Source organism: Alligator mississippiensis, chromosome 1 (assembly GCF_030867095.1).
Source record: "Alligator mississippiensis isolate rAllMis1 chromosome 1, rAllMis1, whole genome shotgun sequence".
Taxonomy (NCBI): Eukaryota; Metazoa; Chordata; order Crocodylia; family Alligatoridae; genus Alligator; species Alligator mississippiensis.
Window position 1 is genome coordinate 456,253,018 of NC_081824.1, and position 121,755 is coordinate 456,374,772.

The 121,755-nt window shown below is 43.7% G+C and overlaps 2 protein-coding genes across 9 annotated transcripts; one reads left to right on the top strand and one right to left on the bottom strand.

Moving 5' to 3' along the window:
* The first annotated feature begins 24,577 nt into the window (after window positions 1-24,577).
* On the top strand, window positions 24,578-50,051 carry CHORDC1 (cysteine and histidine rich domain containing 1). Its single transcript, XM_006274590.4, has 11 exons — window positions 24,578-24,716; window positions 32,826-32,875; window positions 34,105-34,161; window positions 35,030-35,190; window positions 39,719-39,822; window positions 40,754-40,812; window positions 42,228-42,298; window positions 42,497-42,602; window positions 46,035-46,154; window positions 47,509-47,571; window positions 48,571-50,051. The coding sequence occupies exons 1-11, from the start codon at window positions 24,653-24,655 to the stop codon at window positions 48,703-48,705; spliced, it is 990 nt and encodes a 329-aa protein (XP_006274652.2). The 5' UTR covers window positions 24,578-24,652; the 3' UTR covers window positions 48,706-50,051.
* LOC106737083 (N-acetylated-alpha-linked acidic dipeptidase 2) lies at window positions 29,862-118,145 on the bottom strand. Of its 8 annotated transcripts, none has more exons than XM_019496398.2 (20): window positions 117,956-118,142; window positions 109,393-109,504; window positions 104,183-104,369; window positions 101,944-102,045; window positions 99,335-99,460; window positions 97,382-97,568; window positions 96,140-96,233; window positions 95,513-95,611; window positions 90,040-90,125; window positions 87,117-87,236; window positions 85,603-85,685; window positions 85,107-85,170; window positions 80,281-80,348; window positions 76,452-76,543; window positions 74,933-75,023; window positions 73,171-73,435; window positions 68,637-68,718; window positions 67,891-67,983; window positions 57,188-57,293; window positions 29,862-29,938 (listed from the first exon to the last, which is right to left on the bottom strand). In XM_019496398.2, exons 1-20 carry the CDS (start codon window positions 118,041-118,043, stop codon window positions 29,921-29,923), a joined length of 2,163 nt encoding a protein of 720 aa, XP_019351943.2. In that variant the 5' UTR covers window positions 118,044-118,142; the 3' UTR covers window positions 29,862-29,920. The 8 variants fall into 8 exon arrangements, with proteins under 8 accessions (XP_019351943.2, XP_019351941.2, XP_059577694.1 ...); XM_019496396.2 differs by lacking the exon at window positions 29,862-29,938 and adding an exon at window positions 54,113-54,823 and having other exon boundaries at window positions 117,956-118,144; XM_059721711.1 differs by lacking the exons at window positions 29,862-29,938; window positions 117,956-118,142 and adding exons at window positions 54,113-54,823; window positions 117,331-117,386.
* Between the last annotated feature and the right edge of the window lie 3,610 nt (window positions 118,146-121,755).

A 121,755-nucleotide genomic window follows, 5' to 3' on the forward strand; every position in this document is an offset into this window, starting at 1 on the left:
AGGAAGACAACTTGGGTTAGGTGACCCCAGCGATGTGACTGTCCAGTCTCCTCTTGGAAACCTCTGGGGTAGGTGATTGCACCACCTCTGGTGCTTATTCCACAGTCTGGACACCCTGACTGTGAAGGATTTTTTCCTGGTATTAAGCCTGAAGCAGCCTTCCAGGAGTTTGTATCCATTGATACTGGCCTTCCCCGGGGGTGCCCTACTGAACAGTTGTTCTCCAAGCTCCTGATGCCCCTCTGATATAGTAAGACACTATCAAGTCCCCTCTCATCTTCTCTTCTTTAGACTAACAAGCCCCAGGTCCCTCAGCCTTTCTTTATATAGTTTGTCTTGCAAGTCCCTGATCATACAGATGGCTCTCTTCTGGACCCCCTCGAGTTTTCCACATCCTTATTGAAGCGCGGCACCCAGAACTGGATGCAGTACTCCAACTGCGGTCTCACCAGTGCTGAGTACAGAGGGAGTATCACTTACTTAGTTTTACATGAGATGCATCGGTTGATGCATGCCAGTGTATTGTTTGCCCTGTTGACCACCGCCTCGCACTGATGGCTCATATTCATGCAATAGTCAATCATTACCCCTAGGTCCCTTTCAGATGTGGTGCAGGTCAGGCTGTCACCTCCAAGCCTGTAGGTATGTTAGGGATTGTTTGCCCCCAGATGGAGCACCTTACACTTGGAAGTGTTAAACTTCATCTGGTTCCAGTCTGCCCAACTCTTCAGCCTGTCCAGGTCCACCTGTATCTGCCACCTATCTTCTGACGTGACCACTCTGCCCCATAACTTGGTGTTGTCTGCAAACTTGGCCAGCGAGCTTTTCACTTCCCCATCCAAATCATTGATAAAGATGTTGAAAATCACCGGTCCAAGCACAGACCCCTGAGGGACACCATTAGCCACTTTGCACCAGGATGAGACAGATCCATTCATGAGAACTGTCTGGGTCCTACCCTGTAGCCAGTTTCCCACCCACTGAACTGGCGAGTAGCTGAGCCCACAATTTTCCAGTTTTCCCACAAGGATATTGTGGGACTCTAGATCAAAAGCCTTTTGGAAGTCTAGGTATATAACATCTACCTCGTCTCCCACTTGTGCTTGGTTTCACTTTATTATTATGTTTTATCATCCTAAATAATTATTCTCCCTATTTAGAAGATAGGGAGATACTAATCTATTAGATGTTGTATCTATTAAGATACTAATATACATATTGGTATTATGATAATGGTTACTACAAATAATCCAAATATATATTTTAGTATTATTTATTATATGAACATATATGTTTTAGCTATATCCAATCATAACTGGAGTCTTGTCATACAAAGTGTGATAAAAACACAAGCAGTCCAGCTAAAAAGATAATTAAGTCATGCTACTGTGTGTTATTATTTACCCGTATGTTTCTGGTTTTTGTATGTGTTTCTGCCATATGCTGAAAGCATTTGCATTTAATTCTTCTAATTCTTCTAATCATTTAATTCTTTTCATCCTTCTCTAAATCAGCTCCTCCAGTCCCTACATCCTTTTTGTTACTTTTCTCAGTTTTCTCCATAGTGCCAGAAAACATTTTATACTTGTACTGTGGAGATAGGAAAAGAAAGCCCACAACAAAATAATACTCTGTTGCTGTAATCTTGGGTGAATGTTTTTCCCTGTCAGGACATCAGCAGGAGGAAAATATGAAAGCAGCAGACAGTGAGCTGTAAAAGGCTGTCATTTCAAAATTATAACAGTTGCAGGCCTTTCTTTTAGGCTGTTTCTTTGAGTTTTGCCTCCCTCTGCAGCTTGTACTGCAATTTTGACTGAGAGAGAGAGAAACCACATGGAATTCTTTTTCAGCTGATTTTATCATTTTGTTTCTTCCTAATGATACATTAAAACTCTCCCCCCCCAACCCATCCCCAAACTGTCCACTAAATAAAGAAACATCACATAGTTACCATAGAAACAACTATCTCTGAAAGACAGAGCAATTTCTTAAAGAAGAATGCACAGTGGTACCAGAACTTTGATACAATGCTTGCAGGAGGAAATGAGGGCCAGCTGTGCCAGGGAGACTGATTTTCCCACGATTTAAACTCTGCGCCAGGAGGAGTCATTATCACTAAAGCAGGAACAGAATTTGGAACCCATCAACTGATTTATCTGCGTCTCACACCAGTCTGGGGTACAGAACTGATTAATTAATTAAAATAATTAATATTCATCCTTCTATATCTTCAAAGAAAGGAACAAACATTTATTATTAAGAATGATGGGGCGGTGAGTTTGGGCTCTGCGGCAGCCCAGACAAGACTAATATCAAAACTGATGTTTACAGCATGTGCATGAGACAAAGATGAGAGAGGGGAAGAGAGCCTCAGTGGTTCTCAACCCTTTTCCTATCAGGACCCATTTGCAAAGATGGCCTGTCCCTACCCACACCCCACTGGCCCTGCAGGTGCCAGGCCCCCAGTTCCCTGCCTGCCTCCAGCCCTGCTGGAGGGGTCCCCAGCTGCCCCCATCCTGCTTGGGCCAGAGTGCAGTGGCTGCAGTGGCTCCGGCTCATGCAGGCAAGTCCAGCCCCAGCATGGGCTGAAGGGCAGAGGCAGAGGGGCCTGCAGCATGCCCTCTCCCGGCCCTGGGCTGGGGCTGCTGCGCTGCACCAGGCAGCCGGGTCATGGCCCCTTCCACCCCCCAAGCAGCATCTCCCAGCTGCCCCATCCCTACAGGCATGGGCACTGGCCCCGGTGCCATCACCTCAGCCACACAGCCCTCCCCCACCCCCTTCTCCTGCTGGAAGGGCAGGCGCCTTCCCTCCACCCCTCTGCCCTGCTGCATCTTGCAACCCTTTGAAATATCCCTGCGACCCACTTTTGGGTTGTGACCCATGGGTTGAGAAACACTATGTTACAGCACGGCACAGAATGCAGTCATGCAGTATCTGATCTTCTCATGTACGCCCATCTTCCAAGAAGTGAGATACTATGAAGAAAACAAATTTCTCATTATTTGTCCCATAAATTACCTCCCTGACATTAAAAAACCTCTGTGAGAAGCATAATTGCAAACATAAGTAACTCAGAAAAAGAAATCTAATGGCAGAACCCACACACATTCCCAACACATGACATTTCAGGGGCAACTGCAGACACTTCACTAGTAAATAATGCTGCCAAAAGGAAAAAAAAAGCAGGGGGCAGGGAGATTTGTCCCTGTTTCTATGGAATGATGAAATAATGTTTTCTGAAATGGAAAGAGAACTCTGCTACCACCTTCTGATCAATTCTTATTTCTTGTACTCGGACTCACTAATCTCTTTTGCTTTAAAGTTTAGCTATATTTTTTTAATGTGCATTGTCTCTATAATTAATTTTTCAATAAATTATGAAATACTTGCTGACTTTTCTGGACATAGGTGCTGCAATGTCATTTCAGTAGAGCTGTGTTACAGTTGTATAGATATTTGAATATTTTTATATATGCTGTTCTGTCCATGATCAATCAGTCGGATCAGATTTCTTGTACTTGAAAAAGTATCACTCTTTTTATCATTCTTTTGATTCTGATTATGGTCACAGTTCTGGAAAGACATGTGAATGATCCTTTGGAATATACAGTTGCAAAAGTGTATATACACTTACACATGTAGTGAATATGTGTAAGTGAATATGTGTAAGTGAATATGCATTTACACATTCACATAAGGATGTTTGGTGGTTTGGCGAGTTGGCAGTTTGGCGGGAGTCCAGAATACAGCAATAAAAATGAATAGGGGACTGGAAGACCAAACTTATGAGTAAAGGCTGAAAGAACTAATGTTGTTTAGTCTGGGGGAAGAGAAGAATGAGTGGGGATTTGATAATAGCCTTCAAATACCTGAAGGGCCATTACAGAGAGCATAGATAGAGATGGCCATTTCTCTGTGGCTGTTGTGGAGCCACAGCAGAGAAAATTTAGGTTGGAGAGGAACTTCCTGACTATCAGAGTGGTCAAGCACTGGACAAGCTACCTAAAGAAATGGTGGAATCTCCACCCTTGGAAATTTTCAGAAACAGATTAAACAGACGCTTGCCTGGGACAGTTTAGTAAGGGTCATGATCATGCCTAGAGCAAGGGCTGAACTAGATGACCTTGTGAGGTCCCTTCCAGCCCTACTATTCTATGATCCTATAAGTAAGAATTTTAAAGGGTCGGTCTCCTATTTTACAACTATTTATTCACGAGAATATTCTGGAAGGCAATGATTAGGCACACTTGTTATTTTTGGTGTATTTTTTAAGCCAAAATGTTGCTTGGGGTCATCAAAACATTTCTTAAATTCATATCAGTTTTGTCAAAGTGCTTATTCTGAGGGCCGGGGGGAGGGACCCACATCTGAAAAGCATTCTGAAGAGATGAAATGTTTCCTTTCAATATTTTAAAAATGAACTGTTTTGATTTTCCAATTAGAAATGAGAGAATTTTGGTTCTGAAATCTTCAAATTTATTTCAGTGCTCGTAAGTTAAATAAAATATTTTTGTTTGACCCAAAATGAATTGTTTTAACTTTTCAATTCATCAAAAACAAATCTTAATTTCAGTTCAACAGTTATTTTCTTGGGTTATTGGAACAGTAAACTGAAAAATCCATTCTATGCACAGCTCTACCAATGGCTCACATAGGTTCCAATTCTGCAAAGTTGTGTATACACATTTAACTTTGCACACTGGCATTTAGTTCCATCAGACCCATGGGAGGAGAAACAAAGACTGTAATCGTTAGTTTGTTTTTTAATTCAGTGCCGCTTTTAACAGTACCTAAAGTTAAACAAGAACCTCATTCCTTGCCAGATGGGACTAGAGTTAGCAATGATGCCAAATCTTACCATTGTAACTTTAAGTTTGTGATATTGTGTGATTTCTTAGAACTGTAGTTCCTGGACATGCACAATTACATGAGAAACTTGTCTTTCATTTTAAAAAAAAAATGTTTTACTCAACAGAGTTGTGGAAAAAAGGCTGATTATGTGCCTGCATGTTGAAGGATCATAAACCAGAATGTGAAAAAAATAACCTCTTGTTTGTTTTATTTTAAATATAACTTTTTTCTAAGACAATAGCATGATTTTGGTTCAGCACTTTGGGGGAGAATTGTTAATGGTTGGGGCTTGCAATATTGCATAAGACGGACTATTCTAAAGTAAGTGGGACTGTTGCAGGAACAGGCTACAGTAAGTATTGTTTCTCTTTGACTTCTGTGGTGCTGATCTTGATTTTTGATTCCACCTGCATTCATGTCACTCAATGACGACTTAAAAAAATTCTCATTCAAATGTTATTTTCTCTCGTCTGGACAGTTATAGTTCTTTAAATTACATCCTTTTGCACTTGTCTTCATTTATTCAAAGATGCTATTATATTTCAGCATTGTTTTGGTTGGGGGAAGCTGGGAAAAGATTGTTATAATTTAGGCATGTCTACATGTATGTCACAAGGTATTCATTTGCAGAATTTTCTTTTAATTAGACTTACAGGTTTGCAGCAAAGAGTTTCCTTTTCTCCTTGTTCTTCTTCTGTCTAATTCTCTGACAGCAATAGAAAAATATAATGGGTGGGCACAACAGCACTTCCTGGGCCTAGTCTTTATCCTATTAAATGCAATGACAAAGTTCCCACTGATTTCAATAAGATCTGAATTTAGACATGTGAGTTCAACTGATTCAAAAACCAAAGGAAAGAGCCAGGAGAGGAACCTAAACAATTATAATGTCTACTTGCAATTCGTATTTAAAAGTGTTGTCTTGTGATCAAATATTGTGAAGTCATTAAACATGAGGTCTAGCTAGCAGGAAGTATCAGTGGAACTATGACAATTGACATCAATCAAGATTCTGCATACAGGGATCTCTTCTATCCAAGTTATCATATTATTTCAATACACATCCATTGGAGCAGAAAAAGAGAGAAAAAGTGTAAGGTTCAGTTAATAGCCTAGAAGATAGGGCACTTGTATGGTCAAGTCTGGCTTACATCCCACATACATTTTTAATTATTTTATTCCATGTGGAACAGTTTCATCAGGAGAGACTGAAAGACATTCATTTTCGAATGCACCAAATGGTTAAGACACTCTCCTGAGAGATAGAGGTCCAAATCAAGCTGAGGAGGGATTTGAACCTGATCTCCCACATCCTAAATCTGTGCTGTAATCAACAGCTACTCTCTGAAAAGGCTTGGGGGGGGAGAGGCACCTTCTCTTTCTCATTGTGTTTTGTGTGTGAAGGCATTCTCAAAACACTTAGCAGATCAAGCTAACAATTGCCTAGCTTGTGGATTCCCAGAGGGTTGATATACCATGTAGCTTTGTGTCATTTGGACTTGGATGGGTTGTATATATCCAGTGGCAAAAATGTAGACACATATAGGGCACGTCCTCACAAGTGGGAATGTAGGTTCCCTGAGGACAACTAGCAGCAGCACATATTTGTCCCACTGCTAGTTGTCCCCAGGGAGCACCCCTGCACGTGTGCTCTGGTGCACAGCAAGTTGCCCAGGGTGGGGTAAGGGAGGCTGGGACCAGCACCTGGGTTGGCCCCCCAGGAGCTTTATCTGGGATCCTGGGGGCCTCCCAGGGCTGCAGCAGTGGCGATCTGGATGCACAGAGGCTGGACAGCCAGAGTGTGGCTCTGCCTGTTCAGATTCCACTTTTGGGTAGCACATGCCACCACCATTTGCACCGTCCTGCTTTTTTCTGGCCCAGGTTTTTTGATACCCAGATCTTCCAGTGTCAAAAACCTCCCACTGTGCTGCAAATGAACAGCACGGCAAACATGTACATGTGCAATGTGTGCAGTTTGCAGCACCACGGACCTATCTACAGTGACACAAATGACACACGCGCACTTGTGGGGACGCTCCCACAGGCTTGACGCTGACAGATGGAAATGTAACCACTTCATTTAGGTCCTTTCAGGGTTAGGCAGCATGAGAGTGGCAGTTAAGTGATCTGAAATTCCTTTGTGAATCTATCCCAAAAGGGCCTAAGTCATTTTTGAAAACAGAATTTAGGGGCACCCATGGATGTGCTGGGAGGCTGCGCTGTAATTACAGCGCATCAGAGCAGACTCGATAATCGAGTCTGCTGGAGCATGGTAATTACCGCCATTTTGAAGCATGGGGATGCTGATACACGAGACGCTGTACTCTTTGATTAGAGCAGCTCTCAGAGCCACTCTAATTAAATTCTCCCCCTCCCCGCACCCCAGGAGCGTGTGTAAAAGTGCCCTAGATTCCTAGAAACTTTGGAAAATGTTACCTGAAAGGATTTCCCCAACATCACACAACAAAGCTTGGACAAAGCCAGGACCTGAACTTCAGGGCAGCTACTTAACTACCACAGCTAATTACTGCTCAAGCCCTGTTTTAGCAACAGGCATTCAGAAAGATTATTTAACCCTCTTTGCCTCAGAAAAATCTGGCATGTTGAAAAATGGAAACTATAAAAAAAATCCCTTCCTCCCATAAAAAAGTTCTCCGGAAATGTCAGCTATTCTAAAAAGAACTGCTTCTCCCTGAGCTATGACAGCTTTAGGCATCCTGCTCATCAAACCTGCAGATGTTCACTTGAACTGGACCATTTATTGCAAAGTCTGCAAGGTTGGACTTCCTTAGTTTTTCAAATATTAGTTTTTACCTTCTAACTTCTGCTAAGTATAAGCGGAGGCAGATGCAGCTTCCCTGTGAAGTGGAAATTCAAAGAAACATTTGTTTCTCAGTGTAATTTTTTCCCAAATAAAACAGAATTGCTTAACATAGAATCCCAGAAAATAAGGGTTGGAAGGGACATCAGGAGGTCATTTAGTCCAACCCCCTGCTCAAAGCAGGACCATCCCCAACTAGATCATCCCAGACATGGTTTTGTCGAGTTGGGTCTTAAAAACCTCCAGGGTTCAAGAGCCCATGACCTCTCTGGGTAACCTGTTCCAGTGTTTTACTACCCTCCGAGTGAGAAAATTCTTCCTGATATCTATCCTAAACTTCCCTTGCTGCAATTTGAGACCACTGCTCCTTGTTCTGTCATCTGCCACCACTGAGAACAGACCAGCTCCATCCTCTTTTGAACCACCATTCAGGTAGTTGAAGTCTGCTATCAAATCCCCTCTCAGTCTTCTCTTCTCCAAACTAAATAAGCCCAGTTCCCTCAGCCTCTCCTCAGAAGTCATGTGCCCCAGCCCCCCAGCTATTTTTTTTTTTGCCCTCTGCTAAACTCATTACAATTTGTGCACTTTCTGTATTGAGGGTATGGGGGAAGGGTAGCAAAACTGGACACAGTACTCCAGATGTAGGCTCACCAGTGCTGTATAGAGGGAAATAATCACGTCCCTTAATCTGTTGGCAATACTCCTACCAATGCAGTCCTGTATGACGTGAGCCTTCTTGGTAACAAGGGCACACTGCTGGCTTATATTTAGCTTATTGTCCACTGTAACGTCCAAGTTGTTTTCTGCAGAGCTTCTGCCCAGCCAGTCAGCCCCCAGCCTGTACTTGTGCATGAGATTGTTCTGTCCTAAGTGCAGGACTTTGCACTTGTTCTTATTGAGTCCCATGAGATTTCTTTTGGTCCAATCCTCCAATTTGTCTAGGTCTTTCTGAATCCTAGCCCTGCCCTCCAGCATATCTACTACTCCCCCAGCTTGGTGTCATCTGTAAACTTGCTGAAGGTGCACTCCATGCCATCTTCCAGGTCACCGCTGAATATGTTGAACAAAACCAGCCCCAGGAGCAACCCCTCTAGCACTCCACTTGATACTGGTTGCCAACTAGACATCGATCCATTGATTACTACCCTCTGAGCCCAATGATCCAGTCCAGTCATCCAGCTGATACTTCCTTAGCTTGATTGAAAGAATGTTGTGGGAGACTGTATCAAAAGCCTTGCTAAAATCAAGGTGTACCACATCCACTGGTCTCCCCACATCCACAGAGCCAGTCATCTCATCATAGAAGTCGATAAGGTTGGTCAGGCATGACTTGTCCTTGGTGAATCCATGCTGACTGTTTCTGATCACCTTCTTCTTCTTCAGATGCTTAGAAATGGATTACTTAAGATCTGCTCTATGATTTTTCCAGGGACTGAGGTGAGGCTGACCAGTCTGTAGTTCCCTGGATCCTTCTTCTTTCCTTTTCTTAAATATGGGCACTATATTTGCCTTTTTCCAATCATTGGGGACCTCTCCCAATTCCCATGCATTTTCAAAGATGATGGCCAGTGGCTCTGAAATCACATCAGACAATGTCCTCAGCACTCTAGGTGCATCCTATCCAGCCCCATGTGCTTGTACACATACAGCTTTTCTAAATAGTCCATATCCTGTTATTTTGCCAGTGTTGGCTCCTCACCTCCTCCCCAGACTGTGCTGCCCAGTGCAGTAGTCTGGGAGCTGACCTTACCTGTAAAGACTGAGATGAAAAATACATGAGTAGTTCAGCTTTTTCTGCATCCTCTGTCACTAGGTTGCCTTCCTCCATTCAGGAAGGGACCCACACTTTCCATGATCCTCCTCTTGCTACCAACATATTTGTAGAAACCCTTCTTGTTACTTTTCACATCCCTTGCTAGCTGCAAATCCAACTGCACTTTGGCCTTCCTGAATTCATCCCTGCATGCCTGAGCAATACTTTTATACTCCTCCCTAGTTGTTTGTCCAAGTTTCCACTTCTTATAAAGCTTCCTTTTTGTGACTAAGTTTACTGAAGAATTCCCTTCTAACCCAAGCTGCTCTTCTGTCATACTTGCTGGTCTTCCTGCACATCAGGACAGTTTCCTTCCACACTCTCAGTAAGGATCCTTTAAAATACAGCCAGTTCTCCTGGACTCCTTTCCCCCTCAGACTGGCTTCCCATGAGTTCCCTGAGTAAGTAGAAGTCTGCTTTACTGAAGTCCAGGGTCCTTACCCTGCTGCTCTCCATCCTTCCTTTCCTCAGGATTGTGAACTCAATCATCTCATGGTCGCTGCTGCCCAAATTGCCATCTGCTAGTACTTTCCCCACAAATTCTTCTGTTTGTGAGCAGCTGGTCAAGAAAAGCACAGCCCCTAGTTGGCCACTCTAGCACTTGCACTTAGAAGTTGTCCCTAACGCCCTCCAAAAACTTCCTGGATTGCCTGCACACTGCTGTATAGCCCTCCCAGCAGATGTCAGGGTGATTGAAGTTCCCCATGAGAACCAGGGCCTGTGAGTGGGGTAACTTCTACTACCTGTTTGAAGAAAGCCTCATCCACCACTTCCTCCTGGTCTGGTGGTCTATAGCAGACATCATCCACAACATCACCTTGTTGCTCTCTCCTCTGATCCTAACCCAGAGACTTTCAGCAGGCCTATCTCCAGTTTCATACTGGAGCCCTGAGCAATCTCTTTTACATAAAGTGCAAGTCCTGCTCCTCTTTCCCCACCTGTCCATCCTGAACAGTTTGTACCCATCCATGATGAAGAAAAGCATGAAGGGTCTAGGAAGGAGAAGTTGAGCTGGAATAAAAAGGAGATAAAATAAAGGGAAGCCAGAACTCCTCCTTCAGGTATGGATTGTGGGTAAAGGTGAACTCCAGCTGGGAATGCGAGAAGGATACAAAATCAATGTAGTGCATACACTATGTATTAAAAAACTGTTTAAATGATAGGTCTCAAAATGCAAACATAAGCAGTGAATCCTTGTTTCCAGTGGGCTCTCACAGGGATTATTAGCCCTACAATATTTAACAATTTTATCAAAGGCTTGGAAAGTAAAACATAGACTCATACTGGTAAATCATCTCTAGAAAGAAAATAAAACCCCATGAGACAAGGACAGGGACTATTCCTGGTTTTTATAGTACTTTCTGTTCTCTGCCTGTTGGCTTCATTCAGCCGAGGGTCTGCAGTTATGAAGAAAAAAGGCAGCAGGATCGTCAGGAGCCTGTGTCTACTAAGATTTCATGATTCACACACAGCCTGGCACCACTCTGATCTTGGCTGTGATGTCACCTGAATTTATTCCTCTAACTGTTACCTTTTTCAGATAAACTGGCCTTTCTGTACCACGGCAGTAGTGGGTCCCTGTATGGACAAGGCGAGCACACCCCACACACCCAAGTCTGAAGGCATGTTCCTGACTGGGAAGTTCACCAGTGGGGCTGCTTTAGGCTCATCCCCAATACCTGCTCGAAAGGTTTGGGTCTTTAATGGGCTGGAGAGTGGTCACTGGAGGCAAGCCTGAAATGTGCCTGCAGACTCAGGTAAGTGCCGGGTGGGTATGTGTGCTCAGCCTCTGCAGCAATGTACCACAGTCTCCCGTGGGGCTGATGTGTGGAGTAGGGCTGATGTATAGATGTGCATATCTAGCCCTCGGTGGAGTTGTCAGAGGTGCTTGGGATTCAGCATACAAATTCAACTACATGGTTTCCTGTTACACTATACAGATTTACCCTTGAGGTGTTGGCTCCCCAGTGTGTTTGTCTATCCTCCCACTGCTCTCACAAACTGTGTCTTCTCTTTCCTGGGAGAACAGTGCTGACCTGGAGAAGAATGAATTCAGGCTGTGCAGTGGCTTGAGTGCTCCCAAGGGGAAAGAGGTCTCTGCCCACAGTTAGATTGATGGATTTTATGGTCACATGGTGCTATTATGACTGTTTCACCAAGGGGATGGCAACCTACAGCCTGCAGGCACAATGCAGCTCACAGAGCCACTGTATCTGGCCTGCAGATGTGGGGCTTCAGCAGTGGTCAGTGGGGGGTTCAGTTGCAGGCACTTCTCCTGTGCTGTTGCAGGAGTGTCCTAACACCCACCCATCTTGACCTGAGGTGCGTCATTCCAGCCTGCAGGTGGAAAAGATTGCCTACCATGAGTATAACCTGATCTCCTGCATAACAAAGGCCACAGGACTTCCCTGTGTTAAAAGTACAAGATTCAAGTTCAATGTCCTGTTTCAAGTTCAATGCTTGAACTAGAGCGTGTATTTTAGAAAAATATTGAAAACTTTAAAATGTCTAGTGATAGAGAATCACAGCACTTGGGGGCAGGAGGGAGGGAAGGTAAACAATCAGTCACTCTCACAGGCAGGGATTTGCTTCTTATTTCTCATCTGCATTTGTCTAGCTTCAACTTCTAGCCATTGCTTCTGCTCTATCTTCTGAAATAGAAAATGCTTTGTTATCAGATTGCTGTTTCCCAAGTGGTTATGTGAGCAAGTCACCTCTTAAACATCTCCAGATCGATCTGAAGGGTAAGATATATCAACTCTTTTCTCACTCGGGGGGCACTCACTGCCATGCCCAAGTACTTTTCAGGGCAGAACTTTATTCTTCAATAACACCTGAGAAAAGCATCAATCAAAATAGTCCCCAGACCACTGTGAGAGACCCCTTCCCTTCAAGTCCCCAGCTCAGAAGCACTTGTAGGAGTCTTTTTCTCTTAATTGTTTTAGGGAGCACCTGATTAGTTGGGTCTGTTAATGTACAGCATTGGTTGGCCCCACACTCAAAAAAGGCCAAGCCACTCTGTTACAGCATATTTTTCAATCCTATAATCATTTTCATGACTCTTCTTTGAAACATCTCCAATTTTTCACAATCATTTTTCAAGTATAGTCACCAGAACTGGACTAGGCATTCTAATAGTGGTCACACTAGTGCCAAACCAAGCATGCTATAATCTCTTTAATTCTGTTTACACATCTAAGAATCACATTCATCTTTTTTGCCCCTAGTGTGACACTAAGAACGCCCATTCATCTGATAATTTATCATAATTCCTCAGGCTTTTTCAGAGTAACTGCTTCTCCGGATAAAATCCCCTATCTTGTAAGTATAGTTTATTTTTCTTGTTCTTTATAAATATATAAACATTCATAATTGGCTGTCTTGAAACTTTATTTCCCTTAATTCATTTTACTAAATTATCTTGATTGCCCTGCGCCAGTGACCTGTCCTCTTCATTATTTTCCATTCCCTTAATTTTGGGAAATTATTTGCAAACTTTTTTAGTAATGGATTTTTTTTCATGTTGCTGGTAAAATGTTAATGGTGCAGAACTGTGGAACCCTACTAGAAGCACAGCTTACAATGATACCCTGATTGCAATTACATTTTGAGACCTATCATTTAAGTGGTTTTATTTCTTTTAATGTGTGCCATGTTAATTTTGAATCCTTCATTAATTAAGTTGACAAACTGTTGAGTCAAATGCTTGCTGAAATCTTACATCAAAACTATTATTTATTTTTAAAACTTGTAATTTCCTCAAGTAATGATACCAACTTTGTTTAACAGGACCTATTTTTGGGAAATCCAAGCTGTCATTAATGATGTTAGCTTCCTTTAATTCTTGAACCTCATATCAGCTGTTTGATTATTCTCCCTTATTATTATGAGGTTTACAGTTACCTGGGTCATCCTTACCTTTTTAAAAATTGACAGAATATTAGCTTTCATTCCTATAAAACTTCCCCAGTATTTTAAGACTTAATAAAAAAGAACATTAATGAGTCAGAGAGCTCTCTGGTATGGTATTTTGTAGGGCTGTGCAAGGCTCCGGACAGAGCTTCGGATCCGGGGAAGCTTTGGATGCTTTGGGGTCCGAAGCAGCACATCCGCGTTGAAGCGCTGGTCTTGTTCGGCTTCCCGAAGCGGTTCGGAGCCTCCTCGGAGATCCGGCCATAGGGTATAATGGGGACATAATAACATATCTATAACTTTGTTGTTTTTTGTCCGATTTGGATGACATTTTCAGAGGTGGTAGACTCTGCAGAGAGCATGAAGCCTGCCACATTTCAAGAACTTCAGTGCACGGGCTTGGGGGGGAACTGTACCCCAAATTCTTGAAAGCAAAACTCCAGTCATGTCTATGTGTTACAACACAGGGGGCTCGAAACTGCAGGGCTGGTAGCTCTCACTGAGGCCACAAAGCCTGCCAAGTGTCAAGAAGATCGGTGCAGGGTTTGGGGGGAACTGCCCCTCAAGCTGCGGACAAGCAAAGCTGGTGCAGTGGGACTGACTGTGTTTGGCTTGGGGCGGGGAGGGAGACACTGCTGCAGGCTTGGCAGCTAAGCTGCTGTGTTCCCAGTTACCAATCAATGAATCATGATTTACACAGGGACCAGCTCAATACACAGGACCTAGCTACTACATAACGACTTAACGAGCATCAATTAGCACCTGCAAAACCAGGCTAAGGAGAGGAAAGACTCAATATCGACAATCAACTGCCCCAAGACAGACAGTCTTGGCACGAGTTTTTGCCTGTCAGCAGCTAGGGGTGCAGGGCCCCAGGACCCCGCTGCACCGATCTCCTCCACAGCTGGCAGGCGTCACAGCAGGGGCCACCACCCCTGCAGCTGTCACCCCGCTGCGCCTTAGCACACGCAATGTCACCCATGGCACCAGTTTTGCTTGTCTGCAGCTTGAGGGGCACTTCCCACCCAAACCCCTGCACCTATCTCCTTGAGATTTGGTAAGCTTTGTAGCCTCAGTAAGAGCTACCAGCCCTGCAGTTTTCACCCCCCTGTGTTGTAACACACAGCCGTGACATGAGTTTGGCTTTCAAGAATTTGGGGTACAGTTTTCCCCAGACCCCTGCACCGATCTTCTTGAAACTTAGCAAGTTTTATGCTCTCAGCAGAGGCTACCATCTCTGCAGGTTTCATCCAAATCGGACAAAAAACAACAAAGTTATAGATATTTCATTGATTCTCCATTATACCCTATAGCCGGATCTCCGCCCGATGGAGGCGGAAACCCTGTCCGGAGCTCCGGATCGGATCGTGGCCATCCAAAGCGGCCGGATCCGAAGCCGGATCGGATCGCTGATGACTCACACAGGCCTAGTCATTTGGAATTTTTTTATTCCAATTTTTAGTAACTATATCCATCTTTAGCAGCTGCTGTTTGACAACAGCTTTAATTATGATGGCATGGAAATAATTTTAACATCATAAAATTATATGAATACATCATCTGTTTTTCCTAGAAACATGAACTAGATACATTTTAACACTATGCATTTTCTGCATTATTATTTAAAAATTACCACTTTTATCTAGTGATATCTTTTCGCTTCCTTTATCAATTTTCAACATTTTTTAGCTTCTGATTCATATTCATTACTACCAACATTTCTCCATTGATTTATATATATTTTATAGCCGCCATCATTTCTCCTTAAGCTAGAAAGTTTTTTAACCAGCAAAAGCATCTATTTAGATTGTGGAATGACAGCTTTTGGGACACCTAGTAAATTTTTTTTTAAACAGTCTACAATTATCATTCAAGGCTTTCTGATCAATTTTTTTCTCCACACTTGAAATCTCAAAAATAGCAGTGCAGAGCAGCCCCCATGATCTATGAGCTAATGTGAGTTTTGTTGAGGGATACCATCTATGCATTTAATTAAGCTCTAAACTGAAATATCTTATGAAAAGAAAGCTTTGCACAACATGAATTTCAATACCAACCATGTATACTTCATTAACTAATACCAATTATACACACTTTAATAAAGGACATTATAAAAAGGAGTTTACTAAAACTGAATGCTAACCTTGAGACAGGCAGTTCATGCTATGTATTCAATGCCAGCATGCTGCACCCAGCCGCAGTAGCTGGAGACGTTCTCTTTCTCTGTAGGTTGAACACTTGCCGATACACTGAGATGGCATACTCAGCATCCACAGAGTTCTTTGGAATGGTGAGGCAGTGTCTTACCAAGGTGTAGAGATGTGGAAACTACTCACAGACAGAGTCCCAAACACAGACACAGGCACTAGCATCTGGCACTCTTTGACAAAGTTTACATTAGCAGCACGTTCATTGTCATGCTCTTGCCCCCATCCTGAGATTGTTTTCAGTAGCTGAACTCAGCAAAAGTTGGGGTCCAACATGTGAACAGCACTAAGGAAGGAGGCAGCTGGTGGCAGTGACGGGTCATACCTATAGTACTGGTTCAGCTTTACAGCTATTGCCTGGAACAGGTCCCTTCTGCACTAGTTTTCATGAGGACAGCTTCACAGTTCTTGCAATGCCTTGTCTTCAACCTAGTTTATCAAGTCCATCAGCTTGTTGGGTGCATGGTGGATCACAGCCTGCCACCCTTCAAACAATGTCAAGAGCTCCATGAACTGGGTGGCATTGTCAGCCACAATGTCACTTGATTTTGAATGTCACCTTGCCCTAAGAGATTGTGACTGTGTGCTTGGTGTGATTTCCAGCTCCTTATTCACAATCTGCTGGTAGTGCTGTATATGCTTGACATGGTAATCGACCCTGTTGAATCACGAATTCCACCGTGTGAGCACAGAATCTGATGGCAGCAGCACAATGCCATGTGAGTCCCTAATTAGACTGGTGATGGACTCCATATACCAGACCTAATGACCCGGACAGTGTTTGAAGACTTTCTTGAAAGAAGACACCAGGTTATCCACCACAGGGAACTGCGTGCACCAGATATCACTTACTAGGGACAGAATACTCGCATTGCAGGTGACATGAACCGCTCTGGGCAGCATTCCTTGCAGCACATTGAAGAAACCCTTGTATGTGTACATGGCATTTTTTGTCAGACAGGAATGTTGAGATCTTGGTAAAGTCTATGCCATAGCTTGAGACCTACCAAATTCATGGCAGCATTGGGCTGGACAGCGGCTCGTTTTATCTTACAGGTTTCCCTGTGCTGCCCCCACTGTTGATTGGCAGAGAAGCCTGCTCCTGATGGGCAGGGAGGCAAAAACTACAGTTTTAAATATAGTGCAATTTTTTGCTGCTCACCGCTGATTGGCCAAAGGGCTCTTGCAGTCACTCTGTTGCTGAACAGTAGGAAGGCAAAAATGGCACCATATTTCAAACCACTGTTTTCACCTCCCCGCTGATCAGGAGTCAGCAGCCAATGACAGGGTGGAGGGGATGCACAGGGGATCCTGCAAAATTGGCAGGAGTGGGGTGATTTTGCAGGTTCCCCTATGTGCCCCTCCCCCCCACTGCTCACTCCTGGTTTTTGCCTCCCCGCCCATCAGGGGTAAGCGGTGAGCAGTGGGGCCCCTCCACCAATCAGTGATGGGGGGCACACACGGGAACCTTGAAGATTAAAGCAGCCACTGTGCAGCCCACTCCCATTGTGAATCTGGTACATCACTAGCCATAGCTGACAATTACCTTCATGGTGGCTTGGGACATGGCAAAAAAATTGAGACACGTGGGGTGGACTGGCTCAGTTTGAAACACAAGAGGGTCTCAGTCTGTCCAGCCTCCTGATACAAATAAAATGTGTGCACACAGTTATTCTGAGGGTCAGTGGCTTTATCAGCCACAATGGAGAAGGAATGATACTCTGCCAAGGCAGCCTTTGTGGACTGTACATGCAAAGCAAATTGCAGGGAGTCTTTGGTGAAGCGTGTTGGCACATAGAAAACTGCCAGCATTGGGCACGTTTTGGTTCAGGTAGCCCCTTAACTTTGGGTGATCAAGTTTCTGCAGTGGGATGTTTGCCACTGCACAAGCCTCCATGGGGTAAAATGCTGCCTCTTGGCTTGCCAAGCTGCTTTCTGTGGTCCTTTTAAGGAGGGAGGACACAGTTGCTTGATTCTTGCTCTGACCTTCAGCTTCTGCAGCAGCCTTCTTCTTCACAGATGCCTTTTGGACTCCAAATGCTGATCTGTGCTGGTTTTCCTGGATAAATCCAGTTACATTGCAGGAGGTACAGAAGAGTCTGCCCCCATCTGTGTGCAAGGTCCCTGTAGGATACTGTCTTGTATGGGGTGACAGTCCCAACATGAGTCAAAGGGGGCACGAGTGCTCAAAAGCCCCCTTGGTTCACCAAAGGCATTCAGGAACATCTGAAAGCCAAAAAGGAGGCATACATCCAGTGGAAGGGGTGGGGGGGTTATCACCAAAGGGGAATATACCTTCATAGCAAGAGTATGTAGGGAGGCTGTTAGGAAGGCTAAGGCAGAGACGGAACTAGGGCTAGCAACAAGGATCAAGGATAACAAAAAGTCCTTTTTTAAAATACATAGGGAGCAAAAAGAAGGCACCAGGCAACATGGGGCCCTTGCAGGATACGCTTGGCAATTGGTAGTTGCACCGGATGAAAAAGCAGACTTTTAAAACAAATTCTTTGCCTCCATTTTTCTGAGCAGGGACTGGGATTTCTCCCCCACCGGGATACAGGACAGACTCAGGAGAGACTCTGCCAGGCCTAGGGTCAGGGAAGACTGAGTTAGGGAACTTCTGGAGGGGCTGGACGTGTTCAAGTCAGCAGATCCAGACACTTTCCACCGCAGGGTGCTGAGGGAATTGGCAGGGGTCATCGCAGGGCCCCTGGCACGGCTTTACGAGCGTTCATGGTGCTCTGACCAAGTGCCAGAAGACTGGAAGAAGGCCAGTGTGGTGCCCATTTTCAAAAAATGGAGGGGGGAGGACCCAGGCAACTACAGGCCTGTATTCTTACTTTGGTCCTGAGGAAGCACCTTGAAAAAATTATCCAGGAGCACATCTGGGAGGGATCAGCAGGGGGGAGGATGCTTAAGGGCAACCAGCATGGGTTCATTAAGGGCAGGTCCTGTCAGACCAACCTGGTGGCCTTCTACGATCAGGTCACAAAATCATTGGACGCAGGTATTGCAGTGGATGTAGTCTTTCTGGACTTCAGGAAGGCCTTTGACACTGTCTCCCACCCCATAAAAAGCTAGGTGACTGTGGCATTGATGCCTACACAGTCAGATGGGTCGCAAATTGGCTAGGGCACTGTACCCAGAGAGTGGTGGTGGATGGGTCATATTTGACCTGGAGGGAGGTGGGCAGTGGAGTCCCCCAGGGCTCAGTCCTCGGGCCCGCACTGTTCAATTTCTTTTTCAGTGACTTGGACTAAGGGGTGAAAAACACCCCTTGGGGTGAGGTGGGCACATTGGAAGGGAGGGACAGGTTACAACTGGACCTGGACAGGTTATAGGGGTGGGCAAATGTGAATAGGATGGGATTCAGTACTGACAAGTGCAGGGTACTGCACTTGGGCAGTAAGAGCCAGCAGCGTACCTACAGGCTGGGGAACTCCCTTCTTGAAAGCACAGTGGTAGAAAGGGATCTTGGAGTCATTATCAGTTCCAAGATGAACATGGGCCGCCAATGTGAGGACGAGGTCAGCAAGGCTAACTGCATCTTGTCATGCATCCACAGATGTATCACGAGCAGGTCCAAGGAGGTGATCCTCCCCCTCTACGCGACACTGGTCAGGCTGCAGTTGGAGTACTGTGTCCAGTTCTGGGCGCTGCACTTCAGGAGGGATGAGTCTAGCATTGAGAGGGTCCAGAGGAGGGCCACCCACATGATCAGGGGCAGCAGGGCAGGCCCTATGAGGAGAGGCTAAGGGACCTGAACCTGTTCAGCCTTCACAAGAGAAGGCTGGGAGGGGATCTAGTGGCTGTCTATAAACTTATCAGGGGGGACCAGAGAGGATTGGGTGAGACCCTGTTCCCCTGAGCACCTGCCGGAGTAACAAGGAACAACAGCCACAAGTTAACTGAGATTCAGGCTAGATATCAGGAGGCGCTACTTCACAGTCAGGATGGCCAGGATCTGAAACCAGCTTCCAAGCTCTTTAAAAGGAAGCTTGATAACTACCTAGCTGGGGTCATTTGAGCTTAAACTTAGTAGGGGTCATAACAGCCCTGTATTCATTCCTGCCCAAGGCAGGGAGTCGGACTAGATGATCTGCTCAGGTCCCCTCCAACCCTACTTCTATGAAACTATGAAACTGGTCCAGCACTGAAAAGTATTTGGCCGTCTTCATAGATTCATAGATGTTAGGGTCGGAAGGGACCTCAATAGAACATCGAGTCCGACCCCCTGCATAAGCAGGAAAGAGTGCTGGGTCTAGATGACCCCAGTCTTAGAGGATTTCTTCTCAGTGGACATGCTGAAGAACCCTCCTCAGGCTGTAGCATGCCTGTGGGTGCTTTAAAGCCTGACTGGCTCCTGGACTGAGCCTACATCAGGGACTCAGCCTCCAATTTGCTCCCCACCAGCCCCCGTGTTTCAGGACACAAAGGCTTCCCCTCTCCCCCCTTTTCTGTTCTTGCAGCTTTTCTTTTAGGTTTTTTCCCCACCCAGCAATCTCATGGGGCCCATACTTTTTTGTGGAGCCTACAATTTTTCACAGAGAACACCTGAAATCACGGTTTCCACAATAATCACAAAATCACAATTTTGATAGGTCCCTACTTATAAGACCTTGTAACACACATTCCTTATTCTGGATGATTCTGAGCCACAACCAAAAATAGAAAATTCTATTACAAAATATGTTAAAGGAATCTGTTAACCTAAAAAACTTTGTTTGATTAAGTATCCAAATAGATGATGATCTATATTTTATCTGAACTATTCGTGCTTCTGAAGTGTGCAAAATTGGGGTGAAAATCTCATCACCTTTTGGCTTCCTACTGAGCAGAGAAATTGCATGTTTGATTATATAAAGACTTCAATCAGCTAATTATTATAAACTGCAGGTTGGCAGTGCATTTGGTAGAGGTGGAAAAGATGTAATTTCAAAAAAGCAATAAACAAAAAGTTAAGATTAATTTTGATTTCCTTTCAATGAATTCTAACAAAACACAATTATTCCATTTCATATCATGTGCAAGAAGACAATCACAGTTCTGTAACTTTCAGAGAAGGGATTAAGTATGTGTTAAAATTCATGACAAACAGAGCTTTTGGTCTGCTTTTTCATTTATTTTAATGTGATACAACATAACAGGCAGAGCAACAGTACAAAGACATTTTTGACAAATTCTTTCTGCAGCTTCTAAGAGCACATTACTATACCAGGTATTTAAATGTTAGGTGTGGATGCTTTTAGAGAATTCCAAAAATGCTGAGGGTCCTTTTCTTCAACATACACATTCTGTTTGCAAATAATGACATCAAAATACAATACTAAATGTACAAAATCAGTATTCACTTTTTTATACCCTGTATATGCTGGAAAAATAATGCAAACAAAAATTTTCCAGTTGTGTTACAAATTTTCTCAAGACTGAAATGAATACTGTCAACACAGACACATTTCAACAATTATACTGCAAAATATCTCTTGTTTTGATAGTAACAGAGCCAAACTCTCAAGCCCCTCTATAAATGTTTGATCATGTTAGGTAAAATCCACTCTTGCATAAAGGTCTAGCACAAGATTTTATGGGTGTAAATGAAACTAAAGTGGTGCTTTTCCTAGCTCTCTGAATGGTGTTGAATTTCACTTTTAAGAACAATTTTCTTCAGGCAATAAAACAAAACACACAGTTTATATAGTTTCTTTCTCACTTTCTCCTTATAAAATAAATCATATGAATAAAGGAAACTTTTGGAAAAGGAGAATTGCCTTTGGCAAGTGGCAAAAGAATAAATTTATGTTCTGTTCTTTCACAATGGAAAGCAAATTATATTCCTGGTTTTACTATAACAACAGGCTTCAATGGAAACGTTATCACTGACTTCAGTTGAAATGGAAGCAACTGCCTGGCATGCCATTAGGAAAGGCAATCTTTTCCGGCTGCAGGCTTTTATATTTTTTGTGGAAATGTTTCGCCTTCCAAGCCAAATCAGCCAAATCAATTTCAAATCTGTGAGTCAGTCAAGAACCATAAGTGGCCCTACAACTGGCAAACATCCTCCACCCCACCTGCGGCTTCAGATGTGTCCAAATCCTTTGGCAGGCATCTTACATGCATGCCTGGAGGCATGGGGTTTGGATGCCCCTGAGTTTTGCTTGCCCTCAGCCATATGGCTACAGACATAGGCGACTGGTAGGGAGGACATGGGGGGGGGGGGCATGTGCCCCCCTCCCCCTGACAAGGCCATTCCACACTGCTGCCAGTGGATTCTGTGGGTGCTTGCCAGCCGCGCCCCCGCTGCCAATGCCACTGGTGGCTCCTGCAGGTGCTCGCCAGCCCCATCCCCACTGCCGGCTTCTGCGGGTGCCCTCCCAGACTCAGGAGGCACCAGTTGCCTATGGCCACGGAAGCAAGGTAGGGAGCAATCTCCTCTTTCCATAAAGTGGGCGTAAAACTATATTACCTCTTCAGGTACTCCTCTGTGCCAGGAAAATGGTTATCCCCAGGTGCAACACCGCCTTGTTGGCCACAGTGTCTCCAAGGGAACCTAATATAGCCCATCTGAATAAAATAATCCACCCTGGGTCAGAGGCAGACAGGAGGGTGGGTGCTAGGACCCACTTACCACTGGTGATTGTCCCTGTGGCAGCAGGGTGATAGCACCCACAACTAGTGCTCATCCCCGTAGCAGCATATGGAGATTATCTGCAGCCAAAGCCCCACATTCTCAGGCTTGATCCAATAGCTTCCTGGGCCATAGGTTGCTGACCTCTGAACTTAAATATTTTAATTTTCTTTTCTCCAAGTTCATCAAATAGATTTGAAGTGCTGATGAACTAGCAATGGGTTGAGATGGGGCACCGGTCTTGTGATTTCAAGCACCTTCAGCAAAATAAATCTCTGGAACATTAAAGGCCTCAACCACAACTAGGGTTTGAATTACAGGGGGACTCAAAGGGGCTAAACCCCCTCATAAGAGACGAGAGCCCCCCAGCAGCTGGGCAGAAACTGCTGTTTAGCATGGGTGAAAAGCAGCCTCTCCTCCTCGTTGCTGCCAGACACTTTTTGCTGCAGCAGCCCAAAGCCCACTCCCAGGCTGCCCTGTGGCTTCTCTCTGCCACCGCCTCCAACCCCACCGCCAAGAGTAAAAGTATAATTCAAACCCTGACCACAACATGGAGGATTGATCCTGAGGAGTGCTGTCCAATGACTCTTCCCAAATGCCTGCCTTTGTGCGTGATCAGTATCAACAATTCTCAGGATCAGGCATGGATGGGCATGAGGCCCTGTACAAATGCACCCTCCTCCCTACCCACAGGTAGAGAGACCAATGCAAGGCATACTGGACACAGACAAGTTCATTCTGTTTACCTCTTGGATAAAGAAATCCAGTAAAAAGAATATATTTTGATTTTCAAAAAACCTCCACCTTCTGGTAAGGTGCCTCACCAAAGGCTCTTAAGGAAACTGAGCCATTGTGCAATCAGAGGGAACATCCTCTTACAAATCAAAAACTGTTTAAAAGATATGAAACAAAGGTTAGAACTGATAAATGATCATGTTTTACAATGAAAGAGGAAAACAGTGAGGTCTTTCAAGGATATGTTCTGCGACCCAGGGTGATCAACAGTACGTTATACTTATATGAGTGTCAATGAGTACAAAAGTTGCTCAACTACAATGCCAGTTCCAATTGTTTCCTGTTTCTTGCATTATAACAAGCTTTGCTTATCTGTATATCAGTTAAGTGTACACACATCTTACTTGCATCGCATCTTTCCGCCCCACTGTCTACTTCCTAATGCAATACTGCAGTTAACTGCAGAGAAATGGTGAAGGGGAAACATCTGTCATAGTGATACTGAAGCCTTGAAAATGACAGAAGCTAGTAAGTTTTACATATACTATTAGAAGCCCTGAAAATGGAGCTGATGTTTCTGGACTGCAGTCTCACCTAAAATATAAACCGTTGATGGAAAACATCTGTGTGGCATTAAAGAAGTCCATCTTGAACTCTGCAGGCCATCCTGGTTGCCTTGTCTCCAAAGAAGAAAGGATAAAGTAGAACTGGAAAAACAGGAAAAATATAAACAAAAGCAAGAAAGGTGATTGTGGGGCGAGAAACGACTTCCACAGGTGGAGACTGAGCAGATGAAGATGCTTTATCTGGGAAAACAGATGGCAGCAGGGCAAATTTATATCTTATAGACTAACCAAAGTGCACATTCATCCATCCACATGTGCACGACAAGCTTTTGTAGGCTTCATCGCAGGTGGTGATAGATAATACGACCACATGGGAGAGGTCTGTAAAAACCACGGATGATGGGGACTAGCGGATGCTCGAAGGCCTGTCCCCCCCACCCCCGTAAATTCTCCGATCAACCGTCTCAGGCAAGACCTAGGGAGCAGGTTTACATCTGATTGAAGGAAGCACTTTTTTCACTGGTGGAACTCATTGCCACAGCAGACCTGGGATGTGACCCGGTTGGAGATGGGGGCCACTGGCAACAGTGCTGCAGACTGACTCCCCAATGCAGGAAAAAAGGGCAAGGGATGGTCACCCTACACAAGCCTGGCAAAGGGCAAGACGGGCTGGGCACACCCACGGGGTGCTCTTTGCTGTAGTCTCCCTCCCAGCCAGCAGCTGTGGGCACTGCCAGGAGACTCCACCCCTGCCCTCCTGCAGGCTCCCTCCTGCGCATGCGCCCCGCCTCCCTCTGCCAGCCCTGCCCCGTTCCATTCTCACCGCGCCTGCGCACCGCTTACTTGTCCCAGCCCCGCCCCTCCCCAGACTGCGCCTGCGCATCTCCGCTTCCCTCGCCGCAAGCACCTCCCTCCCGTGCTTCGATGGCGCTACTGCGCCTGCGCCTTGCACTGCCCTTTCCTTCACCCCCGCCCGCCTCGTTCTCCCGAAGATTCGCGAAGGTTCCGGAAGGCCCCGCTCGGTTATTTCCGGCCCGGCACCTCCTCCTTACCCCCCCCCCTCTCCTTCCTGTCTTCCTTCCTTCGTGCTGCCGGCGCCGGCTCCGGCTCGCGTGCTGCGCCATGGCCCTGCTCTGCTACAACCGCGGCTGCGGGCAGCGCTTCGACCCCGGCACCAACACGGAGGGTGAGAGGGGGCTACGAAGTGCGGGAAGGGAAGGGGGTCTCGTTGCCGGAGCAACCGCGCTTCTTCCCCTCCCCCCCGTTCTATTCCAAGTGAGGGGGGGGGCGAGGGTGTCTCGTTGCCTGGGCAACCGCGCTCCACTTCCCCCCTTCCCCTCCTGGTCCTGTCCCGAGATGCTTCCGGCGGGGGGGGTAGGTATCTGGTTGCCCGGGCAACAGCACTCCTTCCCCCCCACACGTTCTGTCCCAGGTGGGGGGGGGTCGTTGCCCTGGCAGCCGCGCTCCGCCCCCCCCCCCATGTTTTATCTCCGGACTGTCGGGTGGGGGGGTTCGTTGCCCAGGCAACCGCTCTACTCTTCTCCACTCCCCCACCGTTCTGTGCCTGGACACTGCCAGGGGTGGGGGGCTCGTTGTCCAGGCAGCCATGCCCCCCCAACTCCTGGTCCTGCTTGGGGCGGGGGGGGGGTCTTGTTGCCTGGGCAACTGACTTGCTTCCCCTCCTACCCCCGCTTCCTGATCCTATTTCTAGTGGATGCCCGGAGTGGGCTGTGGTCTCCGGCTAGGTGCGGGGGCTGTCCAAGGGGGGAGATTTCCTGCCCTTCCCCCCTTCTTCCCCCACATTTCCTGGTGTGTCCTGGGCCCCGCAGGAGATTCTCGTGTTCCCTTCCCTTCAGTTTTGCAGCGTGGATCCGTTCTTCAGCATCCTTGGATTCACCAACCAACCCTCTGCCTCCCCTACCAGCCCTCTGTCCTCAGCACTGGGGCAGCGCTGGCAGGGTGCCTTGAGATCCTCTCAGGGGTGCTACACCCTGTTAGCAGTGCGAGGTGATTCGCAAGGTCGATATCCAGTAGAAATTTGAGGTCTGGTGTCTTTGAGTTCTTGGCGGCAGGAAGACTGCTTCTTATTTATTTATTTCTGTAGGCTCAAAAGAGTGAAAACTCAGAGCTGGCACTTTGTGGGGTGCCACAGGGTCAAGGAGGCTCTGTGCGGGTCTGAAAACGTTGGGAACCACTGTGCTTTACCAAGGTATTGGCATCCTGGCAGCAGCACGTGGAGGAGGTGGAGCTGCCCCCAGCGCAGGTGTAGAATGGAAGGCCTAGATAAGTGTTTCTCAACTCGTGGGTCGCAAGAATATATGAAAGGGTCATGATCAAACTTTTTAAAATGGGTTTTCCTTTAAAGGAGAAAAATGTGGGAAACCCTGTATTTTTTCCTATGCAGGCTGGCAGATTTTCAGCTTGCAAGGGGCTTGTTGGGGGGGCCCCCCCCTGTGCCCCACACACCCACCCCCTGCCCCACATACTGAGGAGCTGGGGCCTGGGAGCAGCAGGCTGGGAGTGAGGGGTTCTGGGCCAGGACTGGCCATCAATGTCCTGGTACAAAAAAAGGTTGAGAACTGCTGACCTAGATCAGTGGTTCTCAGCCTCCTTAAATTCACGGTATCCCTGCGGAAACTGCCAGCGCTTTAATTTTTGCTCATTTTTTGATTAGAGGAAACGGAACAATTCTGGTGCAGAGGATTCAGAAAGAACACAACAGCTCAGACTGTATTTAACACCATCGATTCCTATTTGAAATCTCTGGTTTTATTCTGTGAAACGTGATTGCATGCCTAACAGTGCTGACATTGTGTGAAAGGATCTCAAAGCACCCATTGACTTAGGGTAAGCCTCTTGGATGGCGTTTGCTTAGTTTAACCACAAAAAAAAAAAAATCATTGGCTACTGCAGTGAACACTGGAGATGCCCACTGGCATGGTCAGAGCCCTCTAGTTGAGCATTGGGAAATAGAATGGGCTGCTACTACTCAAGAGTTTGCATATGGAGTATTGGGGAATATGTTGAATGATGTAAATTTGTTAGTTGAACAAGCACCAAAGTCCATACATAGACATATATGTTGCATACAGATTGTTAGCAGTATTGCCAGATAATGTTTCACACTGGCGATGTGTAAACTTGTTGTTGTAGATCACTAAATCCTTTTTAATGGGACTACAGAAGATCAAGTTAATAATTTTTTGAAAACTATGCAGCACTTTTTCCATATGTTCTGGATACGGTATTGTGTGTATATGTAATACATATGTAACATGCATGGACTGTTTAGCATGTTTGTTGCTTTAGGTTCCATGACACATCAGAAGCTGTAAAAGTATAATCTAAATTGTTGTAACCAGTATTGCCCTGGGCTATTTTGAAAAGTCTCTTGTTGGCTTACTTTCTATGGTGACCCTTAAGCATGACAAGTGACTAATAGTACTTGTTTATGGTTTAAAAAACACAATAGTTCACTAGGTTGTATTAACAAAGGTGTCACTTGCAAGTCAGCGGAAGTGATTTTTCCACTCTGGCACTGGTGAGACTTAACTTGTGTACAGTTTTGGGCACTGCACTTCAAGCAACAAAGAGATACATTTTAAAAGAATCCAGTAGAGAGCAACAAAAATAATTAGCAGTCTGGGAAATGTGATTTATGAGAAATAATTGGAAGAACTGAGATTTAGTGGAGAGAAGGGGGTGTTTTGTAACAGTCTTTTGATATTTAAAGGGTGGCTGTAAAGAGGATGGTTGACAAGTCTCTCTAGAGACAGGGCAAGAAGTAACGATCTTAAAGTGCAGTAGGGGAAACTTAAACTGGATATTAGGAAGACCATTTTCTTACTATGACAGTGATTAAGCATCGGAATAGATTATCTAGAAAAGTCGTGGAACCTCCACCCTTGCCAGTCTAACAGGAGGTTAGATGCTTGCTTGTTTGACATGTCTTAACGAAGAGAGCTTGTCTCTACTCCCAACTCCCTCCTCAGAGCTTCCTTCCTGCTTTGAGGAGGGAGTTGGGAACAGAGAGAAGCTCTCACGGTCTATTCCAGCCCTATTTTTTCTGATTGTATGTATATGAAAGAGGGTCAGATGGACAGAAGCTGACAGAAGATGGTGACATAGCCTCAATAAGCACCAGGAATATGTCGTCCCTTGCTTTTGCTGATGGCGCTGAGGATTAGAAAAGGATTTTGAAACTGAGAAAAGAAATTCTTTCCTGACTTCCCCCATGTTCTAGGTTTGTTGAGCTTCCTCTGTTGGAAATGTGTTACGCTGCCGTCTCTGGCTCCAAAGCATGTGCTTTAAGCTTCCCTAGAACTCTCTGGTTTCTAGTAGGTGTGCACTGATGGAGATTTTCTTGGCTGATACCAATAGCTGATTATTAACTGGCCATATCAGCCGATACCGATCCAATAACTGACTTACAGGAATGCAGTCGGGTAGGGTGGAGAGCAGCTTCCTGTAGGTAAGTCTGTGGAGGGGAAGGAGCATGAGGGGGAGAAGGCGCATGCTGGGGGCAGATTGAGGCCCTCATGATGAGGGAGGGAGTGGGGCTGGAGGCGCTGCCTAGCCAGGTCAGTGAATGGGACCCGGGGCAGGGAGCAGGACAGAGCCACTGGTGTCTTGTCCAGGGGATCAGTGTCCTGGCACTTAAAAATGGTGGCAGGGATGCTTGAGTTAAAGCTCGTCAAATGAGCTTTAGTTCAAGTACCACTGCTACTGTTGTTAAGCCCAGGGGTGCTCTTAACTGGAGCTGAGCCAAGTGGGGTGAGGGCAGATGCAGGCTGCTTGCTGTGTGCAAGGGGGTCTCTGCCTTGCTGCTTTTGCCCCAGGGGCCCTGAGTCGGCCACACACCCTCTGCCCACCCGGCGGTGGGAGGGTCCCATTCACTGCCCTGGCTGGGCAGTGCTCCAAGCCCCTGCCCCATTCCCTCTGTCACTGTGAGGGCCTCAATCTGCCCTCCCACAAGCCCCTTCCCCTCTGCAGATTTACCTGCAGGGTGTTGGTCTCCAAACTGCCTGGTTCCATTCCTGGCCACTTGCATGTTTGCAGCGTGGCTTCTGGGGGCCCAGGCCAGAAGGCATATTATATTTATCAATGAATATTATTGGCTACACCGGCGAAAAAAAGCCAGTAGCCAATAATGTTAATTTTCCTTTTATCAGTGCTGATTCATTATGCAACCCATATATCGGTGCACCTCCAAGAATCTAGTAACCATTCTGAGCCCTAGTCTATCCAAGGCTCTTCTAGAGATTAGGCCTTCTGTCTCATAAACCTTCACAAGAGGTTTATCCTTGGGTAGGCACCCCGTTTCCAGAGCTTATTGGGTTTACAGCTAAACCCAGAGGCTATCATGTGCCTCTGAAATGTCACGTACAGATGTTGCATAACATTCTAGCCCTAGTTGAGAATCACTGCTGTAGAGTGTTTAGGGTCCTTCTCTTGTAGCTGATGGCTATCTGAATAATGGAATATCTCTCTGCTTCAAGTCAGTTTTATTTAATCTAGGTTGGCCCCACAGTTAAACAGGATCTCTTTGCTATAAAATTGTGCCTTTCTGTTTCTCTGACTTGCAGATAGCTTCCTTTGTCTGCAAAAGTCTGAACTTTTGTTCCTTCTGTGAGTTCTGTATAATCCTCTTTTGTTACCCTTTTTTCCTACACATTTCAGACAAACGGAGTTGAACTAGCTTTTAAGCCCCAGCATCTTCCAGCACACCTCTTCAGGGTGTTTCCACTTGAATGGGAGTATTTTATGGCCATCCATCATTCCCAGTATTGCTGATATGAGAGAGTCGTGTTGCTGCTTGCTGTACAGGCGTTCTGTCATAGAACAATGTCGATGTATGCTGGACCTTAAGTTTCTCTCTCTCTCTCTCTCTCTCGCACACGCCCCTCCCCCAATCAGTAAAGAAAAAGGAATTTATGTGCCTCTTATTAATGACTGAATCCTCTGTATTTGCTGTGCTCTCTTACCTTTAACGACCACAACATTTTGACTTGAGTACATAAGCAAGGGATAATGTAATCCCTCAGCATATAAACAAAGATACAAGAATAGCGGTGTGAGTTTATCTCAGTGCATAGCATTGGTGAGACAAATGCTCTTGTTTGGTTCAGACTTAAAGAGCTCACTTTCTTTTAGTTTATTGAAATAGAAGAGTGACCTGATGATAACGTGTGCCTGAGGTTTTGGATTCTAATGAACTTTTTTTATCAAGTTGAGGACCTGACAAGGGCCAATGGCTAAAGGTTGAAGCCGGAGAAGTTTGGGTATCCATTTCAGACTGAACAGAATTATCCATTGGAGCAGGAACCAGTGGAAGTAATGAATTCTCCATGGTCTCTGTATTCTCCCTCTTCTGTGGTATTCAGATCAAGATCAAGACAGGGTGCCTTTCTGGAAAACATGCCATAATCAAATGCAAGTTTTTTTGGGCTTAGTGCAAAAGTAATGGGACAAAATGGAATGGCTTTTGGGTTGTCAATCAGATATGCATGAGAGGGACTAGAAATAACAAACATTGTTAAACCTTCTGGTTTAAGGATTATCACTGTGTAGATCACGAGAATAATGTTTTCATCATGACTCAGTGTTACCTTCATACTCATTATGATTTATTTACATATTGTAGGCAAATAGAAGCCCCTATTTTTGGCTTAACACTTGAGTATCATAGCTTGTCTAATGCAAAACAGCCACCACCTTAATGTTGTTGCTTTAGTTCTCCCCACACCTCTTTTCTGATGTCATGTTCCCCCTGCAGTGTAGGATTCACTACCATGAAGTACCTGAAGTTAAGGGCGGGTTTGGTGTAGGCTCATGGGTCTGTAATCCCCAAGGGCCTGATTATAGGGTTGGTGTCTTAGAGTAAATTCTTTGAGTTGAGTCATGACCTCTGTTTTCATTCAGACTTCATGCATTGTGCACCTGTATTACAGCATGATTTTTATAGGGCAAATGTATGTGCTAATGTTTCACAAATGCTTTAGAAGACAGGCCTGTGCCCGAAAGGCTAGGAACAGATGTTGTATTTGTCCCAGGGCAAGTTGTGCCTCTGTCTGTCCTGGAATAGAAAAATCCCGGGATTGGAGCATGCACAGCACCTTTCTAATCAGGGGTTTAAGGGATGACTGAATGCAGTTTCCCTATTTTCTGCTATTGATTCAATTATGTATTCCTGGTATGACAATTCAGACATACTTTGTAGTGTCCTGGGATAAATGGTTAATACTTAACCTGTGAATCTTTTAAAGATTTTTTCCTAGGACAGTGGACACGAATGTCTGAATGATAGCATTTTTTTCCTGGGAGCTCATCCCTGGAGAAATGTGACATCAGTTTGTAGCCAAAGAGCTTACAGTCTAAGGGGTCAGTCCTGCAAACATGCTGGCAAGATTAGCCACATATAATAAATTAGGTAGAATTTGGATTCAGAGTAGCCTAGATAAATTGGAGAAATCATCTGAAATTATCAAACGAAATTTAGTAAGTATAAGTCAAAAGGTATGCATTTAGGATGGACAATAACATGTACAAATACAGATTAGTGAACAATTGGTTAAGCTGCAGTACTGCTAAAAAGGACCTGAGGGTTGCAATGGATCACAAGATGAAGGTGAGTCAAGTGCATTCTTGCTACAAAAAAGCCAATAGCATACTGAATTGTATTATCAAGATTGTATTTACAATCAAAGGAAGTGACTGGAAAGGAAGGAACTGGACACAGTACTCCAAGAGAGGCCTCACCAGTGCCCGAAAGTCTTTGGCACTGGTGAGGCCTCTCTTGGAGTACTGTGTCCAGTTCTGTACGCCACTCTTTGGGAAAAGATGTGGACTAATTAAAGAGTCTAGTGCAGAGCAACAACAGTGATTAGAGGTCTGGGAAACATACTTTATGAAAAACTTTGAAAAGTTGAGACTATTTGGTGTAGAGAAAACTGAAGGGAAATTTTGATAAATCTTCAAAACATATGAAGGGTGGTTATCAAGAGGATGACAGACTTTTCTGTGGTCACAGGGATAGGATGAGTAGTAAGTTGTAAATTGCACCAAGAGAAATTAAGGCTGGAGAGAACTAACTCGCTCACTCTGCTGGTGGGTCAACAATGAAATGATTTATCTAGAGCAGTGGCTTTCAGCCTTCTTTCAGTTGCAGACCCCTAAACATTTCTAATGCAGACATGAATCTCTTTGAATTACAAGTGTGGGTGTTCACATTCTTTTGATTGATCATAATCCACTTTTGCAGACCCCTTAGACATAGTTGGTGGACCCCCAGGGGTCCACAGACCACCGGTTGAAAACTACTGATCTAAAGAGATTGTGGACTCTCCATCCTTTGCAGTTTTGAGGAGCAGGTTGGACAGTCACTTGAATGAGATGGTTGAGACTGAGATGATCCTATCTTTAGCAAGGTGTGGGATCAGATGACCTCTTGGGGTCTCTTCCAGCCCTATATTTTTTTTTTTTTGGGGGGGGGGGGGGAATATTTCTGGGCTTGGACATTAGACAAACAAGAAAGGGAAAATCCGTGAGGGATATATTTTTTCCCCACTAAGGGCTGTATGCTGCCTCTACTTTTTCTTGCTTAGTAGGAATTAACTGCACAGAATATTAAAGGCAGGTGCTTTATTTCATAACCACTTGCTTTTCTTGTCTATCACCATTAGTTTTTAAGGTTGATTTAATTGTTGCCTCTCACCTGGACCATCCTGTCTTCATGGATTTTATTTATTCTTAAATCTTTTCTGGGGACAAGGAAAGAGGGTGTTTTTCATTTTGTATAGTTTGTCTGAGATATTCTATTTATATTCATAAGCCTTAGCAGTTCTTGATCCTAAACAACTGTCTGTCTGTCTGTCAGTTATCGAGACAGAGGCTGAGGGGAAATAGTTGCTCCCTATAAAAACATGATGGTAAACAGGGAAGGAAGTGCTCTTTAAGGTAATGGAGAATGTTGGCATAATAACAAATGGCTAATTCTTATCCATGAATAAATTTGGGCAGGAAATTAGAAGAGGGTTTCTAACCATTAGATAGCAGTCTCTTAACCTTCCCATGGGAATAGTGGAGGCATAAAATCTAACTACTTTTAGAATGGAGTTCAGTACACTTATGAAGGGAATATATGCTATGATGTCCAGTTCCCTGCTCTTGCAGACTCTGACCCACACGGTCCCTTGTGTTGCTCAGGGGGAGTTTGAAGCTTTAAGTGCAATGGTGATTAGTAAAGTAGTTGCAGTTTTTTGTATTTGCATTTTCTAACAGTGTTCTTCTCTTCCAGATTCATGTACGTATCATCCAGGTGTACCAGTCTTTCACGATGCTTTAAAGGTAAATGTGAAAGGATATAGATAATTGAAGGCTCTTTCAGGCCTTTGTTAGTGGTTTGCTGTAGAAACGTGAATATTTTTCAAGTCTTTTAATAATTAAAAGTGTATAACATGTCCTAACTGTGAGATTTGGCCAGAAATCCTGGGAATGGCTTTTATCCAAAAATTCAAAAGAAGTGTAAGGGCCTGCAGCTGCTGCTGAAAATCGAGCCCCATCCACTAGCTTCTGCTTTGTATGTCCCCAAGCCCCGGTGATTAAGTGCAGTGGATGTCTTAATGGGGTCCCGAGTTTGTGCCTACACACAACTCTAAGGCTCTCTTACTTCTAATACCTGTTTTAAGTCATTCAAACAATGTCCGATTCATTCAGATTTAATGCATGTGAAAGGGTGAACAGTTAGAGAATGGTTGGCCAGTCTACAACATGAGAGCCATAAGTGGTACAGGCAGCTTCTGTGTCTGGCTCACAGCAGATCATGAAGGAGATGGGGCAGAAAGCAGAGCAGGAAATCAGGTAGGGGAATGGGATTGAAGTGGCACTCAGGAAGGGCTCAGGACTAATTTTTTGCCATGCCTGCCAAAAAAGCTTGGCCCCCACTGAATTAGAGGATCTATGGACCCCCTTCTGGAGTAGTACAAATAAAGCAGGTATCCCTTCTCTTACCTTTTTAGTGTAATTTAATTATGTTAGTCAAACTTATCTTTAATAACACATTAAAAATTCTGTGAATTCTCAGACTTATTACATGTTGTGAGAAGAACTGATTCATCAGTAGCTAAACTGCTAGTATAGCATTAGAAATTGATTATGAGTTTTTATAACTTGGATGGATAACTGTCCAAAGCAAAGATGACCTTGAACTAGAGAGAACGAATTTGATTTAAACAGAGCAGTTACAATCAGTAGTCAGGAAGACATTTCTATCTTCACTCTGAAAAATGGGGTCATTGTCCATTGTAGCAGCAGATGAGACCAACCTCTGAGATAATGGGTGACCAAAATAATGATATTTTTTGACTGTCCTCCTTAGTCTGCACTTTCAGTTGGTAAACTGTTTCTAAGCAATGATGGCTATAGGAGTCCTATAACATAGAGATATTAACAATTGCTAAACGAAGGGAGAATATTTTGAACTTAAGGACATGCTTCCAAGGATTATCATTAACCTTCTGCTTCTACTGGATGAGATGTTCATGTCTATTTCATTATTTTTATTCAAAATTTTACAGGGTTGGTCATGCTGTAAAAGAAGAACAACAGATTTTTCTGATTTCTTGAGTATTGTGGTATGTACTGGCTTCTGACTTTTAAAATAATCATTGCAGGTGTGTAAGGAAACATGTTTTTATCTATCAGAAATAGATGTGAAGACATGCATAGTACCACCTAAGCAAGTTTTAAATGGAAAAACACTAACCCCACCCCCCAAAAAATACCCTTTTTGTAATCAGATCTTTCAAGGGCAAGCTTGTCTTGTGGACTATTCAGATGTGAAGTCTCAATTTCCAGGCTTCAAAAGTTTTTGCTTAATGCTGTCAAAATATGGCTTGAATTACCATATTTTTCTTGCATATCATACACACTTTCTACCTTCCTAGCCCCAAATCAAGTGTCTTAAGTGGGGGACCTGATGTTATTTATCTTCACTAGAATAAAAGTGTTGAATAACATAATAGACAGTAAATAAGTAAGTTTTACAACTGCCCTTGCAACAATCAGGGGTCTGGCTTTGTTGCTTTCCTGCCACACCAGAAAATTTTTGCTGCTTTACTCAGGCCATTTCCTGGTATGCCATACTTCCTGGGCATGGGCACTCTTTCCAGAAGGACTTTTTGTCACACAGTTGGCCCTGACTGGAAAAATCTTGCTTTTCTACCTTCTGCCTTTAAAAAAACAAGATGTATTTTTTATTGGGGATGTGTAGTAGGTAAGAAAATACCATAATGAAGGGTAGTGATAAGGATCCCCTTCCAGGCCTTGGTCTAAAACAAAAGTGGCACAACACACACTATTCTAGAAAGTGAGGTAAGGTAGAGGATGAGGGTCAAAATGTGTTGATTCATAGCTTATTTTTGGACTGTGCATGAAAAGTTGTATTTATTTCCATATTAAAACATGTTCTGGGGTTTGTTTGTTTTTTTTCTTCAATGACAGGGGTGTACAAAGGGTTTCCATAATAGTGAGAAACCCCCTGAACCTGTTAAACCTGAAGTCAAAACTACCTCTGAACGAAAGGAATTAGCTGAACTGAAACCTAAATTTCAGGAGCACATAATTCAGGCACCAAAGCCAGTGGAAACAATTAAGCGGCCAAGGTACAGTATATGGAAAAAAAAGCATTTGTACCAGGTTTGTTTTCATTTGAAGGAGACACGGGGTATTACAACTTGTGCTGATTTTTTTGCTGCTATCAATTTGTGTAAAAGTTACTTGGGTATTGCAAAAGTATAAAATCTTTAGATACATTTTTAGGTTTCGTCTATATTGCAGATGCTGTAGAAATATCCAGGTTATTTTAAAACTAACTTGCACAAGATGTCTTGATAGAATTTCTGGCAACAGTATTGCAGTTGTCTGTAACTTCTATCTGAACTGACCTCAAATATGAATGGTAAAGAAGCTCAGTTAATAACTCTTCTGCAGAAATTTGGTTCACACAGAATGCTTCAACACTGTCATTATACAGGCAAGTGCTGGTGTAGAATCTTGTAACAATAGTGTAGCACTGCTAGCAAAGCCATACTGACATAGCTATACAAAACTATATACAATTTCTTTTTGCCCGTCTCACATTTGTACTTCTAGATATCTTAAACTTAATTGCAAATTGAACATCTTAGGCCATTATAATTTGGAACTAATATTTTGCCACAAGAAATAAAGCTGCTTTACCACATCATGTGATAAGACCCTAATCTAAATCGCCCTTAAACTTTTGGCTCCTTCTCCTGTGAACCATAGATTCCAAAATTCTTGTGAGATCATGTATGGCATTTTCATACTTGGTTTTCTCCTATTCTTTTCTGATATTATATACATTGCCTTTAGATGAGGCAATCATTTCATGCTCTTTATTTCATTACTTTTGTTTTTTTAGGGCTTCTAGGAGCCCTAGTCAAGGACCAGGAGCCCCTGTTCTAGATGGTATCCAATCACAGAACATTGCCCCAGAGAGCATGTTGACTAGGAGACTTTACTAAAAGCAGGTTCAGTGAACCATAAGGTATGGAAGCCAGTTTGGAGAGTTTTTTTAGAATAACTTTAGGACATTCAGTATGTATAAAGATAACTAAGAGTCAGAGAATAGTTTACCATTCAGCTATGAGCAAGAGACATCAGCTACATACAGATGGGTAAAAGGAAACAATGAGAAAATGTTTTGCAACTTGAGCAGTGGTCTTCGCCTAATTTTGGCATACGTTTTTCATAGGTGAGAGAGATTCAAGGAGACTAATGAAATATTTTTGCAGGGGTTTACATAAAGCTTCAGTTAAGTGAGGAGCATCATATGGAGAAAGCACAGAGTAGCTTGCTTGACATTTTAACAGGTGGCAGTAGAGCTGGTATTGTGGAACTGTTGTGGGGGTGGAGGGTTAACATTTGCATAGTGAATGAGAGAAGTTGGTGGATAGGGTGAGGATGTTATAATGACCATAAAAGTGAAGGCAAGTAATTTTATTTCATGTTTTCATAGATGTTAGGGTCAGAAAGGACCTATTAGATCATCGAGTCCGAGCCCCTGCCCATGGCAGAAAAGAGTGCTGGGGTCAGATGACCCCAGCCAAGTGTCTGTCCAATCTCCTTTTAAATACCTCCAAGGAAGAGGACAGCACCACCTCCCTTGGAAGCATATTCCATATTTTGGCAACCCTCACTGTAAACATTTTTTTTTTCCTGATGTCCAGTCTGAATTTGCTCTCTTTCAGTTTGTGGCCATTATTTTTATCTACCCTGACGGGCGCCCTGGTAAACATTGTATCCCCTATTTCTTGCTGATCACCTCTCAGCTGCCTCTTGCAGAGGCTGAAGAGGTTCAGGTCTTCCCGTCAGTCCACATAAGAGTTTTTTCTGGACGCCTTTAACAATATGAGTAGCCCTCCTCTGAAGCCTTTCCAGGCCATCCACATCCCTCCTGAAGTGTGGTGCCCAAAACTGGAATCAATACTCCAGCTGCAGCCTGACCAATGCTGCATAGATTTTTTTTTTTTTTTTTTTTTTCATCAATGTCCCCCTGGAAGCACACAACATCATACCCCATTACTTGTCACTGGTGCCACAACCCTTCTGCAGCAGAATTCCTCCCCAAATGGCGTGGCCCCGGGCTTGTGCTAGAGCCCAGCTGTTGTTGCTGCCTCCTCTCTTGCACAGCTGGAGTGCTGCAGGCAAAGCCCCCTGATGCTGAAACCCTCATTCCACAGGCTGGATCCAGTGGCTCTATGGGCCAGATCCAGCCTGCAGTCCTTAGACTGCAGACCACTGAACTAGAGTTAGGTCTGTGAGTGGTTACACAGAGGTGGTAGTTGAATTTGTATTTGCAGATAATTTTACCCAGAGATAAGATGTAGAGCAGTAGTAGGCAACCCCTGGCACAGGTGCCAGAGCATGACATGCAAAGGAATTTTGCTTGGCGCATGCACCTTGGGGCAGACAGTGGGGAAGGGGCTGAAGTTGTACTGCCACAGTAAGGATTGGGCCCCTCACAACTCCCCTACCATCCACCCCTGGCACACTACCATCTTACAAGTCAAGGTTACAGGTGCTTTTGGCACTCTGCCCAAAAACGTTGCTGACCCCTGATGTAGAGGGCGAAGAGAAGAGGGGAAAATTGCAGGAAGAGGGATGAGGAGACTTTTGAAAGAGTGATTGTTGTCTCCTTGACTTCCTATTTCTCAATTCATGTAAGGCAAGAAAAGACACTTTCAAGGAGATTGTGCGCCTCTGGGTTGAAGGCGTCATGAATGATGAGGATGAAGTGCTGGTTTATATTACATGAGATAATTGCTGCAATGATAAATGGTACAAGGAGAGGTCCCCTTATCATTTAGGGTTGTATAGGTTTTGTCCTGTTTATTCAGCCTGGCAAACTCTTGAGCCCCTGTGGCTCTGAGTACTGCTGTTACCTTTCCCATTTAGTGTACCCTCAACAGGAATGTAGTTAACTACTGTAGTCTTGAGTTCTTCAGTGGCCCCGACACAACCCACAGGCAATGTTAAGGTCTGCATTAGGAAGTTATACTTTTCTAGAGGAACTGCATGTTACATCAGGCAATCCATTACCATGACTGACAGGGGTGGCTGCACTGTCTTTTAAAGGAAAAAAACACCATTGTAATCACTTGAGCAATAACCTGCCTGTAGGTGGCATTTCTTTTGATTTCTAATGAGATGACGGTTGGCATATAGCATAAACGGAAGACATGAAATACATAACTTCACATGACTTTCCCATTGATACCCAGGTGTGAAAGCCTAGTGTTCCTCAGACCAATTTTATCCCTACTTTTTGTCTAATATACCTGTGGGTTGGTTTTTATCTACCATAAAGGTGGATTATATACAATTGTGCAATTGGTTGTGGTCCTGTTATATCAGTTGTTCTCCACTTCTTTGGAGGGGTGCCCTGACTCTGAAACTTGTTTGGAAAGTGGCAGCATCCCTGATTGAGAACCACTGTTGTGTTCAACTTACCTTGGTGTAAGGATGTAAATATTGTTAAACAAAATTATCCATGTAACTGCTAGCCAAGCAGTTTAGACATTGCTGCTTCTGCTGGGAGCCACTCCCTGGGGGCTTTGACAGGGTAGGGAGGAGGCCCTGGCAAGCCTTGCAAGACAACACAGCCCACATAAACCAGAGGCATGCAGAGGTGTTCCCAGCCCCCTTGCTGGGAGGGAGGGGGCACCTGTGAATAAGCAGCTAATTGCTTGACAGAGTTGATTAATTAAAACATCAATTAATTCAATATTAATTAAATGATACAGCATCAGCATTAATTACCTAAACATTACTTGGTTAGAGCATTAATTGATTAAAATATTAATTAATTACTTCAAGCAGAGTCATTAGGTTTTCCTCTGTTTTCCTCTTTAACTTATAGGCTATGGGACTAGTCCTGTCCCCCCACACCCCTACCTCTCCTATCCTCCTCGCTCCTACCTCCTTGCCTCCCTTCCTCTCTGCTGCCTCTCCTGCTGCCTTCTTGTTCCTGAGGCAAAACCACTTTCCTTCCCTTCCAGACCATACCCTGTGCTAAATGTTAACTGGTAACATATTACAGATATAGATATAATTGTCATTTAAATGTTTAAACTTTTACATCCCTATGTCAGTGTTTCTCTGCGATGTGCTGCACAGTCAAACCAGGGAGAGAGCTGTGGCATGTTTGGTTTTCCTGCATTACCATTGTCTGATCGGTGTAAAGTAGGCAGGAGAGGCTGTTCGTGCTGCAGCCCCGGACCACCCTGCACAGGTGGAACTGTCCCATGCACTTCTGTTTCTGAGAATGAGGAGTGGAGATGCTGGGCCAGGGAAAGTTGCAGCCCAAGCCAGCTTTCCTGCTTATTTTAGGCTAATTGGAGAATCCTAATGCAGGAGGAGTATACACATGCTGCAACCCTGCCCATAAGGTAGTTTTACCTGGCTATTGCCACAGTGACACCTGTATTGTGACATCCTAGTTGAGAATCCCTATATTAAATTCTCTGATTTTAAACTGATATGCTGTAAACTGAAATCTGAGGAGAATACTCTTCTACACTGTACAAGGCTTAGTGTAATTTGATCTATCTTCCATCATTTATTTTTAACCAAGACAATATGAATGCATTTAATTTTTTTTTCCAGCCCAGATGAACCAATGACAAACTTACAGCTGAAAGTATCAGCTTCCCTGAAACAGGCGCTAGATAAACTGAAACTGTCATCAGAGACTGACGAAAAAAAAAAAGGTAAAACACCCTAACAAAGCTCAATGGGATGCCAGAATACATTTACTTAAGTGATGGATTGTCTCTAGCTCAAAGGTTACAAAACTAAACGCGGAATCCCATACCCCAGATTCTGAACTTAGACATGAAACATGAATGTATGGTAAGTTTTGGCTAATTTCAAGGGCCAAGCTGCAGAAGTTCCTAGGCCAGGCTGCAGAAGTGTAGTGAAGCAAAGGACCCCAAAGCCTGTTTCTGAGTGACCACAGGAATAACTTTGGCCCATGTGACAGCCAGCTTGGTTAGCAGTCAGTGTCTGTAATCAATATGTCCAGTTAAACCAGTAATGAGATTCAATTAAAGTGAGTGCAAGATATGAAAGGAGACATTAAAAAGGGAAGACTATATTAAATAATCAAAATGTACTATATCATAGCTTTACCTTAAAATGTTAGTAATGGATGTACCTAAATGTGCTAGATACTATATTTTTGTAATAGTTATTTTTGTTAAGTTTCTAGATAAGTTGTAAACATAAATAAAAAAGCAGTCTCTGTTTATGGAAGACCATCAGTTTTGGAGAGGAGAAAAGCAGGATGGCGGCAAGCAGTATTCCATATTGGTAAAGGAAAAAGATAAATACCAAGAAAGAAATGCGTTTCAGATTGGTTCCAGTGTCTGATACCACCTCCTAGCACAAAGTGTTCTTTTGCTGAAAGTCATTTCCTGATCTTCTCTCCTGTCTACAGCACATGGAGAAAGCAGTTTTGTATGCATTTTTTTTATGGATTTCTGTATAGCACACCAAAAATGGGAGCTACTTTTTTCACTTCCTAGTTCTTTTTGGAAGGGTCTGTCAGATACTAGCCTTTATTTTTACTTGAATTCAAGAGAACTCAGCACCTGAGAAATTTACTGTAGCTCTGTTTTTATTTATATCACATTTTCACAGAAGAGGACAGTGATGAAATCAAGATTGGGACTGCATGTAAAAATGGAGGCTGCTCAAAGGTTAGTTTTACTTACTCTAAGTACATGAACTGAATTCTGAATAAATGAACTGTTCAGGATTTTGAAGTTTCATTTTTAAAAAAAAAACCTCCTAAGCAATTCCAAGATGGCACAAAGTTCATAAATAAATAGGCACCTTGCGACATGGTTTTAAGGCCAGAAAATGTAAGATGCTCTGCTTTGTCAGTACAGTAAACTCAAGATCAAGGGCCGCTGTTGAGTCCAAAACTAACAATTTTAGGGCATGTCTCTACTGTTTATGCAGGGTTCCTGAGAGTGCCATTAAGAAGCATGCCCTGCTCCCACTTATGTCCCAACCTGGAATAAGGCAGTGAAACTACCCTGCTACTCTCAAGCACACCAGAAACAGATCACAATAGCAGCAGCAGCAGGTGACTTCAGCATGGCTTTGCCATCTCATTTCCAGGTTTGCGACCTGCACAGCAGGAACAGGTGGGCAGGACGTGCTTCTTGGTGTGATCAGGAGCACTGTAGAAGCTGTTCATAAATACATGTTGGGACTCACAGTTTGAACAGCTTTAACAACTCCAACTGTTGGACTAAAGTATGAATAATAGTTCATAGTTGGAGGGCCTCCAACTATTTCTCAGACTATTTATAAGCACTTTGCATTACTTTTGGCCACTAATGAAGATCTGTTGAATCTATGAAACATGCACCAGTCTCTTTCTTACTGAAAGAACCACTAAGCAAGTAATCAAATACATGTTAGGATTGTAATTGATTACAAAACTTTTTTCTTCATTGGTTATCAACCAAACTGGCTCACTCTTTCTCTGATAACCTTGTATTGAACAGAGGGGAATGTTTGAGTAGAAATAAATAGTGTATTTGAGTGTCAACAGCTTTTGTTCTTTGCTTCTGATGCTCTGGTGAAAGCAAAGGTAGCAGCACATTTCACTAAATTATTGTAGCCTTGTTAGGTGAGTTAAGAACCTCCAAAGTTACCAGTAAATTTTTGCTATCGTGCATCTAAGGCATTGACCCATGTATGTGTGACCATCTTAAACTTGCAGCTTTCAAGTTGTTTGTAGTTATTCATTCACCTATAGTTATTTAAATACAAAATTGAAGAGTTCTAGATTGCTTTGTAAGAAGGGCCAGATCAGCCATTATGTACAGTAATATTGATAGCCTCCAGATCATGTTGATAGACTATTTGAAGAATGGCTTTTAAGCATGAATTTCAGGTGAACATTGCATGAAAATCTTTAGTTGAGCTTTTTCTGCCTCTTGTAAAATGACCATTCTTGGTTTACTTCAGAAATAGTTGATTACATAGCCAGTATACCAGGGATATTAAATGAACTTAATCTGCTTTGCTAATTAAATGCTTGTTAAAGCTTAGTATTTGAAAAAAGTAATCTTTTAAAAAATATATTATATTTCATCAGAGATTTGAAGGACCACAGAGCACAGAAGAGATATGTATATACCATTCTGGTGTACCTATATTTCATGAAGGGTAAGTATTATGTGATTAATAAAGTTTTTCCTTAAATCATAGGCAGCTGCTCTTCCTAGTTGCATTCTGTAGCAGATAGTAAAGTAGCTTTTCAAGTTTATTGAGGTATCAGAAAGAATGACTTTGTTTGTAAAATTGTTTATAGTAGTAAGATTATAAATACTTGGTTTGGGGGGTTTTTTCTCTTTAAACTGACAGGATGAAGTACTGGAGCTGCTGTAAGCGAAAAACTTCTGATTTTAATACATTTTTGTCTCAAGAAGGATGCACAACAGGAACACATGTATGGACTAAAAAAGATGCTGTAAGTAGCACTAGCTTTGCCCCAGGCAGTTGTCTGTCTTGAACTATCTGGGTATTAAAAAAGAACTGCTTTGACTAAATTTGAGATTTAGTTGAGCAAAAACACATTTCTATACTTCCAAAATAATGGAATCTTGATTGATGCTTTCAAGAGTTTTATGAGCACTCTGTTTAATACCAAAATGGAGCTTGAAGTAATCTTTGAATATACTGATGGACCTTTTTTTCTTGCGTACATGCACACAAAAGGCCCTTGCAAATGGAGGATGGGGATTGTCATATTTACTTGAAAGTAATTCGACTGTGAATATAAGATGTTCCCCCAGTAATTAGATTCTATATCTGAAAATTTTATAAATTTTGTTATAATTTTCCAGGTATAGAATCTAATTATTGGAGCTTTGTCTGATTTGTCCCCCTCTTACTGCTACAGCAGGGAAAATAAATCTGGGGTCAAGTAGTCCTCTTACTCTCTGTCCTCCCCAGCTTCTTCCCCCAACAGCCCCTTCTTCCCCTCTTTACTGTCAGACCCTATTCACCCTGTGCACATGGAAGTGAGGGGCAAATCTGACCTTAAAATAAACATAACTGTAATAATTCACATATAGGCAATTTACTACAGGTACCCATAGCCTTAGCAAAAGACATCACTTCTGGATGAGCTGATCTTGAAACTGCTGCAAGTTTTGGCACAGGTACTCCATAAACACACTCCTAAGCAGAACTTTTGTAGCTACTTCTATATAGTGCTAAATAGGCATGATATTGGCCTAAAGCCAAAAAGCTCATGATTTACCATATACCTCATTGAACTGGGCCCCAGTAGAGTCAACAGTGTTTCAAGTCATGGTGACCCCACAGCTCAACACTGCTCATTGTGTGTATGCTCCTGTTATGCTGCTACTCTCTCTCTCTCTCACACACACACTGTGTGCTTATTAGGCCCTGACTCATGACTGAAACCAGGCTTTCTTGTCATGAGTCCTGGGATCCTCCAAAAATGTATATGCAGGTGAGGTGCAGAGCAACCTTGTCCAACTCCACCTCATGGAGGGCAAGGCCACACTAATCATGTGCTGAGAGGGGGGGCGAGGAATTTTGGGTGAACTCAAATGGGGCCCCAAGTATGTTTCCCAGACACTTAAGACTGGTGAAGAAACAAGTAACTGGAAATGGGAAAAGGGTGTAACTTGGCTGGGGGAGTGAACAGGAAGTCGAAATGTATTCAGTGTAGTGACTCACCATGACTGCATTTGGCACTACTGTGTATTTTATTTAGATGGACTGCACTAACTTACCCTTGTGACAGGTTTGCATTGGCATGTCTGCCTAATATGGGCCACGTTTTATAGTCATGCTCAGTGTTGGCTGCATTTAAATCAACCTCGTAGTCATGGAGAACAACTGAGCACATGCTGGTTTTGGCAGCAGTTTAATGATGGACAGTGTATTTAATGAGGTTTCCTCATATGCAAATATAAAATGAGGGGCTTCCCCCCCCCCCACCTCCTGGGGGTGGTGGGGGGGGATTGTATTAGTAAATACAGTATACATTTTTAGATGATAGAATTAAAAGTCTGACACTTAAGTGTTTTATATGTACTTCAAAAAAGACAATCTTGAAAAGCAGATTTTGTAATCCTTTTCAATGGAAGAGGTCTGTGGAATTTTGAAATTAGGAATGTAATTCATCTAAGTGCATAAGACTAAGTGCTCTTACTTCAAAGTCTCTTCCTTAGTCGGTGAGTTGTATGACAGAGTAAAAGTTCTAGGTGTTGGGCTGGCAGATCATTTTCTTATTTAGACCAGTTTCCATTCAAGTATATCCACTTTCTTGCACTGAAATTTAGTGGATTATTTGCATGGATTATTGATTCACTTATAGATCTGTTCTATAGCAGAGCTGGGAGCAAGATTTTAAAAAGCTAATATGTGCTTGTATTTTCACTTACTGTATTTCAGTTCCTATTTAGAGGCTTTCTAAAAAGTTAACCTAAAGGTGAGTGTTTTACTGATGCAGAGCAAGAAAACAAGCACTTGCAGTTTAAAAATTTTAGCTGATCACATCCTGTCTTTGGACATGTCTCACTTCCATTGTTGACATCTCAGTTCCTGACTTGTCTAATAAATTCCAGCCAGTAAACATTGTAGTAAAAACATTTAAAGAAAAAGAAGGTTACGAGAGAGAAGTTGCAGCTGAGGTCACTTCTCACCATCCCCCCCTTCTCACCAAATCTCTGACTCCTGAAACAAGGAACCTGTGCTAGTTCTTCAGCTTGTTTGTAACTCCGTTTCTCAGGTTTTCTCCTTACAAGAAAGAACAAAAAGCTAAATCCTTCTTTAAAAGAAATACAATTTTCAAAAAATAAATCTCTGCTATTTCAGCAACTAAATGCATACTTTTAGCCAGTGAGTGTGGGTGACAGGCTCCACCAGAATAGAGAAAAAGCCTGTCCTTCTGGCCCTGTAGGCCAGGTGAGTGGCATGGGGTTGGTCTGTGTAGGGTAGGTGCTTGGGGTTAGTCAGTCTGGCCTGATCTAGCCGTGCACTGCTGTGCTTCTTCACGCAGGGCTACATTATCTGGCCCATGGGGCTCCCCACAGGTCTGGAAATCTGGCAGCACAGGAGTGACAATTAACGCTGTCACTGCTCCCCTGCTGCCAAACTTCTGGACTGTTGTGGAGCTCCACAGGTCAAATCTGGACCACAGGGGTTGAGCGCCACTGCTCTATTCAAAATGTTAGGGCCCAAATGCAAACCAGGTTCACTTCCCATACCACTGTCTCTTACATTCAGTTATGCCATGGTAACTTTTTTGAGAGTCTATTTTCAGTTGCTTCTCCAAACAAGTTAATAAAATGCCAGGCTTAGGGCCCCCATTTTCTGTTCAGTAGCAGCTTCTGCTGCTTTTCATCTCAGACCAGTGGGTTGATTTAATCTCCTCCACCCTGGGCACCTGTGTTTTTAACGCCTGCTTTTCCTTCTTTGTTCTCTGTACTTTTCCTACAAGAGGGCACTTGTAGTGCAGTGTCTGACCTCTCTTTTGTATTATTATGAAGACTTCCTGAGGTACCATTGGCCTGTTTCAGGTGCCCTTTTACTTGCTACTAACTGTTATAATCCCTCTACCCATTTATGTTTTGACTTTCTTTTGTGAAAGTAGCACTCTAATGCCCCATTTATAGCTTACTCTAGTTCATAAACATGGCTGTTCTCCATTCCAGATTCTTTTCAATAACCATGAAAGAAGATAAGAACCTAAATAAAACTTTGATCTTCTCACCATCAGTAAGATGTCTTCATTGTGCATTTAGTTTCAAGCAGAATTGAGCCCTGTATTGGTTATAGTATTTTGTGGTAGTTTTTGGAACTGTATTCTTTAAAAAATATATAATAGATATATATATATTTTTTTTTTAACATCTGTTTTTAGGGAAAGAAAGTAGTTCCTTGTAGGCATGATTGGCATCAGACTGGAGGTGAAGTTACCATTTCAATATATGCTAAAAATTCAATTCCTGAACTTAGCTATGTTGAAGCAAATAGCACAGTGGTGAGTATATTTCATTTAATTTTTTTCTAAGCTTACTTATTTATAAAATGTAGTGGAAGAGAAGCTTTCTGGCTGTATCTTTTGCCTTTCTTAGTAAAACAGAAATAAAAAAATGCTGTGAGCAATTTTTTTCTCCCATATAGGGTAATTCTTCTTTACACTTTTATTCTACCTATGTGTAATTACCTAAAAGATAAATAAAACACTTGTACTGCATCTTAGCAGCAGGTAACTTAAGCTTTTTGAGGCCTTTCTGTAATCTCACCATAGAAAAATAGGGCTGGAAGGGCCTTCAGGAGTTCATGAGCTCCCTGCTCAAAGCAGGATCATCCCTGTTTAAACCAGTCTGCACAAGTATTTGTCTAATCTGCTCTTAAAAATAAGAAATTAGAAGATTCCACGACCCCTGTAAATCTGTTCCAGTGCTAAACCACCCTCGTAATTAGAAAGGTCTTCCTAATAGATTTCCCTTCCTGCTATTTAAGATTGTTACTTGTTTTGTCCCCTGATGGTCTTTTGCCAACCTCTTTATAACCTTCAGGTATTTGAAGACTCTTATTCTCCAGACTAAACCATCCAAGTTCAAAATTGGACACAATACTCAGGGTGAGGCCTCGCCACTGCTGCATAGAGCAGAAGAATTAGTAGCTTGACTTCTAGGCAGGACTCCTATGGATACAACCAAGTTTTTACTATTAGCCTGCCCTAGTACAACCCCCAGGTCCTTTTCTGCGGTACTGCAGCTATCTGTTCCCTAGTCTGTTTTATGCATTTGATTGATCTATCCCATATGCAGTACTTTGTGCTTACCCTTACTGGATTTCATTCAATTAATTTCAGACCTCTTTTCCAGTTTAAGGGTATTCTGAATCTTGTTCCTGTCCTCCAAAGCGTCTGTAACATTCTGTTCAGTTTTAAATGTAAAAGTGTTATATATCATGACTTTTAAAGAGTCTTGCATTGTTTGTGCCTTTAAATAAAATAACCCCCTAATTTAAAGAATGTCACTCTCTTTATGGTAAGCAGTTTCACAGATGCTGAATCCTGCACAAATTTTACAAAAAAGCTCTAGTATGCTCTTCCTGAAATACACACTCCCTAGCAAATTGTATTGCCTAATAGGAATTACTTCATCGAGACATTCGGTGACCTTCACAGAAGCGCACACCACCACTCTTGGATTTGGTCCTGCAATCTGGATGGTTTAGGGTTGTGACCCATGTGGTTGAGTGAAATTCTGTTGACTTCACTTATGTAGAGTCAGGGTCCTAATTATTAAATGCTTTATTTTAGACCATTGTGGGCTATTGTGTGGTAGCTGCAAAATGTCAATCTCTTCTTTTTTCCCATTTAGTTAAATATACACATTACATTTGAAGGGGATAAAGAATTTCATCACAGTGTGAAATTATGGGGAGTAAGTATAATAATTCAGTTTTTCATTAAAGTAGACAAGCTGCTTTTATTATGAAAGTAAAAATGTTCTTTTTGTTCATATTATCATTACATCTTGGGCTTATCAAGTGCCTAAGTCTTGTGTGACTTCTAAGCTTAATCATAATCAATATTGCAGAAAATGTTGAAGGCCAGATTTTGAAATACAATTCCATGCACTTGCATGTGCTTAGCTTAATATATATGCATCTGCATGTGTATGCAAATCTCAGTCTTCTTGAATTGAAAGTAGAGAAGGGGCTGATAGCAGCCCAACTTTCTCCAAAATCCAGAGGGGATCCAAGGTTTTGAACCAGAGGGGATCTCGGCCTTGAACCTCTATTCCTGAGCAGCTCTGATTTTGCAGTAATTGGGTGATTGAGGTTTTTGTAAGTTGTGAATTTTGAAATTTTCTTTCTTACAATTTAGATTTAAAAAATGCTACATGCTGTATTTACTCAAATCCAAGACAAGTTTTTTCCTCCGTTTTTAATGTGGGTTGGGGAGAGTGACAGCCCCTCATCCTGGATTAGACTACAAGGTAGGGAGGCAGGTTACTGTTGTAACCTGGCTCTGACTCCTCCCAGACTGTGGGGAGGACAAAGAGACTACTTGCCTCTTCCCCAGATACGCACCCCCCCCCTCCCCCCCATATTGCTGCTTTTCCTGCTGCAGCCAGCGGTGGGGGAAAATGACTTTAAAATGACCCTCTGATAATTATATTCTATACATGGACAATTTTTTTCAATACTTTTATAAATGTTCCATATGGAGAATCTAATTATTGGGGGTTCATCTCAAATTCAAACTCATTTTTGCTATGGATAAACACGGTAGTTTTGGATGGAGCAGTCTATATTCTGTTTTGAATTGGCATATATAAACCTTTTAATATTCAGAGAACTGCCATAATGTGTCAAGTTTGTACTGCTTGTTAAATGTCTCTGGTCTTGTCAAGTGAAATATTTCTCTTCTGTTTCAGGTAATTGATGTGAAGAGGAGTTATGTAAACATGACCGCTACAAAGATTGAGCTCACTATGAGGAAAGCAGAGCCCCTGTCATGGGCAAGCCTTGAACTACCAGTGCCTAACATACAGCAGCAACAAAAAAAATGATACAGATCAAAAATGAACTCCTAAAGAGAGAATTATTTTCTATCACAACATGGTGACTTGCTACTGTAATGTGATATTCATCTTTTTTTTATTTTTAAATTTTTTCTTTTACAGTAGATTGTGGATTTCAAATCAGGGTCAACATTGGTCTTTACATACTGTAACATGGTTGTCTCTCTCATCCCATACTTTTTGGGGCTTGTCTACATAGCGAAGTTCATGCCCAATAAATTGGGGTGGGAAATTGAACAGTAATAACTGTTTTGTCAGAGTAGTCTTAAAGACATCCGCTCCACACAAATGGCGTCCTTGTATGAAGCTAGTATAGACTAGCTATTATGCTTCAGGTTCTATGCCCTACCTTAGGCTGCATACATGCATTCAAATCATCCAGGACAACTCTCCCAGGTTTGTTGTCCTTAGACAAAAACTGACCTGTACAGAAGTTTTAACAAAGAAGCAAAGAGCCTGCTGGGCAGGCAAGGGACCCTAGAGCATGCAGCTCAGAGCTTTGCAGGCTTTTTAAGTGAAATGTAGGCAGGGAGTGTCAGGGAAGGTATTGCCAGGATCTGTGCCATGCACAGTTTGTCAGCTTTCCTCACCCCAGTGGGCAGGGAGTATGTTTGCATGCTTCCTGGCACCCAAGTGCTGCAGTGTGGTTCAGACAAAGTACAAGCCAGGAGCAGAACACTTTTTTTCCAGCCCAAAGTGCTTAGGGGGTACGTTCAACTCTGTTTGGCTGAGACTGATGCATGTTCTTCCTCCCTCTGTGAGAGGAGGAGGGAGAAGCAGAAAAGCACACTGGCTACCTGTACAGAAGTTTGGTCTCCTGAGAGATTCTCTGGGGAGCCACTTCACTCAGGTTGTTCCCAAGTTATTTTTCTCCCAGTGTGGCCTCTTTTACACTGGGGAAAAAAATTATGAACTTCTGTACGCTCGTGTTTTTCTCCTAACAGAGCAGGGGATTTCCCTGGAGAAACTGAACATCTGTCCAAACCGTAATGTCTAGTAAAATCTCCCTTTCCATCTAGTAAATGTGAACCAACTTCCTCTTGTAGAGAGAGCCCTCAGTCCACACTGAATTATTATTTCAGGTACACTGGATCTATTAGAGTAACTGATACATTAGATTCAGTACTGTTTGTTATAAATTTTACAGTAAAAAGAATACAAATTTGTGGAATGATTACCATGTCTCCAGCAGTCTGTAATAATAATTTTTTAAAAAAGGATAAACAATAATAAATATGAAAGAATGAGAGTTTTACCTGGAACATTTGTCTAGTAAAATCTGCCCTTTCATCTGGTAAAATGACTTAATCAAATTAAAGACACTTTATCTTTTACTTGCGTAATGGTGTAATTGTTGGTATTTTAAAAGGCTTGGGTAGTCGCAAATTCTATCACCGCCTTATCAGAGCCTGCTCAGAGAGGCTTATGTAACTTAAAAATATCAGTTCCTGAATGCAGAAGCAGATTTACCAAAACATTCTAGTGAATTGGGAACCAAGAAAGCTCGTGGCAGTCCCTTCCCTTTCCTATCTGTCTACCACACTGGTATCTGAAATGTTATCTCTTAAAAGGGGGGGGGAGGCGAGGAGTGGAACAGTTTAGCAGTTAAATAAACTAGCCTAACTACTCTGAAAAGCCACAGTCTAATCTACTGCAAACTCAACCCAACAATATATTTTACATAAGTGATTTTTGCAAAGTGTGAGGCACATGCTTTAGCTGCTGTACAAACATGTATAAAACTGCTATTCCACTTTAGAGAGGGTAAATATTAGTAGTGGGAGAGCATAGTGCACATAATATGGTATCTGTTAGCTGACCTATAGAGGGAAGATTTGTGGTTCCATATTGTGTGCCTGATTCTGGTTATTGTGTATGGTCTTGCAAGTGTTAAATTCACTGAAGAGTCTTCAACTAAACAATCTTTACAATTTTATATGTTTCATATAAACATTTTATTGGGCCTCCTCATTGAAAACTTCTTAGGGATGGCATTTTAAATGCACATTAATTTTTTTGGAAGTATTAGAAGAAATAATAAGAAATAATATATTCAGATTTCTGTTTTCAGGTTCCTCCAGGGGTAGAGACTTGCTGCTGTGAATAAATCTGATTTTGCAGCAGTTAATCCAGTAGTATTCCTGCCTCTGCTTGAAGCTATATCTCAGAGTTTGGGGACACAAGTAATATTTTTCTCACACGTAACTTGCCTTCATATATAGTACACACCTTTGTGAAGGAGAGCGTGAAAGAAGAAAAGAAATCTTTTCCAGTAAGTGGCAGCAGCTAGGGAGACAAGCCTACTGCCAGCCCCGTGTGTCAGGTGGAGCTCATGGACTGACCTGGTGTGCTGGATCTGGGTTCTTGCACCAGGCACCTGCCCCCGGAGCTAGCGCACTGTCCCAAACTAACCCCATGAGCTGGTTTGATCTGATACATGAATGGGGAGGTGTGCTACCATGCCCTCCCTTCCACACCACGCATCTAGAAATTTGGCAGGGGTAGCAATGGCAGTGTAAATGCCAGAGCTGCTATGATTGACACTTCCACCTCTCTCCCCACCCTACTACCAAATTTGTGACCTAGTGGGGATCCTTTTTCCTTGCATATGACATGCACCCCAATTTTCCCCAGCTGGTTTTGAGAGAAAAAGTGTAGGTTATAGGTGAGAAAACTTGGTATTCAAGTGATGTAGAATGTGTAAGCGTTCAAATGGTACACCATGCATAGAATCTGTTAAAACTTACAGGATAAAAACTATAAAGCCCCACACATTAGTCTTACAAGCTTAGTTTTGTGCAGGGAGATAACCCAGTGGAAGTGTCCTGCAGGGATATTGTAAATTATGGTATCGTACTCTGTTTTTTTGTTTTTGTGTTTTTTTTACGCTGCCAGACCTGGAAGGCAGAAAATAGAAATTTTGGAGGGGTGAGGAGGCAGACATGAGCATCAGAGCATGTAGTACACATCTGTATGGATATAGGAAACGGTCTTCAAAGTTTAAGAACAAGCATTTAACGATCCTGTAGAACTTTTAGCATATGGCTTTTTTTTTTGGTTTTGTAACTGATACAGACTTGAACGTAGGATTTTGTCTTCGTGCAGTGGCACACACAATGATTTAAAGTTAAACAGTGGTAGGAAATAAAACACATAGTTTGCCTTGAAATTTGAGGCTGAGCTTTCAAAGGGAGCTGAGCAAGTTAAGTTGATCATCTTCCATTGAGCAACTCTTGGTGCTACTATACAGTTATAATTAAGGGTATGGAAGAAGCTAACATCATAACATGTAAAATGCCTTAAAGTAGGGTCCAAGCTTTCAAAAGCATATTCACAAAATGGGACCCTGCATGCTTGAGAGAGTACCACAACACTGGACTTAGAAGAGCATTACTGGTTTGTGGAAACAATATCCACTATTTGGTTAAGGATCTGAAGCTAGCTGCTGTTACTTCATGTATTGCTAATAGCAGTTGTTAAAAGACACAAGCAGAACCCTGAAATGAAATATTCAGGGTTCTCACTGAGTGCTCATTCCTGTAAATAAACTTGGTTTTGGCAGATAAATCGACATGAATTTATATATAAATAAATGTGTAAATATAGTCTGAACATAGTGCTAGTGTTTGAATTTTGAACAGAACCCTGCTGGGCCGACTAAAGCCTTTTTTGTTCACTTTTAGTATGGTGAGTTTGTGTATATCATGTAAAATGCAATGTAGGGAGCTTGTGCCTGCTAACAAAGCAGAAGACAGCATGCATTTTTATTTTCAGTCTAGTGACAAGAGTCAAGGAAACTACAAATGACAAGCATGCAGAATGCTAATTTTAGTGATACTTAAATGAGCACAATTCCCAGTGATTATAGCTTCAACAGTTGTGCCTGAGCAACTGCTACCATTACCTTGTGTTTGAAATTGCATTCTGAAATATACTTTAAATAAGTTGGTGGAAAATAAGCAAAGCTTCTGCAGATATTTTGACCTTCCTTTTTGTATTGTTTGGCATATAATTCAGTCTTTGAAACACAGCTCTTGACTTTTTGCCTTTATCTCATGTATTCGTGCCTTCAGTAGATCATAGATGCATTGAAGCTTGGTGATGGCAAAATTTGAAATGTCCCCATACACAGCAATAAGACATTTGTATTTCAAACGTAAGACATTTAAGTTCAAACGTATACCTCATCCAAATGAAATAACTAGACCATTTTATATATAAAATAGTTCCATGCTGGCCACACTATCATATGGATAAATAGGCTAGATTTTCAATTAGCGTAACTTGACATGTCTGACTGCCATGGAATTATTCTAATTTGTAATAGCTGAAAATATAGGAGTGGAGTCTTCCAGATATTTGTGTAAAACCCAGCAACCAACTCTGAGCTACCACTTTTGGGTCAATACTGAGAATGCTTAGAGCAGATTTTGCTATGGTCTAAAAACTGTATGTGGGCTGGAGAAATAACTAGATCTTGAGGTAGCTGGTGGTGACTGAGGTTTCTCATCAGAACTTAATGCTTCTAATATAATTGATTTCTCTTATCAGCAAATAGGAAAAGAAGATAAAGTGGGGTTATAATTACTTGACCAAAGTATTCAAAGATAATATTTCTGAAAGGTGTATTTGGGGGGGGGAATGGTACTTATTTAAAAAAAAAAGTAAAGAAACATATTTTTTATCTAAGAGTAGGCTTTCTATTCTCTAATAATATTGTAATTAACATGTAAATTACTGCACTTGGTCTAAACCAACCAAAATGACCAGCTCTCTATCCTGTATTTTCAGTCATTGTACTGTTCATAACAGGATGATAAGACTATTGCAGCCCGGAAACTAGTTATATTTTTATAATTCACAGAATTTAAAAAGTATACTGTATATGTTGTTTATTATGTCAGACTTGACTGTCCAGTTCCTTGCAAAGGTGTTCACTTTGCAGTTCCTTAGTGTAAAAAATGACTGTAGTAGAGCTTACAAATTGGCAAAGAGGGATTTTGGATTTTTTGTCTGTAAACCTTTTTTTCCTGACTAATCCATATGACTTCTGTAGTATCTCAGTTTCTGAACTGTTGATTATTCTCAAGGTCGGTCTGGTTTTTGAGCACCAAGCCATTCAATTATCATAATTTACCTTAATGTTCTACAGAATAATCCATGTAATTTAACACATTTCAATCCATTCAGTGTCTCCTTTTAGAACTCTTACATTATCAAGTCACCATTTCAGCAGTTTAGTTCTGTTTTACTAAATTGTTTTCGCCTTGAAAAGGCATTTCAGTATTCTGTGTAATGATGCAGTTTGCTTGTATTCTTAAACATGGCATGAGTGTTGATAAATACTGTAGCTAAATGCAGTGAGGTTTTTTGAGGTTTGCTCATTTATTTTGGCTTTTGCTTTTTTTTTTTTTTTTTTTGTTTGCTGAGTTTGTTTTTTCCCCCCCTATGACTCCTATAAATTTTGCTATGCATTCAAGAACGCAACTTTTACACGAATGACTTATTCTAGGTGTCTGGAACACTGTTTTATAGTGGTATTTCCCCTCTCCTCTGGAGTTTCTTTACCGTTCCTTTGGGTTTTTAATATTTTCTTTTGCATGGGTGTCTGCTTTACATTCATGCAACTTTTGTTTACACAAAACATCATCATCTCTACTTTTTTTCTGAAGTTATTCAATAAATTCTTATTAACATGGGTTTCACTCGTCTATTTTTGTCTACCTCTGCGTTGGGAAAGAACTTCCTTTTGGTTTTTCTGTACAGTAGTACACTGCAGCATTTGTCAGACACTTGGAAGTGCTTTTCCTACAATTTGACTGGTGTGTGTAAAGACTGGTCCCTTGACTGTTTTTAGCAGTGCTTCAGATTTTAAAGAAATGACCAAACTAAGCACTTATTTTTCCCAGAACAGAGGCCCAGCACTCACTTGTCCAGATAGACATCTCAGATTATTCTTGACTCAGGAAAAGTGGTCTAGAAAGTCCAGCTTGGACTTATACTTTGGAGTTGGGAAGGAAGGTGTTCTGTCTCTTTCCAGGGGTGTACTTGGACTCTTTGCAAGAATTTCAGAAGTAGCTCCTTCCTTTCTTCCTTCTGGCAAGAGCTTAGGAGAGGAATAAGAAGGTGCAGCTTTCAAAACCCACAGTACTGTTGAGAGAGAGACTAGATCCTGTCAGTGGTACAGTCTGGTTTTCAGGAAGGGGAGAGGTGAAGTAGCCTTTGCTTTACAGAGCTTAGAGGCATTCTAACTCAAAAGTACATAAGCAAGTAGACGTCATTCTCCCGTTGTACTCGGCCTTGGTGAGGCCACAGCCAGAGTACTACGTCCAGTTTTGGGCTCCACAATTCAAAACGGATGTGGAGAAGCTTGAAAGGGTGCAGAGGGGAGCTATGCATGTGATCAGAAGTCAGGAAAACAGACTTGATGAGAGGCTGAGAGCCATGGGGCTCTTCAGCCTGGAAAAGCATAGGCTCAGGGGTGATCCGGTGGCCACCTATAAGTTTATTAGGGGTGCTCATCAGGATCTGGGGGAATGTCTGTTCACCAGAGTGCCCCAAGGGATGGCAAGACCGAACGGTCACAAACTCTGCCATGACCAATTCAGGCTGGACATAAGAAAGAACTTCCCTGTCCAAGCCCCCAAGGTTCGGAATAGACTGCTGCCGGAGATGGTTCAAGCACCCACTTTGAACGCCTTCAAGACACATTTGGATGCTTATCTTGCTGGGATCCTATAATCCCTGCTACCTTCCTGCCCCTGGAGCAGGGGGCTGGACTTGATGATCCTCCAGGGTCCCTTCCAGCCCAAATGTCTATGAAATCTATACGTTATAGTAGCTGGCTGCTTTCCATACAAGCAATGCGTTTGAGTATCATGACAGAAGTATTAGCAATAGAAGTAGAGGATGTTGTCCGTGCAACTCCTTGGACTGCATGGAACAAGGCCTAGCTACAATTTTGTAAACTGAGGAATGCAGTTTGGGTCATGCCTCCGCTTGCATCTAAATCACTTTCAGTACCTGCCCAACTGCACCCAGTGTCGATACCAGTTGTTGGCATGAGCAAGGCTTAGGAATGGCAGGACTCCATGATACTATCAGTCCCTTTGGGAGTTTATACACATGCTCTGGCAGAAGGGGAGGGGTGCTTTAATTAGAGCGGCTCTAATTAAAGCTTCCAGAGCATCACGGTTATCAACATCCCCATGCTGAAAAATGGCAGTGGGGGTGCTTTAACTGAAGCTTGTTAAAGCACCGCCGCCATGATTTTTCAGTGTGGGGATGCTGAGATGCATGACACAAGTCTGCTGAAGCAGGGTAATTGCTATGATCCAGCAGACGTAATTACAACTTGTCAGAACAGCCTTGCTATGTATATCGGCACGTTCTGATCTTAAAAGGCAAGATACTGGAAATGTAGGTTTGTTGCTTTGCATGATGATTGCCTGTGTCTTTCCTGTGCAGAACTACCAGTAAAACCAGAATATGGCAGGGGGCCTGCTGCCAGTGAGAGGACTGGGAAGACAGCCTCTTAAGTTAGTCATATTGCAAGTAGAAAAAGTTAGTCACTGTTCACTGAATAGCTTTTCAAATATGTTGGGTATCAAGTGGTTAAATAGTTATATGGCAGCTAATGGTCATTTAATCTAATAAATACATTAGACAGAATTGGGCGGTGGGGGGGTTATATAAACAACATTGAGATATTCATGGAATTAACATTTTAATATGAACTGCTCCTGCTAACTTAATGCAACCTGCTTCCATGCATTATTTTGAGTTGAAATTGTAGTCATTTAAGAGAAAAAATGAGGTTTTCTGTGCTCAATTTTCTGATGATCTTGTGTAGAGCCATCTTGGTTTTAGAGAGACTATTTAAAAGCAATCAAATTTTATTGTGATAGACATTTTAAACAAATTCTTAGAAGTTTCGTATGAAATCTGCTTACACCTTCTCTGGTTAAAACATTAAAGGACCCCACTAATGAAAATTATAGTAAAAATGTTAGTTTCAGAACCCTTTAAAATGTAATTCCATACATTGAGATGTCCTCACTCCCATTCTGAACTGCGAACTTCAAACTGTTTATAGACTGAAGTAGAACACCATTCATTTGTAGGGGAGGAAGAGAACAATAATAAAATACAGTGTCAAATAACGTTTTTTAACCTTACAGGCAGTGCTTTTCAAACAGAAAGATAAAACCTATTAACTGATAAAAGTGGCCAAATCAAAGTTAATGCAAGAGTATCAATGTTAATTGGTGGTATTAATGATAAGTAGTGTTAATACAGGAGTAACTGTCCCAGATAAAACCATCCCAAAGTTCTTTTCAGTTATCTATTGCTAGATTCTGTAAAACTGCAGCCAAATAACACAAGATGGCCAAAATTCTTCCATATGTAGATGCATATCACTGCCACATCTGAGTGCACGCGTGCTTTAACAAAACAATGCTACACTTACTGCATAGGTCCGTGGAGGCCTGAGGTAGTCCATGCATATGAAAGAGCTGGGAAGAGACCTTTTTTGTTTTTCATGAGTGGGATTTCCATTATTAATTTTCTGCATTCTAAATTGAAACAAGAACAAAACAGAAACATCCTGTGAAACAAACATCCAGAGCAAAGGCACAGCAGTCCAAATTATTTTTGTTCCATACTCAAATTTATTGCTGTCATAAAATGCAGAAAGTTATTCCAGAACAGAAAAGAGAAATGTTCTCTTCTAAAAAATATTAACAGGGATTTTTTTAAGCTACTAGAATTCTAATTTTTTTGTTTTTCTGCAAATTTATTGAAATCGCAGTTTTCATGTGAAATGTTTTGGAGATATTAAGTCAGGTACCCCCAGCACCTCTGGGGTGGCTTGTAAGCACAAAGTAAATCGAGTTGTAAAATGGAGCATATACATAGCAGCTAGGTCTTGCTAAGACCATTCTGAATACAACTTGACTGGGTGCACAAAGTGATGGTTCCTGTTATGATCCTGTGGCCCTGCAGTGTTCTTTGTTTGGGAAAGGTTAGTAATGAATGAGATGGCGGATCAGTCTGTGAGGGCAGAGCTAAGGTTGGAGGAGAGAATTAGTGTCCACTTTATTAATAACTATTAAAAATCATTTTTATGGTTTGTACTTTTTAATGCCTCCTAACTTTGTCCTAGGTGGCCACAAAATGCAGCAATCAAGTCCTTAGTGCATTTTAAAGTGCCTCAAGTTGGATGGTAAAACTCAGAGTTGCTTGTTTCTTGTGCTATCATCTGCCTGTAGCAAATGACAGTTCTTGCCCCACACTGTGCTACAGCAGCTGGATGAGGTAAAGAAGCAGGCTAAGGTGAGGTTGGGAAGTAGAAGACCTGGTAGCAGATAAATACAAATGAGTGTGCACAATTCTTAGCTATCAGCAGTCACAGCTCTCCATCGACCTAGTCCAGTGATTCTCACCCAGATGCTGCAACACCCTGACACATTCAGATCCTTTTAAGGGTGCCACAGGGTGATGGCCCAGCTACTCAAAGTCTGGTCAGTAACATACAGAACAAGGTGTGAAATATAGCCATCGTCTTTGATTTTTCTTGCACATGTTGTTCCAAACAAGCAGTACTTCCTTATTTACACAAGTGGTGGAGTTAGGATGCAGGTCTGAGAAGCTGGAGACTTGTATTCTGTTCCATGCTGTCCCCTGGTTTTCATAGATTTCATAGACATTAGGGCTGGAAGGGACCTCGGAAGATCATTGAGTCCAGCCCCCCGCCCAAAGGGCAGGACGTCAGCTGGGGTCATAGGATCCCAGCAAGATAAGCATCCAGTTTCATCCTGAAGGTGTTCAATGAAGGCACTTGAACAACCTCCGGTGGCAGGCTGTTCCAGACCTTGGGGGCTCGGACAGTAAAGAAATTCTTCCTTATGTCCAGCCTGAAACGATCTTGTAGTAGTTTATGACCATTCGAACTCGTCATCCCTTGGGGCACTCTGGTGAACAAACGCTCCCCCAGATACTGGTGGTCACCCCTGATAAACTTGTAGGTGGCCATCAGATCACCCCTGAGCCTGCGCTTTTCCAGGCTAAAGAGCCCCAGGGCTCTCAGCCTGTCATCGTAGGGTCTGCTTCCCTGACCTCTGATCATGCGCGTGGCTCTTCTCTGGACTCTCTCAAGCTTCTCCACATCCTTTTTGAATTGTGGAGCCCAAAACTGGACGCAGTACTCCAGCTGCGGCCTCGCTAAGGCCGAGTACGGGGAGAATGACGTCCCGGGATTTGCTTGAGAAGCACCTATGGATGCAAGCCAGCGTTTTGGTCGCTTTACTAGCCGCAGCATCGCATTGCAGGCTCATGTTCATCTTGTGGTCAATGATGACCCCCAAGTCTCTTTCTTCCATAGTGCTAACCAACATAGCACTGCTGAGCCTATAAGGATGCTGCGGGTTTTTTTTCCCAAAATGGAGAACCTTGCATTTATCGGCGTTGAACACCATCAGATTCTCATCCGCCCACTTGCTGAGCCTGTCCAGGTCAGCCTGGATCATCCGCCTGTCTTCTGGTGTGGATGCTTTGCCCCAAAGTTTGGTGTCATCTGCGAACTTGGCCAGTCCGCTTCTGACTCCAGTGTCCACATCATTAATGAAGATGTTGAACAGAGATGTTATTCAGGTTGGTTGCTACTTTTGTTCAATCCAAAAAACAATGTTCTGTTAATTTATTAAAAACTGAAATCTTCAAAGGTGATCTGAAATTAATTGAGTTTCTGGTTTCATATTGAAGAAACACTAACACACCCTTGCAAAGAGTTTGAACTTGTGTTAGGGTTTTTTACTGCAAACTATTTATTTTAAAAAACCTATTTTTTTTCTGTGATTACTGCTATTTCTGGAAAAGAAAAAGAAGCAGTGGCTTGTGTCATCCCGTATCTGTTAAAATGGCTTTGCTGGTAGCCCCTGTTTTTTAGCCATTATTAAACCATACAACCACTAAAGACTTATTTGTCTCTTCACAGAGGGTAAATAGGATAGTAATGTTTGTAAAGACTTCGGGGAATGTTGATGGGTAGCTTTTCAGTCCTGACTCAAATTGCTTCTGTCAAGTTAAAAATATGAGCTAAAATGTAGGCACTGTGCATAAGTTGCGAAAGGGTGTGTAAGCAATAGCACGTTGTCCATGTATACAGAGAGCCTGAAACATCCCAGAACAGCTTTTACAAACTACATGTAGCTAGAGCCACAGGAGTTCAGCCCCCTTTGAATGGCAAACTGCAGTAATACTAGTATGCACTGGCATAGGCTACTGGTGCCTCCTGAGTCTGGGGGAGCGCCCACAGAAGCTGCTGGTGGCATCGGGGACGGGGCTAGTGAGCACCTGTAGAAGCTGTCGGAGGCAATAATGGCCCTGTTAAGAGGGGCATGCCCCCCCCCCCCCCTTGCTTTCCTACCAGTCGCCTATTTGTGCTGGTTTGAACAGGAAATTGTGGAATAAAAAATTGTCCACACACTGGATTGTGTTAAGTAGGGTTGAAACAGAGACTATGGATTTTCATTACCAGGGATTCTTATGCCATTACTTGGATTAGCTTTTGTGACCCCTTTGTTCAGATGAGTTATTTTCTTGCTTGCTGCTCCCTGCTCTTTCTCACTTGCTTCCCTTCCTACTTTTTGCATTCAAATCACTCACTCCACTTTAGACACTGCTTTGTGTCTGATGAATCAAGCCTGAGTTCACAGAAGTTTATTCTCTAAATGTATTTTAGTCTAGAAGGTATGTACCTACCCTGCCTCCAGGCAGTAGCAATTGCCTTGGATGTTCCACATCCAAGGGAGGAAATGTTGCCTAAGGCAACAGCAACGCTTCGGAAGCAGACGGCAGAAATTACCCGGCTCAGCCTGAGGTGAGCCAGCCCTTCTGATTCACCTGCTATCCTGCCTCTCTCCACCACCCAACAGTGAAGTCTTCCTGGTTTCCCACCCTCTCCTCCACTGAAACCCCACAGAAGCCTTGGCATTGTGGGCTGGATAGAATAGCTCTGTGGGCTGGATCCAGCCTATGAGTTGTAGGTTGTCAACCTCTGACAAGGCACTGAGGAAAGTCCCTATTCTGAATACAAAAGCAATAATGATCTGTTCAGTGTTCGGGACTCTACAGGAATATAACAGATATCCATAAAGCATCTGTTTGCTTTTTTTTTTTATACAGTTAGTATCATCTTATTTCACTGCTTTACCACAAGGAAGTTGAGAGAGAGAAATGCATTTAGAGTATTTGATTTGCCATTTTGTCTGCTGGATCCTAAAATTGCTGCTCCCCTCTGTGGATGGAAGATGAACAAAGCAACAGACATCAGATCTGCTTGCTGTTATACAGCAATTTCTTCCTACATCTCCTGAATAAAACACAAGAGCACCAGAAAGGAGCTTTCCCTTTAGCATGTGCAAGTGGGGAAAAGAGGAGGTGTAACTTCACAGAGCTTTAATCTGTGCTGAAAAACCCCACTGTGTGCTATTGAAGAACATGGTTGTTGGATACATCCTTCCCTATGTTCCTCTACCATTGCCCTCCCACCACAAACCAAGATATTTTTGCCATTGTGATCTACTGCAATTTATGGTTAAGAGAAAATATGTGATGTATTTTATGTGGGAAGGAAGCCAGGTATTTTTAGCTGATGTAATCAGGGTGGAATGTAATTTAATAAAATCTTGGCAATTGTGTAAATCACAAAAGTAGGTAAGTGGCCGCATGGGCTCTTGAATGAGCCCATTTAAAAACATAAAGTAAGACTCGCATTTAAATAAGTGCACTCTTTGTTTCATCCAAATACCCTCTAAAGTGAAAATGAGTTTCTTTCTTCATACTCTGTTTTATTGACATAACTTTAATGGAAAATTTACTTCAGCTTCAAGTCTTACTGGTAACATTAGATGATGTAGCTTTGCCCTACAAAAGCTGAAAGAGAAATGCTGAGTTCCATCCCTTCTGCTCCTTGTTGTAATTAGTAGCACTCCATTCAGGGAAAAGACTTTCCTCCTGTCTCATCAAGTGCCAGCTGATGACTGACAGCACTATATAAAATAGCTTTCTTATTTAACAGGAAAAACCAAAAGGTCAAAGAGTTGATGGAAGAATGGCAGTAAGATGTTAAAAACAGAGCAGGTGGCTCAGCACAGGAAGGACTTGGATGATCTGTTAAGCATATGCAGAGGTGGTTTGCTGTGTTGGTCTCAAGTCAGGCACAGGGTAGGGCAAAGTGGCACCTCCAGCAGATATTACATTTGTTGCACACTTAACACATTAATTGCACAATAAATTTTAATATGCCACATGTGCAAGCAATTAATCACATGATAAAATGGCAAACGAGTCATGAAGATGTTGCTTGTTAAATGCAGACCATCTTTGTGGCTGGTTTTATTGCACTTCAGTTAAACTGAGGGATGAATATATGCTCTCCCCTCCTCCACCCCTGTCCGAAGAAGCTTACAGACTGCTCCATACCTGCAATGGCAGCAGTCCTTTAAAATGCTGAGCATGCAGGAAGCCCAGGATTGGGGAGCCTCTCCTCAAAGCCAGGCTCCCTGTATGCTGGCAAGTTTATGAAAGGTGCTGGGCAGCCCAGCACTGGGGAGTCTGTCCCTGATGCCAGGGTATGTGGTTTGCCTTTGACGATCTGGGCATGGAAGGAGCCCAGGATCAGTGAGCTGCTCCCCAAACCCAGACTTCCCATTCACTGGCAAGTTTAAAGGGTGCACTGGACAGCCTGGCATCAGGGAACTGTTTCCTCAGACCCCATCAGACATGCACTGGGATCTGAGGAATTTTATTGCAGTTCCCAAATACTGTACATCCTGCCATGCTGGATCTTGAATGTCTGGCATGTCAGGGCATGAAGTGTGGAGGATCCAGGATAAAATTCCTCAGATCCCATTGCATGATTATAGTAACATCTGCCAGGGGCCTTGATAGAGACTAACTGGCTCTAAGAAGCATGAGCTTCTATAAGCAACTGCCTATTTCATCAGATACTAGGAATAGCATGGCAAGAAGAAAAATGTATATAGGAAGGACAGGTACAAGAGAAGGGGACATTAAGAGAGGTAATCAGTGGGATTGTATTAACCTTAGTCTCAGCACAGACTATGGATTCTTATCCCACGACTTAGATTACCTGTTTATTTTGGTGTCCTTCCAGGTGTTAAACTACTTACTCTTTATTAGGCTTAAAAGAAAAGAGCTAAGTTTTTAAATGAGAAAAAACAGTAGGTGTCCCTCTTCCACTGATTTTCAATAGAAATTGTATATGCAACATTCAGTTTGAAGTGTTTCAACTTCCCCCCCCCCCCCCCCATAAGAATAGCTTAGACTTCATTTAATGATTACAAAAGGCAAGAGCAGGGGTTGGCAACCTTTTACAGGCTGATGTTTGCCACCCAGCCCTGGACCCCTCCCCTTTATCCCAATCAGCAGATGCTGCCAAGAGAATACATAGAAAAAAGCAGGCACCAGGACCCCAGGGATGCCTCCTTTTAGGAACTAGGCTAAACCTAGCAGGCAATAGGACCCTGGAGAAACCACCTCTGCTGCTGCCGCTGGAGCATGTTGCCAAGTCTGTGAGCTGCCACAGGCTAAATCCAGTCTCCTCCAGGGTGACCACCTTTTTAAAAGGTAAAGGCAGGGCACATGCCCACCTCCACCTCTGGCATGGACAAAGCAGAGCCAAGCAGGGTGGGGATGGTTGCAGACTGTGGGCTCAGGGCTCCTCATCCTACTGCCCTTCCCTTGGGAGCCCACTCCATGGCACCACCACCCCTGCTGCTGCCAGCCAGGGAGGGGCGTGTTGCCATAGTGGTGCAGGGCTCCTGGGGGAGGGCAGCAGGGCAGGTAGCCCCAAGCCTGCAGTGGGTACCCTGCATTTGCCCCATGCACAAATCTGGGGGGCACATGCCCCCAATGCCCCCCCCCCAGTGGTACACACAGTGGTGGGGACCTGCCCCCCACCCATGCCCCTCAGCCCCAGGATGAGCCACCCGTGGCTCTGTCCTGCTCCATGCATTGCCCTGGCTAGACAATGCCCCAGCCCCTGCCCCACTCCCTCCCTCACTGTGGGGGCCTTGAGTTGCCACTCCCCTCCTCACCCACAGACTTACCTGCAGGGAGCTCCTCTCCACGCTGCCTGGCTGTATTCCAAGCCATGTGCTTGTATGGGGGTACACACATGAACATGGTGTGCCCTCCGTCCCACTCCCAGCAGCCCCTTGCAGGGTGGAACGCTGCCAGCCTTGAAGGGGGAAACCTGCCATTTCCCAAGATCCCTGCACGATGCTGCGAATCCAGGACAAATGCTGTCCTAGAGTCATGCAGCCTGGGACCAGGACTTGAGGTTCCTATTCCAGGTCTATCCCACCTAATTAGGAACAAGTGATCACCCTAATCTCTTCATGGGCTGGATCTAGCCCACAAACCCTAGGATGCTGACCACTGGGCTAGAAACATTTGGACTTGTATTTGGAAGTGGCTGACCACAATGGCTGTGTCCACACAAGCAGGGGTGTATACTTGCAGCAGCACAAACAGTAGCAGCACAAATGTGTGGTGCTACTTTGTGCTACAGTGCATGCCCCTTCTTGTCTGGTTTGCAGTGGGACATGTCCCGCTGCTCCATGTCTTGCAGGGGGGACTGGCTGGGGCACAGGTGCCTCAGTGCTGGGCTAGCCAGCAGGAAGCCCCCACACTGAGCCACCCTGCACCCCAACTAGCTGAGGAGTGGCATGCAGGGACAGAGGAGCAGGCATCCCAGAGCCACCTGCTTCCCTGTCTCAAGGCACTCTGTGCCCCAGGCAGTCGGGGAGACAGGTTCTGCAGCGCTTCCCCTTCTACCCCCTTCTCCTTGTGCTGCTCCCTGGCTGGCTGGGCCACAGGGTGCCTCAGCATAGGGGCTCCGCAGTGCATGGTGATGAGTGAGCAGGCAGTCCTGAGCTGCTTGCTCCCCTGTCTTTGCATTTGCCCCAGCACATAGCACTTTGGCATGCTTTGCACTGCCTTTGGTTTTGGTATTTATTTTTTGCTACTGGAAAAATCTCGGTAGCAAATTTTGCCCCAGGGTTGCAAATTATCAGCACAGAGCACAGTTAATGTGCAATACGTGTGGTTTGTGGTGCCACAAACCACATGTGCCTGCACATCTGGATCCAGCCAATGAGACCAGTCCAGAAGAAGAAAATGAAGACTCCTACTAAACAACCTGCCTTGGCAATAAAAGCTCCACGCTGAACACTGTACCTAGGGCTCTGGAGATAAGTTACTTTTGACTTCCTGGCCAAACCAAAAAGAAAAGTAAGGTATTGCTTTACGTCAACCAAAACATTTCCAGGAAACAAACTATTTAAGGTTGTTGTGAGTGGGTTTTTCTTCTTTTTTTAGTTCAATTTGGACAAATTTCAAAACAGTAATTTTCATTTTGAAACACCAAATGCTGGCTTTTCTTGACCAAAAGTCTTCAAAAATTGTAAATAATTTCATTTGACTGGAATATGCATTTTCACATGCATAAACTGAGTTTAAAAAGCCTCCAAACATTCAGATAGTATTTTAACCCTGCTCTGAACAGATAGCTTGCTATGAACTCTCCCTCTCATCAGTCTGCCTACGCTATAACTTCTACCTAGTACAACTTGCAGATGTGGCCAATGGCAAATCATGGGTTCCAGTTTTTTGAGTGAAGATGCAGCCTGAGGGTCTGAAAGCGCCAGGTCTTGCAGTTGCAGAGCAGCAGCAATATTTCCAAACCCATAAGTTCTTTACCACCCTCTCCCGTGTCATGGATTACAAGCCTAGTACATTATACATAGAAGCTTCGGTCACGGTAGTGCTCATTGCAGTGACTTTTGGAGCTAGCCACATGGATGCGCCCAGTAATGCCATCTTCTTATGCTACTTCCTTCAGAGTCCCTGCTGCAGCCTGCACGGTGAAGGCTGCAATAGAAATCTGTCTCTTTACGTGTTCCCAGGTTTTCTGCAGATCCACTTTGTTTTCAATATCAAACAGGGCATCATAGATCCCTGGGAAGGACTCCCCAACATATTTGTTGTGGCTGCTTGGAGCAAAGATAACATGTCTGTGGGGAAAGAGAAAGAGAATCTCAGGCATACAAAAATGAAAGCTGTTGTAAAAAACATGACTCCTCTCTGCCAGGGGATTTATAAAGCTGCCTACCATGGAAAGCAAATGAAAATTCAATGGAGAGCCAGAATTTACTGAATCTATAAGTGAAAGATACAAGGAACTGTGTTTAAAGGGACCTCATGGATGCTTGGTCTAGTTTTCCTCCCAGATCATATAATGAGAAGCAAAGCCCACTAGGAAAAAGAGCACAAAATAAAAAAGACTGTCTTCTCTCAGCGTCCGTGTGTGTGACCGTGTGATCAGGAGTGGAGCATTCTTCCAAGGGGAAACTGAAGAAACCAGCAGTTGCCTGGGAGCAAGATGCAGACCTCTGTGTTGAGCTAGCATCCTTTTAGCTTGCATTACAGTAGCTTTAGCCAGCCTTTAAAGTTAACACATCTAAATTAGGCCATGTTAGCATAAATGAGGCATGGGGAAGTCATGTAAAATGAAGTGAGTCATTAGCATGAAAAGCTTCTTGAAAAGACCAGTTTTAAGACATCAAATCTTGATTAAAAGTTCAGGTCAGAACATTTTATCTGCCCAATGGGATAGTGCAAAAGTGTTTCCAACTGCATTTCTAAAAGATTCCCTTAAGTAGTGTTGTAAGTAGTTGCCCCCAGCTCCCATTAGCTGGTAGGGACTGCCTAAGGCTTGAGCCCCATGTGGTCCCTGACAGCTGATAGGGTCAGCTCAGGGGCTCTAGCCCCAGGTCTACTCTGATCTTCTGTCAGCTGGCAGAAACCTCCCCCTGCCCAGGATGGGAATCCTAGGCCAGGCCCCACCAGCTGATGGGAAATTGGGGTGGCCCTGGGGCTCAAACCCCAGAGGCATGACACTCAGCTGACTGTCAGCTAGCAGGGACTCCCCCTCACTCTGGAGTGATCCCTGCCAACCAACTACAGATTGGGTCTGCCCCAGGACTTAAGCCAATCTTTGGCCAATCAGCTGGACTTTGGCCATTCTGGGGACAATAGCGGTGCTTGAATGGATGGCCCCATGGGTCCCCAGAGCCAGCGAATGATCAGGTGATTGTCAGGCACCCAACCAGGATGGTGATATTGGGCTCCCCTTGCACTGGCAATAGGGGTGACTGGGATCTGATGCTACATCCCATCATTGCACCTCCTACTATACATGTGTGGCATGGCAGGAAGCATGCTTATTGGGATCATGCACCAGATCCTATCATGCCTTTAACTGCCCATCTGCCAGGGGTATTAGTTTCAGGAGAGGGATAAAAAGTGCTCCAAGGTGTGTTCCTCAGGCATCCTTTGCTGAGATTCCTGTCCACAGCCATAACGAAGATTCAGCGCCTCCTGAAATTTAGTCTCCAGATTTTGGTAAGGTCTCCCTACCAGGCTGGCCACCTATTAGCAATTCTTAGGATTTTAAGATGTAGAGATGCTAAGAGTGCTTATTTCTGCTTGGATCATAAAAGTATTTTGAGATACATATTGTGCTCTTCTTTATTTGTTAGCAATGTTCATATTTGGTGAATTCTACCAGTTTGCTTCTGCGTTCGCTCCATTGAATGATTCTTTTTGCATAAGAACGGGGCACTCAAAAAAACACTTAGGCCCCCAAATCTACTTTAGGGGTCAGCACAGAAACCCAGAACAATCCTGGGACAACTTTGTACAAAGAAAGTAAGGCTAAAACCCTGTGCTAAAAAACACTCTGGTAAGCAACTTGATGGGTTTGGTTAAAAGCTACCGGGGAAAATTGAGGGAGAAAGCCAAGTCCAAGGAGTCTGCCCTTTTCTTGGGCTTGAGCTAATTTTTAAATTTCAGATTGAGACATAAACCACAACAACAGAGTTCATCATGAGGCCTGGTTGACAATGGATCAGCTTTCATGTCACAGCAACCTGGTCCACACCAGGGTAACTAATGATCCTCATAGCAAACGAAAATCTGAGAGCTTCGAGGCATCCCGGTGTTACTGCCACCATCATGAGCACTCTCCAACGCACATCCATTTATCTGGCCTTGCAACAGGGTTATTCTGTTTCAGTCACTTACCTGTAAAACTTCCTGCCTGGTAAGCCAAGAGGATCAATGAAAGCTCTTTCCACAAACATCAGCTGATCATTCATGCTTCGCACTGCAAGAGGGCTATAAGGAATGAAGACAGTCATTTCATACAGAAACAATGCTTGACTCTGTTAAGTACTGGGTGTCCATGGGACTATAGATTCCTCCCAATGCACCTTATTAGGTTAACCAGTATTATTATCTCCATCTTAGAAATGGGGAAAGTGACACACGGGGCTTAAACCTTCCTTTCAGGCAGAAAACAAAATTTACTGATGTCCTTCTCTGCAAAGCATAATGCAACACTATGCATCAGATGTACTAAGCAAATAGCAAACCTTACTATGTGACACACATTAGGTTGAGGGGACCTTTCATTACATAAAGCAAAATAGGAAAACCCCTTCTTCAGAAAAAAGGAAACATTTTTTTATTAAAAATCTTGTTGAAGTAAGAGTATAATTTTTGTCATAGCCGAGTGCTTTTTACATTAAAAAAAATATTCATTTATCTAAGCGTTTATTAGCACTGATATCACAAAAGGTCTCCAGCTGTCACTGCTCATCAATGAGTGTTCACAAGAAACAAAGAACATGCCAAGGCTACAGTCCTGGAGCCCTCTCTCCGGCACAACTTATTCATTTCAACAGCGAGTTTTCTTTGATTAAGGCCAGGAGGGCTTGACCCTAAGCAAACCATGGATATTATTTTGTCAAAACATATTTTTAACTTACTTTTTCAAGTCAACGTGCTCCAGCCTTCTGTGGAAGTCAGCAGCAGCCTTTGTGAAATTCCTCACAGCAGAAAAGAGAGGTTCTAGAAATAGAAAGAGCTCTTATACAGCAGCCTCCCACAGAGAGTCTGAAACAATAAATGTTTCACTTAATAGTGATTATTAGTCATTTAAAAAGAAAAAGTGTTGCCTGGCCCAAGATTCTCAGCTTCCCTACTGCTTCTGGATCTGACTTGTTAAGGTTTTCGGTATCCTCTCATAATCCGAAAAGTGTTTTGACCATGCTAATAGCACTGAGGAAAAGTGGCCAGTAAAAATCTTACAAAAAGACATTAGAAATATTTCATTTATATGTGCTAAAAAGTATTCCTGGGGAGCCTCCTACCAAAAAGACAGCAGGTTGGAGAAGGCTGAGGATTTTAGCTTTAGATCAAATGCTGAGTTTACATGAAGAAGAGTGATGTCCACCAGCATGTGCAAGGACTGAAGGATTTCCCTCTTGGTAGGTCTTGTCCACATGTCCAGACTTAGGACATGTCTACCCTGCACTCATGGAACTCAGACTGAGCCATGTGGCACAGAAGATCTTGGTTGATGTAAAAATATCTTTGTCAGGCATCTCCTACCAGTCCTTTATAGAGAAATGCAGGATCCTATGGTATAAGACCAAGTCAGAAGTCCAGTTCCCTGATGTAACTAGGTCCTATAATCTCTTTCATAACTTATCAAATTTCATCTTAAAACTAATCAGGTTTCTGGCTCCAAGAATTCCTACCATTTCAGAATCACGCTCTGCTCATCATTAGAAATCATATTCTAATTTTCATCTTAAGTTTATTTATAGCCACTTACTTATTCCTCTCTACTTTAGCTTAATTTACTCTCTACTTTCCCCAATGTTTACCCTTCAAGTGCATTTAGAGAACTAAGTTCTCAGCCTGTTAGATGAGTCGGTCCTTGGCTGCATTTGTGTAGCTCTCTCTGGATGGGAGTTGTATATGCATCCAAGGACAGAGTTTAGCCCTTGTTGACATCACAGGCATGTTGTATCAACAGATTATGTTTCACATGCATTAGAAGAGGATTTAAGATGAAAAAGAAAGGTAATCTGAACATACAGGAGTGCATTTGTCACTGGAAATCCATATATGCCATTTTTTTTTTATCATGGATAACATAGGATGAGGTGTTTTTGGTAATCTCTGCAATCATGTGATTATGTAAAGTATCTTTTCCTCAGTGTTGCAGAGGAAGGTATGAAGTGTATACCCTATTTATAAGTGTTTTGAAACACCACAAAACAAAAAAACCCCACCCATTCCTATATTTATAAAGCCAACCCTATGACTTCCTGGAGCCAGACTTTCAATTTTTGCACATTTGGCATTGGCAAATATTTTAAGCTTGTTAGACTGCTGTTTTACTCCTATGATTCTGCGTTATGGATAATAAAAGGGAACACTTCATGTCATTATTGATGCACTGCACCCTCTCTGAACAATCTCAGAAATAACGTACAATTAGTCTTCCTGTTTTCCCATTTATATTACCCCCTTTTCTGCTTTCTTGTTCCTTCCTCTCATGTACCCTCTAGAAGATTGCTATGATTCCAGCTACTTTAGTATAAGAGTAACAATAAAGCAAAAGTATAATATTAGAAGCTGATTTGGCTGCGAATTCAGAGAGCTACACGAATGATTAGAGGACTGGAAAAACATGGCCACAAGCGACAGCTTCAAGATGTCCTATGTATTTAGTTTATTAAAGAAGATTAAGAGATAATTTGGTCACATTTGTAAGTATCTACATGCAGCTGCAGAAATGAGTAAGCATGAAACTTTGATAACAGACAGGCCTTTCACCCTAGCCAAAAAAGAAAGAAAGAGATCTTTTTGGCTGAACAGTATAACTGGGCAGGTTTAGACTAAAAACAATGTGCACATTTTTAGCACTGAGGATAATAGCCATTTGAGAGGTGCAGTTCTGGAATGGTATCCCTGGCAAAATAGGTTCAGAAAGAGCCTGGATTGCTTGTAAGTTCAAGGAAGAGATCATATGATAATAGTAATTAGAGGACATGAGGTGGCTCCATGTATCTGACATTCCCGTGAGGGCAGCTGAAAAGAAACTTGACCTTCACGTGGGTTGTGGACACAGGCAGGAATGCTGGTGCTAAACAGCAGTGAGACTCCTTTCCCGTAACTGGCTGGCGAGTCTTGCTCATCCACTCAGGGTCAAACCAATCCAAACCAGTTCAAGAAGGAATTCAGCCCCTCAGTTCAAGTTAACAAGAACTGTTGGGGGTATTTTAGCCTTCCTCCATAATGCGAGGCATTGTTCACTACCTAGAAACAGCTGCCCAGATTTTACTTACCAAGTTCTGCATCTACAATACCCTTGTCTCCACCACTCCCTTCCCGTGACATTGTACTGCATTTTCTCACATAAAACACTCACTTTCTCACCAAATCAGCAAGGAGAATTTGGGGGTATGCATCATATGCAAGATATATAGACCCTCATGGTTCTGGACATTTTTTGGTGGTAGTGGTGTCTCTGGGAGCCACAACAATTAATGCTGCTGCTGCCCAAATGCTGCCAAAGATCTGGATCTGCAGAGATCTCCCCAGCTGGAAGACCCAGCCCAGTGCACCAGATTTAGCGGGCGCACAGGGTTGGTCCATGGCTAGACCCATCCCTGGACCTGGTGCCATGGATTGGGCCAGCCTGTGGGGTTGGTCCATGGGCCTCATCCAGGCTGACAGCAGGCTCAGGAGCAAGCTTGGTTAAGGAACTGAGTAGCAGCAGCTGCTACCCACTTATTTAACCATACTACAGAATAAGAGCTTTTTCCCCCCTTTATGCTGTGTGTTATTTTCTAGGGTGTGCTATAGGTGAGAAAGTGTGGCATGTTATTTTTATCAGGGCTTTGTGACTGCTGAAAAATTGTTGTCTGCAAACACAGTGTACTAAACTTGAAGAAATCTCCCAGGTAACGTCTTATATTTCTAACGAACTACGGGCAGTAGTGGATTCTCCACTGTTGAAAAATTTAAAATAAAGATTGTTTGGCAAAATAGCATGTTGCAATACAACCAAGAATTCATTAAGAGAAGTCCTATAGCCTCTATCATGCAAGAAGTAAGGCTAAAAGACCATACTAGTCTCTTCCGGCATAATAATCCTTGAATTCCCTCCTCGCCCCCCAGAGTCTTTTTTTCTACATTGATTTTTATCCCCCAAGAAATTGTGGCTTTTCAACATAATAAAGCATTTTTCCATATAAGATATGGGTATTAGAAAGAAGAAAATTGATCAGTTTTGAGCCATGTTAGTGTTATATTTCTATAACAACTCTATTGTTATGTTTGTCATATTTTAACCAGCAGTTACTATCTGCACTCCTGCAGGAGTCAGAGTCCAGTCCTGCCCCTCAGGGTCCAAAGGACATAAGACCCATAGAGCTGTGCAAAACAGCAGCGGTCTGTTTTAACAGAATATTGTTCTGTTTTGAATTTTGTTTCTAGTCGAAACAGCTGATCTGTTCCATCCCATTGAAACAGTTTTGCCATTTTTCCCATAGGATATAATGGGGAAGGTCAAAACAGCCTATAACTTTGTCATTTCTAACCTGAGTTGGATGAAACGTGCTGGAATGGTAGCCCCTTCTACCATTCCATTCCTTCATACCAGGGGCATGATGCTTGCTAAGTTTCAAGATGATAGGTGCAGGGAGTCTGGGGAAATTACACCCCAAACTCTTGAAAGCAAAACTCATGTCACGTGCACATGGTAAGCCACAGCAGAGTCAAAACCACCAGCATGCTAGCCCCTGTAGAGGCCACAAAGCCTGCCAAATTTCAAGGAGATAGGTGCAGGGGTTTGGGGGAAACTGTACCTCAAGCTGCCGACAAGCAAAACTCGTGACATGGTGACTCTGCATGTGTTCAGGCACAGCAGGGTGACAGCTGCAGGCCTGCTAGCCCCTGCTGAGGCCACGAAGCCTGCCAGCTGTCAAGAAGATAGGTGCAGGGGGGTTCTGGGACCTGGCACCCCTAGCTGCTGACAGGCAAAACTCGTGACATGGGTGCTTGTGTAACTGCTGCCTCATCAGGCAGCAGGACTGAAGATCCCCCATCACCTGCCACCACAGACCTGGGGGTAATAATTGACCACAGTATGAACATGAGCCGGCAGTGTGATGCTGTAGCCAGCAGGGCCAACAATACCCTGGCATGCATCAATTGGTTCATGGTCTATGCCTGGGGCTCTTGGTTACTGCAAATACGAGCAAGATATAGGACAATGGTATAATAGATATTTGGACAGCAAAGTTTTAAGGCTGTGCTATAGAGTGATACATTTCTTGGGAAGATTTTAAACAGTTAATTCTGGTACAGGGGCACAACTGAAATGCAAAGGAACAGTTTGGCTATTTAGGGGCAGAAACCCACCCCCCAATATTTCTTGCCTTGGTGCAATTCTAATTAAATTAGGACATCCAAGTGTTTGGAGACCACAGGGCTATTACTCACCAAATGACACTTCGTAAGTCTCCATCTGTTCTTCATGTTTTTTGGCCAAATTATAGATTCGCTTGGCATATTTTCTTAAGGCCTCTCCATAATCTTGACAGTTAAAAGGAATGACATGCGAGTCTGCAAGCTCATAGACTAGGCTGCCTCGTAACTGGGCAACAGCAAGCTGCTTCCTGAATGTGGGGTCATAAAATTTTTCTACTAGCTCAAAAGTCTCATAGACAGTGTGGTAGACTGGGTAATTGCTATACTTGTCTGCTTTCTGAAAGAGAGAGGGAAAAAAAAAAATCAAGCATGTGGGATGTTTAAATTCAAACTACCTGAGGGGTCAGACTAAAACTACCAGAGATCCCTTAGCTTCCAAGTGAGAAAACACAAATTTCCAGATGTGTGACACTCTCTCGCTGATTTTCCATGCAACTCTTACGGAACAAAGCCAATCTGAATCCATGGAGTATTTCCCAACAGTGAGAGGGTACTGCATTTCTTCTTTTTCTACCTTCTTTCTGGGATTATCTTGACCTCTGAAAAGTCTGTGCATAGCACCCAAAAGAAAACCAGTCCGAGTGTCCAATCCATACATGTGTAGTCCCATTGGAATCCTGTACAATTAGACTAATTGGCTGGTGCACTTAGCTACATCCGTTCCCTCATTTCCTCTTCCTTACCTTGCAATGGAATATAATACTCCTATTCTTCATTCTTAACTTTCTCATACCTGCCACTGTTTCCAACTAAATTTCCTGTACATTGAATGGTCTTTCACTATTTATGTCATGTTGTCTTCCCCTTTTCCTTGAGATACTACTTACGTCCCAACCTGAAAAAGCCTCTGATGCTACCTCTTTTCTGTACCGACTATATTAGTTCCCGCTGCTCTTGACCTTATAGCTATGCTTTTGAAATGCTGTAAACTCATCAGAACAGAGGACTAGATCACAAGGTCCATTTCTTTGTAATCACTTGCACTTCTCTACCCACTTTGAGTGTTAAAAGATACAGTTCAAGAACCCATCTTAGAAATCTGGAAATGTCTACACAAGGTACAGAATGGCAAGCCCTTCACCCCCATCCTCATCTCTCCCCTCCCCAGGCATCAGACTTCCAGCCTTTTCTGTTCTATAATGGACCTTTTGCAAATATACAGAGCTCCACAATTATAAATCCTAAAAAATGTTTATTGCAGAATTAGGCATTGCTTAACCATCTTACCTTAATTTTTCATTAAAAAAAAATGCAAGTTTAGCAGATATCTTAAACTACAGTTGGCCATAACATCATTGTAAGAGTTTTGCAAGCATTGCTAGCAAAACATTTTATAAACTGGGTTAAACATAAAACTACACTTTTTGGACAGTTGCCTTCCAAAAATAAAGGAAAAATTGGACAAACCTTTCATTTAGCAAGGTCCTTTAGAAGGGTGATTTTTACTAGTTAGATAAAGCATGTTACTAGAGTTAAAAAAAAATATATATATATAAGAAGATTCTGATGAATGTTGGATTAATAGCTATGTCTAAAGACAGATAGTATAGCCACTTGGTCACAGAGTAGTCTATCTAAATGTAAGTGTCTAAAATGCACACCTCATTATAATAGGTGAATTATTCTTCACATTTTTATTGCTTTGCAAAATTCCAATGTTGATCTTTTTACATGCGGAAAAAAACTTTGAAACAGGTGTACAACTGTCAAGCAGATAACTTTTCAAAATAAAGCCACAAATTGGTTTTATTGTCAGGCAACTTAGAGGACTTACCCTATTCTTGGTATAACGAACTCTGCCAGATGCAATTCCCAATCGCTGGAAGTAAGCCTCAAAATCACTGCCTGAGCCCAGTTTGTTGATTCTATGTGCAGCAAAAAAAGGTACCAAAATGAGACTACAGTCTGACTACATCTAAACTATGACTGAATATTTATGCAAAGGGCTAGTAGCAAAATTTCAAACCAACATGGTTTTGGACAAAGTCATCACTATAGAATACTTGGGAAAAGGAGGTGAGAGAGATAAATATCAGGGGATTCAAGCATTAAAAACCTCTTCAGCACTCAAATAAATTGGGAGACTATCTACAAAGATGTATTTCCATACTCGTGGGAGATTACCATACAGTTAAAGCTGGGCAAAGAATTTCTACTGTATAAAAAGCAGTTGCCTTTGTTACTTATAGGTGAACACCACCATCTACTGGATAGATATGGTAACATAACCAAAAATAAAAGTAGCATTCAATAATAATGGGGAGGGGCACGGGGGAGCAGACATAAAATTCTGGCTAAGGTTTTTATTATGAGCATACACATGCTTTTAGGAAAATAATCTGTGTGCATGTTAAAAATATTTAACATGCTTCTTAGCCAGTGGGGATTCACTGAAGCCAGTAAAGCTGATGATCCACTTGGAAAGCAGCTCTTAAAAAGGTGAGAAATAACTTCACTAATTTACTGGGATTATTTATGAGAGCTGGGGCTTGAGGCTCGGCCCACAGGCTCGGGGCACTTGAGACAAGTAACATTTGTTAAAACCCACTTGCCTTAATAGTATAATTATTTCCATTTCGTAATTAGGGACTTTCCTTTGCCAGTCAGGAGCACACAACTAACTGTATAATTTCCAAAAGGGATCTTTTAGAATTCAGCACTGTTTGCTCTAGGTCACCTTGTATATTTAAATATGCAAAGGTGTTAGTCTTTTACAGTCAACTATATCTAAAAATATAGAGCAGTACAAAAGCATTCAGACTTATTAAAAGGAACTGGATGGAGTAGTAGTTCAACTACTTGGCTATCCTAACCAACTTGATCCTGCGTCAGTGCAGGAATTGGGCTAGAGCAGGGGTGGCCAACCTCTGGCGCAGGCAGCTTGTGTGTGTGGCTTGCAGCTGACCAGGGATGGGGCAAGGACTACAGGGGAGTACAAGGCTAATTTGTGGCATGGCTACAAAAAAGGTTGGCCCCCACTGGACTAGAAGACCTCTTGAGCTCCATACAATTCCCTATACATCTATGACTACACTACAATTATTTTCCAATGCATTTTATTAATAAGACCTCTAAGCATTCAGAGATTTAATTTTGGAATTGGCAGCAATGCTACCGGTGTGGATTTATAAAGTGCTCTTAGATCATAGATATTGCTAGATGGTCATCTTCTACCAGAAAATTTTGTATCCTAACTGTTGAAGATGTCCTTCAAACAAAACCCTACAAAACATTTGAAATACCAAGGGAAGGAGGGATTGAAGGGAACACCTGTTACAGTTTAATAGACTTACCTGGGTTGATCATCATCATCTAGTGAGCGGTCCTTTTCAAGCCAGCTCTCATAGAGAGACTTGCTTTCATAGCCCTCATCAGGGCTTGAGATCTGGAGAGGCAAAGCACATGCTCTTATTAAAAATGCTTCACTTTCTAATTTAGGTTTAGAGATGTAAAGTGCTAATTGATATACTTCTTCACCTAAAATCACAGGCACACATGTGACCTTATATGTGTTATTTACAATGCATAGACCCCAATTATGGGCTGCATCCCAGATCCACTTGGAACGGGTGGAGAATGGCGAAGTCATTGACACCAGTTCAGTGCTGGGACCAGTTGGGATCCTCCGATTTATATCTAGTCCCCATGGTCCCAAGAGACTGCTCTGACACCCAGAAATTCCCCAGCCTCACCCTCTTCCCATTAGGAATATCCTCCATGCCAGAGACTGGAAACAGACAGTCCCAGTCTCCTCAAGGTACTGCTGACGCAGGGGAAATACTTCACAGTCAGCCTAAGACTGCATTATGGCTGCTTTGTGCAAGATGAAGAACTGTACTGCAGGGCAGGATCTGAGTCATAAAAATAATTATTTATATTACAGCGGCATCTAGAGTTTCAAGCCCTATTACACAGTGAATTGCACATGCATTTAGTGATAAATAATCGTTACCTCAAGGAAATTGCAAATCACAATCACAGGTAGACAAGGTAAGGATCATACAGATGGGGACAGGCTGAGATCAGATAAAATGACTTGCCCACGGTTATTAGGAGAACTGTGGCTCAGCTGCACACCAAATCTAGATCTCCTGACCCAGGAACCCAAGCACTGGCCTTCCTTCTTTAAGGATTATAACGGCAGATAAGTGGGGTTCTTTAAAAAGGTGTCTAAAATTACACTGATTTGACGAGAGAGAGAGAGAGAGAGAACCACATGAAAGTGCCCCATGAACAAATTTGCTTGATAAACCATTACAAAAATAAGGTATAGGTTCACTTTCAGTATTGAAAATATACTGGAAATTTTAAAGGTTTTGACCTCTGAGATTAGGTCTGCAGCTAGCAGAAACAACAATTTTCTGAAGCGACTGCCTGCCAGCTGTCATTTCCAGGGCACTTTGGTCAGACTTTAGGGCTAAATTGAAAATGATATATTAATAAGGGCAAGCTGAACTTTGACATCATGGAGTAAAATACTCTGTGCCCTTGTATAGACTTTATCCCGATTATGTGGGCCAAGCTATTATCAGATGATATAAAAACTATTTGCTCTCTTCTTCACCTAACAAGCCTTACAAGACTCTTCTTGTTACCTGCAATGGCTTAGATCCAGTCCTAGGACTGAGCGAGCTCCCCCCAGACTTTGGGGATCTGCATAGCGCACATACAGTTTTGCAGGTATAAACACATGATAAAACATGACAAACAGGACAGAGGTGATTAATGCTGCATTAAAGCAAGTGCTACCATGTGGCTATGTAGTTATTCCAGCCTTGCAATGGGAAAAAGGCCAAAGAAGGTGCAAGTAACTAAGCATCTCAATTCAGGATCATGATTAAGCTTATGTCTCCTCTGAAGTCACCTCTGCAATCAGGCAATGCAGTTATATGATTTCGAAACCTCATAAGACATCTTGAGCCCTGTTTCTGTTCAGGACTATGCTTAGCACAAACTTACTTTGACACCTACAGATAGCCTCCATTCACATTTGCATTAAAACGCAACAGTCTCCTTGCCCTGCTGTTTCCCCACAGGTGAAATTCAACCCTATGCATATGGCTAATAACACTTCAAACATATCAATGCCCTGTCTCAAAGGATAAAATGGGACTGGATCTTGTATTGTCTTTCTCCATAGGTGGACTCTCAACATACGCAGGGAACTGCTACAATCTTAAAGAGAGTAGTATAACTTAGCTGCTTCAGAGGCATCACTATATCAAGCATGAACATCCTTTTGTCCAAAAACCTATGAGTTCTTGACATTGTCCATGTATGTTGAGATAAAGCAAGAAGCAGCAGACTGCTATAAGGAAAAAACTGTAGCACCAGCCTTTAGGTCCCCCCCTTCAAAGAAGACAGCAGAGTAGGAAAAAAAAATTAAGAAAATGTCCTCTGAATGAAGACAGAGACTCAGAAAATGCTACCACTATTTTTCAATGCGTGAGAAAGAAAAAAAGAGTTACAGCTTTGTCTTTTTTTGTCTGCAAACTAATGAAATAAAAAACAGATTGTTCCAAAACCAACTTCAAATAACTTGGAGACTGCAGGCTTCTCAGTGACAGCTCTTTACAATATACCTACCTCTATGTGATAAATGAACCACTGGAAAATATGAATGAATGCAATGTACTTCTGGGAATTCACTGACAAGAAAAGGGTATTCCATTACCGAGTGCTTATGGGGACATCCATTGTTCTGTATTACATTTCTGTAGCATTCAAATGCTTAACATCAGCACAGGGCCTAGATATGTTTGTGTCTTTCAAATATCTGGTATTTTGATGGGAATTGTCTATCTAAAGGCTTCCGACACAGTCCACACATGGCTTTCTCAAAAGAAAGGAAGCAGAATTTGGGCAAGGCAGAATTATCATTACATGGACAATTAGTTGAATGACTGCAAGCAAAGAGTACTATAAATGAATCAGACCAACACGAGATCTCCAGCGTGGTTCCAAAGGAATCTGCTCTGGGTACAGTGCTATTTTAGATTTTAATTAACAAGGTTGATACAGAGATAAAGAATATACTGGTCTAATTTTCAGATGATAAAAATTCACAAGGGTTGCAAACCCTTTCAAGAGACAGGAGTAAGCCTTGAAGGGATGTTGATGAATTGGAGGACTAGGCTGTAAAAAATAAATTTAAAAAATTCAGCACAAACAAGTGTAAAGTGCTACACACCAAATGCACAAACACAGAATAGTGGATAATTAGCTTGGCACTAGAACTGTCTGGGGTGATAGTGAATCACAAATTCAACATAAGTCAGCAGTGTGATGTTGTTACATGTTAACAGAAGTATTCAGGACACAGGAAGTGACAGCACCAGTTTAGGTGTCATTGGTCAGGTCTTGGGTTGAGCACTGTGTGCAGTTCTGCTTTTTAAGAGGGAGGTGGAGAAGCTGAATCCAGAGGTGGGAAATGAAAATGATAAAAGGGGTTGAAGAACAAGTTGTACAAGAAGTGGCTGAAGGAATTAGGTATGTTTAGTTTGGATGAGAAGAAAATTAAGCGGCAACATGGCAACAGTTTAAAAACATTTCAAATACTTGAAGGGATCATAAAGAAGGATGAAAATAGTTGTCATCCTTTGTTAGATAGAGCAGGACATGAGGGCATGAATTTAAGCTGAATCAAAAATAAGTTTAGTTCAAATCTCAGGGATAACTTCCCAATAGCAGAGTGGTAGGACAATAATACATGCTACCTAGAGACTGAGGAATCTCTTTCATTTGAGGTTTTCAAAAGAGGCTGGATAGCCATCTGTCTGGCATGGCTCAGGAACAGCAAATTCTCCGTGTGTGCAGGAAGTCGGCTGGATGAAGAGCCTGAGAATTCCTTCCAATTCTCTGCTTCTAAATGGAGGTGTCCAACTTTGGGTTTTAGGCAGAGGGGGGTCCCCCTTTTGCACACAATTCTCCTAGGGAAATGTCTTTGAGTTGAAAAAAAGACAGGAATGCAAGGAGGGAGTAACAATGATAAGGGGAGGAGATGAAGAAATAAACACCCTGAAAATGCTGCATAACATGTCTAACATAAAGGAGTTCATCATACACTTGAGTATTATGTCAGTTATGAGAAAGGCATATACAGTAAACACTTCAGTTTTGTACCTCTTTTGTCAGATTATACACCAATTGGTAGAGGAGAGGGGTGCAGTCAGCTCTTAAAGTGTAATTGCCTGAAAACCAAAAACAGAAAAAGAAATATTTTTTCAAGCAGTATTATCTGCCCCCTAAGGGACAGATCCCTACTGTTCTTACTTGGGCAAAGCTCTCCAAGGGGAGATCCTCTACAGGGAAATTTGGCCAAGCAAGGACTGCATATTTTGGCTCAAAATGCACACAAATACAAAGCATTTAGAGTCAGATTACAGAAAGCACTGCTTCTAAACCTAATGCATTTGCATCATAGATTATAAAACACAAGTGCATAAAATTTAAACCCTTGGGAGTTCCTAAGATTAGAAAACTATTCTTCCTGTCCCATGAACACAAAATTCCTTCCCCAGCCCCATTCTTTCCTGAAGCCTGTGAAAAAGGATGGACTTTTCAATATACAAATGTGGCAGGCAGGGAACATTATTATTTATTAGTATTAGCAAATCTATACTGGATGGGGAAGGAAGACAGCAAGTTCCAGAGGGAGCTGCGCAGAACAATCCTTCCGCCTGCTTCTTCTTTCCTATAAAGTGCGGGCATCTACCTTGAGTGTCTTTGTTGACTGCAAGTATAGCGATTAGCCAGTGGAGATAAGCTTTTGTGTCAGAACATTGTCACATCTACACATGCATTTGACCTGGCCCAAATTTACTCTGGTGTAAACTAATCTGGAGTAAGTGCTTTCAGACAGGTGTCTACACATATGGGGATTAGGGAACAGATTTGCTGCTCTTTGTACCAAGTTTCCTGTAACTCTGCAATGGGCCCCTGCCACCACCGGGGGGGGGGGGTGGAGAAGAGGAGGGGGCCTAGACCCACCCTGGGTTCTAGCCCAGGGGCTGGCAGGGAGCACCAGAAAGAGCTGCAGGGGTGAGGCAGGTCCCAGCCCCCTGCCCCAATCCATCAGTGGGGCAGCTACCAGCTAGCTCACTGCTAGCTGTCCCACCAGCAGATCGGGGCAGGGGCCTGGGACTTACCCACCCCTGTAGCTCTTTCTAAGCCCTGTGCATCAATCACCCAATCAGGGCATGGGGCTGGGACCTGTCCCTGACCAGGACAGTTCACAGCCCCCACCCTGCATGCTGGGCAGAGGCTGGGCAACTTGTTTCCTGCTCTGCTCCGTGATCCTGGAGCTGGGGATGGGGAACAGGTTGTGGGGCTTGTTCCCTGCCCTACTCTGTGAGTGCAGAGTTGAGTGGAGAACAAACTCCCTAGTGCTCGTGGAGCGGGGTGGGGAACAGGCTCCCCTGCCAGCAAGGAGCTCCCAGCACCAGTTCTGCTACCTCGGAGTTGGTGCTGGGAGACTCATCTCTCACCCCCCCCTCCCCAAATCATGATCTCGGAGCAGGGGGTTAGGAGCTCTCTGCTGTCAGGGCAGGGGGACAGCTGCCTGCTGCTAGGGCAGGCTCTGCCACAACAGCCTGGACTTGAACCATCTCCCACCCCCTCGTGGATGGCTGACCAGGAGCAGATTTTGCTCCTGATTAGGCACCTACATGAGCACTATTGCACCATTACTAATCTTGAGTAAATCTGCTACCTGCATTTTCAGGTAGCAAATTTACTCAGGATGAGGGAGGTCTATTGCATAGTAAATGTGCATGTGTAGACCCACATGCTTACTTCACAGTAAACTATGCTACTGTGCAGTTAAGCATCCATGTAGATGTGCCCATCCAGGCAGCGTTCTTAGTGCAAAGAACAGGCAGCCTATATAGACAATGCACCTACAAGTAGAACCACACACGAATAAGCAGATAGCGGCTCCTTCCTTCATTTGCACCAGCCAGAAGCTTATTTAAGGCATCATGGAACGCAGTGAAGTTACTCAGTATTCAAATGACAGAGTTATAATTATGGGAGCAAAGGCTACATTCAAAAGAAACTGTCATCATCTCCGAGCCAGACAAGGAAGTACAAGTCTTTCTAGAGACTCCAATAATATCCTGTGATTGTTAACTCTGATAACAAACTGTGGTCTCAAGGGAGAAACAACAGCTTTCACATATCTGATAGGCTGTTTTGTTAAAGTTGTTAATAGATTTTGGTATCACTTTAGACCGGTGCTGAACAGACAGAATTTGAACTCCCAATAAAACTAAACTGACAGCTATAACAATGTAATAAGTTGAAAAAAAATTAAAAGGAAAAGCGTCTCTGGATTACATTACTAGCGTGTCCAACATTTATTGTTTTAGGAATTAGAAATTACACACATGACCATGCTCAAACAGTTTAATTTTAATTGTGGATTTTGTTTTTTTAAATCAGATAATTTACCATTTTTATCAGAGAATTTGTAATTTTTAAATCAGAGAAAACCAGGATCCCTGATATGATTAAGCAGCAAATTGATCTTGCAACATCATGTTGTCTCCAAAATCAACCCAAAAGATTTGTTCCAACACATGCTGAGAATGTGGAGCAGGAATAAAGTTATTATTTCATTTGTGAGAGATTCCTTGGTCATAAAATACTGCTTTTCTTTTCTCACAGACTGCATAATTGAAGGAAGAGCTCTATTATCTTCTTTATACTTAATTCCAACTGAGAATGTAGAAAGCAATTTTACTTCTAATTTCCCCCCACTTATTCTTTGATGAAGATCATTCAGAGAAAGCAGGTTAACATTAAATTCCTGACCTGTTAGAAATTCCTTAAAACTACTCAACTCCTCCATTCACAGGAAGCAAGACAGAGAAACTGGTTTTACATGGCTGAGACACAGATCAGATCTAGCATGCTCCCCCTCAGACTCACTGTTACTGCAGCCCAGAGATGCATACCACACAGCTCATCAGGGCAGTCTCAATAGCCCATGATACATCCTTATTAAACCTCTTTATTACATAAAAAAAATTTGAAAAGCCAAACAGCAAGTCTTATGCCCTCAGTGCACAGTGGTTTATTAATTTGTAAGTGCCCCTGTGTATACAGTCCAGTTTCTGGCTTGCAAGTGCTCTGGGGGCTTGCATCCAAGTCACAGCAGATCCTTCTAGCAGCAGCTCACCCCCTAATAGATCTTGACTTGCGCACCCTTGCTCCTAAGTAGCTAGAGTCAGTGAACATTAGCCCATGATCACAGAGGTAGTTAGTCATTTAATCTAAAGTCAGGAAGAATGTAAGGCAGGATGTAACCATAGTCTTTACAGGTGATCCAGGGGTGGGGTGGGGTGGAGTCACTTTAATTAGAGTGGCTCTCAAAGATGCTCTAATTAAAGCACCCACAGCACCTCATGCATTCAGTGTCCCATGCTTCAAAGTGGCAGTGGGGGTATTTGAACTAAAGCTCATTCGATGAGCTTTAGTTCAAGTGTCCCACCATCATTTTGAAGTGTGGGGACACTGAATACACAATACATGGAGGTTGCTGAAGCATGCTAATTAGCAAGCTCCAATGCGCTATAATTACAGCACATCAGAGCAGTGTCCCTGCACTACCTAGCTCAAAGAGGCACAAGCATTTGTAGGCGACAGTCTACTTTCATCAGATGCTATGAATGGACTGGCAGTGTTTGGCAATGTTAATTCGTTCATAGCATCTCACAAAGTAGGTTGTTGCCTATGAAATTATACCTCTCTGAACCAGTTAGTCTCTTTGATGTGACACAGGCATTGTCCTGACCCTAAATCTGAAGCTGGGACCAGCAAATAAACTCCAGCTTCTTGCCAGCATTCATGTATCAGGCCCTTCAGAGCACCTGTACTAGTGGTAAAGAACCATGTAATAGTGGATCTTCCTCCTAATGGGCACTCTTCTTGTACTCTCATTGCTGCTATGGGGACACCAACACAGCTGAAAGGCTTCCCTGGGCAGCTGGCCCCACCAGCACACACAAGCGCTGGTCCAAACTGTGGGCAAAGGTGGTTGCAGTAGCTGTTACCATGATCATGTGCCATCCCCAGTAAAAGCTAAGTTTAAAATGATACCAAGTTGTCTTGTAAAGTCATGTACGAGGTAAGGCAATAACTTAATTGAGTAAAAATGGTTGGTGCTGTGTGATATTGTGCCAAGTCTCGACTATGGCCCTGTTTACACTTTATCTGGTTCTGCCAGCAGCAACCATCATAACCCAACTGCCAGACCACATACACATCCATGGGCTCCTGGTGGGTCCACTGTAACAGCTGTGCTGCTGGAGCATAAGGGTCAGTGGCAGCTAGCAGACGGCACGGGAAAGTTTATACATGTCCTCTGCTAGCTGTTGGATAGCAGCGCAAGCCTTCTTCCTCCCATTCACCTTCTCCTACGCCCCATTCAAGAGAGGTGGAATAACTCTTCTGGCAGAAAGGGAACTAGAACTATGTTGGCAGAACATTGTAGAGTAGACAAGAGTTGTGTATCAAAGTAAATATGTTATGAAACAGCTTTCAATTCAAATTAAATTGAAATTACACAGTGATGAATTCATTAAAATATAAATACTCAACCTTGACCCTTTCTGGTGTTGGTTATACTGACAAGATAAACTTCCTTTGATAGATAACCTATGGTATCACTCATGGTAGTACTACTAGCTATGAGGATGCAATGAGAAATGAGTCGGGTCCTCTCTCCACAAACTTTTCTCTTCCAATGTAGTCTTATGTTATCCACTCTGTATCACATCTTCTATATCTAGCTGCCTTTTAAAGTTGTTGTGTTCTCTTCTTCATTCTCCTGTTGTGTAAATTATTCTGTTCTTACTGGAAGCTACCCTGAACCTTTGTTGAGAAGGGAGGCATATAAATATAATTAATTAATTTAGTCACTAGACTGGGAAAAAAATTAGACACACCTTCTATAGAAGAATCACTGTTGATGTAAGCAACTGCCCGTTCCTGAAGAACTTTGACATTCTCCTGTAGTTGCGGAAGGGTAAACTTGTTACTTGGTTGATAGCATATGGTCAGGATGTTTCGAAACGAGTAGGATTACGAACGAAAATTATTCAGGATGAGTTCAGGCAATAACTGATCATACTTCTTAATTGTTCTGTTCAAAGCTGACAGTCCTATAATTTTTTACACTTTAGAAGAACTACTGCATGCAGATTTTCATGATTAGTTAGGTAGTGTTTATATTATGATTGCATCTACAGCTCCTGATAGAGGCTCAGCTGTGCTTCAAATTGCAGTTATACCCTGATCCTAGGATGAACTCCGTGTAGACAGACACACAGCATCTGCATGGAGCCCCACTGACTTAAGTGGGGCTTTCACATAGGCTCCAGTGCAGGAAGGCACAGTTCATAGCTTGTTCGTCTAGCATGCTTTTTAATATTCTGTATTTACCTCAGCCCACTCTGTGGAACCTAGTAATCCAAATTCTTCTGCATCCCAGCTAGCAAAAATAATGGTTCTTCTAGGTCTCCAACCTGTCAACACACAGTTTCATTCAACTTACAAGAGAGAAGCCTAATAAAGACCCCCACAGTTGATAGGCACTTTAAAAAAATCCCCCCCCCAGACACCCACTTATCACATCAGACTTGAACTTTCACCAATCATCAGTTTTTAAATTCTCAGATCATTACACCCACTGTAATATTTTATTGTAAATAACAATAACAGTGTCACTGCACATATCACTAAATGGCTTATGATGCACTAACAATGAGAGTTACTATGTAATCAATTTAGATTACATGTCATGGTAAACTCATTGCAGATATATACCATATTGTCTTACATACCACATACCCCTAAATAAAACAAACCCCTTGTTTCTGGAAGGTAGAATGTAGAATTCCCCCCCAGGAGTCATGCCTGATTGTGTGACATAGGGTAAGTTCTCTTTGGGACACAGAGGGTGTGTCTACACATGCTTTTATGTACACCTAAACTAAATGTGCATTAGCCTAATGCACATTAAGGCATGTGCCTACATGTGCATGTGCTAATGCGCACATTATGCTTTATGCAGGTATCAAATTTAGGCTCAAATAGTCTTAAATCACTGTTTTCAGGGTGCATTAAGGGTGCGCACATGTAGACACATGCTGTTAATGCACCTTAAAAATTGGGCTAATGCGCATTAAATACGCATGTGTAGATATGCCCAGGGTGTCATCCCCGGAAACAGTCTAGGTAAGTAGAAAGTTTCTTCTGCCTTGCCCAAACTGTTTGCAGAAGAACTTAATCTAACATTGCACAGGGTTAGGCCTCAGACCCTTGAAAAGACTGCTGTGGGCACAAACTACAATGCTCAGCCTTTAGTTGTGGCTATGAAAGGGTTAACACAGAAAACTGCCCCTTCTCCTTACTAAGCCAGATACAAGCAGCAGCCATCTTGGTAGCTGTATGGCATGCCCAGTGGACACATCTACATGTGCTCCCAACCATGCAGTTAGTACTGTGCAGTCATTTAGCACTTGCTAAAGCAAGTCCCAGTGGCACACGGGTCATTTCTGACCCTGCTGTGCAGCAGCAGGAAGCTACTGCATAGTAGTAGCAGCAGCATGGTTAGTGCCCAACAACGCTATGTCACCGTAGCTCATTGCTATGGTAACATAGCATCTCATGGAGACACACTCAGTGTCTCCAGACTAGCTTCTTTTCCAGTGAAGAAAAATTAACTTCCCCACTTAAGGTACACACTTCAATTTTGAGGAGGCTGGTTTTTAGGGAAAAGGTGCATGTGGTATGTATGTAAATACAGCATTTAAGAATTTCCCCGTGTGTCCCAGGTTTATGCATCCATACACACAAATCAAAAGAGATGCACGCAGAGAGAAAATAGCCTCACAGAAATTATATTTTCCCCAGCCCTTGTGATTTACTTCTCCCATTTACAACAGATTAGTTACCTTCCATCTTCAATTTGCCAAAACTCCGAGCAACCTCTTGAAGAACAGCTGTACCAGTGGTTGGATCAATACCACCAAATACCCAGGAATCTCTGTGACCTCCCAAGATAATATACCTGTCTGGAAACAGACATACAGAATATTTTAAAACTGAAAATACATGTGGGTTATCTGTATTCAGTCTTTTCCTTTAATTCCAATCAGTTCTTTTGGTTTCTTGCTAATTAATTTAAACTTTATACAATAAGGCCTTTTTTCAAAATAAAATCAGTAGTTCCCTGCTGATCTTACTGAAGTTCACAAGCCAATACAAAAGTACTCTGCAGTTTTTCCAGGTTATTGAATTTGTACCTACATGGTCTGCTGCTAAAAATCTTTACCACTGTAACACAGGTAGGGTCTGCTCTGTTTGCCAGCTCCTTTTCCCAGCCTTCCTGTACCTCCCCTTTCTTGCCTGCTATGACTTGAATATTGTTTGTTGTTAGGGAGTGTGGAGTTCAGACCAATAGCAGCCCTGCGAGTAACCTAGGCTGTCTACTCAGGCCAGTCCCCCTACCTGCGTCTTTTATCCACTTGCACCCACACAATGCTCCCTCTTTAAGGGGTTGCTCTCATGGGTTTCTGACAGCGTGTTAGGGCTTCAGCTACCATAGCCTGGGCCCCCTTTTCTTCTCTGGCCACACCCCACCTTGGTCCACTGTCTAAGACATCAGGGCTAGGGACAGACATTACACATACACTGGTTTAAGTGATCAGAAACTGGTTTAGACCTGTAACAGAACAGACATTCAGTGCACGTAAACCAGTTTGAAAATGGCTGAAACTGGTTTGAGAGAACCCTACTTGAATGTAGTATCAGACTTAACTGATTTGGGTCAAACCAGTTCATGCAATGTCTGTCCCAGACCCCTTCCTGGTTTAAGTTAAATCAGACTCCCCCAGCATCCCTTGTGGCTCCATCTCAGTATGTTAGTTTATGCATCATGGCTTGGGGCTGTTTCCTAGTCCCTGTAGCACACCCTGGCACCCTGGTCATGGCCTCCTTCACCCCTGTAGCCACAACTGTAGCCTCCTTCACCCCTGTAGCCTGGTCCTCTGGTCACAAGCTTAAACCAAACAAAAAAACTCAAGCCAGCTGCTTCAAAAGAAAACTAGTCTCCCTTCTTGGGTAAATGCTACAGGCAGACCTTACCTGTTTAGAAGTCTTTTCCCCAGCTTCCCTGGGTGGCTTGTGTGCTTTTCTATCTCCAGCAGTGCCTGTGCTCTCCAGAACTCCTTTCCCTGCTGCAAGCCCCTCCATATGATATGTCCTCAACTGGGCTTATATCCCCCAGCTTAAGCTCTTTCTAGGCACATGACTAAGTCCACTCCACCCAGTGACCAGTTGTGGCCAGTTGCTCATTAGCCACCTGGCCTTATCAATCCTGGGCTCAGTCCACCTGCGCTGCTATTCTTAACTGCCTTTCTTTTCCACCCCCACTAGTAACAGGGGCAGGGGTTCCCTTTTACAACCATATAACTTGGAAAAAAAGTGTGAGAAAAAAACCCAAACTGGATCCAACTGATTGAGCTTTTTAGATGAGCCCAAGTTGCAGAATGCAAAACAATGAACAGAATCAGGTATGAGGCCTACTGTTCAGGTATCGGTCCTGGGGCCTACAATGTTCAACATCTTCATCAGCGACTTGGACGAGGGGGTGGAAAATACATTTTCCAAGTTTGCCGATGACACCAAGATGTGGGGAGAGGTAGGCATGCTCAAAGGGAGAGAGAGGCTGCAATTAGATTTAGACAGACTACAGAAGTGGGCGGATGGTAATAGGATGGGCTTCAATGTAGACAAATGTATGGTGCTGTACCTGGGGAGAAGGAACCCAGAGCATACATACAAGCTGGGGAGCTTCCCCCTTGTGAGCACAGAGGTGGAAAGGGATCTTGGAGTCATTATTGACTCCAAGATGAACATGAGCCGCCAATGCCAAACCGCAGCCAGCAAAGCCAACCGCACCTTGTCGTGCATCCAAAGATGCATCTCAAGCTGGTCCAGAGAGGTGATACTCCCCCTCTACGTGACAATGATCTGGCCTCAACTAGAGTAATGCATCCAGTTCTGGGCACCGCACTTTAAGAAGGATGTGGCCTGCCTTGAGAGGGTTCAGAGGAGGGCCACCCACTTGGTTGGAGGGCAGCAGGACAGGCCCTTAGAGGAGAGGCTGAGGGACCTGAACCTGTTCAGCCTCAGCAAGCGGAGGCTGAGGGGGGATTTGGTGGCTGCCTACCAACTTGTTAGGGAAGATCAGCAGCAAATAGGAAGAGTCCTATTCCCCCCAGCAGCATCTGGGGTGACGAGGAACAATGGCCAGAAGCTGCTGGAGAATAGGTTCGGGTTAGAGAGTAGGAGGCACTATTTCACTTTTAGGGTGGCTAGGATCTGGAACCAACTTCCTAGGGAAGTGGTCCTTGCTCCAACCAGTGGTGGGGGGTTAGACTAGATGATCTATTCAGGTCCCTTCTGACCCCCAACTGCTATGAAACTATGAAACTATGGAACACCCAGGCATTTACATTCAGAGTTTTAGATACAAGAACATGAAATAAATTTGGATTCAGACCTTAGTTCAGGGTCTGGACACTCTAGCAATGATGGAATTAGGATCCAGAGTCCTGTTCATCTCTTTGCTAGGGCTTCATCATTTGTGTTGTGCTAGAAAATGCTGGGATCAGGCTGTATGAGGGAATGAGGAGCCAGGGACTCTCTAAAACTGGGATGTCTTAGACCAAGAACTATCATTCTTTTATAGGTCTCTGGGGAATATTGTGATCAGAGTGTCAGGATGACCCAACAAGCCTTCCCCTCTCCAAATCTCAAAGTTGAACCTCAAGCTACATAAGAGTATCTTAAGTCTATACAAACAAACCTCACCTGGTTCCACAGTTCCTCTGAGGATGCCAATAACATTGTAAATTCGTGTTATTTTATTGTTAGTGTGGACATGCATCCTAATCTTTCTGAAACAAAAAGCAAGAGAAACAATAAGATCCCATGTCCTCAACAACAATAACCTTTAAAATTCCATTCTGATATGATATAGGTAAAAGAAATACTTACCACTGCCATGTATCAATAAACACTGATTAACACTTAAAAAGTTGAAAAAAGAATAAATTTCATTTTTACGTCCTAAGGATTATAATCCAATCCTACTATCTAACCTGAAGTTCTTAGTTGCTTTTCAGATTTCTGTCAGTTCCATCTGAAGGTGAGATTCCTGCTGATCAAAGAAACCAAGTAGAAATCTTGACCTTCAGACTGAACTAACAGAATTGGAAAAGCAGCCAATAATTTTGGGCTATTACAGAAACATGCATGGTATAACAGCAAACTATCAACTAATGTGAAGACGCGAATCTACATGACTTGTGTAGTGTCATCCCTGCTTTGTGGTTCAGAAACATGAAATACATATGATAGGCACATCAAGAAACTGAACAACTTCCACATGAGATGTCTGCATAAGATTTTAAAAATAAAGTAGGAAGATAGAATATCAAACACAGAGGTACTGAAGCGTGCAGGGCTGACACACTTAGAAACCACTATCAAGAGGAGGTTGCAATGGAACAGCCATGTCAGGAGAATGGGAGGAGACCATATGCCCTAGAATATATTGTATAGTGGATGTCTGGTGTGCCACCACTCCTGGTTGGACCAAATCTACATGTCCAAGATTTGAGATGGCTCTAGAAAGTGGGGTACCGCTTTCACCCTCTATGGTAGTACCATGACGTGTGCAAAAATTATATGAAGTCATTCAACACAGAAAGCTGGGAGGAGCAAGCAGAATTCTGTCCAATCTGGAGAGAACATCTGGCACTGGGTACAGCTCAACATAAAGCGGGTTTCATCTAGAGAATGGAAGCAAAGCGAGAAAGAAGAGAGCAGCATCCTTTAACTTGAACTCCGACTCAGACACAACATGGATCTGTGAAACTTGTAACAAGCTGTGTCACTTTTGAACAGGGCCAGCTTTATGGGTGGGCAATGTGTGTGACTGCCCAGGGTGCCATGGTCAGGGAGGGTATCACATACATACACATACATGTGAGTAGCCCACGCTCACAGTATCATTCTCCCCCTGCCCTGGCCTGGGCCGATCAATCTCCACCCCAAGCTGGAGGAGCAATGCCCAGCCCAGCCTGCCCCCGACCTCCAACCACTGCTCTGAAGGAGCTGGGCTGGGCACATGCAGGTTGCATGGCACCTGCTCCAGTCTGCCCGCCTTGCTCACACAGAGCAGTGGTGCCTGTCCACTCACCTGCCTGGAGCACCATACTGCTCCACCTCCCTGCCAGACTGAGCCCCAGCACCCTGCTCACCTGCCTCAGCCTCTGCCTGCAGCAGTGCCGCTGACTTAGGTGCATGCAAAAATACAAGTTCACCCAAAGCACCATTTTCCTTAAGGCCAGCCTTGCCCTGAAATTGGGCTTGTCAGCTACAATCAGATTCATCAGGCATCTGACTAGACCTCTTACATGTATACCATGATTCAGAGGATCAAGAGTTGCCTATGATCTAACAAGTTGCTAGCTCTTCTGCCGACTAGTTGTATAACCTATAAATCACAATACTTCACACTACCCATCTGTAGAGTAGGAATAATCATATAAAACTTTGTGCCAAATTATCTTGTAATGTATGAATGTAAAACCTTGTACATGGACAAAGTGCTAAACAGGATTACTAATTTACAGGGTCTACACTAGTGCTGTGGTATTTTTATTTGAAATTCTTTATTGACAGAAGGATACTGTAAGGAAAAACCATCCAACACACGAAATCCCTAGGCTTTCAAATTTCTTCATAGAATTTGTCACTTTGGTATTAATTAGAAGTCCCATATCAGATCAGCACCAATATAAGGAAAATTGACAGTATTGGCAATTGACTTTTTTGGCCGATGTGGCTGATAATGTCACTGATAAATGCCCTGTGCATGCGCACAGCTGCAGCGCAGCATGCAGGTTGCCAGGAGTGCAGCCTGGCAGCATGCAGAGCTGCCAGGTCCGGCTGGTAAGTCTGTTGTGAGCAAAGGGGTAGGGAGAGGGAAGGAGTGTGGGGCGGAGGCGCAGATTGAGGTCCTCGAAGTGAGGGAGGGAGAGGGAGTGGGGCAGGGGCTGCAGCAGGTGCTCCCCAACCAAGTGGAATGGGGCATGGGATGGAGCCACGAGTGGCTTGTCTGTGATGTGCAGGGAGGGGGGTGGCTCCTGCCGCTGCATGCAACCCAGGAGGACATGGGGGGGCGTGTGCCCCTGGACATGCATAAGGCGAGGGCAGGCTGCCACAGTGGGCTGGGGTGGTGCCGGGCTCTTCGTGGCAAGGGGGAGTGGGCCGGGCTGTGCTCAGGGCAGGAGGCAGTGGTGCTGGGAGGAGGGTTTGGAGGGGCTACTGTGAATTTTGGGATGTCTGCAGCCCCTGTAGGCCCCCTTCCAGCACCACTGCCACCCACCCTGAGCTCAGCTCAGCCCAGCCCAGCCCAGCCCAGCCCAGCCCCCTGCCAGGAAGAGCCCAACACCACCCCAGCCTCAGCCAAAGCAGCAGTCTGCCTTCACCCCATGCACAGATCCAGGGGCACACCCCCCACCATGCCTTCCCAGGGTGCGCGCAGTGGTGGGAGCCACCCCCTCCTTCCCACATCCCCCAGATGAGCTGCTTGTAGCTCCGTCCCATCCTCTGCCCCACCTTGGCAGGGCACCGCCTGCCCCTGCCCCTGCCCCACTCCCACCCCCTCCCTCACCACAGGGGCCCCCATCTGCCCCCCCAATGCCCCTTACCTCCCCCACCCTTTCCACCACAACAGACTTACCAGCCAGAAGCGGTTCTCCATGCTGCCAGGCCGCATATCAGCAATCAGATTGGTATCGGCTGATATGGCTCGTTAAAAATCAGCCATCGGTATCAGCCCCCAAAAAATCTCTATTGGTGCACTCCTAGTATGACTTAGGCACATGGCAGTAAAACAGCCTAAAATACTCATAAAACATACGAGTAAATTAACATCAGGTCTCCAATTCACACACACAAAACACTGGAAATGTATTCCATTTTGACACAATGCTATGACAATACTTACTTATGCAAATATACTTTTAACAAGCTCAAAAAACTAAGCTGCATTTTTATAGAAAAGTAATGATAAAATCTGATTAAATGGTAATTCCAAAAGTTGCTGTCAGAATGGTATGTAACAACTAAACAGTGAAAGCAGAGGAATAAATTTAATATTTAAAAAAAAATGTAAGATGGCAGAGCAAAGTGTTAAAGCTTTGTCAAAAAAAGAACCCAACAAACAGAAATGAAAACCCATTATGAGCAACTCTGTAAATGAAGGGTAAATATTCAAGTCAGCTTCCCTCTGTAAAACAAAATACACATTTGTCTGCACTGGGCAACATCTCAATGGCAAACCTATATAGCTGTCAAAACCAATACCTTCTTCAAGACAGATAATGAATTTTTGCCCAGAAGAGAAGCTAACCTGAAAGACTTGGGCCTGCAAATAGTAATACCATTGATTAATTTTTCATATGTGAGTAATAGTCCCACTGGGCTTAACAGGACTATTTATATTCTTAATTTCTCTGTTGCTTAAGTTTATGCAGAATCAATACATACTGAATCCAGGGCTGATTCTCTAGGATCTTACTTAAAGGTTACAATCAAGCAGGTTAGGATATTTAAGAAATATCAAAAGTCCTTCTCCAATTCCTCATGGAATGAGTCTAGCATCCCAACATAATGTACTCTGTTAATTTATTTTATTATTTCTTCTCTGTTTATTGCCCTCCAATTTGCTCAAAACATTTGCCTGGTTTGTCTCATAATAAAATCTATTCTGTCAGAGTTTGTTTGCATGCCTTAGAAATTTTAATTGTATTTTAAACACAGGTACTGAAATTTATAATTTAAAGCACATCCATATTCCTGGGTGGAAAGGGACATAACACACATATCATCACTATCCCATCCTGTTCATGATTGTCCTCACCATCTACCCTCCCTCTTGTGATGGAACATGACCTCTGAAATAACTGCAGCCAGGGTTTATGTTGCACATTACTGTAGTAACACAGGGGTTGGCAACCTACAGTCTGCAGCCCAGATCCAGATCAAATGGCTCTACAGGCATGAGGCTTCAGCAGAAGGAAGCTTCAGCCGTGGGGAGAAGGGGAGGCAGCAGGTGCTTTCCCCATGGTGCCATGGGGGAAACTGCCCACCTCTGACCCAAAATGGGTGACTCCAACCCACAGCCTGAAAAGGTTGCCAGCCATGACTGTAATGTAATCTGCCAGATGGAAACTAGGATGGAGGAGCAACATTCACCCTACTGAAAAACTAGGAAGAGACAGCACCCACCATGTTATCAACCAATTCTCTGTCAAACATGGTTTGTGAACCATACCACTACTACTAGCAAAAATGACTGGTTTTGTTTCATTTTGCAAAGTAGTATATGTATTTTTTTCCACACCTTCTGGAGAAACAGCTGCCCTCTGGGATCTAATGCCAAAGAAAGGTCCTAGAAAGACTTCCATGGGTGTGGGAAAGGACAAGAGTAAACAACTGCTTAGGCACTTAGGCAACTTAGTGAACTGCTCCTTCCCCTCCCCACTTTAGATTACTAGTCTCTTGTCACTTTAGTTTTCAGAAACAATAGGAAAGGACAGAACCCAACGTAAAGAAAAGAGGGTTTTAAATATATGCTTTTCAGTAGAAAAAGACAGACCTCATTGTCCAATGTTACATTTTAAAGATAGAAATGGTGCCTTAACTTAGTATAAGAGTTAGGAAGAGAAATATACGAAGTCAGATTCACGGGAACAGACGAGACACCATAGTAGGTCAGACCATGGGTCCATCTAGCCCAGTATTGTGTATGCCACAATGATACAGAGCAGATGCTAAGGAAAGAGTATTTGTTCAGGGCCTGTCCAGGCTTCTTATTGCACTAGACATATACTGCATGAATTTGTCAAAATCTTCTTCTGAACCTGGTTAAGCTGCTGATTTCTACAACGTCTTATGGCAATGAGTTCCACAAGTTAATTACAGTACCCATTGAACTCGATGGCATCCAGTGTCCAAAATCAATGACGGTCTTGCCATTGACTTCCGAGAACACTGAACAAGTCTATAGTTTTAACAATTTAGTATAGTTTCAAATACTAATGATCATCCAATAATACTATTTTCCCAAAGGGGACTTAATTTCTTCTCTATGTTTCAAGGTATAAAATTCCTCAAAACCATACATATTTCCCCCTTAGCTTTGCTTGTCTCCCTCCCCACCCTCCCTGCCCTCCCTTTTATTTTTTGCAACAGAAATGCTCAGACAAACCTTGCAGAATAGTTTCCCATAAATCCAGGCCCTACGTTGTAAGGCACGCTGAGGCTTCCCATCCAGCTATCATCAGGTGCTGCAGGTCCTCCCATGATGCTGTTAAGTGAAAACCAAGACAAATACAGCTGGTCAATATGTAAAAAGCAGAAGTCAAATAGAACATCACACCTACAATCAAGCTAAATTTAAAATGTTATATTCTGCATAAGAGGTAGGCTTCAGGAAGTTCCTTCTTTCATATATCATGCTGAGTATTCAAAATGCCTGTAAATTACCTTGAGATCCAGTAAGGTGTATAGAAGTTTCTTACCAAGACTAAAATAAGGATACAGATTTAAAGCAGGAAAAAATAAATAAAAAAAAGTTTCTGGGCCAGTATTTCTACCTTGTGGAAAAGCAGTATTTCTCCCTTGTGAAAACAGAGTTTTTATGGTTTCTTAAAAATATGTTTTTGTTCGGTTTTTTGTTTTTGCCAGGTGTTTGTCCTTGTTTTCTATTTCTGTAGTATTCATTAAAATTGTATTACACAAAAACAGTCATGCATCAGCCTTAATGTATTTATACAAAGAAAGCAGTACACACAGAAATACCCAGTCCATGTGGAGAAGACTGAAGTCCACCTACCGTAACAATATTTCTGCATCATAATAGCCAATGGGATGAACTGGGATTACGGGTATTCCTACTCCTTCATCAACTTCATATCTGAAAGTGTACTCTGAGAAACCAAAAATATTGTAATATCAAGTTTTACTATCCTCATCAGTTTGCATATTAACTAGAATTATTTTTTTTTTTTAGCAATAAAGAGCTGTTTAGTAGCTACAAGGGTCTATGTACCCTCTCCCATTACGTCACCTCCAATAAATCAGCATCCTGTCATAGGACAGGTATTAATACCATTGGGTGCATCTACACATGCTACTAGTGAGATGCAACAAACTGTAGCAGTAAACTTCATGCCGGAGTCAGCTGCTCCTGGGCACAATGTTTACCTGTGTGCCTGGGACCACAGCAGTGAGAGTCAGGGCACAGCATCCCTAGGCTGGCAAGGGGTCTTGCGGGGGGTCAGCCCCAGGCTCTGGGTGGTGGCATCAGACTGCAGAGGAGCTGGCTGGGACATGAGAGTCCTACACTGCAGGGCTAGGTGGCAGACTTTAGTACCCTCATGCCCCGGCCAGTCTCGGTTACCATATACACATGCGTTTTGGTGCAGTAAATTACTCCGCCATAGGATAATACTATACTAGAGTAATTAATTTACTGCATCCTAATAGTGGCACACATGTACACTGTGATGCTTTACTGGAAGCTAATTAGTCAACTCCACAGTAAAGTGTATGCGTAGATGCACCCATTGGCTACAGTGGCTACTGTGACTTTAATGCAAAAAGTTTCATTCCCTGTAAAGAGTTTACAATGTTTTTTCTGCTTGGAATTTATGATCAGCAAGGAAATATATATCCAAGCAAAGCTATTACTTCTCCTTGATGGCAGCTATAAGCCAGTTTAAATTGGTCCTCCTGAGAAACATAGCTCCTCCAAAACTCAATAAATCCTAACTAATTTTCTATTGCTTAGCCTATCCGGTTGCGGATTTGTAAATGGTCTCACGCTTGGATCACATGTAAAGAGACTTGCCTAGAAACTGTTTTTTCTGTCTAACTCAAAGGAGGCCAGCTGGAACAGGGTGCCGTTATGACTTGAGCCTGATCCACACAAGGGAAATCAAATGTTGCTGGAAACCATTTGTGCTTTGTACTTAAAGAGAAAACACTAGCTTAATTGCTAGTGACAGGACAATTTTCAGAACTAGGATAGAAAGTACTGGTATCACATGCTTCAGGGTATGAATCTGCCACTCACCTTTTGCTGGGTAACCTGGTGTGAGAGGATCTCCTGCCCCATTCAGGTTCAGCACATTCCCACGCTGGGCTCCACCTCCTGGAAGGTTCCAGCCCTTTGGATAGGGATCTACTCCAGACGCACAGTAGTCAGCAGGGTCTGAATAAAGTATAACTCCTCTGGCTCCTGCTAATATGGCATTTTTAACCTACAAAATTATCTGTCTTTAGGAAATGCCAAATGTCTTTATGCAGCTAAGACAAACCTGGACTTTATATCATGTTGCCAATTGGGAGACATGTTAGAGATCGCACATGGCAGAGCTGGAGTTGTCATTATCAATGGAAAAATATGTCTAGGTGTAGCACGCTGTTGCTTATGTTACCATAGTGCCAAGAAGCACTGATCATTGACTATAATCTCATTGTCCTAAAGATGGGGCACAAGACCATGTCAGGATATCTGGGTGCTATCTCATGCTCCTTGTCAAACTGACTACTTGTATAACTTTAGAAAAGCATTTACCCTCTGTGCTTTGGTTTCCCTATTACAGAGTGTTAATGATACCTTTCCCTTCAAAATGCTTCAACTCTATAGTACTCACTGGGCTTGTCTACATGTGCATTTATGCCAGTTTAAATTTACTACGCAGGAAGTTACTGCACAGTAAGTAGAAATAGGCATTGTCTACCTGTGCAGGCATTAAAGCACATTAACACTATGTGTGGACTAACTTGGGACTAAAGTTAGTCCCAAGTCAGTCCACACACACAGTGTTACTGTGCAGTAAGGCCTCTACACATGCATTACTGCACAATAACTAATTAGGTGTAAATTTGATACCTGCATGATGCAGGCAGTGGCATACCATGGGTCCCTGGAGCCGGGGGGGGCAATGCTTGCATTTGCACCACCCCGCTCTCCCCCCTCACCCCCATCCACAGCTGATCGCCAAGCGGGGGAAGTCCCACCCAGCAGCTGATCGCTGAGGGGGGGTGGGGGGTGGCGATCCCCTGGGAGCCGGTTGCCAAGGCCAGAAAAGCCAGCGGTGAAACTGGAAGGGCTGGCAATGAAACCAGAAATGCTGACAGGGGAGTGAATATCCCCTGGAGGACCCAGCTGGTACCCCCTCCGCCAAGCCCCCTCCTCCCAAGGGCCCAAGCTGCCCCCCGCCAAGGGCTCAAGCTGCCCACCCCCCCGCCCAACCCCCTCCATTGGTATGCCACTGGATGCAGGTTATCTGTCAGCAACTTTTCAGGCTGGAATGACCTGTCTGAGGTCAGAGGTAGGCAGGCAGTAGGACCTGTCTGCTGCCACTGCTTCTCCCCACCACCGCAAAGGGAAAGCTCTCGTAACTTCCTCTTCTTCCCACTGTGGCATAGGAGAAGCTCCCTCTGCCAAGTGCTTCTAAAGGCCCCAGACTGCTAAAGCCAGATCTGATAGCTCTGCGGGCTGTAGGCTGCTGATCTACAGAAGCTGTGGAGTTTCTATCACTCGGAGTTTTTAAGCACAGGTTGGAAAAACACTTGTGCTGGATTTTTTTAAAGAATTATGACCTTGCCTTGATTAGGGTGTTGGATTAGATGATCTCTTGAATTCTGTTCCAGCCCTAGTTTTCTGTGTCTTTTTGTGAATCTGTTGAAGCATGTTTTTAGAAGTTTGTATTCATCTTGGGAGTTTCAATAGCCAACTAATCAATATCTTTTTGTGAATTACCATTTGGATACACTTATGCCACAGACACTCCAAGCCTGATTCTGGGAACAGCTCAGGCTCTATGTTCCAAGTTATAATAAAACATTTTATGTTATACAAATGATACATGATATCTTTCTTTGTAACCATTCAGAAACAAAGGTTAAATGTAGTGGTTGAATCTGTTTCTCACTAAATTTCCATCGATTCCAATGCAAGCAAAATCAGAAATGTTGCTAACTAATTATGATTTTCAAGAAAGAAAAAAAAACCTGTTACTTTATTTCCTCTGAAGATTTTCCCATATCTGGCAATGACGATCTTTCCTGTACAGTTAATTCCCAGCTCACGTTCCAGCTTAAAAAAGTCTTCCGTGCGACCATAATTCACATAGACCAGATCTGCCTGTCCGGGGCAGAAAGACAGCTACAATCTTGCAATTTAACTTTATTTAGTAAAAATCTGTTAGGCAGTAGGTTTAGTCTTTGCCCTTATACACTCCTAATTCTGCCCCTAATACAACCTATGGCAAAACCCTCCCAAAGTATTTTACAGAAAAGCCTATGTCATTGCTGGAATTTTCCTATGCAATCCAAAGTTTAGAAGCATCCTTACTATGATGTTGAAAAATACAGTACTAGATTGTTGCAAAGTATCTGTATACTTCTCATGGCCATGAGTAAAGCAGCCCCATTCCTAATATGCCACAGTACAGTTGACAGACTCTCTCTCATATTATTTTGTCCCTATACATGATATAGCATATGTGGGGAATGCTGGCTGGGATAATCTATTATAGAAGAGTCAAGAGAGGGAATTAGCCTTATTAATCTGAAGTTACTAACTCTCTGAATGAGTTAGTATAGAAGAATCAATCAGATAGACTTTTGGGACTAAGAGTTTTTAGGACATGAATATATTTCAGATACTGCTATTTTCATTTAGGTAAAGGCATAGTGGCAGGGCACTTGAGGCATCTCATGGCAGCTCCAGAGTTGTAAATTCAAGAATTGTTCTGGATTCATGTTAAAGGCCACAGCCAGTCAACTCCATTATTAGAAGCAGGGATCCAGAGATGCCAGACTCAGATGTTAGCCACATTGCTTCCCTGTGTGCTGGTGGCTGTGGAAGCTGATACATTTTAATCATTGTAGACCTTTAGGCACAGGCAGATAATGGGCACTTCTACACGAGATGCTAACTGCGCAGTAGCCTAATAACACTGCTCAGTAGTGTGCCAGTCAAAAAGCATGCTAATACACTACTGCACAGTGTTATTGGGCTACTGCGCAGTAAGCATCACAAAAAACCATGCTCCGGTGCTACTGCATAGTAACTGTAGTTACTGCTCATTTAGTTAGTACATCATGAGGCAAGTACTAAACCAAATGCGTATTAATGAACTTGTAGACTTGCCCAATGGATACTTTAGGAAAACTTTTAGGGTCCTGTCAAGACTTATTTGGTTCTTTTCCATGTGGAAATCTATCACGCAGGTGTATAGGGAACACACCTATATATATCTGAAGTATATCTAGCACAGATATACACCAGAAGTATATCCAGCATTTTTCATAAAGACAAAACCCTTTGTATACTATAAATCTGATTCATACAGCCTTAGGGCATTTTTAATGGGAATTTTTAGCTTCAGTGGGTGTATCTACACATGAGCAGTTTACATGCTAGTAAACTACTCACAAGTAATTTCTCCCAGGCAGGTGTCTACACATGCAGGGAAGTGGAAGTAGATTTGCTACTAATGGCAGCAAACTGCTCCCACTTTCTGGGGCCCTGCAATGGGCCCCTGCCACCACCAGGAAGAGCTCTAGGCTCCTGCTGGGTGCTAGCCCAGGGGCTGGCAGGGAGCACCAGGCCAGGAGACAGCTGTGTCCTGGGCAGGGCTGGGACACTGCACCCTGCCCCTGTCTGCTGCTGGGGTAGGCACCATGTCCTCCTGCCCCAGCAGCAGGGAGCTCCTGGCCCCAGCTTTCCAGCTCCATAGGGGATTGGGTCCTGCTCTGCATGTGGCCAGGGGCTGGGACCTGCCCCTCCCCTACATGTCTTTCCAAGCCCCATGCGTTAATCACCCAGTGCCCCTGGCTGGGACAGTTCCCGGCCCCTGGTCCTTCACAGGGCAGGGGCTGGAGAGCTTGTTCCCTGCTCAGCTCCATGATTGTGAAGCTGGGCAGGGAACAGATTTCCCAGCCTGTTCCCCACCCAGCTCTGTGTTCGCAGAGTTGAGGGGGAATAGTTTCCCCAGCCCCCACCAGCAGGGAGCAGCTCCCAGCAACAGCTTCATGGTGGTGGGGCCAGCACAAGGAGATAAGGATCTCCCATACCCCTGCTCCCAGACCTCTGCTCCGAAATTGTGATTTTGGAGCAGGGAATGTGGAGCTCCCTGCTGCCAGGGTAGGGAGACATAGTCCTTGCCTGAGCTCATGAGGCAGAGCCTGCCCTGGCAGCAGGCAGCTCCTGGGGGCAGGGAGCAATCTCCCTCCTCCTGGTGGCTGGCTGGCTGGGGGACGATTTGCTCCTGATCAGGTGTCTACATAAATGCTACTGCACAGTACGTAATCACAAGTAAATTTGCTATTTGCATTTGCAGGTAGCAAATTTACTTGTGATTAGCAAGGTTAACTGTGCAGTAATCCTGTACACATGCAGACGCACACACTTACTGCGTAGTAAACTACACTACTACACAGCAAAGCATCTTGTGTATACTCTTGCTATCAGTGTCTCTATATCATATGAGAATTCAATATTTACCCCACCTAATTGAGATCACTGCAAAAATGTTTCAAGTCAAGAGGCGTACAGCATCGTAACAATTTTCCAAAACTTAATTTAATCTATCAAGGCTCTGTAAGGAATTGTGTTCTTACCTCTGATGTTCCTTGTGCTGAAAAAGCATTGTATGGTGGCAGCATACCGGTAATGTTTTCATATCCCTGAGGGGGTGGCTCAAACAACGATGTATTGAAAATCTACCAAAAATCCAAATTGAGTACAAGTTAATTTAGTAGAAATTTTAGTCAAATTCTTCCTTGGGCAACCTAGCTGAAGTTTGCACAGTAAGTTTAGTTATTTAAAACTGTGTACTGTTTTAGACAACTACCAGTATTTTACATTTAATACACAAAAGCTCATATATAACTCATAAACTTGACCTCAAATAGAGGCTTAGTGGTGATAATTTTATGCATTTTGTTCATACATATCAGTCCAGGGACTTTTTGGTAATTTTGTGGTTTTTCCAACTTTTTCCTTTACTTATTCAGTAGTATTTAAGTACTATTGTTTTAATTCCCATCCATGTTATTTATATGCTCTTAGGTCCAATCCTACTCTTATTCATGTAATCACAGAGGTAGTTAGCCATGCTACTCTGAAGTCAGGCTAAAGGTAGGGCAGTGTGACACCTTAAAGACTAACTCGTTAGAAACTAATTGGTTCAGAGAGGCTTGAGCTTTTGTAAGCAACAACTTACTTCATCAGATGTTAGGAACAACTATTCATATAATGAAATACTATTCAGTATAAGTAAAGGTGGAAGGACTGGATTTTTCAGCAGTGTTTTGTAAAATGAAAAGAATAACTGATAACACAATTGGTTCAGCAAAGTTTTATTGTACTAGTACTTTTTAGAAAGGGAAGGACAAAAATCATGCATCAATTTTTCTGAAATTTCTGCTTTATTTTTTTTATAGGCTCCATCTGGTAGAAAACTGGCGTGTGTATGTTTACACATACACTCTCTGTCTCTCATGTACATGCATATAAAGACTGAGAGGTCAATTATATAAGAGATCAGGAATGCTAAGATTATGGTTGCATATGCTGATTTAATTCAGCCTCTTTGGTTTGTGCTTTGTAATAATGTGCATTCATGGCACTTTAAGATCACTGCACTGAAAAAAAACAACCCAGACCATCATGAGATCAACATCCTGACCCCCAGGGGTCATCAGTAGGGCTGGAACCTTTATACCTAAGTGTAAACCACAGACTGTTACACACAGGACACGTCTACACATAGCCATAGCGATGTACAATGGCAATGTAGCTCAGTGCTATGGCAAGGTAGCATCGGCAGGCACAAACTGATGCTGATGCTACATCGTCCTAGTGGCTAGCTACCTGGCTGTAGTGCATCATTACATCAATGTAGCTGCTCAAAATAACCATGCACTCAGCACGGTTAGGTGCTTAGGTGTTACAGTCTGCGGTTTACACTATGGCTGTTACTGCACTGTCATTTAGTATTTCCTAAAGCAAGTATTAAATAACAACTGCGCTATGGGGGCACTGTAGGCACGCCCATGGTGAAGTGTGTGACAGCAAAGCTAAGTGGTCATCCTCTGTGCAGACCAGCACTGGGCTGGGGCTGAGGAGGGTGGAATAATTGCCAGTGAGTTTCATAGATATTGCTGCTAGCAGAGGACTCGCTGATCTTGGTTCTGTGTCAGGTTCAGAAAGGGAGAGCAAGCAAAGACTCCTCTTCCCATTTCCCTTAAACTTGACCTTCTGCCTCTCTCGCTCCATACTAACCCCTTCCTAGGCCCTGTTCCCCTTTCTCCCCTATTAACCTCTTCCTAGGCCCAAGTATAAATGCCCTCTGGTTTTATGCCAAATTTGGCCTCTTTGCCACCAGCTCCTTCTCCTGTTCCACTAGTTTCCAGTTCCTGTCTCCCCAGGTCCTTGTTGGATTTCAGTGTCTTACCCATCAGCTAGTTGCTTCCAGCTCATTTTCCAGTCTCCTTATGCAGCCAATGCTCCTCCCCCCATGACCCCAGCCATAGTCTTCAATACGTTGTATGCTCTTTGTTCCAATCCACTCCCCATGCCTCTCTCTGCACCCAAGTCTTGTTCCCTATGACTTCATTTCAGGCAGATTTCTCCTTCTCTTTTTGGATGTCAGCAGTGGAAGCACTGAAAAAACAGATATGAGAGTCTCTGCACTGGTGCCCAATTGCAAAATCATTTGTAAGGAGTAGTTTAAAACATGTGCTGACATCATCCACCTGCAGACGGTTCTTAGATTGTGAAACAAGATAGTGGTGTGAATACAGATGGGCCCTTTCTCTTCAAAGAGTTAATGATATATAATCATAGTTAGATCACCTCATTCCCCAGGTCATCAATAATTGAGATGTAGTTGGGCTTTGTTTCATTTGGGTAGGAAAGGAGTACATCATAATGAACCAGCTCTGCTGAATCCAGCCCAAATGATTTCCATTGGTCTTGAATTTGCTTGGCAAGATGGAAATTTTGTTCTGTTCCTGCGAGATGAGGAAGCTTTGTAAAAGAGCTAAAACAAAAACAGAAAGTCATGGATAAGCAATACATTCAGACAGGACCAGAATAGTGGATCTGAATTTTCACATCTTCAAAACATGTGCACACAGTACATTGCTACAGATTACATTCATTAGATATAAATTTGACCTACCTAATAAGATAAATTATCAGAGAATGAATCAGGATAAGGTACAAAATGTAATAATGAAGGAACTTTCCAAAATCCTAAAATAAATCACAGCAGCTTTTCACCCAAACTGTCAGAGCACTGTTGTGGATATGGGAGCACTAATCAGTTTTAAGGACATTCAGGAAAAGAACCTGAGCTGAATACCTGAGCTGAACATGTTTGGTTACATTTTTTTTAAGACAACTATTTGCAAGGATCATCAATTCATTTCTGATGAAAACATGAAAGGCGTAAGAGATCCTGATGAGTCTTCTGCTCATATAATCTGAAGAAACAACACAGGTGTGTTGGGAAAAAGGAATAATATGTAAAGTTGTTAATATATAATGAAATTCCCCAAATTACACGGTGATGGTTGTGGTATATCCTAGGGATAAAATGTGATGACAAGGTATAGTTAAAATAATTAATTCAAACTACCTGCTTTTTTAAATAAAAGGATAATATGACTGCTGTTAACAATATTTAAATACGGAAAACAAAACAAAATTAAGGTAATTGTGATATAAGCATTCCAACCTGAAGCCAGAATCTATTAACATCAATCACCTCAGGCTAATTCATTAGTAAATAGTAAATATAGAGAAAACATGGTCTGAAGTTAGTCTACAAAGAGCACCTTTACTCTGTGTTCGCTAGAAGCTGTTTTAGGAGCAGTGAAGGAGGGAGGAAGAGTGAGAGGGACTGTATATTTTCCTGCTTCCATCTTCCTTCTTAACAATCAAGTATTGCTCACTAATTACTTGTGATTGGGCTTGCTGGACTAATGGTTTGCTACTAAATGACCTGTCTTATACACCAGAGAGAAGATATAAATCTGCAAACTAGTGACTGTATACTTGACTCTGAATAATCCATCATTATTTGTGATTAATTAAGTACTGACAGTATGCTTAGCAATGCAGGGGGCATACATTCAGGTAATATGATGTTAAGTGATTCAGAAATGCTGTCTGTAAAATAAACTGAAGTAAAACACAGGCTATTTGTTCCATTTGTTTGTAAAAGACAAACCCTTACTACCCTTCCTGAAAGGCCATGGCACAAAGGAAGAAATGCTCTGACCTCAACAACTCAGTGTCTGATTGTGGGGTGGAAAACCAAAATAAACAATCAGTAAAAACATAAACCAGTTAAACAGATCAAGTTCTCATATACTAATAATATATATTCAAGTCCAAAATAATTTTAAAACATTATTTCCATGAACATAAGTCCTCAAACCTACATTAAATGGAGTTTTTCAACAGTAACACCAGATAAAAATAATTTGAACTAACACCATTACAGTGCTGTTCCAATTATATCAAAAACAAGTATTATAAAACAAGAAATTACAAAAATTAAGGTTAAGCTTAAAAGAAACCTGAAGATGTTCAGGTACAGAAACGGACAGGTAAGACATCCAAAGAGCTGTAACACTGTTCCGTTGCAATGCCATGCAATGATCATGCAATTATGGGTGATGTATATTAATACTTTTTGGCTCCAGATTAAAGTGATGTGCAAAGATGCCTCAGGGTTTATTTACTATTTTTCTCCTCGTGGTTTCACAGGTCAATGATCAACCAGGACAGAATTAAGGCTGAGTAGTCCCAAAGGTAATATAACTCTGCATTTTCTGACGTTTAAATTTTCCTATTCCCGTACAAGGGCTGCAGATAAAAGAGTTTACTGGAACTTCAATTAGGGTGTAGTGTGGGAGTCTTAACTATTCATTTGTTTTACAGTACCTTTAATGTGTTCTGGATAATGATTTACCAATAAAATGTCTGCAGTCCCTACTTTTTATATGAATTTTTCAAAATATTGAAGAAAGGTATTTGGCATATCAAAGGAAGCAAACTAGATTAAGTTAATCCACTACAGCTAAGACTTCAACATAATTACAGAGTTTCAGGGGTGTTGGTCGTAGCTGTGTTGGTCTAAGGACATAGGCAGACAAGGTTTTTTGGGTAAATGTGGTATCTTTTATTAGACCAACTAAATAGTTGGAAAACTAAGTAGATTAGATTATTTAGTTAGTCTAATAAAAGATATCACATTTACCCCAAAAACCTTGTCTACATAATTACAAAGGTATTTGTGTTGTTTTCAGCATGTATATTTTCTAGACACTCACTCACATGTACACATACACATACCCCACTTAGGAACTCTCTAATTTAATGTGAACACAAAAACCAACATAAGTTCCATGTACTTCATCAAGCGTAACTGATGATAGAAGTGAAAAATTGCAGTTTAAAACACATAAATGTACAGAAATCATGAGTTCTTTGGTCTCTTATAGACCCTCACAAACTTAACATGTCAAATATCATACTTTTGTCCTTCACGGGTAAGATGACCACATCCAGTGGGGGAAGGAGAGGGAAGAAGAGACAAAAGACATGGGAAAGAAAAAGGGAAGGAGAAAAGGAGAAAGAAGGAAAAGGAGAAAAAAGGGAAAGGGAAGAGCATGAAGTGGGGTGGAGACTAGGTCATGTGAGTACATAGGCAACTTATAAATCCGATCTTTTGCTTTGAACAATCTGCTGCAGCAGAGGCAGGAGACTGTTCAAATATCAACTTATATCATTAACCATGGGCGACTTAGGTTGGGTGTTTTGAACATGTTTGATTACATTTTTTTTTTTTTTTAAGGCTAATATGCACAAATATCATTAATTCATTTTTGAAAAAAAAAAAGAAAGGCATAAAGCCTAGGGACAAACATTACACAGAAACCAGTTTAAGTGATCAGAAACTGATTTAGATCTGTTTCAGAACAGAACAGCTATTCAGTGCTCATAAACCAGTTTGAAAATGGCAGAAACCAGTTTGAGTTAAACCTAGTTGAATGTAGTATTAGACTTCACTGATTTGGCTCAAACCAGTTTATGCAATGTCTGTCCCAGACCCCTTCCTGGTTTAAGATAAACCAGACACCCCCCGCATCCCAACATGCTCTCTGGGCTGAGTGGGGCTCTCTGCTCCACAGCAGAACTGGCCCCTCCCCTCTGATCCTTGGCTGGAGCTCCAGCAGAGACCTGTAGGCACAGCAGGGTCTGCTTGGCTTCCCCCTTCCCTACCTGCCCCCTCGCTGCTTGCTAGACAAGCAGGAATCTCCCCTCCCTCCCTCCCATCTCCCACAGCATGGACCCCAGCCCCACCAGCCCTAGGCATGTGGTACGCTAGCTGATGCTGAGAAGTGTCTCTGTGTGTGTCTCTCTCCAATTTCACTGGAACAGGCTGACAGAACAGTAACCACTTAGGACTGTTTGGAGCTAATCAACAGGTCAGCTGGTAAGCTGTTTAAGAAGAGTTTGAAGTAATGAAGAGAGGATATTGTTTTGCTAATGAGGTGATAAACACTTATCAGCCCCTTTCTGGCTTGCTCTCCTGTCAGTTTGCTGCAGACAGTATAAAGAAGCGGGGAGGGAGATTTAAAAGCTCTGTATCATCGACAGATGCATGCACTGCCCACACACCCCTCCCCTTGTCTCCGAGTGCTAGCAGGGGGCTGGAGTCTAGCAACACTCCCACCCCTTGAGCAAGGAATGGGGAAAAGCCTGGAATGGTGCAGGCAGGCCTCCTTAATCAGAGCATCCTGCTGGGACTTGGCCATGTCTCCCTTCATTTCAGCACTGTGCAAGGAAGGGAGGGCTGCTCTGGTGCCCCTTGGCTTCTATCCTGAGCCACTGCAGGCATGTGCCTGCATGTCTGGCAGGTTTGTGCAGTTACAAAGTGATTTAATCTAGCCAGGTTAGACTAACCTGCAAAGATTGAATCAATTCAGACTCAGGCTTGTTGAATGTCTGTCCCTAGCCAAGAGGTACTGATGAGCTGCTCATATAAACTGAAGGAACAACACAGGTGTTGGGGCTCAAACAGCTGTCTTTACTGATCATATACAATATACACAGCCTAGTTATACTGTAGATCTGGCAGGGTCCTCAGTGAGCATCACCACAGGGCTCACACATCAAAAACTACTACATATTATAAGTACAAAACCCATTATTTACAAATATGTGAATTTATTTATGAATGCCATTGGACTCTCGTAATATTTGCTTACATGGTTAGTATATTCCTACAGGGTGAATTATTTTCAGCTTTACACAGATTAGTTGGGTCACTTGATGCTGAGACACTGAGAGATTAATAAATAACTAGGGATTAGTTATTAAACTTACTAAATAACAGTTCACATAAAACAAATAGAATTACATACCTATCTCTGAAATTAAAACACTGTTCTTTGATGTCAGGATTTGGAAGATGCATAGGGGGAAAAGCTATACTACCTGGAGATGGGGTTATAGAAAAAAAGTTTTGAATATACAGAGAACAAGAACATATATACTCTCAATAGACGTTTTTGCAATAAAGAAGTATTATTCTTACTATATTATTTTCAAAAAATCATGTCTATTTATGAGTTGAGTCTACAACAATCTTTTTGCTATATGCAGTACTATTAATACCTGCATTTATTTAGACTGCGGATTGAATGGGCTCCCCAAAACTGACAAAAGAAATAATATCCAAAACACCAAGAACATGAAAGAATTGTGCTTGAGGAAATATTATTTCATCTATATTTACACATCCTTTATTTCTCACATCTTCCAGCTAGTTTGAAGAAAGTACTCATTGGAGTACAATAGTTTCTAGAAAGACAACTTAAAAAAAATAAAGTGAACGCTAATTTCTGGAATAGTTCTAAATATTCTGCACAGACAAAGTAATCCTAACAGATTTTAGCATCCTGGCCTTCAAAGGCTCTTTCTTGGAACTACTATGTTTACCTTGTGGCTTTCATGACTGATATAATTATGTGAAAACGAGGGCTTACCGAAGAAACTCCTTGATGTTTTCTGCTTTCATTTCAGCTACAAGTTTCTGCCTCATATCTTGATAAGCATATGATGAGCTGCCTGGTTTTACAGTTGGCTTCATAAACCAGCCTGAAAAATATCATACAATCTTGGTATTTCTCAAGAACCCTGATCTTCAACCACTTGAGCACAAGTGACCAGTATTATGAAAGCCAATGGAACGTTTTGGTGCCTGAACTACATGCAAAAATATTGGCTGGACTGGGTCTAAATTTGTAACAGGAACTAGAAAGCAAAACCTGTATCATTTACTGAATCATCTAGTGACAAAAGACAGTAAATCCTTCATAAAAACAGTTTTATTTAGATAGGTGTTTCTCTCCCACTAAGTTTAGAAATATAACTCCAAAGGAGAATTACTAATTGACTAGTTGCCAGTGAAAGGACAGTAAGATCCATCTTACTCACCATGAGAATGTACTGAACAAATGAAATGACCTGATCCTCTTTGTCAGAGACTCAACCCTGGTGTTTAAAGTCAAAAGCAAGCAGGAAATTTTTCAGGATGAGGAGCTAAGGCTCCAGGACTTCAAGGCCAGCCTCATAATATTTGGTGTTTTGGGGGAAATTAATTTAAAAATTGAAGAGCAAAGTCCCTTGGAATTTAATCAATTAAAGAAGAAAAATGTTGGCCTTGTAGCACAATGGATAGTGCATTGGACTTCTAGGTAGAAGAAGATATTCAAAGGAGAAAAAGAAGAAAGTACTAAAGGGAAGCTACAGCTGCTAAGTTTGGCCCTGGTTTTCCTTGCATATTTGTGTGGTTTGCCTTAAAAATGAAATCCTTTCCCAACACCCCTCCCCCCAAGAGGTCATTACCACAGCACATATGACTGTACACACTGCCTTAGCTAAAGCACACAGTAAATGAACAGAGAGAGGTTTCCTTTCCCACTTTGACTGGGGTATGCCAATGTTCCTGCTGGGACTTAAAGCCAGAGGCTCCTAGACAGACAACCTTGCCCCTCTGCCCAGGATCAGACCTACCACCGTATATGGGGTCAGGAAGGAATTGTACCCCATGGTCAGATTGGTATGGACTGTGGGGGTTTTAGCCTTCTGTAACTGGGGAGCATGGCCCTCTATCTCTTGACTGTATATTAACAACCTTTTACCAAAGCAGGACATTGGCTGTTATGGTCCCCTTGCTTTACCTGTGGCAGATTAGGGTGTTATGTCTTGTGCTGCATCAGGGTTACAAGTAGTTCTGCGAAGTGTTCAGTTATGGATTTGTATAGGATGATTTGGATAGGAATGATCCTGCCTTAGGCAGGGGATTGGACTAGATGACCTCTGGAGGTCCCTTCCAACCCTACTTCTCTATGAATTCCCTGATCTACCATTGACACTGGCATTAGATGTGTATGGTAACAGAAACATGGGCAGATTTGGGGGGGGGGGGAGAGAAGGGTGCAGTGGTATAGTTGTATTCCCTTTTGATTCCTGCTCTACCTAAAATTTAAAACCACTGCTTGGGAGGGGCAGCAGTGCTGAGTTAATTGACTTCATGGCTCTTTGTCCTCTCCTTGATTCCTGTTAATCTCTCTCTACCCCACAGAGGTTAATGACCCTCTATCCTTTTTAATGGATTTAATGTTCTACTATTTAAACTATCAAGTACATCCGTGAAACATGAAAGATGCCAAATTTTAGCCGATTTTGGATTTTAAACTTCACTGCAGAACAACAAGAAAGATTTTTTCCCTCCCTGCCTGCCATCTGACACCTCCCGGGAAGGAATTTTACCTGATCTACACATCAAAAAGCTACTCAGCACAGCTCACAAAGACACTCTCATGGACCTGGAGGGACAGCCTTCCATCTCCAGCTCCCTCTGTGCAAAAATGAAGTTTATTTCCTACCTGTGGGGATGTTTTACCATCTATACTTTTCCTAGAGCCTGACAAAAGGCCTTTGAGCCTGAAAGCTTGAAAAAAAGGACAATTTTCTTGCAATTTCCCAGTTGGTCTAATAAAAGGTATCATTTTGGAACTAAGAGTTCTAGTTTTTTGTATATGTACTATTCAAACTGTGCTTTCTTTCCACAATTTTGCTGTTTGCTACCCATTCCTCCTAATGTTTTTCTTGTATTTCCCAGCCCTGCAGACTGTTTTTAGCTCTTAAGTCTTGTGTGATAATATTAACTCAGGTGTATAAAGGACTGATAGCAAGGTATTGGATACACTGTCAAGCCATTCAAGAATGTGGGATTTTGTTTTGTAAATCTCACAAGGTTCAGTAAGGAGAAGCTCAATGTCCTGCACTTAGGGCAGAACAATCCCATGCACCAGTACAGGCTGGGGGCTGACTGGCTGAGCAGCAGCTCTGCAAAAAAGGACCTGGCCTGGGAGTTACAGAGGACGATAAGCTGAATATGAGCCAGCAGTATGCCCTTGTTGCCAGGAAGGCTAACTTCATACTGGGCTGCATTTGTAAGAGCATTGCCAGCAGATAAGAGAAGTAATTATTCTCCTAATCAGAACTAGTGAGGCCACAACTGGAGGACAGTGTCCAGTTTTGGGCCTCCCAGTATAGAAAGGATGTGGACAAATTGGAGAGAGTCCAGTGGAGGGGCAGTGAAAATGGTTCGGAGGCTGGTGCACATGACTGCTGAAGAGATGCTGAGGAAACTGGGCTTATTTAGTCTTATTTAGTCTGGAGAAGAGAAGTTTAATCTGTTCTCAGTAGTGACAGATGACAGACCAAGGAGCAATGGTCTCAAAATGGTCTCAAGTTGCAGATAGGGAAGTTTAGGTTAGGAAAAACTCTCTCACTAGGAAGGTGGTGAAGCACTGCAACAGGTTACCCAGAGAGATGATGGCATCTCCATCCTTGGAGGCATTTAAGACCTGGCTCAACAAAGCTTTGTCTGGGATGCTCTAGTTGGGGATGGTCCTGCTTTGAGCAGGGGGTTGGACTAGATCAGTGTTTCTCAACCCGTGGGTCATGACCCAAAAGTGGGTCACAAGAATAGATGAAAGGGTTATGAACAAACTCTAAAAATGGATTCTCCTTTAAAGTAGAAAAATGAGGGAAACTGAGTCTTTTACCATGCAGGCTGGCAGAGTACCAGCCTGCAAGGTGCTGCTTGGAGCCCCCCAAGCCCCACACACCCACCCCTGCCCCACACACTGGGGGCCTGGGGGTGGGGGGCAGCGGGTCAGGAGTGAGGGGCACTGGGCCCAGATCGATGTTTACAAATGGGTCTGGGTACAAAAAGGTTGACTACTGAACTAGATGACCTCCTGAGGCCCCTTCCCACCCTCATTTTCTATGATTGTATGAAAAGGGGCACAGTCCCTGAAGAAGGCTCCCATGCCTTCAGTTTGGTTTTATTGAGGCTGGACAGAGATTTGGCTGGGGTGATATGATCCCGGCACCCACTCCTGCCCAGGCCAGACCTGATGATCTGTTTAGGTCCCTTCCGACCTTAAGTACTATGATACTATTTATATACTTCTGCTCACGGGCAGATGTCGAAAAGGAGGGTGCGGAGGGTGCAGCACAGCCTCACATCTAACGCAGCACCTGGCTTTCTCCAGCCGAAGAGAAGCTAGAAACTTTCTAGTACCGAAGCAAGGGGCTATAGCCCTATGCCATCCCCTTGAAGATCAAAGCACAACCCAACAGGAGGAGGGGAGTGGGGAGTCCTTTGCTACATTATACATAAGTTTCTGTGGTTTTGTTTCATAGATTTCATAGACATTAGGGCTGGAAGGGACCTCGGAAGATCATCGAGTCCAGCCCCCCGCCCAAAGGGCAGGAAGTCAGCTGGGGTCATAGGATCCCAGCAAGATAAGCATCCAGTTTCATCTTGAAGGTGTTCAATGAAGGCGCTTGAACGACCTCCGGTGGCAGGCTGTTCCAGACCTTGGGGGCTCGGACAGTAAAGAAATTCTTCCTTATGTCCAGCCTGAAATGATCTTGTAGTAGTTTGTGACCATTCGAACTCGTCATCCCTTGGGGTGCTCTGGTGAACAAATGTTCCCCCAGATACTGGTGGTCACCCCTGATAAACTTGTAGGTGGCCATCAGATCACCCCTGAGCCTGCGCTTTTCCAGGCTAAAGAGCCCCAGGGCTCTCAGCCTGTCATCGTAGGGTCTGCTTCCCTGACCTCTGATCATGCGCGTGGCTCTTCTCTGGACTCTCTCAAGCTTCTCCACATCCTTTTTGAATTGTGGAGCCCAAAACTGGACGCAGTACTCCAGCTGCGGCCTCACTAAGGCCGAGTACAGGGGGAGAATGACGTCCCGGGATTTGTTTGAGAAGCACCTATGGATGCAAGCCAGCGTTTTGGTCGCTTTACTAGCCGCAGCATCGCATTGCAGGCTCATGTTCATCTTGTGGTCAATGATGACCCCCAAGTCTCTTTCTTCCTTAGTGCTAGCCAACATAGCACTGCCGAGCCTATAAGGATGCTGCAGGTTTTTTTTCCCCAAGGTGGAGAACCTTGCATTTATCGGCGTTGAACACCATCAGATTCTCATCCGCCCACTTGCTGAGCCTGTCCAGGTCAGCCTGGATCATCTGCCTGTCTTCTGGTGTGGATGCTTTGCCCCAAAGTTTGGTGTCATCTGCGAACTTGGCCAGTCCGCTTCTGACTCCAGTGTCCACATCATTAATGAAGATGTTGAACAGTATGGGTCCAAGGACAGAGCCCTGGGGGACCCCACTGGTCACAGGACACCACGATGAGTGACTTCCATCAATTACTACCCTCTGGGTCTGACCCCGGAGCCAATTTTCCAGCCAGTGGATCGTGGAGGACCCAAGGCGACAATTGGCCAGTTTCTCCAAGAGACAATCATGGGACACCAGATCGAAGGCTTTTTTGAAGTCAAGATATATGACATCAATCTCATCTCCCTTGTCCAGGTGATAGGTCACCTGGTCGTAGAAGGAAATGAGATTGGTCAAGCAAGACCTACCCGCAACAAACCCGTGCTGGCTATCCCTTAAGATGTTGGCGTCGGCCAGTCCATTAAGGATGGCCTCTTTAATAAACGTTTCTAAGATCTTCCCCGGGATAGAAGTCAGGCTGATGGGCCTATAGTTAGCCGGATCCACTTTCCTCCCTTTCTTGAAGATAGGCACCACATTGGCCTTCTTCCAGTCTTCGGGCACTACACCAGAGCGCCAAGAGTTTTCAAAGATCCGTGCTAGAGGCTGGGCTATGATGCTCGCCAGCTCCTTGAGTACCCTGGGGTGAAGATTGTCAGGGCCGGCTGACTTGAAGGTATCCAGCTTCTCAAGATGTTCCTTCACGAAGTCAGCATTAATGGAGGGCAGGGGATCATCCTCTCCCGGACTTCCTGGCCCTGTAGCGGGCACGGGCGTCCCATGGGGCTGATGAAAGACTGACGCAAAGTACCTATTTAATAGGTTGGCTTTTTCCTGGGCGTCAGTTGTCAGTTGCCCCATCTGGTTCAGCAGGGGTCCAACGTTGCCCCTGCTTTTCCTCCGGCTCCCCACATATCTGAAAAAGGACTTTTTATTGTCCTTGATGCTCAAAGCTAGCTGGAGTTCCGTTGCAGCCTTGGCTTTCCTGGTCAGCTCCCTAGAGGACCAGACCAGTGCAGAATAATCCTCCTTGGAGGTGACTCCCATCCTCCATCCTTTGTAGGCCTTTCCTTTTAGCCTCAGGAGGTCTGCTAGGTCCCTGGAGAGCCAGGGGGGCTGCTGTGCCCACTTGCTGCCTTTCCTCCGAGATGGAATAGACTTAGTTTGGGCATTGAGGATCGCTCCCTTGAGGAGCAACCACTCTTCTTGAACTCCCCTCTCCCTGTGGTCACAGTCCCTTAGGACCTCACTGACAAGCCTCCTGAGCTTGTCAAAGTCGGCTTTCCTGAAGTCAAGGACTTCCGTGTTGCTGACTGACTTGCCAGCTTTTCGGCGGATGGTGAAGGTGATCAGCTCGTGGTCGCTGTCACCCAGCTTCCCATCGATCTCTAGGTCGCCGACTAGGTCATCCCCAGTAACCAGTACCAGGTCGAGCAGCGCTTTGCCTCTCGTTGGCCCATAGACTTCTTGAGTCAGGTAAAGGTCATCCATGCACGAGAGGAAGCTCTGCGACCGCTCAGATTTTGCTGAGCGATCCTCCCACGAGATGTCTGGGAGGAATTGAAGTCACCCATGACAACCATGGTCCTGGAGCAAGCTACCTCAGCCAGTTCCTGGGCAAACTCTTGGTCAAGCTCAGGACTTTGGGTAGGAGGTCTGTAATAGACTCCCACTGTTGTGTCCCCTGTGCCGTGTTCCCCACGGATTTTTAACCCAGAGGGTCTCCAGCCGTCCACCCTGGTCGCCAATATCGGCTTGCAGGGATGCGTAGCTTTCCTTAACATAGAGAGCTACACCCCCGCCCCTTTTCTCTACACGATCCCTCCTGTACAGGGTATAGCCATCTATCCCCATGGTCTAGTCATGGGTGGAGTCCCACCAGGTCTCCGTTATCCCTATGACATCGTAATTGTTTGCACTGAGCAGGAGGATGAGCTCCTCCTGCTTATTCCCCAAGCTCCTGGCATTAGTGTACAGACAGGCAAGTGCCCCCTGGGGGGCTCCTTCCTTGCCCACAGATTTTACCAGGGCTGGGGCCGGGGTGGGCTCCCTTGAGTGCCATGATCCGCTGGCTTTGCAAGGATTGCTCAGCGGGCCAGCAGTGGCAGTAGTCCCCCCGTCCCCCAACGGGCTTAGTTTAAAGCCCGGTGGAGCAGGTCAGCCAGTCTGGCTGAGAAGAGCCTCCTCCCTAGGGGAGAGAGGTGGAGACCATCTCTTCCCAGCAGCTCACTGCCTCTCTCGCCAAAGAGCGGGCTGTGGTCATGAAAGCCAAAGCCTTCCCGACGACACCAGCGCCGCAGTCTTTGGTTGACCACATAGATCCTCCTGTCCCTTCTCAGCCCATAGCCTGAGACTGGGAGGATTGACGAGAACACCACCTGTGCCCCCAGACCCCTAAGCCCCGCTCCCAAATCCCTGTAGCACCTCATGACCTGGCTGGGAGCGCTCCGAGCCGTGTCATTGGTGCCCACATGAATAAGGAGCATGGGATAGTGGTCTGTGGGTTTGAGGAGCTTGGGGATCCTCTCTGCAATGTCCCGGATGCGGGCCCCTGGGAAGCAGCAGACTTGCTGGGCTAAGGGGTCAGGGTGGCAGATTGGCCCCTCCGTCCCCCTCAGGAGGGAGTCTCCCACAACAAACACCTTACGTTTTGTCTTGGGGAGAGCAGGGGCGGGAGCTGCAGTTAGGCCCATGTTGCCTGTGGGGGCCGGCAACTCAGCAGGCTCTGCTGGGGCAGCAAGAGGTGCGTACCTGTTGCTCAGTTGTGGTGGGGGTGGGGCCTTGGTGCGGCGGGCCTTAGGGCCCTTGACCACCTTGGTCCATGCCCCTGGCTGGACACAGCAGGAGGTCCCAGAGTCCTCCTCTGGCCTGGAGGGAGACTGCGATCTACCCTCTGCCTCCCGGGGGAGAAGGGCCTGGCAGTAGGAGTCTATCTCCTGTTCGCAGTCCCTGATGGCACGCAGTCTCTGGACTGCGGCCTGGAGCTCCTCCAGCTGGCGCGCCAGAGACCCCAAAAGGGAGCAGACCCCGCAAGGGGAGGTCGCCATGCTCCCAGGCCCCAGAGCCTGAAAAAGGGACAGGCAGCCCCCGCAGCCGAGAGCCAGGGGCTCCGTCTGCGTGGAGCCCGGGACCAGGGGCTCCGTCTGGGTGGCCGTCTCTGAGGTGCCGGGGGGGGGGGGGGGGGGGGCCGCGGAGCCCGAGGGGACCCTCGGGGTGCGGCGCGTGCCCATCCATGTCATGCCTCAGGTAGGCTGGCTACGGCTGGGGCTGTCTACCCTGGGGGGTGCGCACGCAGGGTCTGGCGCCCTCCCGCGCGAACTCCGCGCTAACTCACGCGCCGGCAGAGAAGCGCGCCTGCTTGCACAGCTCCAGTAGCGTGGCTCCCTGGGGGGCTGGGCCAAGTAGGGGCCTGGGCGGGGCTTGACCCGGCCCGGCTCCACTCAGCCGCCGCCTCCCACACACACACACACTAAGGGGTTAGCCCCCTCTCTCCACGGGCCCCGCCTACCCCGGCTGTGCTGGGGGTCAGCGGGGGGCTCCGCGGCTGCTGGAGGGTTTCTGGGGGGCTTCGGGGGAGCGGGGGCGCAGCGAGCTTTCACCCGCGCGTCTCTCGCCGCTCCCGCGTGTAACTGACAAAGAACAACTTTCTTTGTTGAAACCCACATCAAACAAAGCAAAAAATAAAATAAAATAAAATAAAATAAAAACTAGCCCTCAGGGTAAAAGAGGCTGTGTCATTAGTCCTGGAGCCAGTCGCTGCGAGCTCAGGTGCCTCTGTCTCTTCTCTCCACCCCCAACCCTTTCCCTTGCCCCCGCTGCACTCTCCAAATTGCCCAGAACGGGGGTGGGGGCAAACCCGGACACAGGACTCCAGATACCTCCTCTCCCTGCCCCGAGCACCTGGGGCAGGGGTGCCTCCCGCCTGCCCAGCCCCGGCCCGCGCCTGCGCCCGCACTCACCCGCGGCAAAGCCCAGCAGCACCAGGACGAGCGCCAGCAGCGCGCAGCAGCCCAGGCAGAGGCGAGGAGCCCCCAGCCAGGCGGGCATGGCCCCGGCCCCTGCTGCCGCTGCGCTTGCACGGGCTGCGCTCCAGACCGCGGCGTCTGCACGGGCTGCGCTCCCCGCCGGCTCCGCAGCCCGGTCAGGTTTCCCCCCGCCCCCTTGTGCAGGTGGGCAAACTGAGGCACCGCAAGAGCCTGGTCTTTGACCCCCAGGGCGGGCGGAGCAGGGGCAGGAGACCTGCTCAGAGGACACCGGGGGGGGGGGGGGGACACGGCAGCTATCCCTCCCCGCTTTAAAATACGCAGTGCAGACTAGGAAATAAGAGTGGGCATTGAGGGGTGAGACCGCAGACCCCAGTTGCCCGTGCTCGGGTCACGCTAGGGGAGGCTGGAAGGCAGAGCGGGCTGGTCTGGCTCCTCTCTGCCTTGCAGCCTTCAGCATGTTGGGTCTAGGGAGGATGCCCCTTTGCTCCCTTTTTGTATCTGGCTGCCCCCACCCCTGGGGGCGAGGATGTCCACCCCTGAACAAGCTCCTAGTCTTCTTTTTAAACGAGCTGCCTGGCAGCTTCATGGCGTGACCCCCAGTTCCTGTCCTGTGAGAGTCAATAACAAATCCCTACTGACTTTCTCTTCACCGGGTATTTTGTAAACCCGTCTCATGTCCCCCCTCAAACTGTCTCTTTTCTGTTTCTTGGGCGGTTTTGTGTGAGGATCGTGTTTACACGCAGGGATTGTTTTGGAGCTCTCACACAATTTCCACACGCTGCATTTTTTGTACCCATTAGAAACTCTCCCAGGGTTACAAAGGCATTGGCCACAACTGGAAATGAAGTATGTGCTGGAAGAAAAAAGGCTGCACGTGTTCCTGTTGGAGAAATGTCGAGCTATTGCAGATCTCTCTCTTGCTGTTTTTTCTCCAGGCAGGTTGATCATTTTCCAGGTCAAGCTTAATACATCACTTCGTTCAACTGGTTTTGAGACAACTGACAGGACGCTTCTCGTTAAACAGTGATCCAAAAGCTAGAAAATGATTGCCCTGTTATTAGTTTCAACACCTCTTTGGGCCTGAATTCAGCGCTCTCTTCTTGAAATCTCTCAGCTGCTTCTGTTCCCGGTGGTGGCAGATGACACAACAAGGAGCAATGCTCTCAAGTTGCAGCGGGTTAGATATTAGGAAGAACTTTCTCACTAGACAGGTGGTGACGCATGGGCACAGGTTACCCAGAGAAGTGGTGGAAACTCCATCCTTGGAGGTTTTTAGGGCCTGGCTCAACAAAGCCCTGGCTGGGATGATCTAGTTGGGGATAGTCCTGCTTTGAGCAGGGGGGGTGGAGTAGATGTGACCTCCTGTGGTCCCTTCCCACCCTCATTTTCTATGATGCTATAATTCTTTTCAGCGTCTGGGTATGTATAACAGACTGCAATAGAGCCCCCAACATTATCAGGCATTTTGCATATGCTAAGTTGACAAAATGCACATTTATTTCAAGTAAACACGTTCTAATATTGTCTTGCTCGGTGACAAGCATGAATCCTTTGGTTCTGCTTGCTGTGTTGTTGGAAGGATGAGGAATTACCCAGGTAACTGATTAGCCCAGTTACATCCTTCTCCTTCATGCTCAGAGGCGTGCCCCCTCTCTTCGCCTTCCCCTTTCCCCCGTCTGCTGCTGCTTTCCCTACTGTCCCAGAGGTGGGAGAAGCTTCAGAGCTTCTCTGCCTGCTCCAACAGGGCTGCCTGGGGGCTGGGCCCAGCTGGGACCGCAGCAGAGGCAGCATAGATGGGCAGGGGAGGGTCACCCTCCAGGGGACCTGGGATGGCAGAGAAACCCACCCCTTCTCCCACTCCTATGGTGGCTGCCATGGTCAATGTCCCAGCTGAGCCCAGCCCCCTTACAGCCCTGCTGCAGCAGCTCTAAAGCTTCCCCTATGCTGCGGACAGCAGGGAAAGCAGCAGAGCGGGGGAAAGGAAAAAGGGGTAAGAGAGGAGAGGATGTGACTCTGAGTACAGAGGCAAAGGGAAGGATTCTTACTTGCTTTGGGGACTTTGATAAGTCCCCAGAGGCTCCTGCCATGAGGTCTGCCCTGCACCAGTGGGTGGAGGAGGAAAGAGGCTGGGAGCGTGTTGCAGCCACCACTACAATGTGGGCTGCTGCTTCCACACTTCGCTTTGCCATATCCTGTGTCAGTACCATTACCTTTGATTACATCAAGTAAGACATGCTGTGTCATTTGTAAGGGTTTTGGTCCCTGCCAAATTGGGCAATTTTAGCTGCTTCTAAGTTTTCAGGGAGTTTTAGCATTTAACTCTTTTCAGTCATTTTAAGGGGGGCTCAGCCAACATGTGCTGAAAGAGCTGGCTGCACTTCAAATATCAGGCCTTTCTTAAACACACACAGCTGAGCAGTCATTGCAGAACAGCTGGGAGGGATGGTTAATTTCCAGGTCACTCCCTAGGGCCTGAAACTGAGTTTTCAGGACAGATTGCTATTACAATCCAGTTATGGCACTTGGGGATTCTGACTTGATCGCATTATGCCTGGCTTTCTTGGCTAAGTGACTGCCTAGCGATCAGCAAGTTCAGATTTGTCTCTTGGAAATCCCCCATTGCCCATGACTTCATGACAGCTCACAAAGCAATCACCAGAATTTAGAACAAGACCTTCCACATCAACAGCTCATATTCTAACCAGCTGGAATGACACCTACAGAATAATAATAAGTTTGAGTACATCATGTATTATTAGCATTTATGTAGCAGCACACACCTGCCTGGCACTTAATAGACAGAAAAGTGACAAGGCCTTTTGGAGCTTACGCACTAAATTAGACATAACATGATAAAAGAGAGGAGGAGGATGTGAATAGAAACATGTTTTTTAATATCATATGATGCTCAAACTAGCAATATTCAGCCCGCAAGGAGCCTCTAATCACTTGAGCTACTACCTTACTTTCACTTCTTGGTAACTTTAGCAGGCTCTTATCAGACAATTAAGAGAAAATATCTCAGGTTAAAAGTGATGAGGGTGACGTAACTACACATCAGGCACTCTGCAAAACTGTTTTTTAAATTCATTTCTAATGTGTGGAAAATGGAAGCTAAACTATGTTAATTTAATTCTGTTTCATTCAGGAATAAGCTGCATTGTTTTATCCTTTTCTTATCACAAGATAGGAATAGACGCAGGACAGATTTACCATGGAGCAGGTGACATACAGCAAGTGTCCTCCTCCTTCCATGCCTTTTAATTTAGTATAATATGTTTCCCTGCCTATACTTTATTACAGAGATAGGACAAATGCAGCCTGTTGTTCATGCTGTGTCCATCTGGGGGCTGATGCACACAGGATAAGAACTTGCTAGGGCTTTTAACTAGGACAATAGCTCAAGTGATAGAGACTTCTGCAAGCTGGGGCTTCATGAGGGTTCATGTTCTGCTGTTGTCCTATAATCCATGTGTAGCAATAAATATATATCATAGTTGTTGTTATTCTCCTGTACAGACTCTTAGTGTAATATATTAAGAACCTTTGTCTGGAAAAGAGATGTCTATGCAGTGAGACCTGGCATACCATAAAAGTATCTTTCTGTTTTCCAGTGGCTCATGCTAAAACTCCTATTTATGTATATTTGAAATTACTTATGAATGCCACGGAAGAAGCTTCTGTTAGAACGACATCCTTGATCTGCATTTGTTTAGCAAGAGAACCAGCATAAGCCCTGAGAAAACCCATTTACCCAGGGGCAAGTAGAAATT

Bases quoted from the DNA above. Each gene is read 5' to 3' on its own strand.
- LOC106737083 (XM_019496396.2), bottom strand. From the start codon at position 118,043: ATGCCCGCCTGGCTGGGGGCTCCTCGCCTCTGCCTGGGCTGCTGCGCG. The intron at 95,612-96,139 runs GTAGGTGGACTT...TTCACTTAACAG, and splicing joins GATGCAGAAATATTGTTACG to CATCATGGGAGGACCTGCAG. The intron at 68,719-73,170 runs GTGAGTAATAGC...TTCTATTTCTAG, and splicing joins GACTTACGAAGTGTCATTTG to AACCTCTCTTTTCTGCTGTG.
- CHORDC1 (XM_006274590.4), top strand. From the start codon at position 24,653: ATGGCCCTGCTCTGCTACAACCGCGGCTGCGGGCAGCGCTTCGACCCC. The intron at 32,876-34,104 runs GTAAATGTGAAA...AAAATTTTACAG, and splicing joins TCTTTCACGATGCTTTAAAG to GGTTGGTCATGCTGTAAAAG. The intron at 42,299-42,496 runs GTAAGTATTATG...TTAAACTGACAG, and splicing joins GTACCTATATTTCATGAAGG to GATGAAGTACTGGAGCTGCT.